This window comes from Sphaeramia orbicularis, chromosome 13, assembly GCF_902148855.1.
Source record: "Sphaeramia orbicularis chromosome 13, fSphaOr1.1, whole genome shotgun sequence".
NCBI lineage: Eukaryota > Metazoa > Chordata > Actinopteri > Kurtiformes > Apogonidae > Sphaeramia > Sphaeramia orbicularis.
In genome coordinates, this window is record NC_043969.1 from 44,378,316 (window position 1) to 44,522,494 (window position 144,179).

At 36.9% G+C, this 144,179-nt stretch overlaps 5 protein-coding genes and 1 long non-coding RNA gene across 6 annotated transcripts in view; 4 read left to right on the top strand and 2 right to left on the bottom strand.

The window, feature by feature from the left end:
• Positions 1-1,362: 1,362 nt before the first annotated feature.
• LOC115432276 (uncharacterized) lies at positions 1,363-2,921 on the bottom strand. The gene is made up of 2 exons (XR_003937185.1): positions 2,659-2,921; positions 1,363-1,758 (listed from the first exon to the last, which is right to left on the bottom strand). It is a non-coding gene; the product is annotated as an uncharacterized LOC115432276 (long non-coding RNA).
• Positions 2,922-9,845: 6,924 nt separating this feature from the next.
• Positions 9,846-72,565, bottom strand: axl (AXL receptor tyrosine kinase). The gene is made up of 20 exons (XM_030153127.1): positions 72,033-72,565; positions 61,094-61,304; positions 59,705-59,805; positions 59,433-59,615; positions 50,628-50,708; positions 50,404-50,519; positions 46,614-46,809; positions 40,569-40,708; positions 38,478-38,622; positions 37,949-37,966; positions 35,000-35,129; positions 34,624-34,715; positions 30,686-30,781; positions 28,328-28,405; positions 27,735-27,827; positions 25,906-26,027; positions 22,401-22,510; positions 19,911-20,070; positions 16,740-16,876; positions 9,846-11,639 (listed from the first exon to the last, which is right to left on the bottom strand). Exons 1-20 carry the CDS (start codon positions 72,160-72,162, stop codon positions 11,183-11,185), a joined length of 2,796 nt encoding a protein of 931 aa, XP_030008987.1. The 5' UTR covers positions 72,163-72,565; the 3' UTR covers positions 9,846-11,182.
• Positions 72,566-80,358: 7,793 nt separating this feature from the next.
• On the top strand, positions 80,359-92,369 carry LOC115431018 (uncharacterized). The gene is made up of 5 exons (XM_030151245.1): positions 80,359-80,662; positions 88,798-89,056; positions 90,403-90,436; positions 90,845-91,031; positions 91,855-92,369. The coding sequence occupies exons 1-5, from the start codon at positions 80,620-80,622 to the stop codon at positions 92,208-92,210; spliced, it is 879 nt and encodes a 292-aa protein (XP_030007105.1). The 5' UTR covers positions 80,359-80,619; the 3' UTR covers positions 92,211-92,369.
• Positions 92,370-97,604: 5,235 nt separating this feature from the next.
• LOC115432272 (cytochrome P450 2F3-like) lies at positions 97,605-111,435 on the top strand. The gene is made up of 9 exons (XM_030153169.1): positions 97,605-97,802; positions 97,899-98,061; positions 103,376-103,525; positions 104,866-105,026; positions 105,120-105,296; positions 106,447-106,588; positions 107,601-107,788; positions 107,870-108,011; positions 111,029-111,435. The coding sequence occupies exons 1-9, from the start codon at positions 97,632-97,634 to the stop codon at positions 111,208-111,210; spliced, it is 1,476 nt and encodes a 491-aa protein (XP_030009029.1). The 5' UTR covers positions 97,605-97,631; the 3' UTR covers positions 111,211-111,435.
• Positions 111,436-114,130: 2,695 nt separating this feature from the next.
• Positions 114,131-128,645, top strand: LOC115432251 (cytochrome P450 2F3-like). Its single transcript, XM_030153141.1, has 9 exons — positions 114,131-114,531; positions 118,644-118,806; positions 119,823-119,972; positions 123,264-123,424; positions 123,964-124,140; positions 124,876-125,017; positions 127,761-127,948; positions 128,040-128,181; positions 128,327-128,645. The coding sequence occupies exons 1-9, from the start codon at positions 114,361-114,363 to the stop codon at positions 128,512-128,514; spliced, it is 1,482 nt and encodes a 493-aa protein (XP_030009001.1). The 5' UTR covers positions 114,131-114,360; the 3' UTR covers positions 128,515-128,645.
• Positions 128,646-131,179: 2,534 nt separating this feature from the next.
• The window catches only part of LOC115432252 (cytochrome P450 2G1-like), a 14,333-nt gene continuing 1,333 nt past the window's right edge, over positions 131,180-144,179 (top strand). The window contains 8 exon segments of the mRNA XM_030153142.1: positions 131,180-131,350; positions 134,993-135,155; positions 135,246-135,395; positions 137,414-137,574; positions 138,485-138,661; positions 141,099-141,240; positions 142,294-142,481; positions 142,584-142,725. Coding sequence (XP_030009002.1) covers positions 131,180-131,350; positions 134,993-135,155; positions 135,246-135,395; positions 137,414-137,574; positions 138,485-138,661; positions 141,099-141,240; positions 142,294-142,481; positions 142,584-142,725 — 1,294 coding nt within the window.

The following is a 144,179-nucleotide window of genomic DNA, read 5'->3' on the forward strand; positions in this document are numbered from 1 at the left end:
TTAATCTCTCAATTTAGTTTCAATTTCTGTTTAATTTTAGGATTAACAACTGTATAAATAGTGGTATTTATTGTTAATTTATTTATATTTTGAGGAAATTGAATAGTTTTTATTTCATTATAGTGTTAGTCTGAGTTTTTTAAGCATTATGAGAAAAGACTTGATTAGAGCAAATGAAAGAAATAGGATAAAAAAAATCCCCATATTCAGTATGATTGTTAATTTTATTTATTGTGGTTCATCATAAAATAACTACGGTGCAAATTAATGAGGAAATGAAGATATTTAAGTCTATTTTTTATTAGTTCATGTTGAATAGTTCATTGAAGATTTAGTTAATTTATATTCTTTTTTTTTTTTTGTGAAATGCAATTTATTTGACACTTATATCCATTTTTTTTTTTTTTTAAATCCTATTTTTAGTTACAGTTGTAGTCTTAGTTCTAGTTTGACATTTACATTTATGCATTTGTCAGATACTTTTTTCCAAAGCGACTTACAGGGGAAAAACCAAAATAAAACTTTTAGTCTTAGATTTTGTTGACTAAACTACTTAATAAACCAAATCAAACAAACAAAAAAGAAAAGGTTCATAAAGGAACACATTTATTTCTTATACAAAATACTGAAGGTACTGTATAAAAATCTGTTTACAAATCATGCCAGTGGCAGTATAAATGTCATCAGAGTACAGTCGTCTCCCACTTCAACACACCAGGAGAACCACAAATCACACGACTTAAAAAGAATACTGGCTCTCTGAAGGCACTCGGAGGCAAAGGCTGATGCTTTTACAGCTGAAGTGGTGAAAACATCCAGAAAACCACAGAGCTGACTCAGACACATGATCATCTGTTATTATGGCCCGTCCACATTAACACCGATATTCAACTATACAGACATTCCCAGGTATCGGCGCTGATTTATACACGTGGATTTAATGTTTCAGGTGCAGATTCATCACATAAAAAAACAACAGACATGAGTAAAATGGGATGAGACGCCATCGATTAACAGTCTATGTTTTCCATGAACACACAGATACACATGAAATAGAGTTTAGACAATATATACTTTGGAAAGAGTTTTAAATTTCTGTGATTTAAAACTTTATTTTATAGACAAGAGGTCTGAAAAATATCTGTTTTGCGAAATATCAGCATTAGTGTGGACGGGAGATCGGTCTAAATACACTTTGGAAGACAAAAGGAGTTGAAAATATAGATCATTTCTGCCAAAAAATTTAAAAGAAAAAAAATAATGGCTTAGTATCTCAAAATGTTGAAATATCTCAAAATTATGACTTTATTTTTACACATTTCTTATTAATTTAAGAAAGTTTCTTTGTATTTGTAGATACTGAATCATTATTATGAGAAAGTTGTTTTTTTTTTTTTATTATCTTGTAAATATATCCCATTATGTAGCTCATTATTTGGGGAACTGAAATTATTGTTTATTATTCTGAAAACTTAGATATTATTGTGAGGATGTATCTCGCTGCATAGACATACTAGTCATTTGATTTAGGCTTCGTTCAGACGGCAGGCAAATGTGGCGCTAATCCGATTTTTTTGCCCATATGTGACCTGTATCCGATCTGTTACAGACAATTTGAACAGCGCAAATCCGATTTTTTCAAATACGACCCAGGCCACTTTCATACGTATCTGATAATTTGCAATGTGACTTTAGTCTGAACGGCCAGGTCGCATTTATCCGACCTTTACCTCATCGAAATGCGACAAACATGATCATCTGTTATTATGGCCCGTCCACATTAACACCGATATTCAACTATACAGACATTCCCAGGTATCGGCGCTGATTTATACACATGGATTTAATGTTTCAGGTGCAGATTCATCACATAAAAAAACAACAGACATGAGTAAAATGGGATGAGACGCCATCGATTAATAATATCTATGTTTTCCATGAACACACAGATACACATGAAATAGAGTTAAGAGAATATATACTTTGGAAAGAGTTTTAAATGTCTGTTTTTTGTGATTTAAAACTTTATTTTGTAGACAAGAGGCCTGAAAAATATCTGTTTTGCGAAATATCAGCATTAGTGTGGACGGGAAATCGGTCTAAATACACTTTGGAAGACGAAAGGAGTTGAAAATATAGATCATTTCTGCCAAAAAATTTAAAAGAAAAAAATAATGGCTTAGTATCTCAAAATGTTGAAATATCTCAAAATGATGACTTTATTTTTTTACACAAGTTTCTTATTAATTTAAGAACGTTTCTTCGTATTTGTAGATACTGAATCATTATTATGAGAAAGTTGGGTTTTTTTTTTTATTATCTTGTAAATATATCCCATTATGTAGCTCCTTATTTGGGGAACTGAAATTATTGTTTATTATTCTGAAAACTTAGATATTATTGTGAGGACGTATCTCGCTGCATAGACATACTAGTCATTTGATTTAGGCTTCATTCAGACGGCAGGCAAATGTGGCGCTAATCCGATTTTTTTGCCCATATGTGACCTGTATCAGTTTAAACAGCGCAAATCCAATTTTTTCAAATACGACCCAGGCCACTTTCATACGTATCTGATATTTTGCAATGTGACTTTAGTCTGAACGGCCAGGTCGCATTTATCCGACCTTTACCTCATCAAAATGCGACAAATGTCACAATTCTGCGTCCCTGGAGGAGAAGCAGTGGGAAAAACATACTCAGTTCCGTAAACACAGCGTGTCTGCGTGGTCATGTATTAGGTCAGGACCTGTTTTGTGCATGTGGGTCACTTCAGGGTCGCATTCAGTTCATACACAAAACTGATGGAAGTCGGATATAATGTGTAATATGAACGAACACACACACAAAAGTCAGATTTCACCCAAAAAATGCAAATTGTGCATTAAGACCTGCTGTCTGAACGTAGCCTTAGAGTGTTTTGGCAGAAATGTGCTTCACTGGAAAAAATCTAAATCTTACCAAGTGTATTTTTGTCATTTCTAGTCCAAATATCATAATAGACATAAAAGACATAATCACCTAAAGAGGAACTTTTCAGCAAAATATAAGAACTTATTTTTAGACAATAGATCTGGAAAATCTTATTTCAAGAAATATTACAAAGATCATTTTCATTTGTTCCATGGGCAGATTTTTTTTTTTTTTTGCTTGAATTAAGCAAAAAAAAAAAAATCTTGAATTAAGCAAAAAAATAAATCTTGAATTAAGAGAAAAAAAACCTTGAATTAAGCAAAAAAAAATCTTGAATTAAGCAAAAAAAAATCTTGAATTAAGCAAATAAAAAATCTTGAATATAGCAAAAAAAAATCTTGAATTAAGCAAAAAAATCTTGAATTGAGCAAAAAAAATCTTGAATTAAGCAAAAAAATTTTGAATTAAGCAAAAAAAAATCTTGAATTAAGCAAAAAAAAACAAACACTTGAATTAAGCAAAAATAATCTTGAATTAAGCAAAAAAAAAAAAAAAATCTTGAATTAAGCAAAAAAATCTTGAATTAAGCAAAAATAATCTTGAATTAAGCAAAAAAAAAAAAAAATCTGCCAATGGAACGAGTGAAAATTATCTTGGTAAGATTTCTTGAAATATGATTTTCAAAATCTTTTGTCTAAAAATCAGTTCTTCTATCTCACTGAAAAGTTCCTCTTTAGGTGATTATGTTTTATTTTAAGTGTGATGAGATATTTGGACTAGAAATGAGACAAATACACTTGGTAAGATTTAGGTTGTTTTTCCAGTGTTCCATATAAAACCCACTGGTTACTGTGGATCAGACTGGTGATACATTCATATAAACCAGTGAGACCAGTGCCTCAGTCTCAGCACCACGTCATGTGGTTCCCAAACCCAGTATGTCATTCTACAGTACCACATATAATGAACAAATGTACACTTCACCGCTGCTACAGATACACCACTGTATACGCTTTGACACATAAAAGTACCTTTGATGTAAAAAAAAAAAAAAAAAAAAAAAGGAAAGAGAAACACAGCGCCTTGTTTTGACTAATTCCGTTCTCCCAAGATGTGTGTTAGAACATGGTCACGTCTGTCGTTTCCATGACAAAAATATAAACAAAGCAAATATACAGTATATGTAGGAAATAAGTGCATGCATGATGCAAAGACGCAGCCGGAGACGCCGTGATCTTCACCTCCGCTCCGTTTCCAGCCGCCTCCACGGAAACACACTCTATTTACAGCGCTAAACCTCCAGAAACACAAATATCCTCCGAGAAAAAAAGTGGCAGGATGATGTCAGAGGGTGAGGTTAGTCATGTTTCCCAGTCTCTGCTCATTTATGGAAAAACACCACTGGTCTACAAGTCAAATGCTTCCAGAATAAAAGGAGCGAAATTTTACCACCAAGAAAGAAAAAACAAGTCAAAAACACTGGTTGGCTGAAGTTTCACACATACAGTCTGGGGTCAAAATGGGAAATGTGAGAATTAACCAGAGAATGGGTTTAATGCCAAAGGAATATTAGTGTCAGAACTACTACAGCACAGGTGTCAAACATGTGGCCCAGGGCCCAAAACCGGCCCACCAAAGGGTCCAGTCCAGCGCCTTTGGGTGAATTTGTGAAATGCAAAAATTACACTGAAGATATTAACAAACAAGGATGTTCCAATCACTTTAGGTCAGTTCAGTCTAAAGTGGGTCAGAACCAGTAAAATACCACTAGAATAACCTAGAAACCAGGGGTGTCAAACATGCAGCCCAGGGACCAAATGTGGCCCACCAAAGGGCCAGTTCGACCCCTGGGATGTTTTTGCCAAGTGCAAAAATTCCACAGTCTTGAATTGAATTAAGCAAAAAAAATAAATAAATAAATAAAAAATTAGCTTGAATTAAGGAAAAAATCTTGAATTAAGCAAAAAAAAAAAAAATCTTCAATTAAGTAAAAAAAATCTTCAATTAAGCCAAGAAAAAACTCCTCAAATTTAGCAAAAAGTCTTGAATTAAGCCAGAAAAATCTTCAATTAAGTTAAAAAAAAAAAAAAAACTTCAATTAAGCCAAAAAAAATCTTCAATTAAGTAAAAAAAAATCTTCAATTAAGACAAAAAAAATTCTCAAATTTAGCAAAAAATCTTGAATTAAGCAAAAAAAAAAAAAAAAAAAAAAAAAATCTTCAATTAAGTTAAAAAAAATCTTGAATTAACAACTTAATTTTTTTTTTCTTTGTTTTAGTGCCAAAAAAATACCCTTCTATCTGTCCTCAAAGTGGTGACTGTTTAACAAGCTGTTTAGGATTATTAGTTTGTCCACAATATGTGGAGAATAAATCAAAGTTTCAGTGCATTTACAGAAGCACAAAGAAATGACAGAACTGAAGAAAACGGTGATATTTGTCACTATTTTCATTCAAAAATCTGGTTTGTGAAGATTTACTTTGCAATGAAGAACACAGACGAATACCTGCAGTGTCTTCAAATTAAAAACTAAACTACTTTTACTACTATTACTATTTTTTTTTTTGTAAAATTAATTTGGAGTATAGTCTACATTTTTACAACTGCGTAATGTCAGAATCACTTTATCCGCCTGAGACCCAGGAAAGGGAAAAATTTTACGTTTTTTTTACATGAAACAGTTGTCTTGATTGGAAACTGCTTAATGCCACAATTTTTTCAGATAATTTTTTTGAATTATTTATTTTTAAATGAAATGTCCTTTGCAATGGACAGCATTCTTTAAGTAAAACTGTCAAACTTTTGTCCCCTACAGAAGACAAAAATGCATTGCTGGGTCTCAGGAGGATATGGTTGTGACAATAATAGCAAAATGCAGAAAAAAACAAAAAAGTGCCATTTATTTCCTTTTGTTTTTTGACATAGCCTCATTGAGCCACTGGAAAAGGACCCCAGAGCCACAGGTTACCCACCCCTGCTCTAGTGGAAGATTTATAAATCTATTGTATAAATGTGCATAAACCAACATATGTGGAATAACACTTAATCATATACCTTGAAAACATCAGCAAACCAGCACTTTTGTCATTTGTTTTCCAATTAATCTAGTAAAACTACATAACTTTTAGCACATTTAATCTGTGAAGCAGACCATTTCTAGTGTAGACCAGTGTACTTTCCCGTAATGCTTGAAAAGGCGGCGGCGTTAAGGTCAGACGATACATGTGAACAGGTTTCAGCGACACGAACACAAAAAGAAGAAGTGTAAAGATATACAATATAAACAAACATGTTTTGATATAAAAACATTAGTGCAAAGTCGTAGAAAATACCAAAATCAGCATTTAAAAAAAAAAAAAAAAAAAAAAAAGGTGTAATAACACTGTGCTTCAGCCAAAAGCAGGAGGAGCTGCTCTGGGTAACCGACCTCTGACCTTTGACCTTTGACCTCTGTCTGTTGGTGGATTATTTGTACCTCTGACTGGCCGGCGCCTCAGTCCCCCTGAGTTAAACATGGAAAACACTAATGCACAGGGCCCAAGGGAGGAATCTGGGAAATACAAAAATGATACTGATGATATTAACGATCAATGATGTTCAAGTCATTTTAGTTCAGGTTCCACGTACAGACCAATACGAGCTAAAGTTGTATGTGTATCTGCACAGTTCTGAGAAATGTAGACGTTTTTAACTGTCCAGTTTGGTTCCTACAGCTGAGGAATAGTCTCGTCTCCACATTAAATATCTCGGCAAATTGACAGGACCAATATTTTGGGAGATATTAGTCATTTTGGAAAACAAAAAGCCTTAAAATCATGTTGCTATATCCATGATGGTTGAAGCGCAGTACCACGTTGCATGATGGGAAATGAAGTTAAAAACAGGAGTGCTGCATTTACTAACTTCAGTCCCTAGATATTGGTATTAATATGTGCTAGTACTATTATAATAGTGGTAAAAAAAGGAAAACTACGCGAAAATATTTACATAAAAAACTATCCTTTCACACAAAAGGTGAATAACATGAACAAATATGAACAACCTGAAATGTCTTAAGAGAAATAACTAATTATACCAACATTCTGCCTGTGACTAAATGTTTTGTGTGTTTGTAGATCCACTGTGATCTACAGTTGCGGAAAAAATTATTAGACCGTCAAAAGTCATCAGAAACAATAGTTATGTAATCCAGTACTAACTCCTGTGAGTATCATGTGACTAAAACAGACAGAAAAGAAAACAGAATGTCTAAAAGCACTGTTTTTGTCAGTACAATGCCATAGATACTGATGGAAGAATAGGGGTATAAGAAAATATCGGTTCTGCAATATATCGCGATATTTCATTTCACAATACTGTATCAATATTAAAAAGTACTGTATCAATATTTTTAGGTATTTATTCAAATGCAGATATGGCGAAGGTTCATTTTTGTTTATATTTTATTTATTATTATTTAACACGGTTTTATTAAGTAATGGTTATTTAGAAGCAGGTTTTTTACTGTCTGAGAGGCAGATGGTAGTTCCTTTGGAATCTAGGAGAATTAGAAAAATTTTGTGATGTAACATTAGATCCTGTTGTGATCAAATAAAAATGTGTTTAGTATTTGTATATATTTCTGGTGTAATTCAGTTCTTCCAGGAAATAATCTTTAAAATAAAAAAGAAACAAACCAAAAATTACTTTTTTTAACAGTATCATGATATATCATATTGTGATCCTAGTATTGTGATTTGTATCGTATCACCAGATTCTTGCTAATACACACCCCTATGTAAGAACTGAAGTGATTTCGGTTATTATCAAGAAAACATGGAAAATGGATAGATATCAGCTCTGAAATTAAACTACTATGAGATATTTTTGTTGTTCTCATTATATTTGTCCAAACAAATGTACCTTTAGTCGTACCAGGCATTAATATGAACAAGAAACTGAAGAAAACAGGGGTGGTCTAAGAATTTTTTCCGCGACTGTATAAGTTGTAACATGTGTGTGAATGATAAACTAAGGTATAATATAGTTAAAACTGCACTTATTTTTCTTAAGTAATTTCCGGTTGTTCATGTCATTCAACCTTACAGCTGTAAACACTCTCATAATGTCGTTTAACTTCTTTCACTGTTATTGCCTCTGCCAGGAGGTATTGTGATCACTTTGCTTTGTGTGTTTGTTTGTTAGCAACTTTACGGGAAAACTATTACAACCAAATCTTCCCCACAGATAGGCCTAGGCCCTGGGATGAACCCATTACATTTTGGGCCAAGTAGGCCAAAGTTCAAGGTCACAGCAAGGTCACACAATCTACAATTTTCCTATCTGTCATCACTGAGCAATTTTCAAAAATTCATAAAAAATTCAAAACGACTCCGATTAGCCTCCAATTTGATCCACCCATAGCTTATAGCAATATCTTGTATCTGGCACAAAATCGTCCACATCCACTGTGGAATGTGGACTCTGTGGACATTTCAATTTAACATTGAAAATCCCATTTACTGCACATTTTTCATTATAACTCAACAAATACTGATTGGAATTTATAATATAATTTGACAAACACATGACTGGTACCAAGCTTCAACTTTTTCTGCTGTATGGAACAACCTGGAAACTGTTTAATTTAAGAAGAAACAGTCCATCCACACATGCACACCATTCGGGGTGCTTGGCGGAGGTTTGCGTTCTCTGAGCACTTGTTATTTTACTGGTTGGGCTTCAGATCATATCAGGCTGAATGTGGAACCTGGACTAAAATAAGTCTGACACCCCTGCACTAGTGGATTCAGGACTGGCAGTGAGGAAAGACCAGGCCTCATGTGACATGTAAACGGCTCCCGGTGCTTAATGCAGTAAAACTCCAGCAGCAGCAGAAGAAGAGGAGCTACATTAGGCTGTTCATCCTTCTGTACATCCAACCTGCTCTACTTCTGTAACATCCACCGGGTCAGAGTTAGAGTCAGGTTCATGTTTGAGCTGTTTCAGCCGCATGTCAAACACACAAACTAGAACATGTTTCCTTTTAAATGCACTTTGGCCTCACAGTTCGTCTGTTAAACCCAACTACAACTGGAAGTTAATGTTCAAAGTATGACATTATCTTCATCCATGTACGTTTCGGTCTTAAACCTTCAGTTTTTCAGTGGAAACCGCTCACAGTGATCACATTTAAGTCTAATTCATCAGTATCATAGACTCTGGCTTTATTTCTGTTCATTGTGGGGGAAACATCTGAGTCACATGATTAAATATTCTCACATTCACACAGGACCAGATCTACCTGTGGACTCGGAACCTGCCATGTCAAATAAATATCGCTGTAATTTGCTGATTTTAGTTTCGTCCATGCTTTTTTTCAACCTGTTTCCTGATCGAGGACTATTAAGGCTTAAAGTTTTAACCCTTAAAGACCCAAACAGCCACTGCTGACCAAAAGCATCTGCTGATCTAAAATGTTTAATACCTGTTTGATCCACTAATCCTACCAAGGCATGAAAATAATTGGTGTAAAACACAGTTATTCATCTTTTCATGGTCATCAGATATGACCCATTTGGACATTCAGAGGCTCTGTAGTTACCATGGAAACACTGTCATCTTCTACAACATTGATTCACCAGTGAAACCAATAAGAGTTAGATCAATGACAGTGGATGGACAAATTTGTTTTATGTTCAGTTTTTGATATCTAAAGTCACGTTTTTTGAGTTTTCTCTGTTTTTCATATAATAATCCTTAACTTTAATCTGAACTTTTATGAACATCTACATGATCAGTAAATTAAATCTAGGAAAACCCCTGATTTTGACTGAAAAAATGCAAAATACATAGTATAATATTATAATCAATGGTGATAAATCACTTAAGAAAAGTTGAATATAGAGGGAAAATATATTTTGGAACTGCCACAAAAATAGCACTGGGTCTATATAGGTTAATATATGTATATATATTTATATGGGGGTAAAATCTGTAAATCTGAGTAAAAAAAAACACTTCATTTATTCAGTGTGAATGTACCACATGAAATCCAGACATGGAGGGTGAATTTATAAATCTCAGGTTATACAAATCCGGTGTGATTAATGCTTGAGTCAGAATTTGGTCGCGACAACTGTTTCCATTTTCCTACATTTAGCGTTAAAGCTGCAAATGAATGCGTCACACATACCGCTCACCTACACCGGCTGCTAAAATAGGAAAAGGCCTCCTGTTAAAACCTGAGTCTGTTCTGGTTCTTGTGGTTTAGGGGTAAATAACTTTGGTCCACATTCAGAAATAACATTTAACGCTGCATGTCACCCAACATAAAACGTAAAAAAAATAGAAATCCATATAAGTGGCTCAGTCTAAGGCAACAAACACACAGCGATTCATGTTTTCATGTCATTATGCACTGATAATAAACATAATTATCAATATTATATTCCATTTTTGCAAGTTGATCCTACTGTCAAGCCAAAAAACTGCCCCAAATGAGCATAAAAACTGGATTTCCCTTAACCTTTTGTAATGCGATACTTCAAAATGCACATAAATACGTAACACACGTCTATCGTGATCATTATAAGCGGTTTCCACTGTTTTTCACTGCTTAATTCTTCAGGGGGAGTAGAGACGTCCATCAAAACACCTGCTCAAACTATAAAAATAAAATGTAAAAAAAAAAAAAAAGAAAACAGATTTTCGGGTTTACGAGTCGACATCATGAGCCTGAAGTCTTCATAAAGTTGTAGTAAACATGAAGCAGCCACGCTTCTGTTTCCACTAAAGCTCGACTCAGTTTCCAGAAGGTGGATTCGCTGCAGTTGAAGCTCCTGAGTTTGCGTTGACGGTCCGGCAGTGTCTGAGCTGGTTTCACAGAGACGTTTGTAGCTTAATGACGTAGAGTGGAGGGCATCTCCACCTGCGTACAGGTAGTTGGACAGAGGTGTTGTGTTATTGCTATAGCGACGAGGGAATGATTGTGCTGCAGTGTGTGCTCTGAACTCTGTCTGTGGTTAGCACAGTGTTTGTTCATCCCGTCGCTGCACATTCATTCAACGCTCATTTGGGAATGTGCTCGTTTTAGAAAAGAGAACGGGGTCGACGCTAGAAATAGTCCTGATTCATTTTCTTGGAATGCCTTCGGCTGTGTGTGTATTTGTGCAAAACATGTGTCGGGGCACATCAGGTGTTTGGAGTCAGCAGAAGGAGGCTGGATCTCAGACTGGAGTGAAACAATGGCACACTTTGGCTTAGACCAGTTTTAAAGGGGGGGACGCCATCACTGCCAGGGCATCTTCCTGTTCCCGTCCCTGTCCTCCAGCAGCTCCACGGTGGGCGTGGGCGCCGGGGTGGGGTTGGGGGTGGAGTGGCAGGACGGCTGTAGAGGCAGCGTGGCTGTGGACGACGACACCGGCATGTCCAGACTCTCCAGGGAGTCGGACAGGGCTCTGTTGGCCTCGTGTTGGGGGCAGAGGACGTAGCGGTTGGGGTGGTGGACCTCCACGGTGGTCACAGAGTCCAGGCCCTTCAGGCACAGAGGGGAGGGGGAGATGGGGTCGCGGCCTCCCACGGCGCCCAGCTCCATCGACGACTCGTCCATGTTCACGTACAGGATCTCGTCCGGGTCCTGGGGATCCGGCAGGTCTTCCAGGGCCTTTTCAAGCTCGCAGCGCAGGGACTCGAACGACGGGCGGTCCTTCGGGCTCAGGAGCCAACAGGAAAACATGAGGGCGTAGCTGCAAAGATACAACGCATTCAGAGTTTCAACACACTGATCCAAACACTTTTACATGACTTTTCAAAGACCAGTTTCAAAAGTCTTCAAATCTGCTCAAAAACTGTTCCAGGTTTTTAAAAATGTCAAACCAAATGGGTCTCATGGTGTTTTAATCATTTCTTCTAACGGTCATCGACATGCCTTTGTGGTCAAGTGGCAATGTTGTATTTTTGTGTATTGTACTTTCGGAGATGCACAATGAAAATTTAAAAAAAAGAGATTAAAGAAAAAAAAGTGGCAAGATTGTTGTGTGATCTTAAAAATTTGGAATTTGAAAAATTTTGCAAATATGCTCAAAAACTGTTCCAGGTTATTAAAACTGGCTGTACAGAGGTGTCTCAAGGTGTTTAATCATTTATCCTAATGGTCATGGTCGCCCCCCAGTGGTCAAATAGTAAGGCTACAGTATGTGCTTCAAAATTTGGAATTTTGGAAAACTGTTCAATTGCGTTTAGAAAGTGTTCCAGGTTACTCAAAATGTCCAATCAAATGTGTCTCATGGTGTTTTAACTATTTCATCCAAAGGTCATCGCTGCCCCCAGTGGTCAAGTGGTAAGGCTATAGTATGTGCTTCAAAATTTGGAATTTCGAAAACTCCCTGAAATACGCTTGAAAAGTGTTCCAAGTTACCATGAATGGACATCCAGACATTTTTAATTATGTTTTAAACATTAATTTCAACACTCATCAGCCCCCCCCCCCCCCCCCCCCCCCCGCCGTTGGTCAAGTGGTAAGGCGTGTGCTTCAAAATTGGGTGTTTTGGAAAATTTTTCAAATATGCTCAAAAACTTTTCCAGGTTATTAAAATGGCCATCTGAAGGTGTCTCAAGGAGTTTTAACTATTTATTCCAACCATCATCATCGCACCTGTATGGTCAAGTGGTAAGGCTATAGTATGTGCTTCAAAATTCAGATTTTCGACAAACCCTTCAAATATACTTAAAAAGTGTTCCAATTTACTAGAAATGGACATCCACATGTTTTGCAATGTTTTAAATATTTATTTTAACAGTCATCAGCACCCCCCAGTGGTCAAGTGGTAAGGCTATAGTATGTGCTTCAAAATTTGGAATTTTGAAAAATTCTTCAAATACGCTTAAAAAGTGTTCCAAGTTACTATGAATGAACATCCAGACATTTTTTATGATGTTTTAAACATTAATTTCAACAGTCATCAGTGCCCCCCAGTGGTCAAGTGGTAAGGCTATAGTATGTGCTTCAAAATTGGGTGTTTTGGAAAATCCTTCAAGTACGTTTAAAGTGTTCCAGGTTACTATAAATGGGCATCCAGATATGTTTTATGATGTTTTCAAATATGCATAAAAATGCTTCCAGGTTATTAAAAAAGGCTGTACACAGCTGTCCCATGGTATTTTGAATATTTATTTCAATACTCATCAGCGCCCCCTGGTGGTCTAGTGGTAAGGCTATAGTATGTGCTTCAAAAATATGGAATTTTGGAAAATATTTCAAATGTGCATAAAAATGCCTCCAGGTTATTTAAAAATGTTGTACACACGTGTTTCATGGTATTTTGAACATTTGTTCCAACAGTCATCAGCGCCCCCCAGTGGTCACGTGGTAAGGCTATAGTATGTGCTTCAAAATTGGGTGTTTTGGAAAATTTTTCAAATATGCTCAAAAACTGTTCCAGGTTATTAAAAATAGTCATTTGAAGGTGTCTCAAGGTGTTTTAATCATTTATTCCAACGGTCATCATCGCACTCCAGTGGTCATGTGGTAAGGCTATAGTATGTGCTTTAAAATTCAGATTTTTGAAAAACCCTTCAAATATGCTTAGAAAGTGTTATAATTTACCAGAAATGGGCATCCACATGTTTTATGATGTTTTAAATATTTATTTCGACACTCATTTGCACCCCCCAGTGGTCAAGTGGTAAGGCTATAGTATGTGCGTCAAAATTTGGAATTTTGAAAAATCCTTCAAATACGCTTAAAAAGTGTTCCAGGTTACTATGAATGAACATCCAGACATGTTTTATGATGTTTTAAACATTAATTTCATTGGTCATCAGCGCCCCCCAGTGGTCATATGGTAAGGTATGTGCTTCAAAATACAGATTTTCAAAAAACCCTTCAAATATACTTAAAAAGTGTTACAATTTACTAGAAAAGGGCATCCACACATATTTTATGATGTTTTAAATATTTATTTCAACAGTCATCAGCGCCCCCAGTGGTCAAGTGGTAAGGCTATAGTATGTGCTTCAAAATTGGGTGTTTTGGAAAATTCTTCAAATATGCTCAAAAACTGTTCCAGGTTATTAAACATGGCTGTACAGAGGGGTCTCAAGGAGTTTTAACCATTTATTCCTATGGTCATCGCTGTACCCAGTGGTCAAGTGGTAAGGCTATAGTATGTGCGTCAAAATTTGGAATTTTGAAAAATCCTTCAAATACGCTTAAAAAGTGTTCCAGGTTACTATGAATGAACATCCAGACATGTTTTATGATGTTTTAAACATTAATTTCATTGGTCATCAGCGCCCCCCAGTGGTCATATGGTAAGGTATGTGCTTCAAAATACAGATTTTCAAAAAACCCTTCAAATATACTTAAAAAGTGTTACAATTTACTAGAAACGGGCATCCACACATATTTTATGATGTTTTAAATATTTATTTCAACAGTCATCAGCGCCCCCAGTGGTCAAGTGGTAAGGCTATAGTATGTGCTTCAAAATTGGGTGTTTTGGAAAATTCTTCAAATATGCTCAAAAACTGTTCCAGGTTATTAAACATGGCTGTACAGAGGGGTCTCAAGGAGTTTTAACCATTTATTCCTATGGTCATCGCTGTACCCAGTGGTCAAGTGGTAAGGCTATATAGTATGTGCTTTAAAATGTGGAATTTCAGAAAATTATAACATTTGCTTAGAAATAGCCCCATCTTACAAAACATTGGCATCCAGTTGTGTTTTATGGAGTTCAACCAGTTATTCCAACGATCACCAGCACCGCTGACCTGATACCAGTGTCAACCAGTAAGGTTATATATATAGGATTCCTTAGTGGTGTTATTGTGTGTTTAACTTCATTTTATGTTGTTTTGTGCTGTATTTTTCTTAATTAAAATACTGAATCTTCATTTTTACGCCTTTGTCCTTGTGCCTTTTTTGCTTGGTCCCTCACACTCACTATAAACTTTTTTCCTTCATATAATTTCTATGAATATTAACAAACACATGAGCAGAAGCAGAATGAATCACTGTATGAAAATTAAACAGTGACCTTCGCATGATTTTCCACATTATTTCTACATCATTTACTCAAGAAAATCACAGAACCCGGCCAAAAAAACCACCTGGATCTAACTGAGCCAACAGTTCAGATCCTTCCAATGGATAATTAACGCAGTGATTAATATGCTTCAGTTTGTGGAGAGAATAAAGATTCAACTGTGTTTCAATGGAAAAAAGGTCATGTGGTCTGATGAGTCCAGAGGCAGATGATGTGATTACCCATCATGCCTAGTACCTTCTGTATAAGCCTGTGGGGTTCAGTGTTATGATCTGGGGTTGACTCACTTGGTCCGGTTTAGGTTCACAATGTTACGTGTCCATAAAATGATGGAAGTAACTGTTGTGACATTGGACATTTTTACTAAAACAAGGCCTCAGTGAGTATGTGCTGTAATCAAAGCTAAAGGAAGTGCAAATAATTATTATAGCATCTTTTTTTTCTGGCTGAGCTGTATATGGACTGCAAAAATCTAAATCTTACCAAGTGTATTTTTCTCATTTCTAGTCAAAATATCTCATCACACTTGAAATAAGACATAATCACCTAAAGAGTAACTTTTCAGTGAGATATAAGAACTTATTTTTAGACAATAGTTCTTGAAAATCTTATTTCGAGAAATCTTACCAAGATAATTTTCACTTGTTCCATTGGCAGATTTTTTTTTTGTTGTTGTTGCTTAATTCAAGAATTTTTTTTTTTTTTTTGCTTAATTCAAGATTTTTTTTCTTAATTCAAGATTTTTTTTTTGCTTAATTCAAGATTTCATTGAGATATAAGAACTTATTTTTTAGACAATAGATCTTGAAAATCTTATGTCAAGAAATCTTACCTAAATAATTTTCACTTGTTCCATTGGCATATTGGTTTTTTTTTGTTTGTTTGTTTGTTTTTTTGCTTAATTCAAGATTTTTTTTGTTAATTCACAATTTATTTATTTTTTGCTTAATTCAAGATTTTTTTTTGCTTAAATCAAAGATTTTTTTTTTTTTTTTTTTTGCTTAATTCAAGACTTCAGTGAGATATAAGAACTTATTTTTAGACAATAGATCTTGAAAATCTTATGTCAAGAAATCTTACCTAAATAATTTTCACTTGTTCCATTGGCATATTGTTTTTTTTTTTTTTTTGCTTAATTCAAGATTTTTTTGGTTAATTCACTTTTTTTTTTTTTTTTTTTTGCTTAATTCAAGATTTTTTTTTTTTTTTTTGCTTAATTCAAGATTTCAGTGAGATATAAGAACTTATTTTTAGACAATAGATCTTGAAAATCTTATTTCAAGAAATCTTACCAAGGTAATTTTCACTTGCTCCACTGGCAGATTGTTTTGCTTAATTCAAGATTTTTTTGTTTAATTGAAAGATGGAAGTTCTATCGTCTGAAAATAAGTTCTTATATCTCACTGAAAAGTTACTCTTTGGGTGATTATGTCTTATTTTAAGTGTGATGAGATTTTTGGACTAGAAATGAGAAAAATACACTTGGCAAGATTTGGATTTTTTCAGTGTGAGTCTCTTTGTGCTAATAATAAAGATCCAAAGTGATGCTAAAATCTATTATTTTTAGTCAAATCACAACAAAAATCCCAAACAGCACATACGTTCTGAAGACTACATCATGGATTTAAAAACTGCACAAATGAGAAAAATGCAGTATTTTCTTTAAATGTGAAAACACTGAAAACTAGACCCAATCTGTTCTCGTCCTCTGGTTGTGATGCATTATGGGAGCAGTTTTCTCAGCTGTTTCATCAGTGTGTTTTCCCTGGTGGTTTGTACAGTGATGGAGTCCATACTCACATGCTGTCCAGACAGTCCGGAGGCTGTTTCAGACGGTTTCCTTGTCTCAAATAATCGTAAATCTCGCTGTTTTCCACCCCGGGGTATGGCGTCTGGCCCCGCGTGGCGATCTCCCACATGGTGACTCCAAATGACCACTGAAACACAGACAGATGGAGGTTTAACATCTTACATCACAAATCAAACCCAGACTGTTGGTATAAAGAACCTACTGAGGCTTAGTTTTGAAGCTTCTGCTGATTGAAATATTTCCATAAACACACAAGCAGTAATACAAATAAGTTTATGAAGAAATCTGATGGGAGAGGAAATGTTTTTAATGTTGTTTTTTTTTTAAATTTTGTTATTATTACAGCCGGCTGATGGAGGCTGGGACTTGCAGCTGTTAAAGAACATGAACTTCTGCATATACAGGGTGGGGAAGCAAAATTTACAATGAACATTTAGTTGTTTTTTCTCAGCAGACACTACGTATTGATGTCATAATCATACCTAACACTATTATCCATACTTTTTCAGAAACTTTTGCCCATATGAGTAATCAGGAAAGCAAACGTCAAAGAGTGTGTGATTTGCTGAATGCACTCGTCACACCAAAGGAGATTTCAAAAATAGTTGGAGTGTCCATAAAGACTGTTTATAATGGAAAGAAGAGAATGACTATGAGCAAAACTATTACGAGAAAGTCTGGAAGATACTATTAAAGAAGAATGGGAGAAGTTGTCACCTGAATATTTGAGGAACACTTGCGCAAGTTTCAGGAAGCGTGTGAAGGCAGTTATTGAGAAAGAAGGAGGACACATAGAATAAAAACATTTTCTATTACGCAAATTTTCTTGTGGCAAATAAATTCTCATGACTTTCAATAAACTAATTGGTCATACACTGTCTTTCAATCCCTGCCTCAAAATATTGTAAATTTTGCTTCCCCACCCTGTATAGGAATACTTATTCTCTTTTTATAACTTTTAAAAACATATGAAGCAACACGAACACAGACTGGGGAGATCTAAAAACATAGAAAAGTAAAGACAAGTAGACGCAATATAATATATAAGTAGGGCTGTGTATTGGCAAGACTCTGGCGATACGATACAAATCACAACACTAGGATCACGATATGATATATCACGATATATCATGATACTGTTAAAAAGGCAATTTTTTGTTTGTTTCTTCCTACTACTAATGCACGTTTTGGCCCCACCCCGTGTCCCTGTGTCCCATCGATGTTGCAGCACAGAGGGCGTTTGTACGGGTTTTCCTCAGCCTTCACAGGCAAACTCGCCAAATGAATGGAAACATTACCTGACTACCTACTACGCACAATTTTATGTCTGTATTCAAATGTTGTGAGGTATGCTGTGCGATGTTAACAGGGTCCCAGCTTACCACAGACCAGAGGGCGTATGGGTACAACACCACTGTTGCACCACGAGAGGGCGCTATCGTACAATGCCACCACAGATACAGTTCCGCTAGTTTTTAAAAATGATTATTTCCTGGAAGAACTGAATTACACCAGAAATATGCACAAATACTAAACACGTTTTTATTTGATCACAACAGGATCTAATGCTATATCACAAAATGTTCCTGTGTTCAAACTTAAATTATGTTTTACAAACATGACAGTTTAAGATCCTGCTCAAATGTTCATATTCTATTAGCTCAGAACTAACATCAGAACAGTATTTTTGTGCAATCCTAACAAAGGAAGTAACATTATTTAATAAAAGAGTGTTAAATAATAATAAATAAAAGATACACAAAAAAGAAAAACAAAAAACAAAAATGAACCCCCACCATATCTTCATTTGAATAAATACCTAAAAATATTGATACAGTACTTTTTAATATCGATACAGTATTGTGAAATAAAATATCGAGATATATTGCAGAACTGATATTTTCTAACATCCCTATATATAAGAGATAAAAATGAGTACAGAAACTCCTCCAGATGCATTATTTGACTCCAAAAGGAGTCACTGCCTCCAAAGATATGGATGAAATAAAATATTTTGAAAAAATATTCAGAACAATTATTGCATCAATCATGATCCAGCAAAGCAGAGGATGCATGGGTAAATGTTTTGTGTATTTGTGCAAAAGACTTATAAATATATTTAAGTTTATTGTCTGATCTGTCTTCTCAACAGTGTCTAATAATACTGAAATAAAGTTCTCATAAAATTCCACTTAGATCTACATTAAACATTTCTACCATAAAATGAATGGGCAGAATATCAGCAGATGAAATTCATGCTGAAAACATATAGATTGGTTTGTTTGAAGAATCACCATTGACAGGACTCTACACAGGCAAATACTGTGCAAATTGAATGACTTTTTTTTTTTTTATTACTTTGGTGCTCTGTTCAATTTTTCAGTTTCTTTTTTTCCTTCAATTTCTTTGATAAACTTTTCATACATAATTTAAGAAAGAACACAAAATCACAGACAAGAGCTTACGACAAGAATGTTCAAGGATCAATAACACCGTAAAGCTATTAAAATAAAATAACACAGAAAAAACCTACACAAAAAATAAAAAAAGACATAAAAAAACAACACAAAACATGATATATGTATTACAAGCTGCTAGTGAAGCGGTATTGGGTTGTTAACATAAGATTGGAAGAAAAAATTAAAACTTAAAAAAAAAAAAAAAAAAATCAATCGGAGTATACAGGGAAGTCCAGCTTCCGAACATATTCAAAAAAAGGGTCCCATATTTTAGAGAATTGTTGTTGTGAGCCCCTCAACAAGTATCTGATTTTTTCCAAATTGGCAAAATAAAGTACATCCCTGACCCAATGAGAGTGAGACGGTGGAGTGGCCGGTTTCCATTTTAGAAGAATCAGTCGTCACGCCAACAAACTGACAAAGGCTATAAAAGATCTGTTTCCTTTTCCTATTTTTTACTTTCTATTAAAATCAGTGATGTTTATTTCAACAGTACTGAATGTTTTTCATCCAAACTGTCCATATTCGGTCACCTCTAACTGAATCACTTCATCCTCAGGACCCCATAGACAGAAGACTAACTCTATTCTGAAGTTGTATTAAAAGGTTAAGGACTGAAGGACTTTGTTTCCAGATGGACACTAAGTTCCTACAGTATTTATCAGGTGTATGTTCTTCTATAAACACAGAATCTGGACTCACCACGTCACTCTTGGTGGTGTAGACTCTGTCGGCCAAGCTCTCGATGGCGATCCATTTGACGGGCATCTTGGAGATCCGGCCCTGTCTGTAGTAATCTCCGTTGTAGATCTTTTTGGAAAGACCGAAGTCGGCTACACATACGTTCATATTCTCATTCAGCCTGAGGAGGAGACAGAGCACAAGAAGGACATTTTATTTTATGATGCAACACTTGAGTAAGAACCACATTTTTATAGTTAAACTCCATTTTCTGACTGTTGTATATGAATCACACTGACACCTGCTGTTCAGGAAGGTGAATTACTCAGGAAAGATTGGGTCTGAAATCACATAATCTATGAAGAACATTTAATATTTTCTGTACTTAACTCTGAAAGACCTGAACAGCTGCCAGGGACCAAACTCATCTTCTGATCTGAAAAGTTTAATAACTGTTGACCTACTAATAGTATCAATACATGTAAATAATTCAAGTAAAATGCAATTTCTCAGTTTATCATCATCAACATTGATTCACCAGTAAAACCCAAGTACACTGTTGTAAATAAAGTTGGAATAAAATATTTTTACCTCTTCTCATGAAATGATTGTGATAATGTGATTTATTGTTGATAGATAAAATGTAACTTGGACTCAATATGTAATCATTGCACATGGTCAAAGATGTATAAATAAGAGGAATGTGTCCAAAAACAGTTATTCAACAACAGTATAGTTTGACAAATGACAGTGGTTGTAGACTCTTATTTTTATGTTCTATTAATGATATATTTTGTTGCAAAAGTCACTTTTGCTTCAGTTTTTTCTGTAATCTTTGACTTTACGCTAAGCTTTTAAGACCATCTATATGATCAGCAGCTTAAATATAGGAAAATATCTGATTTATGCTAAAAAATGTAGACGATAAAATAATAAATACTGATAATTCATTTTGGAAAGGTCAAATGTAGAGAAAAATTATTTAGTAAACACCCCAATAATATGTCGAGGTCTTTAAGAGTTAATAGACATGTAGTTTTTGTTCTTTCATGTTATTATAAGATTATGAAATTGCTGTTTTTCTTAAAATCTGGCAGGAAATGCGCTCCATCGATTTAGGTCAACGCAATGCTATGTGATATTATGTAAATGTGAAGATTAATTCAGTATGAAACACATAGAAAAAGGGTAGTAAGCAAAAAGAAAATCATCAGTTAGCAAAAAAAGTGGCATTTTCACTTCACAGTTTTGTTTCTCTTGCACCGAAACTCAGTAAACATCTCATCTATGCTCTTTCTCTTTGTCTTTTAAAGCCCTTTCACAGGTTCTTTGTCAATCAGAAAAAGAAAATCTGACAAAAGACAAAATAAAACCAGGCCTGGACTTGGCTTTAAATGTCCGTCTGTCTCCAGTTACACTTTTACAACATGCTTCACTGCTGTAGCGGTGTAAAGCTTTGTTTTCATTCACAACAGACTGGAAAACTGGCCACAGTGGAGACAACTGAGTGCATGAGAAAGTATCAGGAATATATATTTTTAAATAATAAAATTATATGGCAACTAATATTAACCCATAAAGACCCAAACAGGCACTGGTGACCAAAACCAACCTCTGATGTAAACTGTTTAATACCTGTTGATCCACTAATCCTATCAAAACATGTAAATAATTGGTGTAAAATACAGTTTGTCATCTTTTCATGGTCATCAGATATGACCCATATGGACGTTCAGAGGCTCCGTAGTTACCACGGAAACACTGTCATCTTCTACAACATTGATTCACCAGTAAAACCCATAGAGTTGGATCAATGACAGTGGATGGAGACACTGGCTTTATGTTCCGTTAGTGATAGATTTTGCTGAGAAAGTCACTTTTTCTTCAGTTTTCACTGTTTTGATATAATAACCTTTGAATTTACTTTGAGTTTTATGAACAGCTACATGATCAGTGACTGAAATATAGGAAAATACAGGATTTACACTGAAAAAAACTCAAACTAAAGAGGATAATATTACAATAAATGGTGATTAATCAATTAAGAAAGGTTAAAATTTAGAGAAAACTTCATTTGGGAACTGACACAAAAGTTGAACTGTGTCTTTAAGGGTTAATTATATATAAATACATCACATTTACGTAACTATAAATACAAAGAATAGCTGACAAACGAAGCAACAACAACAACAATAATAATAATAATAATAATAATAATAATAATAATAATAATAGTAACAACACTAGTAATCAAAAACAAAGAAGAACAAGAGAAAAAAAAAAAGATACACGCATATGAAACAATCCAAATGACAATTTTTTTGCTTATGTTTTCTGCTTGAGTCTGTGAATTGTGACAAAAGCCCATTTATTCAGTGTCTTGGTCTACTTTCAGACCTTTCAAAAGACCTTCCTCAATCCCAGCAACAAGAAGCTAAAAAGGAAAGCGAGAACACACACACACACAGGAACTGAGACAATCGAAAAACAGAAGCAGAAAATAGTGCTTACATGCAGTTGCGAGCAGCGAGGTCTCTGTGGATGAAGTTCTTGCTGCTGAGGTATTCCATCCCACGGGCGATGTCGGTCATAAACTTTACCAGCATTTGAGAGGGAAGGTACTGCAGGACACAAACACAGAGGGAAACGGTCAGATGTGTGGACAGCAGAGGGCGCTGGAAGCTTTGTGTTTGCGGAGGTGGGACGTGTCTGAACTGAATGCCCTCTGCTTTTAACAGCCTGCTCCTGTGGGAAGAACAGGCTTCAACACCACTGTGAGTCTTGAACGTTTGCCGAACTCATGGATGTTTCAACATTTTGTGAGCATCTTGTTTTGATTAGGCTTGTGTTTCTCAGGCCGCCTCTTCAGGGACTTGTTGCGTATGGCAGTTCCCAGTTCCAAAACACGACTTCATCCATTACTACGATAAAACTACACATGACAGAGGCCCAGTATCTTTCTGTTTTCACAATCAGAGCCTGAATGGTATGGGTGGGGTCTGGCCGTTACAAATACTTTACATCTGCGTTCACCTTTGGATCCCATTTTGCTGACATTCACTGAAACATGAACTTGGGAGCTGCGACTTCATCACATGGTTAACCCATAAAGACCCGAACATCCACTGGAGACCAAAAGCATCTACTGATTTTAAATGTTTAATACCTGTTGATCCACTAATTCTATCAATACATGTAAATAATTGGTGTAAAATGAAGTTTGTCATCTTTTCGTGGTCATCAGATATGACCCATTTGGACGTTCAAAGGCTCTGTAATTACCATGGAAACACCATCATCTTCTACAACATCAATTCAACAGTAAAACCCGTGGAGCTGGATCAATAACAATGGATGGAGACACTTTGTTTATGTTCAGTTAATGACATCTTTGCTGAAAAAGTCACTTTTTCTTTAGTTTTCTTTGTTTTTGATACAATAACCCTCAACTTTAATCTGAGCTTTTATGAACATTTACGTGATCAGTGAATTAAATATCCTCCTGAGACCCAGCAATGCATTTTTGTCCTCTGTAGGGGACAAGAGTTTCACAGCTTTATTGAAAAAAACTAAACAAAATAAAAAAAACACTGTCCACTGCAAAGGACATTCCATGAAAATTGTAAAAATGCATCTGAAAAAACCATTGCATCATGTTGTTTCCAATAAAGGCAATAATTTAATGTAAAAAAAAAAAAGCCAAAACTTGTACCTTCCTGGGTCTCAGGAGGATATAGGAAAATACATGATTTTCACTGGAAAAATGCCAAATTCAGAGGATTATAATATAATAAATTATGATAAATCGCTTAAGAAAAGTGAAATCAAGTGAAAAATTCATTTGGGCACTGCCATACATGTAGTCCTGGGTCTTTATGGGTTAAATCAGTTATTGACAGGGCTAATCAATAAGAAAATAAGGATAGCTATCATGATATTATTAGGCATCTACCGTCATCGTCTACAACATGGATTCACCAGTAAAACCCCTGGAGTAGGATGGAGACACTGGGTTTAGGTTCAGTTGACGATACATGTTGTTAAAAAAGTCACTTTTTCTTTGGTTTTCTCTTTTTCTGATGTCCAAGACCCAGCAATGCATTTTTGTCCTCTGAAGTGGACAAAAGTTTCACAGCTTTACTTGAAAAAGTCCACTGAAAAGGACATTATATTAAACGGATTTTTCTAGGTTAAATGTAATCAAACAAATTGATCTTTTGACTGATTGGGCACTATTTTATTCAATTTTAATCAATAATTAGATGGATTATTGGAAAGAACACTGAGAATATACTACACACTGTACCTTTAAGAAAAAAAATTAATTAAAAATGTTTATAAAAAAACTGTTGCATCATGCTGTTTCCAATTAAAGCAATTATTTAATGTAAAGTGGTGAAAATGTTTACTTACCGGGTCTAAGGAAGATATAATAACCCTCAACTTTAATCTAAGATTTTATGAACATTTACATGATCAGTGAATTAAATATAGGAAAATACATGACTTTCACTGGAAAAATACAAAATTCAGAGGACAATACTATAATAAATGATGATAAACCACTTAAGAAAAGTGAGATCAAGAGAAGAATTCATTTGGGCACCGCCACACATGTAGTCCTGGGTCTTTATGGGTTAAATCAGTTATTAACAGGGCTAATCAATTAGAAAATAAGGATAGCTATCATGATATTATTAGGCATCTACCGTCATCTTCGGTCTTCTATGTTTCTGATGTCCGACACCCAGCAATGCATTTTTGTCCTCTGAAGTAGACAAGAGCTGGACAGCTTTACTTAAGAAGTCCTCTGAAAACGACATTATATTAAACGGGTTTTTCTAGGTTAAATGTAATTGAATGAATTGATCTTTTGACTGATTGGGCACTATTTTATTCAGTTTTAATCAATAATTAGATTATTAGAAAGAACACTGAGAAAATCCTACACACTGTACCTTTAAGAAAAAAAATTAATTAGAAATGTTTATGAAAAACCTGTTGCATCATGCTGTTTCCAATAAAGGGAATTATTTAATGTAAAATGGTGAAAATGTTTACTTACCAGGTCTAAGGAAGATATAATAACCCTCAACTTTAATCTAAGATTTTATGAACATTTACATGATCAGTGAATTAAATATAGGAAAATACATGACTTTCACTGGAAAAATACAAAATTCAGAGGACAATAATATAATAAATGATGATAAACCACTTAAGAAAAGTGAGATCAAGAGAAGAATTCATTTGGGGACTGCCACACATGTAGTCCTGGGTCTTTATGGGTTAAATCAGTTATTGACAGGGCTAATCAATAAGAAAATAAGGATAGCTACCGTGATATTATTAGGCACCTACCATCATCTTCAGTTTTCTCTGTTTCAGATGTCCAAGACCCAGCAATGCATTTTTGTCCTCTAAAGTGGACAAGAGTTTCACAGCTTTACTTGAAAAAGTCCACTGAAAAGGACATTTTATTAAACAGGTTTTTCTAGGTTAAATGTAATCAAACAAACTGATCTTTTGACTGATTGGGCACTATTTTATTCAATTTTAATCAATAATTAGATAAATTATTGGAAAGAACACTGAGAATATCCTACACACTGTACCTTTAAGCAAAAAAATTAAATTAAAAATGTTTATGAAAAGACTGTTGCATCATGCCGTTTCCTATTAAGGCAATTATTTAATGTAAAATGGTGAAAATGTTTACTTTCCGGGTCAAAGGAAGATATAATAACCCTCAACTTTAATCTGAGCTTTTATGAACATTTACATGATCAGTGAATTAAATATAGGAAAATACCTGAAAAAACACAAAACACAGAGGATAATATTAAACTAAATGGTGATAAATTGCTTAAGAAAGGTTAAATATAGTGAAAAATTCATTTTGGAAGTGCCATAGAAGTATCCCTGGGTCTTTATGGGTTAAAGTGTGTGAGTGCTTTTGCTTTTCCAGGCTGCTGTGCGCTGACTTTGCGCTCTGATTGTTTGTGATGGGACTCACCACAGGACAGTCTCCCAGTCTGGAGTACAGCAGGTAACTGTGCAGGTCTCCATGTTTCATGTAAGGCAGGATGACCACAGGGGAGGGGTACCCTTCACTCTCCACAGTCTGAAGACACACACCTGTAAAAACATCTCTGCTTAGTAACACACACACACTGAGTACATGTTTGACACCTCCAGAGATTAACTTCTACATGACGCCCAAACGTTACACAACTCAGTCCTAAACGCCTTCATTAAATAACATGTATCTGATAAAACTGCACTGGCATTAATCCACACAGTTCTAGTTCAGTTTTATTGAATTTGGTTTCAGATCCACCTAAATGTCCAGGATTTCTGTCTCATTACATCGAACTGGTTCAACCCGTCACAGTCTAATATTATATAAAATCAAATCAAAGAAACATTGCAGAACATAAATCATAAACCCCATAATAATGGTTGAGATGGCAGTAAATGTAGTCCTATTTATGGAGTAGGGATTTACAGATCACATTAAAATGACAGCCTCCAGAGAGAGATGAAGATAATGATGAAGAACTAAAACTTCAACGTGATATCATGAACTGCATACAGATAAACACAGCACTTTTAACTGGCGTGTTTATCTGTACGCATTATGAGCTTTCATGCCGTGCCAAATACCACACGATTAGCCATCGGGGTTAGGGTTAGTGGTTAGGGCTGGGGTTAGGGCTAGGGTTAGGGCTAGGGTTGGAATTAGGGTTAGGGTTGGGGTTAGGGTTGGGGTTAGGGCTAGGGTTAGTGTTAGGGCTGGGGTTAGGGTTGGGGTTAGGGCTGGGGTTAGGGTTGGGGTTAGGGTTAGGGCTGGGGTTCGGGTTAGGGTTAGGGCTTGGGTTGGGGTTAGGGCTGGGGTTAGGGTTAGGGCTAGGGTTGGGGCTAGGGCTAGGGCTGGGGTTAGGGCTGGGGTTAGGGTTAGGGCTGGGGTTAGGGCTAGGGCTAGGGTTAGGGTTAGGGTTAGGGTTAGGGTTGGGGTTGGGGTTAGGGCTAGGGTTAGGGCTGGGGTTAGGGCAAGAGTTGGGGTTAGGTTTAGGGTTAGGGTTAGGGCTGGGGTTAGAGTTGGGGTTAGGGCTAGGGTTAGGGTTAGAGTTGGGGTTAGGGCTAGGGCTAGCGTTAGGGCTGGGGTTAGGGTTAGACTGTTAAACTGTGGTGTTTTTGGATAATTGCTTTCAGTCCTTTGTTTGTCGTAGTGTAATTCTGTTGTAATGGAACTTATACTGACTTTCAGTTCTTGAGGATGTAAGATATTTGCTTCTACTTCCACAAAAATATGATGTCAACAAATACAAGAAACACAATGCATGCATCTCTCTGCTTGGTGAGTTGTTTCATCTGTGAGTCCATGGTGTCAGTTTTTAGATAATTCTGACATGATGTCAGCCCATAGTTAGTTGGTAAAGTTCTGAGTAGTTTCAAACATATGACACCTAGATTAATGCAATTACATCCAAAGTGCTGCTATATTTTCAAAATATGCGTTTGGTTGTGACATTACTGCATCATCTACATAAAGTACTACATAAATCATCATCTTATATATTCAAATTACTGCAATATCAGATATTATATCAGTTTAAGTAGACAATAGAAGAATCTTGCTAAACAGTACTGATTTGCACATCTAATTTTCCTTTAAATGTGTTTTATTTTTGTCACAACAGTAGTTTGTACCAGTTTCTACCAGTGATAATTTATTAAAATGACTATGGACTGTTGTTTTTCCATTACCTGGGTAAACAGAACATGCTTCACCTTTAATGCAAAATGACAGAAATCTACAAATCCTGTTCTGTCCTCACTCACCTAAAAGCCTCATGACATTGGGGTGGTCAAACTCCTTCATGCAGGCGGCTTCACGGAGGAAATCTTCCATTTCTGAGCGTGTACAGATGGCAACTGGAAAGAGACATTTCAGAGGTGAGGCTTGTGGTTTTCTGTATCTCAGTAACACATGGCACTTTTCAACTGGGCTGCCAGGTCGACAGTTTGTACCGAAAAGAAATAAACTTCTTGTTCAGATGGTGTTTTGGCTCTTGGATTTATTACACCATGAATTGATACACGCTTGCAGTTTTTGCCACTGAATTTGTTTAACTTCTTCCCCGCAGCTTGAAACTGGCAGAAAGACAGTTTTCACCAACTCCAGTCTGTAAAAAATTCATCTTTTCCCCTTGACTTTTTACACACTTGTCCTTAGTTTATGTAGGGTCATGGTTTTCTTTTGCCAACTATTTCTACAAACTGTGCCCTTGTCTGTTTTCTGATCAGAAACTGAGATTTCTGTCCTCAACAGTCATTAATTTCAGACCTCTGGGTGTTATGTATGAACCCATCTGTGCTCCAGAGAAGAACAGATTCATTGTGGTAATTGCTGAGTACTTTTACTATCGACTCACTCTTCATAGTCTTGACAGCAACTTTGAGAACAGACTCCTCCTGAGTCAGCAGACCTTCCATCACGGAGCCAAACTCGCCTGGAGAAAGAAAGAAAACACAATCAAACACCCAACGCCAGTGTAGTGCAAGTTACTTCCAAACTGTAATCCATTACAGATTACTTCTTACTGTTATTTAAAAGTAATTCCTTACATTATAATATTACTGTCTCAGAATTGTAATGCATTACATGACTCCTGTATTACTTTTAAGATACAGACAGACTCTTTTCATAAATGGCACATGCTCGGTAGACTCCCCCCCCCACCCCGCATAAATTTACGCCCCGAAGTACATGTAGACAATTAATTCAGTGAGTAACGCTACGGTCTATGATGTTCAAATCCCAGCAGGAACGCTTGCATTTTTTTCAACATTTTACATGTTCAAACAGGGGGTGCAGCACCAACGACATTGGTTTGTAAATCCACAATCGATAAATAATTCTAACACAGAAATGTTAACTAATTTCATCTGTAGTACAGAGCTAGCTTTTGTATATTCTTCTGTATATTTTGTTCGTTTCAGGAGTTCTAGCATTACTTTAGTAGCACATGTGTATTAATACTTTATTCTGAAGCCCTTGCACAGTTCACTTTTTCTTAACACTGTGATATGTGTATTTTATTTTATTTTTCTTAAACAGTCCCTTTGCACAAAGTGTTTTGCTGCTAAATTGAACCGAGCTGCTAAACTGATTTTCATTGTTTCTGTGACAGTGACAATAAAGTTCTATTCTATTCTATTCTATTCTATTCTATTCTATTCTATTCTATTCTATTCTATTCTATTCTATTCTAATGCGTCATCGCTGATCACAGGGATCATGGTAACTACACTACAAACAAAAAGGTAAGGATATTTCTTTTGTTTTTTGTCTTTTTTTGGTCATTTTTGCCATTTGTAAATAAAAATGTGTTTCAATTCAATTCACACACAAAAAAGTAAAAAGCGTTGTCCAAGAATCCCAACTGAAAAAAATAGCCCAAAAAGTAAAAATATCCTTAACTTTTTGTCTGTTGTGTAGCTTCTTTTTTTCCCCCCAAGAATTTATTTATTAATCGATAGAACATACAAAAAATAGAATATAACAAGAATATACAAAACATCAGACATTCTAAGCCATAATAACCATAAACTAATAATAAGAAGACATAAAAAACATTTAAAAAATTAAACATATATAGACAAAATATAAATAAATGCATAACTAGAAGCACTCGGAGAGCGCAGACCTCCGCCAAGGCTGATCAGTGGCCCCCCCCCCCCCCCGTGGGCCCCCCCACACCAAGGAGGTTATGTTTTTGCCAGGGTTTGTTTGTTTGTCTGTCTGTTTGTCTGTCCGTTAGTGTGCAACATAACTCAAAAAGTTATGGACAGATTTTGATGAAATTTTCAGGGTTTGTTGGAAATGGGCCCCCCCGTGGGCCCCCCCACCCCTGATCACCACCAAAATTTAGTCATTTCTTCCTTATCCCATTTCCAACAAACCCTGAAAATTTCATCAAAATCTGTCCATAACTTTTTGAGTTATGTTGCACACTAACGGACAGACAAACAGACAGACAAACAAACAAACCCTGGCAAAAACATAACCTCCTTGGCGGAGGTAATAAATAAATAAAGGAGAATGAAAATGAAGATCCAACAATAAGTAAAGGTACAGTTAGAAAAGGAAAGAAAAATAATGCTAACTAGGGGTTAGGGTTAGTAATGAGCATATGTCCATGTGAGCAAAGGACTGTCTTGGCTGAACACCAACAGGAAATAGAACTTTCCTGCTGCATTTTTGATTTCTTAAGGGTCTCACGATCTTGCTGTTTTGGTTTTTTTTTTTCATTTGTAAATAATAGGCGAAAAGCGTGTTGTAACGAAAGCTCTATTGAACATGTACCGAGTGAAATATTACTGAAAATTCATTAATAATGTCTTACACTACAGCGTTACAGCAAAAAGTAATCTGTTACTGTAATGAATTACTTTTGTAACATGTTACTCCCAACACAGAAGTCATTTCACATGCTCAAATTTAGCAGTGAGTGGTATTCAGTGTCCTGGCCTTACAAAGTACAGGCTACGAGGCTATCACATTGTAAACTGTAACATTAAACCCAGGGTCAAAACTTATCAGTGTCAGACAGAAACGACAAGCGATAAGTGAAATTCAAGCAATGTGGACGTGTGCTTCATATGTAGCTGTTTGTCAGACTGTCTGTGCTTTAACTGATACTACACATTAAAAAACTGTACGCTTTCCCAGAAATGTTATAGCCACATAGTAAAAAAACAAAAAAAAAAACCCCAAACCAAAACACTACCTTCTCCCAGGGTCTTTCCCAGGGTTAGTTTATGTCTGTCCACCATAACGTCTTGGAGTTTCTGCTTAAGCTCGTCGCTGATGCCCAGACTGTTCACTGAGGAGGGGAAAAAAAAAAAAGGAATTTTAATTGTGTTGCAATTTCTTGAAGGACTTCAGCAAAAAAAACAGCACTCTACATTACTTTACCAAAACCACAAAAAAAAAAAAAAAAAAAAATTGTGTCGGGAATAAACACTGCCAGACGTACTGTAACCGACACTGAACTAAAACAATTGAGTCTATCTGTAAACTCGCTAAAATATAAGTGTGCATTAAATCTGTTTAGTTTATATCATATTGTTAACACAGACAATGAGACTTAAAGCTGTCTGAACATTACATTTTTGCAGTGGCATTAAAAACTACGTAAAGTGTTTGGATAAGTTTATAAACACATTGTAGAAAATCCCATGACCTTGACAGGATTTTTTTGTTACAGAAACGTCGGCTTTATGATACATTAGATCCGTATTTAACATGACCCGTCTCTTAACACTGGAATGATATTAAAACTAAGTGTGTTATAGCTTTGTTATCCTATCAAATAACACAGACTGTACTAAAAACCTTGCATAAATTACACGAAAACAATGGTCATCGCAGTATTTGACATTTCCCTGGAAAAAATCTAAATCTTACCAAGTGTATTTTTCTCTTTTCTGGTCAAAATATCTCATCACATTTTAAATAAGACATAATCATCTATAGCGTAAGTTTTCAGTGAGATATAAGAACGTATTTTTTGACGATAGATGTGGAAAATCTTATTTCAAGAAATCTTACCAAGATCCTTTTCACATGTTCCATTGGCAGATTTTTTTTTTTTTTTTTTTTGCTTGAATTAAGCAAAAAAAATCTTGAATTAAGCAAAAAAAAAAAAATCTGCCAAAGGAACAGGTGAAAATTATCTTGGTAAGATTTGTTGAAATAAGATTTTCAAGATCTAGTGTCTAAAAATAAGTTCTTATATCTCACTGAAAAGTAACTCTTTAGGTGATTATGTCTTATTTTAAGTGTGATGAGATATTTTGACTAGAAATGAGAAAAATACACTTGGTAACATTTTGATTTTTGCAGTGTGCTGTCTGGATGCGCTTCATGTAACTAATGGTGTCCATATAGAGGCAAAAAAAACATCAACATCTACTGTTCATTTTCTAGCAGTTTCCACAGATTTGTCTATTCATTTGCTTTTGTAATTTTTTAAAATTTTATTTAACCAGGAAAAAGATCCCATTGAGATTAAGAACCTCTTTTCCAAGGGAGTCCTGGCCAAGAGACAACATGAAACACAACCTATAGTTACAACATACAGTTACCTCAGACAGTTACAACAAACAATAATTCAATAATTGTAGTGACTTTATGGACACCCTGTAAATTGTTTTAATACACTGTGTCCTTGTATATAGAATCAGATGAGGTCCACTATGAGGTAATTATCTGAACCAGTGTTTAGTGTGCAATGCCTGACTGAGCGTGCAGAGACAGAGTTGAACTGGACTCATGAGGTCAGAGGATTTAAGGTGGTTTAAGTGTCGCTCTGTCCCGTCGACCAGCTGGCTGTCACTGAGCTGGAGATCCGGATCGGACCGTGTGTTTTCACATCTGGGCCAGGATATGACAGGGCAGCAGCAGAGCTCTCCACAGCTGCCGTCGTACTATCAATCTGCCACGCGTCCGACAACAATGTGCTCAGTCCACAGGCATGTTCCAACACATGTTAGTCTGTCCGGCTATTACCCAATGAGTGCATGTGAAAACCAGGGCCTCGGGGTTTGACTTCGTCCTGAGAATCACCCAAAACTCTCGGTCCACATCGGCGGCAGAAATCCCACCCAAATCCCTCCAAGCTGACCCCTTTCCTTTATTCCCAAAGCACTTCCCATTCACTCAGAGTACACATTATCTCCACATCTTTTCTCTCGGCTCCTCTCATTTTACGCACTGAATACTTTTTTTTGCCTTTTTTTCCTTTAGTTTTTCGTGCCTCTTGGCAAGCTGAGACTTGTGTATGAGGCCTGCACAAATATTGTGCATACACAAGGGACAATGTCAGGGCTTGAATGAGACCCAGCTGTGTGAAATCTGAGTCTGTGTGTTGTGTTTACAGGTATCTCTGTCTGTAATCGCACAGACAGTCCACTGCTAACCACTGGCTGTGTCGCTCCACCTGGACGACACGTAAAGGTGAAATGACTTCACCCCTGACTCTCATCTGGTGTCACGCAGATGTGCATCACATCATTCTGTTTTTAATGGAACCGGATCCTTTTTTACTCATTTCTGACCTGTCCAAAAAGCTGCCGTCTCTCACTTTTTTGTCCGCGTCTTTGTTTTTCTAACTAAAACGCATGAAAGAGTCACATTTTAATTTCCTGATTGCATGGGACACAGGTTCATGAGCTGATTACCTGAAACACAGATATTCCACTATTATTTTGACAATATTCTGAATTTCATATGAGTTATGTAAAGGTGTAAAGGGGGGTGGGTGTTTACATTTGAGCAATTAAATAATGGGCATAAAGTGCAGAGAATAAAATTCAGTGCGCAGATCAATCCTCACATGGTAAATTCGTTTTGTCGGTGCAAAATGTCTGTGGGAAAAATCTGATATCCTCAAAGATATTGTCAAACTTCTGCTAAAAATCTTCTTTTTCAAATGTAAATAATATTTCAAAGGAAAAACATGACAGAAATGAAGTGAAATGAAGCTACAAGAATATATCCTCAATCTAACGTGGACCTTGGAGGTCCACGTTAGAATCAGCCCCGTAACGCAGAACTGGGCAAGCGCAGACTTTGAATGAAGTCGCTCAGAAAAGGAATAACGGATTTTGCGTTGCGTTGGTAGTTAGTGAACTAAGAGCGAGTCCAGAAACGGGATAGTGCAAAATACGTTAAATAGATGCATTTTGTGTTGCACTTAATGATTTAATGAGGGAGCAGAAATAAGCCTCGGGTTGGTTTGTCACAAACATATAGTTACATACTAGAAAATTCTGGTTAAGGTGAGACAGCAGGAAAAATTGTAACTTTTACATTTTTTACAAAACAAGAAAGATAGGTGTTCATTTTTGAGAAATAAACATATTGTCTCGTTATAGTAAATAGTAAAATCTAAGATAAGATTATTTTCACATAAATCCCAGGGAGTTATTTTGACATCCTGGGGAAAGTTTTCGCACATGTGTAGAACAAATTGGGTTTCGGGGACGGTTTGGATAGTGACTGTACTGAAACCAACTAGGCAACAATTTGTGGCAGAGATGAACGCCTAAATGAAAATCCCACATTTCTGGTCAGAGGGAGAAACAGAGCTACTTTAAAACAGTATGAAAGATGGATATGTGTAAATATCACAACCAGAGGACGGTGGTTGAACAGACGACAGATTGAGGCTGTGCCTGCATCAAATAAAAGTGGAAAAAATCCTATTTTGACACAGAAGGAGGATGCATGGCTGCATGCAAACCATCATATTGGTAGGGATGTTGTTATTTATGGAATAAGGACAAAAAGTGGAATATTTCTTGTATGTAAACAGAGTCAGGGTCATTGTGGAGAAAGTCTGACAGCTCTTTCTATCTTTTTCCAACCTTTGATCGAGCAGATAAACCTTTATTGAAATGTAAACCTGCTGATGGATCTTATAACCTGCTGTCACTCATTAAGATTACAGTTACACAGTTGCTTCCACTGAAATGCTGGCTGTCGACCGAGGGCAGGTGGGAACATGCTCTAATGTGACTGTGTTTTTTGCATTATACAGTATCTTTCCTGGGGACAGAGGCAAGTTTAGACAAGCTGAGATTCACTGGAACCTCTTTGTCAGGTGTAAACATGAAGTGTCATCTTCCTGAGGCTGATGCAGGATGAGGGACGGGAACTCACATGTTGCCTCCGTTGTCCTGCGGCTGTAAGTCCGACGAGCCCGGTACCGGACCACCAGCTCCCCGCTTTCCATCATGGGCTCGAATGCCTCTCTGTGAAAAAAACACACACAAACAAAACAGAGCAAAAACACAATGAGTGGTCACTGCAGCAGATGTATAAACACAGCTGAAAACGTGGCTATGCTCCATAATTTACAAGAATGGCTGGTGGTCTCTGGAAACAGATGTTTTACTCCACATCCAAATGCTTCAGAATGCATGCAGAAGTTAGGCAACAGGGTCAGTGAAATAAAAAAAAAATAAAACGTTTTCGGTTTGGCAGGGCTATCCAGTCCCTCCCTTCCACCCACAAGGAGCCGTAACATCATACGCACCCAAAACGCGTCTCCTTACGCCGCAGCTTGGCCACGTAAACAGCCATGAGCACAGCTATGGACACGGCGCCAGCGATGGCCATCACCACATACCACCAGTGCCAGGAAAAGGCCGGGGGCGAGGATGGACCTGAGGGAAGGGGTGTGGACACAGACAGTGGAAGGTTAAGGCATTTAAAGTGAAGGTGAAGCGACAATGAGAAAAGGCTTCATCCTCTGACAGTACAGAAATAGTCTAAAAAAAGAATCTACCAGTAATATTTAGTTCAATCTGTTGGGATCTAGAGCATCTGGTAAAGATTCTTCACTGTGTCACGGTTATAAAACACATTATGGAATCAGATTTATTAATAGAATCAAATTAAACATCTTAAATAGAGAGAGGAGAATGAAACTCACTGAAGCAAAGACATCTCTAAAAAGTTATTTGTGTGATGATGAAGTGGTTGTCTTTTTATTACACTCAAAACAGCCTCACCAGAAAGAACCAGACTGTCCTGTCTAAGCAAAAAAAGTGCCCTTAGGGTAAACACATTTGACTTGGCATGGTTTCTTAAAACTAGAGTAAAAGCCTGCCCAGTCAGGCTATAATGGGTCTGAACACTACAAATAAGTAATGGAAACACAGTTTAGCTGCATATTAGAGAACCTCATCACTTATGAAAACCAACACACGGCCATTTTTCTTTTTAATTTAAATTCACCCCAAACAAGAGTTTTTCCACATTCTTGATACTCCTTTTTTCAGTATAAAAAGTTTTTTGAAGATTTGTGCCTGTTTGTCTGTCTATAAAACTACAAAAAATAAAAAAATAAGAAACTAGAATATAAAATTTTACAAACAGGAAATGAATAGAACTAAAGTTAGTATAAAATATTAACAGACACAACAATATTAACATAACAGTATGTATAGCTTACTCCATTTCTTAACTAGGAGTTGCTACTGTAGAGAAGAACTGTGGAATTTAGGAATGAACATAAGGGGCTTCACGGAAACCCTGACCTCAGCCATACTATTTATATATTAGATATCTGTCATCTGTTACAAATCTGTTAAAGACTAAGCTAACTGTTGCTAACGTTGCTAACAGCTGTTAACATAGCCGTAAGAAAAGCCTTCTGTAATTAATTAATTCTGTATATAAGTAATTATATATTTTAAAATTAGGTACATATAGGGTAATTCTCCTTGACCACAGTGTTGATGAAAATCTGGAGTTGGTCCCAAAGTGTCTTCAATGGCAGACTACTGCTCCTAATGTGCTAGGTGCTAATGCTAATGCTAATGCTAGGTGCTATGTGTATTAGGTTGCGTAAAATGCAGAGACTGCATTTCTCTGTGGAGATTAAAGCGAGTTTAAAGCAGACCTTTAATCGCTAACCTTTCATAGCTGAATTTCCATTAAATGTCAAGTAAATAAGCAGTTTTAAAAGCTACAAAAATGAAAATACATATTATTTCTTTGTAAACTGATTTTGAGCAAAAAATTAATTGGTGCAGTTGTCACACATGGCTCTAATAGACAGTAGAAAAAGTAAATCAGTCACTGTTTTTCATCATCTGTTTTTCACAGTTAAAACAGAGGAATAATTTAAGTGCAACCATTGAACTTCATCTGAATATTTCAGAAGACAATGCCCACCGCATCAGAATATACTCAAAGAAAGTGTTTCCATTTTAACTCTTTTTCAAAAAAGCAACGTGATATGAAATCGTGTAAATATACACGGCACCTTTAATTGGCGTGTTACCTGTACGCATAATGAGCTCTCCATGTGTATATTCATGTCACGTCAAATACCACACACTGAGGGTTAGGGTTTAGGGGTTAAGTGTTAGGGATATGTTAACTGAAGACCTTGAAGTAAATTGACACGCAATCAAATGGCGCTGAATAACATGCAAAAGGATGAAAATGCGTACGTATTGCACGCCAAATGCCATAAGAACTGGTGTGATATACAATACGATTTCATGAGATCAGAATACAAAAAAGGCAAAAATAACCACAAGTGGAAAAACAGAACAAAAACATTTTTGCTTAATTTGGCATTTCAATAAGCATTTCCTAGTTCAAAATGTCAAAAATGTGCATTAATATATTTATGTAAATACACTTACTGCGAAAGAACCAAAAGGATGATTTTTTTTACAACTACACAATTAAGTCTTTAAAATTACATTTTTTTGGTTGCTTCAGTGAGTTTATTTCCTGTTGATTACACTTCTTCAACAGTTTTCTGCAGCGTCATTCAGTTTTATGACATGACTTGACATTATATTACCTTGTATAAGGGTCATAATGGGACTAAAGTTCATAGACTGGCTGTAACTGTTCTAGTTTTGCTGGGAAACACTACATGCAGTACATTTATAGCATTGTTCTGGTCAAACTGTCATATTTGTCAAACTAAATCCACACTCTTCTCTTTCTAAAAATACGCTCACATTTGCTCTGTTGTTAAATGTCTGCAAAGTTGTCCCATCTCTCATGAAATCCACTGCTAAAACTCACACAACATCCACCCACTGTTTTTAACTTTTCCTCCCTTTGGCCATCACCCTCCCCCAGCTGTCCCTGCCTCTTTTTCTCTTTTTCTATCTGCCATTCTTGTTGTTTGAATTGTCTGTCTGGCTCCATTAGACTAAGCAAACAGAGATGCTACACTGTTCCTGCCTGTTATAAATATTTATGATGCGTCTCCTCATTCACCCCCCACCCCCCCAACAATCCTCTTCCCCTTTTCCCGTCTCCCTCACATCATCTCTTCTCTTTTTTCTGTTCCTTCCTTTTTTTCTGAGATGTTCAGGAAGGAAATGAAGGAACCCAGTGACAGAAAATAAGAAAGAGAAGTTGTGTGGTGAAAAAAACCCTGTGATCTCACTTCCCGTTACAGTGTCAATAACTCAAATAGGTCATGGAAGACGATGTTGGTCACTCTTACCTTTAAATTCCCCCATTTCTGTAGAAGTGAAACAGAAAAAGCACGAGTCAGTATTTTTGTATGTATGCCTTGCAGTTTATAAAGATTGAATCCTGGATTACTGTGAAATGCTACTGAATCATTCTACTTCCATTTGATATTTGAGAGTCCATTATAATTCTATCTTACTTCTTTATTTTATTTTTTACTGCATGCTTCTTACCCACTCCGTGTTCTATATGTGCACCAAACCACTGAAGTACATTCCTAATAATGTGAAACCTGTTTACTTACATGATTCTGATTCTTATATTTTCATTAATACTAGAACTCACCACTCAACAAGAGCAGTGTCATGATAAATGGAAGAAATGGACAATTCTCATTTCAAAGTCAAATTACTAAAATCAAATGTTAGTCACAAAGGTTTTTTATGGTCACTGTATCCCAAATGTCCCTCATGTTTGTTTTGTATTGTACAGAAATCAAACCAAAAAAAATAAAGTGTAAAAAAAATAAACAAATTAAAAAATAAAATACTAGAACTCACCAGGAGTAATCAGCATCAGGGTCTGGGTTTGGGTCCAGGGTCCCTGTCCGGCCCCTGTATAGGCACATACTCGAAAAGTCACATTGGACAGGGGGAGGGACAAGTTGATTGACAGCTCTGAGTCCAGTCCAGTGTCCACAACAAGCTGCAAAGAAAAACAAAGAACAAATGAGGCTATGTTTTCGTTTGCATATATATAAACATCATGCACATTGTTATTCATTTTAAGAAGGGATGAGATTATTTCATCTTCGCAGAGCAGCGCTACATCCTCACTATACAAAACCAACATTCTGGTCACATTTTACACAATCATCATGAGTGATTTTCATGATCAGCATTCAGGTAGAGTTTTGTTCTGGCTAAATTTGTTGTCAGTTAATAATAATGTTAAGTTGACATGGTAGTTTGTGCATCTCTCTTTAACCTGTAAGAAAGAAAACTAACGATTATGTTTGACAAATGCAATACATGTTAATTTGCCATAATAGATACATTCAGGAAACTCTTAACCCATAAAGACCCAGTGTTACTGTTGTGGCAGTTCTAACTTTTTTTTTTCTCTACATTTAACTTTTCTTAAGTAATTTATCGCCATTTATTTATAATATTACCCTCTGTGTTTTGCATTTTTTCAGTGAAAATTGTGTATTTTCCTGTATTTATTTTACTAATTATGTAGATCTTCATAAAGATCAGAGAAAACTCAACAAGTGACATTTTTCTGTAAAATATATCATTAACTGAACATAAACCCAGTGTGTCCATCCACTGTCATTGATCCAACTCCATGGGTTTTACTGGTGAATCAGTGTTGTAGAAGATGACAGTGTTTCCACATTCACTACGAAGCCTCTGAATGTCCAAATGGGTCATATCTGATGACCATGAAAAGATGACAAACTGTATTCTACACCAATTATTTACTCGTATTGATAGGACTAGTGGATCAACAGGTATTAAACATTTTAGATCAGTAGATGGTTTTGGTCTTTACGGGTTAAACTGAAGTTATCACACAATTTTAGGACATGCAACTGCAGCCATTTGGTATTAAAAAACATCCTGTGGGGTGGAGGGGGGCTCGAAACACCCCAGTTATTTTACTGTTAGTTGAGGCAAACAGTCTCATATTAAGCAAGAAATCTGCCAGTAGGGTAAGCACACTTTATTTGGCTATATTTCTTACAAAATTATTATAAAATTAAGTCTAATCACAGAAGAATGACTAAAAAACCTACAAAAATACCATTTAAGTAAGTTCTACCTATTACAGACAATGGAAACACAGCTCTTAAACAAACTTGTTAACCTGAGAAGCTGCGCATGTGGTCTCACTCTTAAAATAAAATAAAATAATATTATTCCCTGGGGTGATATTATGTAAAACATTGCTTTAGTTTGTTACTGGGGTAAAATTTAGTTCAGTATAAGCTGTAATATCTTATCAAGACAAAATCAGGTACATTTTCTCCAAATGAGATTACATTTCTGATATAAAACATGTTTGACAGGATTATTTTTCTTCTCACAAACAGCCTTATTTCCCAGAAACAAGGATTTTTTTTTTCCCCTTCTTTTTTTAGTGTAGCCTATACACCTAAATGTTTAATATTGTGAGCACTGGGACAAAGATTATATATTGACAATTAGCAATTATATAATAACAAAAAAGGCTGGAATTTAAAGGTTTATTACATGACATATTAGAAAGAAGTTCTGTGTAAGATATGTGAAATGAAATTTACAATGTATTTTTTCATTGTTTTGAAGATTTTCTTTTTTTTTTTTTACACTGGTTCACATGTAATTCTGTAATCTGCGTATTTTAAATAAGCAAATAAAATACATGTTCAAAATATGACTTTTTCAAAATGTGCAGCTGTAGTAGTAAATGTTCAGACAAATGGATATTAATGCTATTACACTGATGCTGAAAAGCAGGTGTCGATCTACTCTTCTACAAGGTGATTATGACTTGATAAGTGTTGCTATAAAGAATTGGGCCGATAAGCAGAACTGATAACGACCTGTGTATAAACAGAATGTTTTAACAAACTCTATAGTTTTGGTTGTGTGTCTCAGACTGACCTGTGGCTGAACAGGCGTGCTGTACTCCACCATATAACCCTGTAGTTTTCCGTTCAGATTCCCAGGAGGCCCCTCCCACGCCATCAGCACCTCTGTCCCATTTAACACGGCCGTCACGTTCACCGGTGGGTTTTCAGGCACTGAAACACAAAATACAGAACTGAAGGCATTTCACTTTTGACACAGCTCCATGTATTTTTATTAGGAGTTCAGGAGGCTAAAGGCTTCAAGGAGCCACTGGGCTGTAGGTTAGTCAGGCGTGTGCTGTTTTGACAGCCTGCAGCCTCCAGGGTGTGGGTAACTACAACAGCTGGAGGGTGAAAACATCAGAATGTAGAGAATTCAGCTTTATTAGGACAAAAAAGGCAGGGGTGATTAGTTCAGGAGCTGCTGCATGGCTGGGTGAATACAGTCCCTTCTATCCTGTTACTTTTTCTCTGCCCTTTTCTTTTGCTGCCCCATAGAGAAGGGAGTAAAAAAAAAGGGAGTAAAAAAAGGCAGCAAAAACACCCAGCGGAGGGAAAACCTAGCTGAATAACACGCTGGAAATAGTCTGAGGAATCTGTGTTTGTGTGTGATAATCCTTTTTGCATAGAAACCACTGGGCTTATTTCTGTTAACACAGTTTGAGTCCTGTCACTCTTTGTCACTTTTTGCTCGAAAAGTCACACAAACTGGCTGGACGTCCACCCACCCACACCCACACCCACACCCACACTAACACCCCCCCACACTCACTTACTAAATCAGAGTGAGTTTGGGAAACACGGCCCAGCCTATGGATGATGTTATCAGGAAGCATTTGGAGGCTGATTGTTTCCACATGTGGTCCCTGTTCTGCCTGCCAGCAGCAACAAAAACAACCTCAGAGTCAAGTTCGTCTCCACCTATGCTCCGTCATCCATCGCTCTCTCTCTCTCCCTCTGCCTCCTTCTCCTCCTCTTCTTTTCCTTCACAGTCCCCTTTTCCCTTTTCTCCTTCCTCCGTCATGTCTTTCTTTCTCCTTGCTTCAAGTCCTACATGATTACATCTTCTCCCTCGCTGCCCTCGTCGTGGTAATGCTTTGTTTTTTTTAGTTCAAGTGAAAAGCGATGTTCATTGACGTAAAATGTTAGGTGGGGAAAAACAGCCTCACTTGAAAAAAAACCCTGGCAGTAGAATTTGGATAGATTCAAAAGGCATGCAAGAAAACCAATTCAGTGCCGGTGCTGAAGCTGAAGAGAACAAAACACTTCACTCTATTCTTTTGTGTTCCATATGAAAGCAGGCCGGGTTTGGAGCGAGCCTGAGAAAACAACACTTTCCAGCCACAATTAGTCCAGAACAGTGAGACGTTCACATCTGCATCCACGACAGACTACTGTTACACATCCTGTTGTCTGCTACTATTGATGAAGACGAGTCAGATAACCACACTTGGAAGCATTTACAGATCATACGGAGGACTTTTCCTCTTGTCCTCTCCGTCTGTTTGTGGGTCAACACGTGGAAGGAAAGAGGTCATTTTTAAGCCAAACACTGAGTCATAGAGCTGGGATCAGGAGTCTGTTTTTCATAAATGAAAACAAACTCAGCACTACAAAGGAAACATGGATCCCAGATCAGTCGCAGCTCAAATGTTAGTGTCATCAGAAATGTCACAATGTTGAAGGACATCCACCTCGTTCCAGTTTTTATGGAGGAACAGTCTGTTGTCTGTCTCACAGTTGTCTAATGGTTGTGGTTGCATTTTTTGCTGGCGATGGTATTAAACAGGATTAAATGTGACACATGTGTGAGTCACTTCCATTAAGATGATGACTTTGGGGTACAGACAGATACGATTCAACAAATGTCCATCTGAAGTCTTTTAGTGGCCTTTCCAGTGCAATGAGTATGTAAAAAGTACACAATAGTAGTTGTAAATATCTTAAAACCACATCAGATGTGACTACACCATAAACTGAATAAAAGAAGTGACTGAGGACACTGTGATGTCACCCACAGGGTTGAACACTGACTTTATGAAGCTTCGAGTTTCACAATTTGATCCTCATCATCTTGTTTTTTAGAAAACAGAGGGAACTGTATTTGGAGAAGAATGTGGAGAGCAGGGGGTGAAACTTGCTAAGCTAATGCTAATGCAAACTTATGGAAAACAAAGGCCACAGCGCTAAATTCCACCAAAAAATTCCAGGTTCTTGATGAATGTTAACACAGTTGTGTTTTATTGCAACAATGTCAACTCTGTGTTATGTATAAATACGTTAATTACTGCGAGTGTGCCTAATTAGCAGGCTAGCTGACACATCATATAATCCAATACAATTAAAGCTAGCATTAACTAAAGTACGTTATGTTAACAGGCTAGGAATGAAGTACCTGAAAACTTCATTAAATATTTGTCTTGTTTATGTAACTTCTTAAGCACAATTACAGTGGAGCTGTCTGTCAGGGAAAATTATTAAACAGAAGGTCATAATGTAAAACACAGGCAGCATCCACCTGTTGACTTAAATGCTCTAGGATCCAATATTTTTTTTTGCATCACTGGACAAAAAAATCCATAATTCCCTTCCAGTATATCGTAACTGAAGTGGTCTGAGAGAAAACAAGCATTCTGCCCCATTCTTTTGCCACTTACAGGTGTTTTTAGACAGGTAGGTGGGTTAAAGACATGAATGACAGCTGTAATTACCAATCGCTGTTCAGATCCTGTCAGACATGAATTTACTTATCTATAGCTTGATACAGAATCTTAGTGAAGTGGTTTCACTTCACAGCATCAGCTCCTGTAACTTTACATATAGACTTTTTATTTGGACTGACAGGAGACAGATGCATGGGGATAATGTGCGTCCTAAAAATTTGCTGTTTTCTGTCCTGATTTTTTGTCTCCTGCTGCTTTGATTGACACAACAGATGATTTATGTAAAAATTAAGCTGTGTAGATTTGTCATTCAAAGGAAAGTTAACTACAGAGACCAAGGCTGGAAAAATGTTTATTTATGCTGTGAAGTTCAACAATTTAACCTATGATTTGTGGTGGGGATTCACTCGTTTTTGGAGCCTCTAGTGGCCACTTGAGGAACTGCAGGTTTTGGAGGTTGCCAGTGGGACTACACTTTGTCTCTGTTGTTCATTTTGTTTGTTTAGTTTTGCTGGCTGCATTTCTGAGTTATTTTAAGAAGAAGGAAAATGGGTTTACCAAATGCATATGTAAAACATAATCTCATTGCAGCTTTAGGATTAGAAGGGCAACATGGGTCGACTCGCTTCCTCTCCCACCGACCAGGCTTCACCCCCTCCTTTTCCATCTCCTTCTCTTCTCTCATCCTCAAGGGAAAAAAGTGGGCTTTGGGAAAATAGCTAAATGAGTGTTTTCTCAAAGCGCCCCCTTCCCCTGTTCGCCTCCTCTTCCATCCATTCCTTGCCTGCTCCCACCATCAAGCCACTTTTTTTTCCCACAGTGCCTCGCTGCGTAAAGAAATCACAGGTCATGTGAGGTCAAAAAAATGAAAGATGAAGGAGTGTAGTTGAAAAACAGGAATCAAAGAGAAAAAACTTGTTCGACTTGTATGCAGAAGCAGGAAATAAATTCCTCTGCAGTGTTTGGAGGATTTGAGGTGGAAAAGATTGTTGAAGGGAAATCAGAGAATAAGCTTTCCCAGTTTACTTGAGTCTAAGAAAGGATGGGAACAAAAAAAAAGAGTTGGCAGGAAAAGAGCCTGTTATGAAGTAAAAAACGTGGAGGAATTAAGGAGGAGACGGAGGAGCGGCGAACGGCGACGGCTGTGCCAGGATGACACATGTAAGAGATAGTGCAGCACATATCTGCCCAATTTATTAATGAGAAACAAATGGAGCTCAACAAAGAACCGAATTCAGGCCTAACAAAAGAGCCTCATGAGAGTTTAGTCAAAGACGTGGAAAATAGTCTGGTCTACCTCTCCTCTTCAGCTGTTAACCTACAATGCCTCCTGAACTATCTCTGACCACCACATGAATATTATTATGTTTTTTCCGTTCTCTGACTCATAAGTGCAAAGAAAGAAGCCAGTGGAATAATTAAGCAATTCTGTTGTACAGGAAGTTATACAACTTGGCAAAACTGTGGATTTTTCCACTGAAATGAAACAAAAGTTACTCTAACTTTAATTAAATGGAGAAATGAATCTTGCCTTAAGCCGGTGTGTCTGAAAACTACTACTTTTTGTACATTTTAAAGAGAGTCACTTCTTCCCTTTTTCTGTCCATGAGAATTGCTGTGTTAAAGTGTTTCAGATTCTAAGCAGCTTCCATTATGGAAAGCCCCCATCATCCATCCAATGGCGTATCTCTCCTTTTAGTATACACTATTTCCATTCCAATTCATCCAGGGATAGAGAGAGCATGAGCTGGCATGGAAAATCCCACCTCCGTTTCAAACACACAGCAGCCTAGCGTTACAGTTTGGACAGTGTACTGCAATCCTAAGTGAAGCCTTTCACAGCGTCCACCCTCCCTCCGTCTCCACCCACTATGTCTTCAACCCTCGTCCACCTTCCACCTCAACAGTTTACATTTTCACAGAGGTACAGCGAGTCATGGCTGGCATCCGTCATAAACACAGACGAAGTTTAAGCAGAGCAGGAAGTAATATTATGACTAATGGTGCACTGTAACCTGATTCTCTCTGCTCCTTGTCTTAATAAACTCTGTTACCGATAAGTCTTGACTCACTCAGAATAAAGCAGAAATACAGTCATCAGGCTTGGATCTGCAGTGAATTAAATTCACCGCAAAATGTGTCTTGAGGCAAAAAGTAGTTTCTTTCATTAAGCTGTACTCCAGGAACCATTGGAGGTGAGTTTTGGGAGTCGCTTGATTTCTAGGCAAGACTGGGAGTAATTAGAAGAGACAACATAGATGACAGGCAGACCTCGCAATTATCAGCCCACGCATCTTCATGACTACTCTTTTATTCCACTATTAAAACCAAGGGGCAAGGACCTTGGCAGAAAAATAAAGACAAGGCGTAAGTATGTTAAAGTTGTAATAAGACCATTAGAAGCAGTTCCAAAAAGCCCTGGCTCCCACACTGGACTTCTCAATAGTCAATAGTTTTTTTTCCAGGTCTCATCCATGTTATTTATACTCTAATAAGTGATCTGGCCCATCTGTAATGTTTTCTCCAGTAATCAGATCCCAGGTCAAATAGAAGCTCTAATGCCTGCAGGGTTGGACTTTGATTGACAGGTCTGTGTCACAGCTGGCTGACCTGAAAACTGTGCTTTCAGAGTTTAGGTTTATTTAATAAAACACATTTTTTTCCTGACAAACAGTCTGAGTACATTTGTGGTTAATAGGTTTAACTAACAAGACCAAAATGACACTGGTTTGCAGTATTTGATGAAGTTCCCAATTTGACCAAGTCAGTAAGATAACATTTAACACAGGGGTGTCAAATATGAGGCCCGTGGCCCAAAACCGGCCCATCAAAGGTTCTGATCCGGCCCGCGGGATGAATTTGCAAAGTGCAAAAATTACACTGAAGATATCAACAGTCAATGGAGTCAAACTCGTTTTAGTTCAGGGGCCACCTTCAGCCCAATATGATCTCAAGTGAAATAATAGGATAATGACACCAAGTTGTCTTCTTGGTTTAATGTGGGAAAAAATATTATATTATGACTATAAATAGTGACAACTCCAATTTTTTTCTCCTTGTTTTAGTGCAAAATTTCTTTAATGAAATTATTAAAATATTTATTTATATTTATTTATTATATTTATTTATTCTCTCAAGTCATTGGACTTCATCTAGAACGTGTGAAAACACTTAAACATGCCTTGAAATGCTATTAAATGAGATAAGAAGGGCTTATTTGTGCCTGGTTGCAGGCAGCAGCATTCATCCTGTTCTGATTCCATTACACAGCAGAGCTGGGAGCAGAGTTGGACTTCAACCGTAACCGGTAGATAACACAGCGTGACCTTGAGACACTTTAGAAATGTGATCCTACACTCAGCCACACAAGACGTGCAGGTTGAAAACAAACATCTCCTCACTTAAGAGGCCCTCACCTCCTTCTTTGGTGCGTAGCTCCACCCAGGGCGACCAGTCTGATGGGCCCTGGCTGCTGTGACAGGAAACCCTCACAGCGTAGAGGCTGTGGGGCTCCAGGTCCCCGATGAGGTGGGTGGCTGGTGGGATGTTCACGTTCTGGTTGTGGATCATCTTATCAGGCCCAGATGTGAAGGGCTCTCCTGAACGTTTAGCCTGCAATGTTTACAGAATAAAAACAGATCAACAAGTGGTTGTAGCCTCTTAAGCCCAGTTGCCCCCGTCATGTCGTGAATAATTTAATAAAATAACAGACCAATGAGACAAATTCTGCAGCACTAAGCTAACACTAAGCACATCAAACAGTACAAATATTTTTCTGCTTCTAAAACTCACGGAACAAGACAAGAAGAGAAAAAATAAAGGGCGCATTATGAAGTGATGATTATGAAGTTGGTCTTACTTTTGTTGTTTTCTGATCATAACTTGGTTTTATTTGAATGAAGCCTCTGCTTTCAACTAACCTTTTGTTTTGTGTTACACTGAAATGATTCCTACTGGAAACAAATGGCCCAGAGCTTAACAGGTTAAACTTTGAACATTTTCAGAGTTTTGGGTTTTTATTTTCTTTCATTTTATAGTAAGTGTTTGTTTAGAGCAGCTAGTGTTAGCATAGCATTCATTTAATTTTATTTATTTATTTTTCAAGTATTATGAGGAAATCTTTAATTTATAGAAGCTGAAAAGACTTAAAGTTGAATGCCATCAAATATGTAAGATTTACACTCGTTTCACATGCTTATGTCAAATTTGTCTGTTTCGTCTTTAGATTTGGTCCCTTGTTGATGTTATCTAACATTTCTAAGCTAACAATAGCTTGTGTTGCACAGCAGCTGTACACAATTGGAGTAAAATGTTGAAAAAAGGCTCATTTTAGTGTCGTTCATGCTGCAGGAGTGTCATTTTTATTTCTGTCAACAAAATTATTTTTAACTACTAGTTTTAGTTAATGATAATAACTTTGTTAGCCAAACTTGCTAACAAAGATCATGAATGATGAATAAGGTCAAATATTTAATTGTAACCAAATAAATCCAACTGTTAGTATAACTGTATATACAATTTGACTGTGTTTGTGTTCTTACATAAAAGTTTGTGCAGGGAGCTAGTTGTTTATTTACGTTAGCATACTCCATTTCTAAGCTAACTGTAACTTGAGTTGAAAACCGTTTATTTTGTGCTGAAAAAGACCAACTTTTTGGCACAAAATAGACTCAAAAACAAAGATAACATAGATCATTACTGCATATTGAACATTTACAGTTTTGCAGTTGTAACTGTGCTATTTAATTTGTACTTTTCACAATATTATAGTCAACTGATACTGCTGTTAGCTTAGAAATTGAGTTAGCTAACATCAATAAACAACCAGCTGTCAGCACAAAACAGACTCCAATACAAACTCCAACTTCTTACATATTAATTCTTTGACAGAAATACCTTTCCACTGCTGGTATTGATTTTCATTATTTATTATAACTGTGACATCAGTATTAATTCTGGTAGGTTTTTCTGACAAAGAATGTTTAATATATTGTTTAAAGTTGAATCACTGACAGTAATAATAATGCTCGATGCTTATTTTCTCCTGCTCAGTATGAGGTTGGACTGTGTCATGGTGGTAATGGGGGTTATTTGGGGTTAATAGTCAAAAATCAGCATCAGCGCTGCTTTGAACATGACCCAGGCTCAGCAAGGTGCACTGAAAGCAGAACTCGTCGACCGAAAATCGCAGGCTGAAAACTGCTGCCTCTGCACTCCTTCTGTGGTAAACACATTTAAAGAGGAACACAAGGCAGAAAAAAATGCTTGATTGCAACTATTTAAAAACCACATTAAAGTTGTTCCATTGTTCTCTGCTGCGTTGCTCATTATCAAACAGCTCCTGCAGACGCCAATCTGGGCTTCACAGGGTGGTCTTACAGTGAAATGATACACCTTAACACAGATATACGACCTGTCCGTGCACAAGCAGGTGTTGGTGCGTACAGTAAAACCTGCTTTAAGAGCCTTTTACAGCAGCACTATGGGTACTCAAAGGTTGCAGAAGTGCCCTGATATGTCCATGTGAGGCCGAATGAATGAAGAGGGAGTGAATACTGGTGTGTGAGTGCGAGAGGGAGAGTCATTCCTGCCTCCATGAATCACAGTCCAGCCAGTAAACAAGTGTGTTTAATTCAATAATACAACTCAGCTCTGAGTCACACTTCAGCACGCATTCCCCTCCAATGGCTCAGACCCGAAATACCTGCTGTCACTGCCTTTTCCTGTTTTCTCTAACGCACTTGAACTATTCGTCTTTTGTTCTTTCATTCATTGCAGTTTTCCTTTCTTTATTTGTCTTTGTGTCTTTCTTTCCTGGGGTCAGTTTGAACACAGACTTTCTGTCGTTTACTACTGATGTGTGTAAATGCATGTGCTTTCTGTTGGCATTTGTGGATTAGACTGACTTTCTTTCTTTCTTTCTTTCTTACTTTTTCTAATGTTTTTAATTACATTTGACTCTTACACATTTGCGTTTTTGACATCTATTTATCTTTTCCTTGTTGATGGCCATATATATTTATTTTCTGTGAATGACTTGTATGATGTGAATTCAGAATAGAGTCTTTCTTTCTTTCTTTCTTTCTTTCTTTCTTTCTTTCTTTCTTTCTTTCTATACTAATGTGTTTAGTTACATGTGCCTCTTGTAGATGAGTGTTTTTGACGTTTATTTTTCTTTTCCAGTTGACAATCCTATATATTTTTTTTTAAAGTTTTTACATTTTTTTTCTTATTTTTTTGCATGGTCCATTCTTCTTTCTTTCTTTCTTCTTATATTAATGTGTTTAGTTACATGTAGGTGAGCGTTTTTAACGTTTATTTTTCTTTTCCAGTTAGCAATCCTATATTTTTCTGTCTGCATGGTCCATTCTTTCTTTCTTTCTTTCTTTCTTACTTCTTATATTAATGTGTTTAGTTACATGTAGATGAGCGTTTTTAATGTTTATTTTTCTTTTCCAGTTAGCAATCCTATATTTTTCTGTCTGCATGGTCCATTCTTTCTTTCTTTCTTTCTTTCTTTCTTTCTTTCTTTCTTTCTTTCTTTCTTTCTTTCTTTCTTTCTTTCTTTCTTTCTTTCATACCTTCTGTCTGTCTTTGTTTCCATTTCTGGAACACAGTAAGATCATTCTACTCTCCACACTGTAGCTTTTTTCATGTTTCTCGTCTCCACACAATGAACCGTTAAAATTCACGTTTGCCCCATTTTTTCGCCCCTCGCCTTGTTCCCCTGTGAGGGTAAAGGGGTGAGGGGGAACAGGAGGGGGGGGGGCAGCAAGAGGTATGAGGGGCAGCTTTATTAGAACCAGACGTTTAGGGGTGGTGCTGTGCTGCTCCCTTCTTCAGGAGAAAATATTCCTCGTCTCTGCTCCGAGCTGTAATGGCCACAGAGTATGATAGAGTCTGAGGCAGAAACAGAGGGAGTGGTGCTACATTAGTCCAGGAGGCCACTTTCCCAGAGTGAAACCTGATCCACTGGTACACGAATAAAGAAGGGAGGGGTAGAGGATGAGTTAAGAGGAGAAAAGAAAAGCCCGTTCGTATTCTTTTAAAAAATTGGGTTCACAAAAGGCCGTGGACATCCGGTCTGCAAACAGAGTGATGTGTTTGTTTAACAGGCAGGTCAAACAGTGAGCAGTGATTTTTCTGGGCTGGTTTTCTCAGGTAGGTGTGGCATTCCACTTTAAGATGTATTTCATGTCGTCTCACCTGAACAGAGCAGCGTATGATTGGGTAGTCGCCACCAAAACCAGGGTGCCAAGAAACATGGAGGCTGTTCTGAGTGATCTCCACAGCTTTCAGGTTCTGAGGTTGGGATGGAAGGACTACAAAAAAAATAAAAACAACTTAACATATACATACAAAACAGGACTGAACCAACAAATGCATTCTTAACACAGCAAACCAATGAAGAAAAATATCCAAAGACGTACCGGTGATGATGCCAGACCCAGAGGTGGCCACGCCCTTCCGGTTATGGGCCTCACAAGAGAAAGTGCTGGTTCTGTTCAAACCTGGACGGAAAAACAGCAAAGACATGTGAAGTGGAAATATTTGATCTATTCTAAAACCAACAACCAGCGCTAACAAGCTGAGCTGGACATAATCAAGATGTGAGAAACAGTGTGAAAGTTCAGACTGAAGTGTGAACAGTCTAAGGGGAATAGTTTCCATAAGGTAACGTGAGCTCTCTGTCAACAGGATCATGATAAATTTAGGTTTAGTGTGTCAAGTAATTACTGAAGCACAGATCTTTTTTATCAGGAAGCAAATTGAATACATCTGACATGCACATGCAGGTCTGCCTTGGAGCAATCAGTCTGCCTGTCTGCCACATTTCATCAAAATACAAATGCCAGTTTACTTTGATTATCATTAAAAGGTTAAATTTCATTGGCTCCTTCTCAGTTCATAAACAGTTTTTGGCCTTCACCCTGTAGCTAATGTTGTCGTTTATGACAAGTGAAAAGTATTTTTTGCTGTAACTTCCCCTTTTTAAATATATTAAAGTTTTAAATTACAAATAATTGAAGGAATGGTCACTCTGATTGACAGGTGGGAGAGTGAAGTTTGTCTGCGCTAACTATGTAAGCTAATACATGCTAAGTCAGGGCTTCTGTTGATTAAATAAAACATTTTTCCCTAACAAACTGCAATGTAGATGTGGTTAAAAAAACTTAGAAAACTAGTATTCTACTGCTCAAGATTCCTGACATTAGCTGGTGTTTAATCAGACTTGCTGACCTATTAGCATACCTTAGCCACATTAAGTAATGTTAGCATTAACTCAGCAAAGGTCAAACAGTTTATATGGTTTTTCAGCTAGCCTGCTAACCAGAGCAGCTAGGTAATTAAACTCTTAAAATTACTATACTGAAACATCGACATTTTTACAGTAGCTTAATTTATTTGTGAGCATGACAGGTAGCGAGCTTGGCTGGTATTTTAAGTAAGCTAGCATTAGCTTGGTCACTCTTTACCAGCTCCATCCTCTCGTCTAAATATGGTGACTTATGTCTTCAAAAACCAAGATGGTGGCAGACAAATTCAAGGCTCCAAAACAACAGATTATGACAAATCTGCCTTTGGAAAGAGCTGCATTTGTTACTTTTTAGTATTACAAATGGATCGATAATATTTTCACATTAGCATAACTATTCAGCATCTGTGTAAATCAGACTCACTGTATGTCAAATTTGATGGATTTATGGTAATTTTATATAATTAATTCAACAGCAGCAAAATAACATGTTATATGAAATCTGCTGGTTAATGCAGACTGAACAGACTGGTCTCATGAAATCACGTAATATGTCACACCAGTTCTTATGGCATGTGTCGTGCTATCTGTACGCATTTTCATCTTTTCGTGTGATATTCAACGTCATTTGATCGTGTGACAATTTACATCAAGATCTCCGGTTTTCATATCCGTAACCGCTAACCCTAACCCTAACCACTAATCGTGTGGTATTTGACACAGCGTGAACATACATGTGTAAAGCTTATAATGCATACAGATAACACAATTAACCGTGTATGGCATGTATATTTACACAATTCATCAGAATCACAGTCAGAATCAGAATAGCTCTTATTGTCATTTGACAGCACAGTACAATGTACAGTACATCAAACGAAATTAAGATCGATGTAGGGCATCAAGCCGCTGCAACCATTCCAATTCATGATATCACGATGGACTGAGAACAACTAGTTTAGTACAGACAGATGCTAAAGTAACAATATAAATCAGTGGTTCCCAACCTTTTTTGGCCCCTGACCCCATTTTAACAGCACAAATTTCTGGCAACCCCAGACATTCAGACCCCAAACTTTTTTTTTGCTAAAATTAATTTGTTTTTGATCATGTAATACTTTGCTATACTATGTTGCAAATAAACGTTCATTTTAGATGACATTATTATGGATGAAGGCAGAAAGGCCAGGTGTAGATTACTGCACAATGTGAGAATTTTATTTTCCATGGTCAGGATATGTACAGTCAGTCCAGCTTGGATTTACAAGGCTGCAAATTAATACTGAACAAATAATAACTCAAACTATGAATTATGAAAGAGCTGCAGCATCTGAAACAGACCACAATTAACATTTGAAAGATAAACAGAACCACAGTGCTTCAGTTTCAGCTTCAGAGTTTGTCATGTCTTTTATGGATTGGGATTGTCTCTCTCAACTCACCATATATTTTTTATTAGTAAGTTTTTTTTTTTATTATTATTATTTTTATCAATTACTAGAAATTTCAGGCGACCCCACGTGGGCTCCCGACCCCAAGGCTGAAAAACACTGCTATAAACAGACTGAAATAAACTCACTGACCTAGTGACCTATGATGTTACATGTTTATAGATAAGTAAGTGAACACTGCAAAATACCATAATTACCCTGGTAAACCGGACATGTAAAGCAAACGTCTGCTGAGTGGGACATGAAAAATGATCTGTATGACCAGTATTCAGATGTGCTTATGGCCAAAGTCTAAAAGTTCAATGTCATAACCCATTTAAAGCTTGCCTGGTTTTCACATCAGCATCACCAGATCAGTATTTATAATGAGGACACTGCACATGTGTTTCCATTATTTATATTGATTGTATTATTTAAACAACGTCCAGGCCTAGATGGAACTCAGATGTTGGATTTATGAGCCACCCAGGACACAAAACTGTCATTTTTAACTGTGGTCAGCCTGCAGCTCGTATGTGAAGATAAAAAAATATGCTTGGCTGGTTTAGAGAACAAAGAGAGCAGCTGAGTTTACATCCAGGTGTAAAAGGCTGAACTGCTGCCTTCAGAACGCTGGGGCTCCTCGAGTGTGTGTGTGTGTGTGTGTGTGTGTGTGTGTGTGTGTGTGGGGGGGGGGGGGGGGGGGGGGGGCAACAGCAAAACACTGTGACACACACTGACATTCAACAGAGAATGAGTCCTCTCACACAGTGACTCACAGCGAGCTCACACACTTGACACATTCCACAACACAGCACAGTTTTACAGACACACACACACACACACACACAGTAGAACATATGTGTGTGTGTGTGTGTGACATTCAACTTTTATCACTGTTATCTAACACCCGAACACTGCCAATCAGCCTCAAACTGAGCATCCACAGAACCGGCCAGTGTGTCGTTCAGCCCCAACGGCACCATGCTTCCATTGTGTTCCGGCCGGAAAAAGAACAGGGGGTAAAAACGGCGAGGGGGGGGGGGGTTAGTGTGTGGGAGGGGTGACCACCAGCCGTGTGGGTGAATGAACTGCTCATCAGGACATCTCGAGATTGCACCACTTGCCTTTCCGTCCCCTTCCTTCCTCATCAGTAAACCGCAGCACAACACCTTCTGACTCGCTCTACATGTCATGAAGGGTCAGAACAAAGAGCCGGTCTTGATCAACAATATCAGCTGACGATGACGGTCGAGCAACTTCCTGACATGTTTTATCCACCCGGGCAGTGTGGAGGCGTTGCAGTACAGTATGTGGAAATCAAACTGGATTCTGGAATCACTTAAAACCAAATCTGAAACAGTTTTTACACAGGGAGCAGTCCTGTGGTCATGAATACTGCTTCTGGTTTCGCTGTACTGTTGTTATTATTATATGCTTGTTTGTGCATTGTGTCCTGTTTGTATCCATGTATACGTTGCTGAGTTTTACGTATTAACCCATAAGGACCCAGTGAGACTTATGTGTCAGTTCCAAAATGATTTTTTCTCTCTATTTAACTTTTCCTAACTGATTTATCACCATTTATTATAATATTACCCTCTGAATTTTGCATTTGCACTTTTTTTTTATTGTTTCCCGGCTACATAAAGACAAAACCTGATTAAAAATACTCTTTCTTTACTAAAACTACATGCTGTGCATGACTGGAGAAACATCCAGTCCCAATTTTTTCCCCTTTGTTTTCTAATATGTTTGTGCCTAAACTGAAATAGACTTAAAAAAACAAACAAACTAAAAACTAAATTTATAAAGCACTTTGAAAACAACACAGGTGGCCATAGATCTGTACACAAATAAAACACATAAAAGCATATATGAAACCAAATGTTTTATGTGTTTATAATTCACACTTGATGTATTAGAAGAAGTAAATAGGTAGCAATCTGAATTTTTGTTGGGCAAGAAAGGTCTCCTGAAGAACAATCTACATTTTGCGATTTAAGCATTTTTCACAATTTTCATAAAACCAAAACTTCAATTAACTGAGACCAACCCTATTTAGTTATGAATAAGTAAGTAAGTAAGTTTTATTTATAAAGCTTTTTTCACAGACAGGGAGTCAAAGTGCTTGACAGTGCAAAACAACTAAAATACAATTTAAAAAGCAATTGAAATACAGTTAAAATACAGTTAAAATGCAATAAATACATTAAGTGCAAACAGTCTGTAGCTGCCCTGAGTCAGTTGGATTTAAAGTGATTGCTTAAACAAAAGTGCTTTAAGGTGTTGTTTGAGGGAGGTTGTTCTATAGACGCGGTGCCACATCTTTAAAGCAAAATAACACAAAAGTAGGAAGGTAAATTAATTGAGTTATTTTTGACAGAATAGTAACTATAACGAGGATTGATTTCAGTAAGTTGCCCAACACTGATCACTGGCTATAACTTCACCAGAGCCTTGGTTTTTTAATTCCTCTGTGGTTCTAGTTCCTGCGCTGCCCATTCGCCTACAGCTTGAACTCAGAGCACACGTGTCTCCTGGTTCTTAAATAGTTGGCATGTACTTCATACCATTCCTCTTTATGGGCCTTTTGAAGATTATTTGTGTTTTTCTTGGTCTGGACCTGTGGTTTGCCAAAGCAGCTGTCCATTCCAGAGATGTGAGTGTCGGTTCCAGTCAAACGGTCCTGGTCAATGGCAGCCGAGCTTCTGGGATGAGTCAGACCAGATCTTTCAACCGACCACTGCCCCCCCCACCCCACCCCCTCCCTCTGACTCAGCCCATCCTCCTACTACTAACAGACTCCACACGGGACATCTATCTGTCAGGCACCTGTGGTTTGCTTTCAAGCATCAGCTGGACCCTCTTCATTTCTCTATTATATCATGAGCATTTTCCTTTTTAAGCCCAAACAAACACAGATATACAGTCGATCACCCTTGTTTTCTTCAATTTCTTGTTCATTTTAATGCCTGGTACATTTGTTTGGACAAATATAATGCTAACAATAGCAATAGCTCATAGTAGTTTAATTTCAGAGCTGATATCTATCCATTTTCCATGGTTTTCTTGATAATAACCAAATCACTTCAGTTCTTACATCAATATCTATGGCATTGTACTGACAAAAACAGTGCTTTTAGACATTCCATGTTTAATTTTCTGTCTGTTTTAGTCACATGATATACACAGGAGTTAGTACTTGATAGCATAACCACTGTTTTTGATGACTTTTGATGGTCTAATAATTTTTTCCGTGACTGTATATGTCATGGAACAGTGGTAAACATGTGTTACTTACCACTCATCATTTAATCTATTAACCCTTTGCTCTAAGTGAAAATTCATAGAAGGTTGAGCTTTATAACAGAAGCCATAATCCATGTTCATTTAAAAAGAAGCAAATGGCAAAAACCTGACAAAACTACATTAAATATCTACACACTGGAAAAAAAAAAATCGAAATCTTACCAAGTGTATTTTTCTCATTTCAAGTCCAAATATTTCATCACACTTAAAATATGACATAATCACCTAAAGAGTAACTTTACAGTGAGATATAAGAACTTATTTTTAGACAATAGATCTTGAAAATCTTATTTCAAGAAATCTTACCAAGATAATTTTCATTTATTCCATTGGCAGATTTTTTTGCTTAATTCAAGATTTATTTATTTTTTGCTTAATTCGAGCATAAATCTGCCAGTGGAACAAGTGGAAATTTTCTTGCTAAGATTTCTTGAAATAAGATTTTCAAGATCTATTGTTTAAAAATATATCTCACTGCAAAGTTACTCTTCAGGTGATTCTGTCTTATTTTAAGTGTGATGAGATATTTGGACTAGAAATGAGAAAAACACACTTAGTAAGATTTTGATTTTTTCCAGTGCAATAAGAAAATAAGGATAGCTACCATGATATAATTTTGCATCATGTAATTATTATATCATATTATGATCATTTTCTTTGGAGGTCAGCACTATGCACTATTTATTTTGCCTTTTAGGTTTTATTTTGTTTACAATACAATTGATAAATCTAAAAACAGCCAGAAAAAACTCCTACACGTCTCACTTGTATTAACCCATATAGACCCACATATCCACTGGCAACCAAAAGCATCTACCAGTCTAAACTGTTTAATACCTGTTGATCCACTAATGCTATCAATGCATGTAAATAATTGGTGTAAAATACAGTTTGTCATCTTTTCATGGTCATCAGATATGACCCATTTGGACATTCAGAGGCTCCGTAGTGAACGTGGAAACACCGTCATCTTCTACAACATTGATTCACCGGTAAAACCCATGAAGTTTGATCAATGACAGTGGATGGAGACACTTATTTTTACGTTCAGTTATTAATATATTTGCTGATAAAGTCACTTTTTCTACAGTTTTCTTTGTTGTGATATAATAATCTTTGTATTTACTCTGTGTTTTTATGAACATCTAAATTAAATACAGGAAATTCAAAATAGGAAAATACATGATTTACAGTGAAAAATGCAAAATACAGAGGATAATATTATGATGAAGGGTGATGAATAACTTATGAAAGGTTAAATACAGAGAAAAATTAATTTGGGAACTGCCACAGAAGTAGCACTGGGTCTTTATGGGTTAAAACTAATAAAAGAATTAAAACTGCAAAATGTGTGATTTCAGTTGCTTCAGTGGAATTTCTGTTAATCAGTTGTCTAAAGGTTTAATTGAGCAGACATATTCTTTTATCTGCCTCTGTCCTCTGCTGCTGTTTTCCTTCTCTTGTGCCTCCTGCTCTGCCTTCGCCCATCAACCACATGACCACAGAAGCACATCCTCAATGGATCCGGTGGCACCGAGCCAGGCCTGGCCTCTCCGGGGAGGGAGCTTATTTGATGGTTTTGTTTAAGCCAAGGGGGGGGGGGTCTTGGACTTGGATGTTGTTGAATGAATAGAGTGCAGTTTCTGTGTAAGTTTTTGAAGTTCTGCAATGCAATTAATCATCATGGATTATATAAAACAGCTATAATTTGGAAAGTTTGCTATTTCTACTCATCTAAGAACTTTTATTTCTTACCAGACTGAACCAGAGCCTAAATACATAATCTAATAAGTGACTAATCATCATCATTAAGCATCTGTTTACATCATTAAAAATGTTTTCTGATTCCAAATGTATAAGTGTGATGCTTTTTCTGTTTTATATTCATTTGGGTATCTTCAGTTTGACTTTTCATCACAGGAAATGTAATTTGTTATTAAAAACTAACTGACAAATGTTTTGATTAAGAAAAAAACACCAGTTGCAATCCCACATTGGTTTATTTACCACTGTAAAGAGCGAACTGAGCCCTAAAACCTGGAAGTACCTTAGAATTATGCACTTCCATTTCCCTAATCTTGTTGTCTGTGGGTTTGTTGAATGAGCTTTTGGATAAATGCTTGAAATGCAGTTTGCTGTTAACACAGCTCTGTACTGGGCTGGTGATTAAGGTCTTATGTTTTACTTGATCTGTTTTGGCTGCTTTGTGTTCAAGTCAATGCATGGTATGTCATTAAAACCACTAGTTGTTTCTCAATCAAAATAGTCGCAAAACTGTTGCACTGTAGTCACTTCTGCTGTTACCTTTCACAATAAAAGCCCTAACATATACACTGTGTAGTGGCCTTACTTCTGTACATCCAAAAAGCCACATAAGTCGCGGAAAAAATTATTAGACCATCAAAAGTCATCAGAAACAATGGTTACGCAATCAAGTACTAACTCCTACATGTATCATGTGACTAAAACAGACAGAAAAGAAAACATGGAATGCCTAAAAGCACTGTTTTTGTCAGTACAATGCCATAGATATTGATGGAAGAAATGAAATGATTTTGGTTATTATCAAGAAAACATGGAAAATGGATAGATATCAGCTCTGAAATTAAACTCTTATGAGCTATTTTTGTTGTTATCATTATATTTGTCCAAACAAATGTACCTTTAGTTGTACAACGCATTAAAATGAACAAGAAATTGAGGAAAACAAGGGTGGTCTAATAACTTTTTTCTATGACTATATGAGGTGCAGGCATGACTCTAATGTCAATGAAGCATTTATTGATTGTTTCACTCAAAATAACTACAAACATACTATAAAATATGACCTTAATAATCTATGAATTTTGCTAATGTTTAAAATGAAGATATTACCTTTTATTCTAACTATCCTTATTGTCCTGTTATGGCTCTGAAACACTATGTGACAGATATTTTCCACTCAATACTTCACTCAGTAAATTACAGTTGTATTCCCACTTCATTTAGTGAAGTAATTTCAAACTGTGTCATTGTATTTTAATGAAATAACCACAAAAAAACCTTAAACATATTGATAACTTAGTAAATGGGATATGACACCACTTACAAGGGTTCAAATCTGAACATCTTTGGAAACATTCCATATAATTTAAATACGCAAGTCAATTAAATATAGAATACAGGCCTAGTTGTTTTGAGATATTTTAGTCTAAGATGCTATAAATGTCTGTATTTAAATGCAGAGGTGCTGATACCTGTGATGTTGAGCGTGGATGGTGACAGCGCCACCGGGTCGGTCAGGGTGTTGAGGGGCGCGCCGTCCTGCAGCCAGATGACCCTGACCGGTTCTGGAGGCCCATGGGCCACACAGCAAAGGCTCAAGGACATGTTGGCCACCACAGACATGTGCTGAGGCTCCACGGAGAAGTGAGGAAGGCCTGGCAGGGAAATCAAAAGAATTAACAAGGTAAATAAAACAGGCAGCAGCATCGTCTGTGTTTATGTCAGGATCTGAAGATTTATTTACCTTCCAGCTGAATGCCCCCCTCGTCTGATAAAGTCTGGTCGCTTTCAACAAAAACAGCACAACGGTACGAGCCCATGTCGGGAAGCTGGACTTTCTCAATCCTGTAAGGTAAGGTAAGGTGAGATGAGATAAGATGAGATAAGATGAGATAAGATGAGATGAGATGAGATGAGGTAAGACAAGACAAGGTAAGGTAAGGTGAGACGAGACGAGACAAGGTGTTAATACTGATTTTAATGCTTAATGCTGACCATAAGTTTTCTTTTCTTGGCTCCTCACAACTGTTAGTTTGCAAGACACCTGTGTCCTTCAAAACATGAATGTTTCTCTCAGTCAGCTTCTCAATTCTGCATATTGTAAGCTACTTTATCTCTAAAGATAGCACAATGTATAGTTTGACCTTTTAGCCCATAGCAGAGCATGAGCTCTCTCAGTTCTGGAATTCAACAAAGAGTTACTTTCCAAACTTCCCAGAATGACTCCAAGGTCTTACATTCTGTCCTGTGTCCATCTGACATTCTTTCTTTTACTTAGCAACAGTATCATACATCATATTTTATATTAGCCAATTCCATGTAAGCTTAGCACAGCCTCTATAAGTTAGACTGATTTTCTGTATTAGGTAGAACTGACTCTTGAGAGAGGGCAAAGCTTCGTCTGTCAGTTTTCTCATTTGTGCACAAATAAATGGATTGCCTGATTGAAGCAAATCCATTCTCCACGAAGTCTTTATTGTTTTCCAACCATCACAAAGGTAAGATAAGATATACATTATTGATCCCCCAAAGGAGAAATTCAAATGTACAGTAGCACAAGAAAGGAGGCATTAAATACAATAGAAAAAAATAAAGATAAGATACAAATATAAACGTTTGTTAAAGTGACTAAAATGACATAAATAGTAATAATAATGAATAAAATAATAATGTACACAAGGGTGTGATTTTATAAGTTTCATAAGGATTTAGTTCAGTTCAGTTTATTTTGAATACTCAACAATACAAACAAAATAATCCTACTATAGTCTTGAAAAGTAAAACAGATTGCAAGAAAACATGAAAAACTTACACATATACATGAAAACAAAATAAGACTGAGAATCAAGCAATGAAAGCAGATAAAGGAGGGAGACGCAGACTCAGACTCTGATTACTATTCTATTAATCCAGTCAATGGGATTAAACACTTTAAAACAAAGAGGTTTTATTTCTTTCAGATTTCACTGTTACATAATCCTGGGTCCAGTGGAAGAATGGAAAATTAATACAATACCCCCAGATGCATGAGTAACACTTTGAGGCCAAGTGTGGCACGATTTGAAAAGAAACTTACTACCTTTAAACCTACTGGATTTGGCAAAGCAGCTCAACACAGGACTCAGTTACCGACCTGAGTGTGCTCATGATGGTCCACGTGTTGCTACCAGTATGGACCTGGAACTGGTTAGTGTCGCCGTACTGAAGGTGAACGCCGTCCCTCAGCCAGACAACATCAGGGGGGTCCTCCTCCTCGCCTCCTGTTCCCTTAAGAGTGCAGTGCAATGTTACTGGTTTTCCCAAAGACGAGATGACGGTAGCGGGGCTGCGCTCGAACTCCAAATCTGTGATTAAAAGGGAAAGAAGCTTAGTTTTCCATGTGTCCTTAAAATAAAACTTAAATAGCATCTATAAAATTTGGTCAAATTATGCACACAAAGACCAAGAAAGGGGTTTATGTTTCTATATTTTCAAAAATTATGAATGGTTTTGCTAATTTTCTAAGTCAAAACAAACACAAATATACATGTTATGGACCAGTGCTAAACATGTCTGACTTACCACTCATCATTTAATCTGTTAACTCTAAGTGACACAGGCCAAAATCCATGCTCATTTAAGATCAAACCAAATCAGATTTTATTTCCATAACGTCACATCATAACAAAAGTTATCTCATGACACGTTACATTGAGAGTGGCTCTAAACCAGACTCTTAACCCATAAAAACCCAAACATCTACTGCCGACCAAAATCATTTACTGATATAAAAAGTTAAATCACTGTTGATCCACTAATCCTACCAATACATGTAAATAATTGGTGTGAAATGCAGTTTGTCATCTTTTCATGGTCATCCGATATGACCCATTTGGACGTTCAGAAGCTCTGTAATTACAGTGGAAACACAGTCATCTTCTACAACATTGATTCACCAGTAAAACCCATGGAGTTGGATCAATGACAGTGGATGGGCACACTGGGTTTATATTCAGTTAATGAGAGATTTTACTGAAAAAGTCACTTTTTCTTCTGTTTTTGATACAATAACCCTCAACTTTAATTTGAGCTTTTATGAACATCTACATGATCAATAAATTAAATATAGAAAAATACCTGGTTTTCATTTAAGAATACAAAATAAAAAGCATAATATAAGGATAAATGTAATGATAAATCACTTAAGAAAGGTTAAAAATAGAAAACTGCCACAAAAGTAGCACTGGGTCTCTATGGGTTAAACACATTCAAAAGGAAGCAAATGGCAAAAACCTGACAAAACTACATCAAATACCTTAAATCAGTTACTGACAGGGCTAATCAATAAGAAAATAAGGATAACTATCATGATATAATTCTGAATCATATCATTTTTATATTATATCATGATATTTTCCTTGGAGGTCAGCACTAAGGATTTTTTTTTTTTGCCTTTTAGGGTTTATTTTGTTTACAGCGATGAATGGTTTTGCTGTTTTTCTATGTCAAAACAAACAAGAATATACATGTTATGGAACAGTGATAAATGTGTCTTTATTCCCCTTACTAATAAACCTTTTACTCTAAGCAAAAATTAGAAATTTGAGATTTATAACATAAGTGTGAGGCCAAAATACATGTTCATTTAAATGGAAGCAAATGGCAAAAATTTAACAAAACTACATCAAATACCAAAAATCAGTTATTGACAGGGCTAATCAATAAGAAAATAAAGATAATTATCATGATATGATTCTGCATCATATCATTTTTATATGATATCATGATCATTTTGTTGAAGGCCAGTGCTATGCAATATTTTTTGCCTTTCCGGGTTTATTTTGTTTCCAGTGATAAATCTAAAAACAACCACGAAAAGCTCCTACACGTCTTGCTTCTATAAATTTTGTTCCGACGTCTTAGTCTTTCCAACTTTCCTCCGGTAAAACTGAAACACTGTGATAAAGGTTAAATCAGGGAGTGTGTAGGAGCTTTTTCTGGTTGTTTTCACATGTAATTTTTCTTCGATGCACCTGTTGCTTATCTGAACATGCAGAGATAAAACACTAAATATTCTGATGTTTTAATTTCTCTCATCCGTATGATATACCCAACCAACAACTATCATTCCAAGTATTATGAATGCTATATACTTGTAGATTTCTGAAATGTTCTGAATGTAAAATAAATAAAGTCTAAAACCATAAACGGTCTCTTCAGTTTTCACAAATTGTATTTAAACTGGTTATCATGGTAACTATCGATATAAATGCTGAAAATGTTAAGCTCTAGTTGCTGGTAACCTGGCAATAAAATAATTAAAAGTGCAAAATGTGTGATTTCAGTTGCTTTAGTTGAATTTTTGTTAATAACTTGTCTAAAGTTTTAATTTACCAGACATGTAAATTAATCAGCTTGACTTTTTACCACTAAACTGATTTTTTCCTGTTTGCTTGGATAATTCTGTTTATTTTTGGTGCCTATATATGTGTCTCCCTTCCCCAGATAAACCCAGAGTTTGTCCACTATCGCACCGGCCTTTAAATGAGTGCAGTTATCTGTCGTCCCTCACTGATAGAGGAGCTGACCTGAGAAGGACAGAGCCGATACTGGGACAAAGGCTCCTTGTTCGGGGAAAGGCTGGTCCTCCTTTAGCCTCTGTCAGTGTCAGAGCACACAGAGCTCAACACAAACACTAAACATATTCAGGGTTTCTCTCAAAAAGCAACGATACGCCTGCAGGTCGACTGCCAAGAAGTCTGCGAATCTGTTTAACATCCAAGTAGTGACGCTGAGAGGGCAATAAATATGATGAGTAAAACCTTATCTGACTGGTGGAGCCTTGTTTTTTTTTTTTTACTTTAAGACACTCAACAGAAATGAGAAGCATTCTTGTTATAACATGCAACAGCCTTGCACATAAATCAAAATGCTGGAGAGGATGCAAGGATGGACACAAATAAAACCAAGCCCTCCAACAGAACTCCTATTGCAGCATCACATAAAAATGTATGGTATCCAGGGTGCTTTCCAAGGATACAGATGATAAAATACATAAAGATAAACAAATATGACAATGTGCACGCACTGAGTTTGGCATTTTAGGTCAGCACATCTTTTTTTTTATCCCAGAGGTGACCATAATTGGCCAAAAGAGTAAAAAAATAAGAAAGAGTCAAAGGTGGAACTCACAAAGTTAATACAAACTTTTAGAAAACACCACACTGTGTATTAATTTTAACTGAATAAATTGCACGCCTTAGCATTTTTATAGTATATGGAATTTCTTGATGTTGTCTAAAATACTTAGCATTGTTTAAGGTGGCTAATATTTTCTAAAAGTTAGCATTGGTTTGGTCAATCTCCCTTGACATTGACTTTTAGATCTTTTGCCAAACTAATGCTAACTTTTAGAACATACTAACCAAAACTTTAATACAACTTATTGTGCTAATATTATTATGGAACCTGAAATTACTTAGTGTTGATAAAATAAATAAGCAGTATGGTTGGAGTTTTGTAAAAAAACAAAAACAAAAAAAAAAAAGCATTAGCTTGGTGTGTTTCCCTTTGCTAACTTTTAGATGTTTATCCAAGCTGATACTTTTAAAAATAGTAACCACAATGCTAATTTATTTTAAAATAACTGCATATGTTGACTCATAAGGTTTCTGAAATGACTTGGTGTTGTTAAAATAAATTAGCAGTATGGTTGGAGATGTGTAGGGGGTGAATTTTTGATGTATTTACCTCACAGGTGAGTTTGTCTGGGCTTTGACTGACAGCTAGCGTTAGCTTGGCTGCTGTTTTGGACATTCATATCTCTTGTTAATAGAATAAAACATTTTTAGTCACTGACAGGCAGCTCTATCATAATGGTGTTAAAGGAGTTAAATTAGCAAAACCATGGGAAGATTCTCTTATGAAGTTTACAATACTTAACCATAAATGCCTCAGCTTAGCGGTGTTAGCTGATGCTAGCTTTAAATCATATTGAGTCAAATGGTTTGTCGGCTAGCCTGCTACTTAGCCCAGGTAGCTGTAATCAACATATCAAATACAACTGTATGTATTAATATTTATCAAATACCTGTAATGATTTGATGGTGTCTAATATGATGCCATTAGGAGACAGGGTCTGTGTTTTCAGTAAGTTTCAGTTTCATCCATCACTCCCCTCCAAAAAAGAAAGAGTCAAAGGTGGAACTCACAAAGTTAATGCAAAGTTTTAGAAAACACCACACTGCGCATTCATCTTAACTGAATAAATTGCACGCCTTAGCATTTTTATAGCATATGGAATTTCTTGGTGTTGTCCAAATTACTTAACATTGTTTAAGGTGGCTAATATTTTCTAAAAGTTAGCATTGGTTTGGTCAATCTCCCTTGACACTGACTTTTAGATCTTTTGCCAAACTAATGCTAACTTTTAGAAAATACTAATCAAAACTTTAATACAACTTATTGTGTTAACATTATTATGAAACCTGAAATTACTTAGTGTTGATGAAATAAATTAGCAGTATGGTTGGAATTTTGTAAAAAAAAAAAAAAAAAAAAAAAAAAAAAAAAAAAAAAAAAGCATTAGCTTGGTGTGTTTCCCTTTGCTAACTTTTAGATGTTTATCCAAGCTAATGCTTTTAAAAATAGTAACCACAATGCTAATTTATTTTAAAACAACTGTATATATTGACTTTTATATGGTTTCTGAAATTACTTGATGTTGTTAAAATAAATTAGCAGTATGATTGAAGATGCGTAGGGGGTGAATTTTTGATGTATTTACCTCACAGGTGAGTTTGTTTGGGCTGGGATTGACAGCTAGCATTAGCTCGGCTGCTGTTTTGGACATTCATATCTCTTGTTAATAGAATAAAACATTTTTTAGTCACTGAAAGGTAGCTCTATCATAATGGTGTTAAAGGAGTTACATTAACAAAACTATCAGAAGATTTTCTTATGAAGTTTACAATACTTCATAACTATAAAAGCAGCAGCTTAGCAGTGTTAGCCAATGCTAGCTTTAAATCATATTGGGTTATATGGTTTGTTGGCTTGCCTGCTACTTAGCCCAGGTAGCTGCAGTTAACATATCAAATACAACTGTATGTATTAGCATTTATTAAATACCTGTAATGATTTGATGGTGTCTAATATGATGCCATTAGGAGACCTGGTCTGTGTTTTCAGTAAGTTTCAGTTTCATCCATCACTCCTCTCCAACCAGCTCTTAAACCAAATATGGGCACCTGTTTCCTCAAAACCAGCACAGCCATGTTTAGGCTTCAAAATGACACAAGACAAACGAAGTTGCTATTTGAGGAACTGCAGGTTTGGGCACTGCCGCATGAGTTAGCGTCACTTTTCCACCCAGGAGGTTGTCTGGTGACTGATTTACTGACTGGTGCCTGTGAAGACTTTCTCAAGCTTGTCACTCCGCCCTCCAAGTCCGTTTCATTGCCAACCTTTGACCTCTGACCCCGACACTGTGACCCTAGAGGATTCCGTCGCAGTCTATTTCACCCTAGTGTAAAAGCAGCACAGTTCTGTCAAAACCCTCTATCTTACATATGTTCATGTAATCCATACAAACACACGACCCTGCATCTAAAACAGCTTATTCAGGGAATGTGTAATAAATGAAGGGTCCCGCTGAGTCTCTGCTCCACCGCCTTTCTGTCTCTGTGCTTTTTGGCGTTAAAAGTCATTCCTCCCTTTATTTTTAAGCTTGGCTGAGCTCTTTCAGAAATCTGCACGGCCTTGACTTGGTTTTTTTCCATGCCATAGTGAACAAAAAGAGCCCTACTTTCTTCCTCTGTCCCTTGATGCTGCATTCATATAATAATACGCTTGTAAACCTTTTATAATCCTGCAGAGGTGAACGGGCCGAGCAGGCCGCGGTCACACTGTGGATGTGTGTGAGGCCTGTCTCCAGTGATTCATTTGAGCTTAACTACTTCATCTCCTCTCTTTTGTCCCTCAAATTCCCTCGAGGTCCCACACTTTTTCCCCCCTCTTGTTCATTTCAGACTCCACTCCTACTCCGATAGCTCCAATGTTAAATGTCAGTGGATATGCACATACCAAAAATACCCAACACAGTCCGTGCATTTATGCCCTTCTCGCTTCCCCTCTTTATCTTTCTGGCTTTTTAACTCGACATAATTCAGCCCCCCATTCAGTGCCGCGCCTTTGCCCTTTTCTCATTTAGCCTCCTTTTCATGCCATTCTTTGGATCATCGCTACACATTTTGCCACCTCCCCTCCCGACTCTTTCTCTTCCACTCTTGCCCCTTTACCCCATTCATCATTTCACTGCTTGAGTCTGAGTCAGCCCCAGCTCTGAGTCACAAACTAAAGCATTCGCCCCTCTGAACCCCCTCCTCATCCCTTATCCCTCCACCCCCACCCCCCACCCCCTTCGCCCCTGGGCCCCCCAAGCCTTCCACTACATCCAGAAAGGAACTGAGACATCAGGAAAAACTCTGCTTTAAAACCACCGGTCTGAGCTTATAAATCACAGCCATGTCTGGTAATCTGTGTGTGTCTTAGCAGTCGTACATCTACTGAGGGCAGAGGTACAGCGCACAGATAGACAGCATGACAGTAATGGTCAAAACACATGAGCTGACAGGTGGAGGCCTCTGCAGGGAAAGAGGGAAGATAGATAGATAGATAGATAGATAGATAGATAGATAGATAGATAGATAGATAGATAGATAGATAGATAGATAGATAGAGAGAGAGAGAGAGAGAGAGAGAGAGAGAGAGAGAGAGAGAGAGAGAGAGAGAGAGAGAGAGAGAGAGAGATAGATAGATAGATAGATAGATAGATAGATAGATAGATAGATAGATAGATAGAGAGAAAGATAGATAGATAGATAGATAGATAGATAGATAGATAGATAGATAGATAGATAGATAGATAGATAGATAGATAGATAGATAGATAGATAGATAGATAGATAGATAGATAGATAGATAGATCGATCTACAGTCAGCAAGATTTTCCAAAGTCAGTTTGTTCAGTTCCAGATTTATGTATTTATTTATCAGAGGTTTTATAGGTTTATAGGTATTAGGTTTTATAACAGAACAGCAACTTGGACAATACTATTGATATTTTCTGTTTATTAGGGATGCAATGATTGTGAAAATTCTTGGCCGATACTCTTGCACTGACTGCTTGTGGAATTTAAAGTATTTTTTACTACTGTGTTTTCACTATAGTGTTTTTACTACTGTTGTTTTTAAGTTTGTGATACTGTTGGAACCTGTAAATTTCCTTATGGGATGAATAAAGCATCTATCTATCTATCTATCTATCTATCTATCTATCTATCTATCTATCTATCTATCTATCTATCTATCTATCTATCTATCTATCTATCTATCTATCTATATCTGAAATGAGATTTTGGCTGATACCAGTGTTATTTTCTGCTTAGTTTATTATTGTTGTTATTGATCCCCCTTAACAAAGACATTTTCATTTTAATATAAAAACATAATGTGTGTGCCCTTGAAAACCCTCGGCCTGATTTATCAGGCACACTACTGCCCCCAGTGGATTGACTTATTGGTGCATGGCAAAGTTTTTGGACAGACGGACGGATGGACGGACAGACGACTAACTGATGCCCTGTAGCCAGTGTGGCTGAGGGAAACTAGCTTCTATTTGAAAGTCTTTCAGCCATTTGTCATATTATCTTTAAAGGAACATATTCAAATATACAAAGTCATGAAAAAACCATATATACCTGTTATATACCTACCAGTATAAACTGAATATAACACATCAGATCAATTTCTGCCGCTTTTGTCAATGAAAACACATCTTAAATGTCAATACCAATATGGACCGATATCAGCAAATATTGACTAATACTATGTACAGGTGAAGCATTGGTGCAGTGCTAGTGTTCATTTATTTTTGTTTTGTCTCCATATCATTCCCTTTTGTGGCAAAAAAAAAGCAATAAACCTCCATATATATTAAAATATGCCAACCAAACTATTTTGAAGTGTTTCCACCACTCATAACTGATTTTGGTTAATACCAGTGTTTGGGAGATACACGTCAATACATCCCTATTATTAATCAATTTACTGATTTAGGTGTTAATTACATTGACATGGAAGTTCAGTTCTACAGTTATCTAGTTTAAATAGTGCTTTTCCAAACCATACTGAATGTTTTTAAGGGTACATATGACATTGCTCAATTAAAGTTGCAGAGTCACTGGGTAAAAAAAATCCATAATAATTCTCCCCTCAGAATATTGTAACTCCAGGGATCTGAGTGGACATAAGAATAAAGAATAATTGTGTCTTCAGGGAGTAGAAAATCTGCTCCATGGTGTACATTTTCTTCTAATCACAGGTGTTATCAGACATGTATTTGGCTATCTCAGTGTTTTGACATAGAAGTTTGGAAGAGTAGTTTTACTTTTCCATAAAAGCATGAAACAGCATCAAGTTCATCAAAATTTATTATTAAATGTAGTCTTTTGATTTGGACTGAGAGGACAGAGCTGCAGATGGAAGGTGTTTATGTTCATATTCAGGTGTTTTGTTCTGTTTTTTTGCCTTCCAATTTCAGCTTCTGCAACTTTAACCCAGAAAGACCCAAACATCCACCATCAACCAAAATCATCTACTGATGTAAAATGTTTAATAACTTCTGAAAAACTAAACCTATTAATAAGTGGATATAACTGGGTTAAAATGCAGATTGTCATCTTTTCATGGTCATCAGATATGACTCATTTGGACGTTCAGAGGCTCTGTAGTTACCATGGAAACACCGTCAGCTTCTACAACATTGATTCACCAGTAAAACCCATGGAGTTGGATCAATGACAGTGGGTGGACACACTTGGTTTATGTTCAATTATTGATATTTGGGCTGAAAAAGTCATTTTTTCTTCAGTTTCCTCTGTTTCTGATATAATAACCCTCAACTTAAATCTGAACTTTTATGAACATCTACATGATAAGTGAATTAGATATAGGAAAACACTTGATTTTCACTGAAAAAAATGGAAAATAAAGAAGATAATACTGCAATAAATGTTGATAAATCACTTAAGAAAGGTTAAATAAAGAGGAAAACATTTGGGAGCTGCCACAAAAGTAGTGCTGGGTCTTTTGATTGTTATCATGATACTGCTCAACTCTTTAACCAACATACACTTCCACAAATTCCAAATAAACACACTTCCATGCTGTTATATTGGTTTTGTCAGTGTCAGAAATCAGCCAGCTCACCAAAAGAGACAGTTTCCACATTAAAAAGCCAAGTCAGCGTATCAGCTTTAGACCAAAACAACCAAAACAAATCAGAGTTCCTCAGCTGATCTTCAAGCATGTAATTCCTCAAGTCACTAAACACGAAGGGGAGTAGAATACAAAATGAAACCCACCTTCAACAACATGACAAAATAACCTTAACTGAGCACATGGAGATGTTTGTGTGAAATCCTTTAGACACTTAGTCTGCTTTCTAGTGTTCTACTGACCAAAAAAAAAGGTGTATTAACCCTCATTCATCTGATTTCAACAGACTCAACAACTATCCCTGAAATTCCAGAACTGGTGGGAATCCTGGAATCCTCTCAGTTAGGATTACTCTTAATCTTAAGGGTTAAAAAGCTGCTGCAGCAGATCTCACAAACAAGACCCTCCACAAGTCTAGTCAAGCAAAACAGCGACCCCATAACACACAGGTGTCAAACATGCGGCTCGGGGGCCAAATCCGGCCCGCCAAAGGGTCCAATCCAGCCCAGGATGAATTTATGAAATACAAAAGTTACACTCAAGATATTACCAGTCAATCATTTTACTTTAGGGGCCATAAAAAGCCCTACTTTAGTCTCAAGTGGGTCAGATCAGTAAAATACTACCATAAAGGTACTATCTTTATTATTCTATTGTTTTCTATTTGGTAGTAGTTTATTGTTCTTATTTACCTATTTATTTATTTTTGTTGTTTTTAATTGTATGGCTTTTTAATCTATTCTTGTATTTTATTCTTTTATCTGAGATTTATTTATTCTTCTGTATCGCACTTTTTTCTTTTTTGTACAGTTTCTATGTCTTTAAATCTATTTCTGTATTTTTTTCTTCTATTTTGGTTTTATTTATTCTTCTGTGCAGCACTTGGGTCCACTGTGGTTGTTTTAAAGTGCTTTACAAATAAAGTTGGATTGGATTGGATAAAAACCTAAAAATAATGACAATTCCAAATTTTTCCTCTGTTTTAGTGTAAAATAGTGAAATTACATGAAAATGTGTACATTTACAAACTAGCCTTTCACAAAAAATATGAAAAACTAGAAATGTGTAAAGAGAAGTAAGTGCAATTTTACTCATTTTCTGCCTGTTACTAAAATATTTTGTAAATTTGCAGATCCATTGTGATCTGTAAGTTGTAATGCACATTTACAAATGATAAGCAGAGGCAAAATACAGTTAAAATTGCACTTATTTTTCTTGATAAATTTCAGTTTTTCATGGTTGTTCATGTTATTCACAGTTTATAGATGTAAACGTTTCCATAATGTAATTTTACTTTTTTCACAATAAAACACATTGAAATATTAGGAGTTGGCAATATTTTTATATTATTATGTTATTAATTCACTGGTTTGGCCCACTTCAGATCATATTGGGGTGAATGTGGCCCCTGAACTAAAATGACTTTGACACCCCTGCTAATAACACGACCTGCTCCCATCACCTCCATCCTCCTGAGACTATCAGCAGAAAAATCTACAAAATCAGCCCCATTCAGCAGTTTTCAACCAATAAAACGGGGATATTTATTTGTTTTGTTTGTTCACCTTGTTTTAAAAGACTTTTTATGAGATTTGCTTCATGTCATCCAGATGTTGTGCACACTTGCAGATGTGGTTTGTACTCACACACACCCCTCTCAACCTCCCTACCTCAAAGCAAATTACATTAATGAGTTATAGACGCAGAAAGCTGACTGGACTAATTGCTCATTATGCTGTTTTCTTTTTTTCCTTCCACTGGAGTCGAGAAACAGCCTGGAAACTGAACTCAGATCAGCTCAGACGGACCCATACCTGTCAGAGCGCCTCCATTCACCGTCCGCCAAACAGAGCCAACGACCAGAAAAAGGACAAATCTCAATCCACACATGTTACTTCTTAAGAATAAAGCTGCAGTCATCTTAGAGACATCCCCGGACTCCATCAGCGCATCTCAGCAGCGCAAAACATCCAAAGACATGCGTCGGAATGGAAGAAAAAAAAAAAAACAGTCCGACAGATGCTGAAAAAATGAGATCATCCACCAAATCGAGCACAATCCAAATGGTTTCAGTTCCTCTTTTTATGAGAAGAGGATCTGAAAGACAAAAAAAAGAAAAGAGTGGCGGTTCTTGTTGGTTAGTATTGTCTCCAGTCCCAGACACAGTCCGGTCCAGAGTCCTTTTTTATGCGTAAAAGCGTCAGCACGCGAAAAAGCGCACGGAGAAAAAAAAAACGCGCTCCGAACTTTGATGAAGTTATCCAAGTCTATTTCTAGTAACCGAGCGCGTATTTTTAACCCAGTGTTTCCTGGAGTCTGTCGTCCAAAGTGTTTTCTCCTGCCCACCGGTTCCTTCAGACATCCCCCTGGCTCTTTTCTTTTCCCTCTCCCCCTTCAAACACCACTCAAATTCCTCAACTCAACTTCTTTCCACCCTCCTCCTCCTCCTCCTCCTCCTCCTCCTCCTGAGTCTCCCTCCTTTTCTCAGAGGATGTGAGAAACCCTGCCGCATGCTGATTGTCTCAACACAATTCCCCCATTCGCCTTTTAATTACGCATGGACCCCCAGTAGGTGTAAATAAGCCCGTAAATCACCGGTTTCCCGCGAGAAATAATGTGAATTTGTCAGTCTGTGCTAAACAACACAGGACTTGCAGCATCATGGAACATAGGTCATTTTGAATTTACTGTTAATATGATCATTTTATTTGGAAAATTTCACTTACACAAATGTAAACATGCCAAATCACGCCCAAATTTTAAAGTTTTTTTCCCCAAAATATTTTATTTTCAGTTTTTTTTAATGCAATGTGTACAAACAAACGGAAGTGTATTGCATTCACACAAAAAATAAAATTCGGCTGTTTTTCTGAATTAACGAGATATTGTTTTCTGAAAAAATAAAAAATCAGCTGTTTTTACTTAATTCAGAAGAACAGAGCCGATTTTTTTTTTTTTTCAGAAAACAGTATCTCGTTAATTCAGAAAAACAGAGCAGAATATAATTTTTTTCAGAAAACAGTATCTCGTTAATTCAGAAATTCAGAAAAACAGAGCTGAATTTTAATTTTTTTCAGAAAACAGTATCTCGTTAATTCAGAAATTCAGAAAAACAGAGCCAAATTTAAATTTTGTCAGAAAACAGTATCCCGTTAATTCAGAAAAAAATAACAGAATTTAAATTTTTTCAGAAAACACTATCTTGTTAATTTAGAAAAGGAGCCGAATTTAATTTTTTTCAGAAAACAGTATCTCATTAATTCAGAAATTCAGAAAAACAGCCAAATTTAATTTTTTTCCAAAAAACAGTATCTCTTTAATTCAGAAATTCAGAAAAACCGAGCCAAATTTAAATTTGGTCAGAAAACAGTATCCCGTTAATTCAGAAAAAAAGAACCGAATTTAAATTTTTTTCAGAAAACACTATCTCGTTAATTCAGAAAAACAGAGCCGAATTTAATTTTTTTTCGAAAACAGTATCTCGTTAATTCAGAAATTCAGAAAAACAGCCAAATTTAATTTTTTTCAGAAAACAGTATCTTGTTAATTCAGAAAAACAGAGCCAAATTTTTTTTAAACTTATTTTTTCTCATAATTACGAGGTAATTATCTCGTCAATTCGGGAAAACAGAGCCGAATTTTATATTTTGAGTGAATGCAATACGCTTCTATACAAATAAAATATACCAGCAATATAAAGACGTAACAATAATAAACAAGACAAGAAAGATAACCTTCTTACAAAAAAAAAAACAAAACAAAACAAAGGGGGGGGGGGGCAGGCAGTCAGTGTACAAGGTCAATACAGATAACTACATTAAGTACTTGGTGTAAGAGATGTGCCAGTATGCTCTAAATATGGCTGCCAAAGTTTCAGAAAGGTGTTATATTGTTTTCTGAGACAGTAAATGATTTTTTTCCTGGGGGATGCAACTGTTCATCTCAAAAGTCCACCTATCGATCAGATTTCCATTACACCACAATTTTAAAGTAAAAATTTTAAAGTCTTTAGGATTGAATTTGAAAAATATATTAAATCACTGGAATTTGTCTTTAACAAGAAAAGCACAAGCACTCTGACAATTTATAAAGAATTCTTTAAAATGGACTGAATTTGCACTCTGTTTTTTTTTTCTTAGATATTTATATTTCAAGTTATTATTATGATCTTTTTTGTGTCTGTAAGCCTTTGCATTATGTCATTTTATTTGTTTGGATGATTTTTCCTTTTGACATCTTGATGTTTGTTCAAAATTTCTCAATGTTTTGTAAACACATATATTTCTAACAAAGTTGAGAAAAAAAGAAAACAGCATCATGCAAAACATCTTCGTCAAAGTGCAAAAATGTCACAAAAAGTCTTACACAACTTTAAAGAACGGTACTTATTTTCCACTTTGCTGCAGTGAATGACTGTTTGCAGGAACAGAGTCTCAAAATAAACAAAAACTTTATATTTTTGTGACTCAAGCTAGAATTCTGCCATATCTACTATAGAGGCAAAGTATTAACAACTTGATATTTTAATAAAAATGATCATTTCTGTAGTTAATTTATCAGTATACGACACACAAACTGACCAGATGCTTCAGTTAACTCTTTAAAACCTGACGTGTCATCGCTGACACACCCTGCACATATGCAGTTTGGATGGCTGGAACTCTCACTGTTTGTGCAACTGGAAAAATTCCAAAGGTTTCTGAAACCTGAGATGTTGCGCTTTATATACTTTATTAGGTCATTACGGTAGTTTCACTCACACCTGTACTAGAAGCTGGGGAACAAGCCATTTTAGCAGAATTATGACATGCAGTAAAATATAAATGACTGCTAGATTTTTGAAAGACCTGGAAAAAAACATGCTCCAGAAAAATGCGCAAACGGACTCACTGACAGCATATTTTCTAACCTTTTTACAGCCAAAATAGGAAAATAAATCCAGGCGGACCATTTTAGGCTTAGGGTTTAAAGGGTCACACACAGTGGCAGATTTAAGCAAGTTTACATCAGCTGACAAGAGCTTTTTTCCATGTTGGCATAAGAGGATGGTACATGGGAGCATATATCTAAATGGGCTCGACAAAAGATCCACAAAAATACTGTATTTATTCTCATTTGATGCCCTATATCAGACACTACCGATGTGTTCGCAATGCAAAACAAGCAGTGATCAAACAAACAAAACTGTGTGGCTCATAAAAAGGAAAAGTATAAATGCATAAATTGGGTATATCTCACCAAAAGTACTATTTCTGCTCTGTAAAAAGGCCATAATCACTTCACAGATGTGGTGGATTAAAAGAATGAAGCTCTTTTATTAAATCAGTTTTTGTCAGTTTATGTGGGCATGAGGGTGGTTTGTTTTTACAGGTAAAGTTTTAAGAGCAGTAAAGTTAAAGGGGCAGCTGGGGGGGGGGCAAGGGTCTACAGGGGTCCCCCCCATAGATCCGGCCCTGATCACTCACATTAAAGGAGTCTTATGTATTGTACTTATACTTACAATATTGTTGTCCTTACAGTCAGCAGTCAGTTGTTTTGGTTAGTTTTAGAAATGTTATGTAAAAAGGTTAGCTTAGTTAACTTTAATAAACATCTTATAAGCACACAAAAATGTTAAAAATTACAGATTGAACCTTTAATGGATATTTTATCACCAGCAAAAGAGTGACAAAAAATGAAAACAATCGAAGAAAATGATGAAAACTATCAACGCAGTCTAAGAATTTTCTCTTAAACAATAGATTCTAGTAAAGACAATAACATTTTAGTAATTAAAAGAGTGAAAGTTGACAATTTTTTAGTAGAAAAGATGTTCAGGAGATTCTTCAATAAGAGGACAAACCAATAACAATAATCTCGTGCTGAATGAAACCTACTCCGACAAGAATGTTTATCGAATTCTTAGAAAATGTATCATCATCGGTCGATATGAAATGTGTCTCCAATTATGGGATGACTCATGTATTCTTTTATACTGATGTATTCTTGGCAATTTAAACACTATTTCAGATGATGTCTGAGCTCAACTGGATGAAATCATCAACATTAATATTGAAAAGATAGGAAGATTATTACTGTTTTTAATAATTTAAGGAGAAGGGGAGGGGAGTTTATAAGTTATGCTTCCTCTCAGTCCTTTTTTAATATGTTTTATGTCTTATGTCTTATGTTTAAGTGTTTTGTTTATTTATTTTCTTCTGTTTTGACATTCATATCGGAATCAATCCTCACTGTTGCAGGAACAATGAAAATCTGTTTAGCAGCTAACACTTAAAGCACAAAAAGACTGTATAATATCACACAAAATACTGAGAAATATCAGCAATATATAAAAACTACAAAAATAAAATGTTAAATATTCAAATTATACTAAAATACTACCAAAATATGCAAAAATATAACCCTATACTACAGCTAAAAGAAAAATATACAACATATAAGGATATATAGAGGCAGTTTAGGGTATGTACAAGGTAAACGTTAAAAAAATTTATCGATATATCTGTTAAATACGTAACAATACCACAGCTCCTGACTTTATTTGCCCTCCACCAGATAAATCACAGCTGAATGTGAACTTGTAACTTTACAATCTGCATTTTATGACCGTATCCGATGTTTCCAGACTCTATTTAACCACATGGATCAGTGTTATTTATACAAAACACCTGCTGATGGAGGTTAAAACAGGAAACAGACGCGCATCAGTATCATAATAAACCCCTTTTTAAATGTGTCACTGCACTGGATCAGAATGTTATCAGGATGTTTCTATATTTGTGTAAACAGATTCAGTCCAAACAGACCGGAGCATCATCAGCTGTAGTCTAAATAATTCCCTGAATCACGTCGGATGTAGTGTTTTGTTAGTGTTTTTGCAGACTGTGATGTCTGGGGGAAGGCCTCGCACAGTTCACATACCATTCATGAACAACTGATTTGGTGTGAAGATTCCTGTTTTTTTTCCTTTTCCCATGAAATCGATGGGAGGTGCTGGGACTCAGGTTTGCGAAGACCTGGGTCCCACTGGCCCTTTAAGAGTGGCTCTGTGGACAGTGTTGTGTTCCCAGGGTCTTTAATGGAGACAGAGAGGGACTGAGAAAGACCCCATTGTATATGCTCCCCTTTTCAATAGGAGCTTGAGCAATGGCGCTCTTACTGCTCCCAGATAGAGAGGCGAGGAGGAGGGACGAGGGTCACCGAGGGGGTCCCGCACAAGAAAGAGGGGTGTTCTACTCCAAAACACAAAGTTTGGGAGCCGGATGAGTCAGGGAGAAGGGAATGTTTGGGTTGTGTTGGTGGGATTTTAAGGAAGGTGAAGGGGAGGGGGTGGGGGGTGGGGGTGGGGGGTGGGGGGGTGTCTGTGTTTAGGTTTGAGCCAAATCAAAACCCAACAGACCTGATACACCGAGCAGCCAGACTTGAAGGTTTATGGATTTTTACATGAAGACTAAGTGGATTAACAGAGCGGATAACACGTGTTTCTAATTTCTAAAACAGTGTAACAGTAAACTGAACAATGTGGACGTCTTATGAGTTCAAACAAAGCAGAACAAAATGGAAATGACTGTTAAAAACACCAGAAATATCCTCTAACGTCATAGTTTTTAATAAAGACTGAGCATAAACAAACTGCCTCTCCAACCTGTTGATGCATCACACTGACTTTACAGACACGTGACACTCTAACATAGTCAACAGCCATGATCTTCTATTGTTATATTCTGCCCTCTACTGGTGAAAAGTGGAAGTACATCACTGGACAAACACTAAATATAGGCAGCAGTGTTTACCTGTGCTGAACTGAAGACACTTAAGGTTCATTAAAGCTGTCAGCCGTGCATATAAACATGTCGGTTTATGTCTATGTAGAAGTGTATATTTACTATGTGTTTTAAAAACAGTGCTTTCAGGATTTATTTTATTTAACACAAAAAAATACACAATCTGTGCAGAGATTTCAACATATGACAATAAATAGATATCATAAAGGATGAATAAAATATAAATTAAAAAAAATTACGAGCAACAAAAACAAACAGAACCAATGAAAGACTGAAAATGCTAATAAAGATCAACTTTTTTTTTATGCCTACACTTTTTAATGCTTCCCCTGAACCCTGCTGTAATGCTTTTAATTTTCTACGTAAAGCATTTCGAATTGGCTTGTACATGAAATATGCTATATAAAAAAAACCCTGCCTTGCCTTTAAAAAAAAAAAAAAAAAAATCTGAGTGGGAATTATTTTTCCATCAGCACAAGAAAATAAGACAAAACCAAACAAAAATACAATTAAAAATTAAATGCAAGTAATCATTTAGGAATTATAAAAGTCTAACAATGCAACATTTACACTTCATGTTGTAGTTTAGTGATGTTTAATAAGCTACAATCATCATTAAACTCTTGGACTTGTAGCAAATAATTCCTGATTACTAATACTTACTACATAGTGTGTTAAATCAAGCTATTATCCAACCTTTTTTGGCTCGTGACCCCATTTTAACATCACAAATTTCTGGCGACCCCAGACATTCAAAACAGCCATTTTTTTTTTGGCTAAAATTAATTTGTTTTTGACCATGTAATAGTTTGCTATACTATGTTGCAAATAAACATTAATTTTAGATGACATTTAGTCTATATAATGAATATTATTATGGACAGAGGCAGTAAAGCCAGGTGTAGATTACAGCACAATGTATGTACAGTCAGTCCAGCTTGGATTTACAAAGCTGACAATTAATACTGAACAAACAATAATTCAAACTATGAATTATGAAAGAGCTGCAGCATCTGAAACCGACCACAATGAACATTTGAAAGATAAACAGAACCACAGTACTTAAGTTTCAGCTTCACAGTTTTTCATGTCATTTATGTATTGTGATTGTCTCTCTAAACTCACCATATATTTTTTATTAGTAAGCTTTTTATTTATTTAATCAATTACTAGAAATTTCGGGCAACCCCATTTGAATTCCAGGTGACTCCACAATAGGTCCTGACCCCAAGGTTGAAAAACACTGCACTAGTTGGATATAAAACACAAAGCACTACGATATTAAGAACAATACATATAGATAATGCGGCCTGATTTTTCTTTCTGTTTCATATTTGTATTGAAGTATATATGAGAGAAACAAAGGTGCATACATATACCAGGGCACACTGATGTCAACATGAACCATGTTTGTATACTCCATTAGATTTAGATTTGCATATTTTTAAGAACAAATAACAACGAAACCCGACAAACAAGACAATGAAAAGACTACTAAGACATAGTCTGTATAAAATAAATAAACTGGTGGCATAAGCATAAGAAAAAATAAATAAAGAAATAAATAATAAAAGAAAAAAAGCCTGTATAATACTTAAAAAAAAAGAATAACATTGTCTCAAAAAAAATCCATAAACGGTTACCATTTATTGCAGAATTTGTTCAAGTTTCCCTGTTTTGAATATCTAATTTTCTCTACCTTTATAATCCATTGTGTGCTGGAAGGGGCTGTTGAGGAGCCTGATCTTTCTTTATAAATACTGTCCCTGGTTTGGTTTGTTCTTGTTTCATGTTACATATTTTGCACAATTTTCATTTAGCTATTTTTTACTCTCCCTGTTTCCTGTCCTATTTATTTCTATTCCATGTGCATAAATAACCTCCTGTTCATTCTATCCCTGACCTCTGTGGTTGTAGTAGCGTCTCTACACGATCCCTCCAGTTACATAAAGTCATTCTAACTTAATAAGCAGGCTCGCTCAGATACAATGAGTAATGTTTAATCCCTTTTGGATATGTGATGTTATTACCTTGGAGGTTGTATCTTGGATGGGGGGCACACATCTGAGGCCTGGGCAGATGAAATTCATGGTTGGAGCTATCAAAGCCACTACTACAACAGGCCTCCAGCTGTGCAGGGGTAGTAATCCCTGTGTTCAAATCAGCCTGAACAGGAGGCGATCCCAACCAGAGGCCACACAGTTACACAGAGCGACAGGTTTGATGACAGTTTAATGATCAGCTTTTATGAATTGTCCATATGCTGCATGCTAGACTCCAAACACAAGCAAATCTGTGCATGTGGAGCAGAATGGGGAAAGTCCAACTAGGCATCTGGAGATAACTGTGATGAAAACCACAGCTTATTTCTGCTGGGGTTTATCCATGGTTATGATTATTTGGGCCTCTTACTTATGCTCATAGGATGTTTATGTCTGCATAAGCAGGGGGACGGCTCCAATTCCACTCACAACAGCATGGGTTTAGAGGAGGGAAGGCCTAAATAGCGGGGATTATTCCCTCACTTTCTCTCTCTCTCTCTATCTCCCTTAGCCTATTTTTCTGCATCAAATGTTCTGCTTTCAGTTCAGTTCCTGTTGCACCGAGGACTGCAGGCATGAGCACAGCAGGCATCCATCGAGGATTCCTTAGGAAATATGGTAGGACGGTTTCTACTCTGTCTGTTTGTGGGGTGTTTTTGCCTATTTCATATCCTATAGGTTCCGCGTAGAATAAAATTTACCTGTGTTTAAGTCGACCTCGAGCATGTTTGTTGTGGTTTACAGTGTGTCGAGTGTCACATAGAGGGTTTTAATATTAATATAATTTAGATAAGCAAAAATAATTCAGTATTTAGAAAGTCATATTATTTTATTTTTCACAATTTCTTTAAGGTCAAAATTCCAAAGTTGTTCATCTTTGTATGATTTTTTTTTTTTTAATTCTGACCCTGTAAAGCCTGAACCATTGAATCACTGACAAAAAAAATTCCAGTTATTTGAAATTGGAGCCTTTATTGGTCCATTTGAAGAACATAAAAAATTGTTTTTTTTCAAATATCAATTTCCATGTATGATTTTCAATTTTGTATCATATTTGATCCATCGGGACTCAATGCTCAAATATTATTATTTTTAGCAAACAAAAACAATATAGCACAAACATGTCTAACAAATTGGTAATTCTTTTTCAAAATTGTCAGAGTTCTTCCTCCTTCCTCATTAATGACAGTCTTGTAGTGTCACTGGAAAGGCCTCTGGTGAACGAATTCCTCCCCCTTGTGGATTATCTGTGTATTGTATATATCTACTTGTATATATCAGGGTAGAGACTGCGATCTGGTAGGATCGGCGATTCTACCAGTAGAGACTCCGATTGTAGTCTCTACCAGTAGAAACTCCGATCAGAGTCTCTACTGGTAGAAACTCCGATCCGATCCGAACCCTAACCCTAACCCTAACCCTTCTACTGGCAGGATCGGAGTTTCTACCGGTAGAGACTCTGATCGGAGTTTCTACTGGTAGAGACTATGATCGGAGTCTCTACTGGTAGAATCGCCGATCCTACCAGATCGCAGTCTCTACCCTTACATATACATCAGTTTAAAAAAAAAAAAAATGACACTGATCATGTAGAGGGCTTCAAAACTCATGCATCAAATATGATATATTTGGAGTTATAAGGTTAACTCTTTAAAACCTGACATGTCATCACTGGCACACCATACACATATGCAGTTTGGATGGCTGTAACTCTTTCACTGTTTGTGCAACTGGAAGAATTCCATCGGTTTCTGAAACCTTCTATAGGCTTTATTGGGTCATTACGATAATTTCACTCATACCTGCACCAGAAGCTTGAGAAGAAGCTATTTTAGCAGAATTATAACATGCAGTAAAGTGTAAATGACAGCTAGATTTTGAAATATCTGCTTTGTAAAAATGGGCAAATGGACACACTCAGAGCACATTTTTAAACTTTTTAAAGACAAAATAAGAAAAAAAAAAGTCCAGGTGGACCATTTTAGGCTTAGGGTTTAAAGGGTTAAAAAGGAAAACTGGGAGCTGTTCATCATGACTTAATATAACTTGAATTGATTTTTGTTTTCCTTTTCACTCTGCAATATGAACAGATGCAGGAAGTAATGTATTGCAATTACTTTATTACTGCATTTACATTTACAGGTATCTCTATATTAACCCATAAAGACCCAGTGCTACTTTTGTGTCAGTTCCTGAATGAATTTTTCTCTCTATTTAACCTTTCTTAAGGGATTTATCACCATTTATTATTATCCTCAATATTTTGCATTTTTGTCAGTGAAAATAATGTATTTTCCTATATTTAATTCACTGACCATGTAGATATTCATAAAAGCTCACAGTGAAGTTGAGGGTCATTATATCAAAAACAGAGAAAACTGAAGAAAAAAGGACTTTTTCAGTACAATCTATCAATAACTCAACATAAACCCAGTGTGTCCATCCACTATCATTTATCCAACTCCATGGGTTTTACTGATGAATTCATGTTGTAGAAGATCACAGTGTTTTCATGTTCACCATGGAGCCTCTGAACGTCCATATGGGTCATATCTGATGACCATGAAAAGATGAAAAACTGCATTTTACACCAATTATTTACATGTATTGATAGGATTAGTGGATCAACAGGTATTAAACAGTTTAGATCAGTAGATGGTTTGGTCGACGGTGGATGTTTGGATCTACAGTACAGGCCAAAAGTTTGGACACACCTTCTCATTCTTTGCATTTTCTTTATTTTCATGACTATTTACATTGTAGATTCTCACTGAAGGCATCAAAACTATGAATGAACACATGTGGAATTATGTACTTAACAAAAAAGTGTGAAATAACTGAAAACATCTCTCATATTCTAGTTTCTTCAAAGTAGCCACCCTTAGCTCTGATGACTGTTTTGCACACTCTTGGCATTCTCTTGATGAGCTTCAAGAGGTAGTCACCTGAAATGGTTTCCTAACAGTCTTGAAGAAGTTCCCAGAGATGCTTAGCACTTGTTGGCCCTTTTGCCTTCACTCTGCGGTCCAGCTCACCCCAAACCATCTCGATTGGGTTCAGGTCCGGTGACTGTGGAGGCCAGGTCATCTGGCGCAGCACTCCATCACTCTCCTTCTTGGTCAAATATCCCTCACACAGCCTGGAGGTGTGTTTGGGGTCATTGTCCTGTTGAAACATAAATGATGGTCCAACTAAACGCAAACCGGATGGAATGGCATGTCACTTCAGGATGCTGTGGTAGCCATGCTGATTCAGGTTGCCTTCAATCTTGAATAAATCCCCAACAGCGTCACCAGCAAAGCACCCCCACACCATCACACCTCCCCCTCCATGCTTCACGGTGGGAACCAGGCATGTAGCATCCATCCGTTCACCTTTTCTGCATCGCACAAAGACACGGCGGTTGGATCCAAAGATCTCAAATTTGGACTCATCAGACCAAAGCACAGATTTCCACTGGTCTAATGTCCATTCCTTGGGTTTCTTGGCCCAAATAAATCTCTTCTGTTTGTTGCCTCTCCTTAGCAGTGGTTTCCTAGCAGCTGTTTGACCATGAAGGCCTGATTCACACAGTCTCCTCTTAACAGTTGTTGTAGAGATGTGTCTGCTGCTAGAGCTCTGTGTGGTATTCATCTGGTCTCTAATCTGAGCTGCTGTTAATTTGCGATTTCTGAGGCTGGTGACTCAGATGAACTTATCTTCAGCATCAGAGGTGACTCTTGGTCTTCCTTTCCTGGGGCGGTCCTCATGTGAGCCAGTTTCGTTGGAGCGCTTGATGGTTTTTGCAACTGCACTTGGGGACACATTCAAAGTTTTTGAAATTTTCTAGACTGACTGACCTTCATTTCTTAAAGTAATGATGGCCACTCGTTTGTCTTTACTTAGCTGATTGGTTCTCGCCATAATATGTATTCTAACAGTTGTCCAGTAGGGCTGTCAGCTGTGTATCAACCTGACTTCTGCACAACACAACTGATGGTCCCAACCCCATCAATAAGGCAAGAAATTCCACTAAGTAACCCTGACAAGGCACACCTATGAAGTGAAAACCATTTCAGGTGACTACCTCTGGAAGCTCATCAAGAGAATGCCAAGGGTGTGCAAGGCAGTCATCAGAGCAAAGGGTGGCTACTTTGAAGAAACTAGAATATAAGAGATGTTTTCAGTTATTTCACACTTTTTTGTTAAGTACATAATTCCACATGTGTTCATTCATAGTTTTGATGCCTTCAGTGAGAATCTACAATGTAAATAGTCATGAAAATAAAGAAAATGCGAAGAATGAGAAGGTGTGTCCAAACTTTTGGCCTGTACTGTATATGGGTTAATATATTTTCGGACATTTTTTTTTTTTTTTTTTTTTTTTTTACTTTTACTCCCTACATTTACTTTCAGCTCATTACTTTAGATTTAATAGAATAAATTTAGATAGAAATTATTTCTATGTAAATGGGTGGAATGATAACACATAAAGTCGATGCCCTGGTGAATTCATCAGTAAATATATTTAACAACAAAACCTCAAATAAAACAGACAGCAAATGGAGATTAGACTGTGGATTAAAGGCATCATAATGCTTAGAGTTTACTGAAAACTGATTTGGACACTGGAATAGAGGTAATGTTTATTACTTTAAGCCTGTTTTTTGGTTGTTGTTTTTTTAATAGAATGGTGACATGAGTTAAGCCACTAAAAACATCCCAGTTTTTACTTGTTTACATTTCAGAGTTTGGTCTGTTTTACTTTTACTGCAATAAAGAGTCTTTTTACACAAGTGTCTGTACTTTTACATCGTTAGTCCCATGGTGCACTACAAAAGGGGCTGGACATAGTGTTTTTTTTTATTGGTTATATAGACTATTTCAGTCAACATTCTTCTTCCTTCCTCTATCTTTTGCCACTATTTTTAAGGTCCACTATGTAAAAGAATCAACAACCTTGCAGCTATACCATAAAAATTGCAGGTTTTGACAGTGACACAGGTCTTTTCATGTGATGTTTTCATGAGTAGAGTTTTAGGAGAACAAATATTTAACCTATACAGCTAGGGCTGCACGATTTTGGCAAAAAAAAAAAATCCCGATTTTTTCCTCTAAAAACTCGATTTTCGATTTTGATTTCAATTTTTGGGTAAAACTACAAAAGACAACAGAAGTCAGCATGTCGTTTTTGTGAGCAGCCAACAATACAAGGCACTGCTCCCTACCTCAAATCTGTGATGGTATCACGTGATGAACCCACAGAAGTTTTTTTCTTAATTAAATCTTTATTGAATGAATGAAGTTGAGTATACAAACAATGTGTACAACAAGAAAATAACAGAAGTTTGCCAGGGGGACTACACTATAATACCATGTCCAAATCAGAGCAAATACTTATGTTTTTTATAGCCTTTTTGTTTCCAGATTTATCTAACAGCTTTAAATAAAGTTCAACATCTTTCAAAAAATAAATAATATTTGGTTTTGTGTTACAGAACTTACATTTGTGAATGAAAAATTTAGCAAGTAAGAGGACAAAATTAATTCTTATCATATATATATATATATATATATATATGTGTGTGTGTATATTTATTTATTTTTTTATTTTTATTTTTATTTTTTTTCTCTGGGTATCTGGGCCCACAGAAGAGATACAAATGAAAGTCAGTGACAGGCATCAGTCGTGCGTGCGTGCGTGGACCGCGTTAATATGAGTGATCCTCATGCGGTTCTATTTAAACTGGGGGATCCGTGCGTGGAACAGACCGACCCAGGACACGCTGGAGGGATTCTATGTGTGGAGCTGGTGGATGTGTGTGGGCACAGGGCTGTGTGGGCTCCTCTGCTGAGGCTGATGACCCCGAGACCCGGACCCGGTCCCGGTTCGGAAGAAGACAGTATGGTACGGATCCGGGACAACGTAAGAAGAGTGATCCGCATGCAGTTCTATTTCAGTTGCGGGATCCGTGCGTGAAGCCACGGCTTACATTGCCATAAGTACTGCGGGCTCATGAACACATTTAAAGTCCGGTCATTACACGGACTTCTGTGACAGACCGCTGTCACTGATAGGAGGAGGAGCCTACGGTAGCCCGCAAGCGCGCGGCCCGCAGGCACGAGAGAGATGAAATCGATTTTACGATTTCCCTATTTTAAAAATCGTCCTAATTAAAAAATCCGATTTCGATTTAAAATCGATTAATCGTGCAGCCCTATATACAGCTACCAGTGACTAAAATTATCTATTGATCTAAAATGTTTATTAACTTCTGAACCACTGAACCTATAAATATGTTGAAATTTTTCACGTAAAATGCAGTTTGATATCTTTTATGGTCATCAGATATGACCCTTTTGGACGTTCAGAGGCTCTGTAGTTACCATGGAAACACTGTCATCTTCTACAGCAGTGATTCACCAGTAAAACCCATGGAGTTGGATCAATGACAGTGGATGGAGACACTTGGTTTATGTCAATGCTTATGTTTTTATGCAGGAATGGCTTATTTTATGATCTCTGCATATTTTCAGGCACTAACTGCATGCATGTGTGTTGTGTGGGTGTGGAGTATGCATGGAATATAATTTATTCTTTAGCATTTATTGTTCTTATACGTTTTTGTGGGTCCCATTTTTACCTTGTGCTTTAAAATTTCGTTGTATTTATTTACAATGACAATAAAAAGAATCTTTTTTTTGTCTAATGTTCAGTTATTGATATTTTTGTCGAAAAAGTCACTTCCTCTTCAGTTTTCTCTGTTTTGATATAATAACCTTTGAATTTAGACCGAGCTTTAATAAACATCTACATGATCAGTGAATTAAAAATAAGAAAATACCTGATTTTCATTGAAACAATGCAAAATTACAGAAGATAATATGATAATAAATGGTGAAAAATCACTTAAGACAGGTTAAATAGAGACAGAAATTCATTTAGGAGCTGCCACAAAAGTACCACCGGGTCTTTACGGGTTAATCAAAACTAATTCCCCTGTAAAGCCTGCTCTCAGTGCCACCCAAGTCCACTGTGATCCTTTATAGAATCCAAACCACCCAAACAACACAGATCCATGTTCTCTACTCCTAAATGCTAGTGGATGGCTCAGGTCTGAAGACAGTGAGTGAAGAGAAAGCCTCAGACTCCCCTCCTAGATGACGGATGACAGTGTGATACAATCATTCCCACATGTTTTTAAAAGGATGACGAGATGTTCACTGTCGAAGCCAGAACACGAGTTGGATTCAGCCAAGGTTTCGTGTCTCTGTGCTCATGTTGCATCTGTTTTATATCTGCTGTGATTTCATGTGATAGTGGTGAATTGGCCTGAGGCTGGGAAGAGACTGATAATGTCAACAGTCCAAATGTAATTCTTCCCCTTTCCTTACTCTCTGGATGGTGTTTGATTAATGTATCTTGGCTAAATTCCTTAATTATAATGTCAGATGTACTGTCCAACCTCTGAAACTGAAGTGGATGTTCAATAGCAGGCACACACTGTCCATATAAACCCTCTATCTCCCTCCCTGTTGGAAAATCCTCCTGGTCATGTTTAATCCCCTGTGTGGAGAAATAGAGCAGACCTTCCCTGTCCATCACCATGTGCTCTGCATCTATTATCATTATTACAGAATGAGTGTCTGTCTGGGACAGTGTCCAATATGAAGTTATTATAAAACACAACCTCAAAAAGTGACACAAAACCAGGTGGAGGAAAGCTTTTCCCCCTATCTTTCTCCTCCTTAGTTACTGTTGCTATGCCTGTCAAGCTTTGGCAGTTAGCATGTCACTCTACAGCCTTTTCAATGTTATCAAAGAGATTTACTAAAGAAAACAATCTGAAATCATGTGATAATGGTCATGAAATAGCTGAGAAAGGTTCGCAGAAAGGACAAGAGGAAGTACAGGGGTTGGACAAAATAATGGAAACACCTTCACCTCAAGATGATAATGCCCCAATCCATACAGCTAGAATTGTTAAAGAATGGCATGAGGAACATTCTAATGAAGTTGAGCATCTCGTATGGCCGGCACAGTCCCCAGACCTCAACATTATTGAGCATTTATGGTCAGTTTTAGAGATTCAAGTAAGACGTCGATTTCCACCGCCATCGTCTCTAAAAGAGTTGGAGGGTATTCTAACTGAAGAATGGCTTAAAATTCCTTTGGAAACAATTCACAAGTTGTATGAATCAATACCTCGGAGAATTGAGGCTGTAATTGCCGCAAAAGGTGGACCTACACCATATTAAATTATATTTTGTTGATTTTTTAAGGTGTTTCCATTATTTTGTCCAACCCCTGTATCTCCACAATATAGTGTCAAGTTGTTCAACAGCAACTTTAAACTATATGCTAATGTTAGCACGTTTAGCACAGCAGTGGTAAGAAAACAAGGCAAACTTTTTATTTTTGAAAATTATTAATATGAGCTTTTAGTTATGAGGATGTCTGTCATTTGAAGCTCAATACTGTACACCATGTAAAACAAAACCAGTCTTGTTGCTAACACACATGAAAACAGTATAAACACACTATAAGACTAAGTACAACATATGTAGAAAAAAAAAAAAAAGAAATGTAAAAACAATATATATGGTGGAATGCAATATATCTGAGTATTATATACAAATGAACAGCAACAGAGAAGAATTAAAGTACAGATCAGTGCAAATCACAGAGTGTGAGTCTACAGGGGGACAGTTGTAAGATCATTTGTAAGATCTGGTGCCGTTTCCATCTATCTGTTCATGTTGTTTTGGTGCAGGGGGGTTCATGTTCAAGCAGTGGAAGGAGAAGTACCTGGTGTTGACCATGGAGGGAAGTCTGCTGGTGTGTCGGGATGCAGAGTCTCCTCCAGACCAGGTGATCGCCCTGCAGACCAACTGTGAGTCCATAGTGGAGGGCCGGGAGATCCTGGACCTGCCCAGGCTGCCTGCAGGGGGCAGGAGGGACTGCTGCTTTGCCCTCATCCTGCCCCAGAACAAGTTCCTGCTGCTGCTGTCAGACAACCCCGACGACTGCAAGTAGGCCTCACACAACCACACAAACACACACAAACACACATCACACGTCCTTTGGCCCAGTGGCGATCAGGTGTAAACTCTGCACGTGGTGACACACTGTGTAGGCCTCCTTTGTCCTACTTACTATCAGATGTGTTGACTGCAGATGGCTATCAGGTCCAGGACAAACCTTGCTCTCTCCTCCTGGGTCTAAGTAAAGATCAGATTAGAGAAAATTTTATTGATCCATTGTTTAGATGCCTCAGGAAATGGAGGTTCCAGTAGCAGCACAACAACAAATATTTAAATAAATATATGAAATATTACAAGAAAATAGTATAAAACAACTGTAAAAACAGTAGTGAAAAAAAAAAACAGGTAATTATTGGAAAGTACTAATAGATGCAAAAAAAGTAGTAAGAAGAAGAAGAAGAAGAAGAAGAAGAAGAAGAAGAAGAAGAAGAAGAAGAAGAAGAAGAAGAAGAAGAAGAAGAAGAAGAAGAAGAAGAAGAAGAAGAAGAAGAAGAAGAAGAAGAAGAAGAAGAAGAAGAAGAAGAAGAAAAAATAACTAATTATGTTATATTATAAAACGCATAATATGCATGTGGTTTAATAACCACAGGATAAAAGTTATAATAAAAGTTATAATAAATTGATAACAGTAATAGTAGTCATAACAACAATATAAAATAAATTAGAAATATATGTATGTAAGTAGGTAATAATAATAATAATAATAATAATAATAATAATAATAATAAATAAGTAATTATGTTACAATATACACTATTTATTTATTTATTTATTTATGTACTTGTGTGTAATTTAATAATCACAGTACAAAAGTTGTTATAAAGTGATAATAGTAATAGCACAGACCAGGCCTTCTCCTCTGCCTCCCCTAGTCCCCATATCTGGAGCTCCCACCCTGACCACCTCAGAGCTCCACAGTCACTGGACTCTTTCAAAAAGGAACTGAACACATTCCTGTTTAGACAGGTTTTTTATGGCCCACCATGATGCTTTGTTTAATTTGCTTAGTATTTTATCTCGCTGTAGTATTTTATTTTTTATTGGACTGTCTTTTCTCAGCAGCACTTTGAGATTCCATTGAATGAAAACTGCTTTATAAATGCAATTTATTATTATTATTATTATTATTATTATTATAACAACAACAATATATAAGTAATGAGAACTATATGTAATACTACTGATAACAGTAATGATTCTAAGCAATAAGAAAAATAAATTGACAGCATGCAACAAGAAACAAACATTGCACACTGTATACAATAAACAACACTGCATGACTTTTACTGTAATCTGACTGAAGTGTTCTGACTCATCATGTTGTCTTTTCACAGTTTGTGGCTGAATTTGATCAGGAAAGTGAGAGAGGTGAGTCAGAAAATTCAAGGTCAAGTCAGTCCTGATGCTGTGCAAAGTTGAAACCTTTAGTAATAGTAATGGTATGTCAGGTTTTTATTCTTGTGAGTCAAAAACCTTTAAAATGAGGGAGAAAGCTCATTTCATCATCTCACAGTTTTGTTATTAAAGATTTTATATAATTTTAATATTTTGAAAACTGACTTTTAAATTTTTTATTGAAGTCAAACAATATATTTTCCTCTGATAGTTTTAGTTTGATCAACTATTAAAACTCCTGCATTTACTTGTAATTTACCTCTATTACACCAGAAAGTATTCATAGATTTTAAACTGTATATTTAACTGTAAATTGTTAAACAGGTTTAGAGGTTTTCTGTTCTGTGGTTCATCTCATGTTGTGTTTTTCTCCTTTTCCAGGGTGTCATGTCTCCTATGACCCTCCAGAGGCAGCGGAGCATCACCCCCTGCATCACCGACAGAGACCCCCTGCCTGACACCTGCAGCGACAAGGACCCAGGTTCCCCAAGAATCTGTGACGGGACCCCCCCTCTGCCTCGACTCACTGAACGGGGAGGGTCCTTCAGAGACCGGGGCCACAACCAAGGTAAGTACAGACACAGGGTCCCCTAAAGGATGAAACCAAATCCATTACAGGGTTCAGGTACAGCATCCAGGCCCATTTGGGTACCACTGACAACTGCTGTTTTTCACATTTGTGTTTGCTTTTTCAAATGTTTTTCACATATATGGTGATTAAAAAAAAAGCTCCAAAATGAGGTGAAAAATTAGGTTTTGTTTTTTCTTTGAGCCCAGATAAACTTAAACCCTCTGAAAACCCTGTGTGCATTTTTTCCTCAACATTGTTTTTATGTTGTTACTGTTGTAAAGTCAATAATGATCCTCTATAAGTGTATGCACCTAAATGTGTAATGTCCAAACATTCGAGCTAACCCGGCCAGTTTTACAAATGCAAATTTACAAATTTATTTTACATTACTTAAAGTTGTATTGTTAACTGTATTTAGTTTAAATTTTTGGAAACTTGCTTTTGCTTTTATTTCAGTTGAAGAATCTAATTTTGCATCATGTGTTTAGTTTTCATTAACAGGATAAAGTCAGAAAATGTTTTGAGCTTCCATTAAACAATATCTGACATCATAATACTAATACTAATACTACTAATAATAATATTGAATTTTATTTGAAAGCGACTTTTCACTGAACTCAAGGACAGTATACAGCAAAGGATAAAAAGATAATAAATAAAATGCAAAAGTTAATAAATAAAATACAAAAGGAAAAAGAAGTAAAAGCCATAATGGTGGGTACTCAGTTTTGAACAGGTGAGTCCTGAGTCTGGTCTTGAAGACATGAATAAGTCATTTAGTTAAACGTATGTTGTTCTTGTTGTTCTTCTTCTTCCTTAGGTGGGGTACCACCAAGGCCCCTGCGCAGCATCTCTGCGACCCCTCCTCATCGCGTGTCAGATTGTCTTCGCCATGGCAACAGCAGTGATGCCCGGGCGGTGCGGGCCGTGTGCCTGCTGATGGGCGGAGCCGCGGCCTCCTCCGCCCTGGGCTACCTCAGCTCCTGCACCCCCTCCTCCCCCCTCGCCGCCAGACCCCCGGAGATCAGCCACGGCGCTGGGGGCTTCTCAGAGCTGCCCACGGGAGGCTCCTTCCACGGCTGCAGCCAGGACGTGGACTCCCCACACTTCAACAGCTTCGACTTCGAAGGAGACTCCGACTTTGACGCCTTTGACTGTGGAGGATTTGCTTTTTAGTTTTTGTCCAGAAGAAAAGACACTTTTGAACAGTCCTGTCATTCAGAATCCCATGTTCCTCTGTGATACAGATGTCAAACATACGGCCCGTGGTCCAAAAAGGGCCACCAACGGGTCCAATCCAGCCCGTGGGGTGAATGTGTGAAAAGCAAAAATTCCACTTAAAGCTGCAGGTGACTTTCATCACCAATTTTTCATCAAATTTGTAAAACCCGAGTCACAGCCTAAGTATCACAAATGCGTAAGCCTGTCTGTGATTACTCACCTTGCAGCCGCAGTAGCAAGAGGCAATGAAGCTATTTCCGTGTTTGTGCCACTGCGGCCATTATGCAACTGCGTGGAGCAAAGCTTCCCACAAAGCTTGCCACCACAAATTTCCGAAAATGCCCGACTAACTTACTTGCTATGTTTGTAAACAAATGGACTGTTTATGGTGGAGTACACTTCGGAATTGTTCACCATGAGGGAAGAGATTCAGGTGCGTAATCACAGACAGACTTATGGATTCGTGATACTTAGGCTATGACACGGGTTTTACAGATTTGATGAAAAGTTAGTGACGAAAGTCATACACAGCTTTAAGATATTAATCAGTTTGGTTCAGGTTCCACATTCATCCCACTTCAATCTCTAGTGGGTTGGACCGGTAAACTACTATTACAATAACCTATAAATATTGACAACTCCAAATTCTTCTCTTTGTCTGGGGCGGCTGTGGCTCAGTTGGTAGAGCGGGTCGTCAAATGACAGAGGGGTCAGCAATTCAAATCCTGCCTCCGACTGTCCACATGTCAAAGTGTCCTTGGGCAAGACATTGAACCTTACTTTGCTCCCAGTCAGGGTTGGCAGTGTCTTGCATGGCGGCAGCCACCTACTAGTGTATGACTGTGTGCGTGAATGGGTAAATGGGAGGCTTTGTAAAGCGCTTTGGGCACCATAAAAGTGTGGAAAAGCGCTATGTAAGTGCTTACCATTTTTAGTGTAAAAAAGTAAAATTGTATGAATATGTTTCCATTTACAAACTATCCTTTCACAAAACAGTAAATAATCTGAACAAATTTCAACGATATGAAATGTCTTAAAAGAAGTAAGTGTAATTTTACCCATATTCTGTCTGTTACTAAATGTTTTGTGTATTTGTACATCTACTGTGATCTGTTAGTTGTAATGTACATGTGTAAATGATAAACTGAGGTAGAATACTGTTAAAATTGCACACATTTTTCTTAAGAATTCTCAAGTCGCATTTTTCACATTTTTTAAAGGATAGTATGTAAATGTAAACGTTTTCATAATGTAATTTTACTTTTTTCAGTCGAAAACATAGAGAGTTGTCATATTTATAAATTATTATGTATTTGTATTGGTCTGACCCACTTCAGCTCATATTGGGAGGATGTGACCCCTGAACTCTAATGAGTTTGACACCCCTACTCTATAAGAAAAGGGCAGTTTTATTAATTAATCACTGAGTTATCTGGGTTATCTATGCGTCTGATGTATAAATTAATCAAGGTGTTCTTCCTGGCGTTATGCCCATGCTCCTCAGGTAAATCATTCATGACCTTGACTCCCCTGAACACTGTCTGTCTGTGTTGTATCACTCTTTCCATGCCACAGGATGGCTGGAGGTTAACTAGGGACACAGTGTAATGACTCCTGACGGCCACGCAGGCATTAATGAGGAAATTCAAGCCCATCACTTCTAGAGTTCCTCCTGTGGCTGGTCGCCATGTTGTTTTTATACTATTTTTTTTTAAGTGCCCATTGTGAATACCCTCTCCTCATCTGTATCTTTTCCATTTCATGTTCCGTTTTCTTCCACCATCTGTACATACCACATGAAGCACAGTCCAGAGGTGAGATCTGAATAAACCCTGCCGTCACTGTGAATCATCTTTTTCTCTGATTCCATCTGCTGTTTGTTGTTTCTGGCGTCAAGTCCAAAAAAGCAGATACAGATGAGGGATGATGATGTAGAAAAGCCCCGTCAAGTTATGTGAGATTTTGACCTGCAGTAAAAACAGTTTTGTTTGTTATTCTTATGGAAATTCTTTCTTTGTGTCTGTGGAAACTGTCAGATAACGGCAACAGAAAAGACACAGATTCAACAAAAAACAACTTTTAACCCAAAAAGACCCAGTGCTACTTTTGTGACAATCCCAAAATATTTTTTTCTTCATATTTAACTTTTCTTAAGTGATTTATCACCATTTATTATAATAATATCCTCTATATTTTGCATTTTTTCCAGTGAGGATCAGGTATTTTCTTATATTTAATTTACGGATCATGTAGATGTTCATTAAAGCTCAGATTAAAGTTGAGGGTTATTATGTCAGAAACAGAAAAAAGTGAAGACAAAGTGACTTTTTCAGTAAAATATATCATTAACTGAACATAAAACAAGTCCGTCCATCCACTGTCACTGATCCAACTCCATGGGTTTTACTGGTGAATCAGTGTTGTAGAAGATGACGGTGTCTCCACGGTAACTACGGAGCCTCTGAACAGAATATAGTTTTATATTGAGATAAATATCATTGCATTGCACAGGTTAGTCTTGTTTAAACTGTTATCTTTGCTTCAAAAATGCTTCGGAAGAAAAATCTCCCATTAAACTTCAAGGAAATATTGATGTTTCTAAACTATATGGACAAAAATATTGGGACACATCATGTTTACAACTGTAAGATGTCCTGTTGATGCTGATTTGAGATATAAACATCAATATTTCCTTAAAGTTTAATGAGAGGAGAAGAAAGTAGATGGTTAGTTGTGGTAGAAAATTATTATTTACAGTCAGAGCATGAAAAATATTTTAGAAATTTAGAGGTAGGACATATAAATCATAGTCATGGATAAAAAAATAAATAAATCAACGTTGAGAGAAATTAAGTAAAACCGTCTCTAAGGCATTTTGGAAGCAAAGATAATAATTTAAACAAAACAAATCAATGCAATACAATAATATTTATTACAATATAAAATTATATAATTCAATGTGTCCAAATACTTTTGTCTATATAGTGTATCTGACATAGTGACAAGAATGCAAAAAACCCAGTGTAGCCTGTGGACCATTGTTCAACAGCTCTTCAGCGACTTAACAGTAACTACAGATACAGTATATAAATGATATATTGTACAATTATGGTCACGGAAACAATTATTAGATCACCCTTGTTTTCTTCAATTTCTTGTTCATTTTAATGTCTAGTACAACTAAAGGTACATTTGTTTGGACAAATATAATGATAACAACAAAAATAGCTCATAGTAGTTTAATTTCAGAGCTGATATCTATCCATTTTCCATGTTTTCTTGATAATAACCAAAATCATTTCAGTTCTTACATCAATATCTATGGCATTGTACTGACAAAAACAGTGCTTTTAGGCATTCTACGTTTTCTTTTCTGTCTGTTTTAGTCACATGATACACACAGGAGTTAGTACTTGATTGCATAACCATTGTTTTTGATGACTTTTGATGGTCTAATAATTTTTCCGTGACTGTATTCCCCACATTCTTCAGTTCAGGGTTTGGAGATCAACGACTGGAAAAAAAAAAAGTATCAGATGGAATGAGATGGGATCACACTGACACTGTTGTGATGTTGATATGTCTATGTACTGTATATGAGATAATTTTCAGCTAAAATAAAAACAATCTAAAGTCTATGTGATACATGGTATACTTAAAAAAACAGGTCTAAACATCTTTAAAGCACAGCGTCTCTTTGGCTTTAAAGAGTTATCAACCCACAGAAGGCTGATGAAAATCAACTGAACACTGAAGACAGAGCTTTGTGGGATTACTCAGAGTATTTATCTCTTTCCCTTCATCTGAACTCTTTAATCCTTTTCTCTTTTTGAGGATTGTGGATAAAGTAAACACACAGTCTTACATAACTACTAGATGTGGCATCGACGGTGCACATATGATGATGATGATCATTGAATTAACCCATAAAGACCTAGTGCTACTTTTGTGGCAGATCCCAAATGAATTTTTCTCTATATTTAACTTTCCTTAAGTGGTTTATCACCATTTATTGTAATATTATCTTCTGTATTTTGTGTTTTTTCAATGAAAATCACGTATTTTCCCACATTTAATTCACTGATCATATAGATGCTCATAAAAGCTCAAATTAAAGTTGAGGGTTATTACACTAGAAAAAATCAAAATCTTACCAAGTGTATTTTTCTCATTTCTTGTCAAAATATCTCATCACACTTAAAATAAGACTTAATCACCTAAAGAGTAACTTTTCAGTGCAATATAAGAACTGATTTTTGAACAATAGATATTGAAAATCTTATTTCAAGAAATGTTACCAAAATAATTTTCATTTGTTCCATTGATGAACAAGTGATTAAATTTTGGTGGTGATGGGGTGGGGGGGCACTGATCTGCCTTGGCAGAGGTCTGCGCTTTTCAAGTTCTTTGTTTATATTTTTGTTGTACTTTGAATATTATTGTTTTATTTCTATTGTCTTTCTTTATGCTAATGCTGTAATGAGGTGAGATTAATTTTATAAACCCCATGGGGTTTTCTGATCTCACCTGTACAGTTTGTTTCTTTGCTTGTCCTTATGCTTGATTTGTTGTTGTGCTAAATAAATAAATAAATAAATAAATAAATAAATAAATAAATAAGTAAGTAAGTAAGTAAGTAATATATAATGTCAGGTCCAACATCAAAATGTGGTTCAACAAAACTCGTAATAAAGATAGTAGAATATCAAGGAGAGCTTTGTATTCTTTATGAAGTTACCCTTGGCAAAGCAAATTTGTTCAATGCCAAAAGGCAGCCAGACTACCATTCTGCTGTTATGATGCTGGACAAGACAAGTTATAAAAAAAAAAAAAAGTTAAGAAAAAGTTAAATAAATAAATAAGTTCTTCCTGAAAAAAGGTGCCAAAGAATTGGCAAAAAGGCATTTTCTGACACTTATTGCAAAAACAGGCAGACTGTTACAATGGTAATCCTTATAAAGTTCAAGCTTTAAAAATAAGACAATTATCTGAAAAGTAGTTTAGAATTTAAAAGTTAAATGAGTTTTTCTTCTCTATTTACTCTGAGTTGATTTCAGCCATGCTTGTTTGGACTTGTTAAACAGGATTCCTTGTGGGTAAAAGGACACAGCATTCATAGATAGAATGGTGTCTCGGCCTTGAAGAGATGTTTGTCCAATAATTCAAGTCAAACAGACTTTCATCCAGTGGAATTAAGGTGAAGGTGCACTAAGGTGTGCAGCCAAGTCACATAATTCACCTGTGGCCTAATGCAGTGCTCCTGCCAACCCCCTGTTAAACATGAACACAAATATTCAGCTATAAGTACCTGTCGCCGCCTCTGGTCAATCACAGAGCTTTTAACTTGCAGAGAGAAGGCAAAGTGGAAAGAGCGCTATGGATTTTTCTGCTACTGTGATCCTCGCTGGGCTGATCGTGGCTCTGCTGTGGCTGTTCAGCGTCAGAAACAGCAGGAGATACCGTCTGCCTCCAGGACCTTTTGCACTTCCAATAGTGGGTAACCTGCCTATGATCGACAAAAATGCACCTTTTAAAAGCATTCTCAAAGTAAGTGAAGTGAAACAGCACTGCACAAACACATGTGACCTTTGTATTTGTGTATTTTGGTGACGTTTCTTACCATACTAAGCTGTGTTTTTGTAGTTCAGTGAAACCTACGGGCCTGTGATGACGGTGTACCTGGGCTGGCAGCGGACCGTGGTTCTGGTCGGGTATGATGCGGTGAAGGGGGCGTTGGTGGACCAGGCCGATGACTTCACAGGCAGAGGACCGCTGCCATTCCTGGTCAAAGCCACCAGGGGTTATGGTAACAACACACTTTCAATCTGGATTCAACTGTACTGTCAGAACATAATTATTGATTAATGGTGCTATTCTATACATGCTTCAGCTGCACATTCAATCCAACACATGCTGTTTATTGATCTGCTCCAAGAGTGGTAACTACAGTCCTTACCATTGTGAAGTTCATACCAAAGTTGGCTGGATTTTATTCATTCATAAAACACTCACTGGTCTTTTACCTCCATATATCATTGCATTATTATCTCTTAATAGCAGCACCCATAAAACATCCTAAAATTATTCCATTCTGCTGTTTTCACAAATCTTGGAAAATCTAGTTTTATTCATTGTGCAGATGCAACATAGAACATGTAAATTGCATAATTTGTATCTCTAGGGCAATTTACCTTTTTAATTTCACCATATTTTACTAATAATTGCTCTCATTTTAGATCATTTAAAGTGGTTCTATGTAGAATTGATGCACCGTTTTGATATCCCCTGCTGGTCAGTTTGGTACGAGAACACACTTAGGACCAAAACCACCAACAAATCACCACTATGACTGAATCAGTCACTGAATAAAGTCTAAAACTTATTTACACACATCTGTATTATGGTATCATTAAGTTTTCTTCTTCAAACTAAAACTCATATACGCTTATTTTAACAGTCACTCAAAATAACACTGTGTCTTATAATCTTCACATGCTGCATCAGCTGATAGTTTACATCAGGGGTGTCAAACTCATTTTAGTTCAGAGGTCACATTCATCTCAATTTGATCTCAAGTGGGCCGAACCAGTAAAATAATAAGTGAAAAAAGTAAAATTATATTATGATCAGGTTTATATTTACAAAGTTTCCTTAAAAATCTGAATAACATGAACAACTTGAATTGTCTTAAGAAAAACAAGTGCAATTTTACCAATATTCTGCCTCGGTTTATCAGCTTATCATTCACACATGTGCATTACAATCGCACAAAACATTTAGTATCAGGCAGAATTTTGGAAAAATTGCATTCACTTTTCTTAAGACATTTCCATTTGTTCATTTTTGTTCAGGTTATTCACGTTTTTTGTAAAAGTATTGTTTGTGTAAGTATTGTTTGGCAATGTAAACATTTTCATGTAATTTTCTTTTTTTACACCTAAAAAAAAGAGAGAATTTGGGGTTGTCATAATTTATAGGTTATAATGATAGTATTTTACTGGTCTGATTCACTTGAAATCTAATTGGACTGTATGTGTCTGTATGTGGAACCTGAATTAAAATGATTTTGACACCACTGATTGTTAATTTCTTCAGTGTAATTTTTGCATTTCACAAATTCATCCCGCGGGCTGGATTGGACCCTTTGGTGGGCCGGATTTGGCCCCGGGCCGCATGTTTTACATCTGTGGTTTACATTATAGCTTTGTTAGCTTAGCTCTGTTAGCTTAGCTCTGTTTTTAGACTGAAAACAGTGATAGTAAAACCACTAATCACCTCTGTTTTCTGTACCGTTTGTGTTCTTAATAGCTGCTTGGAATCTTCCAAACAAGGTCAGAACTGTCACAGTTTAGTGTGAATCGTGGATCAAAAACGAAATTTAGCAAAGATAATAACATCCCATAATAACTTTTTACCTTCACAAGTCTCCTAATCAAACCTATTCATTTAAAGCTGTATCCAGTGGTGAAAACAACAACAGTACTTATAGCATTTATCACTTTGTCACTTTCTTTGACTTTAAAAATAGTTTCTGAATGGTTCTCATCCCATCTGGCCACTTTCACTGTGGTGATCGTTTTTCTTCACCATGGTAGACCGACGGTGGCACACTACTCCCTCTAGTGGTCGCATAAATCCCCCAGTCTGTCACTGTAAATAAATTCAGTTCATATATCTACAAAGCAACACACTATCATCTTTGGCAGAACTTCACAGCTCTTTAATAAACACCATAATAATAATTTCAGGTCATTTTTTAATATTTGAAAACAGAAACACTGCATAAAAACCCTTTAACCCTCTGGTATCCAGGTGTGCCTTTTAGGCACACTTTGCACTTCGTGTTAAAAAACTTCATATTATTTTTCACAATTTAAATAAGGTTAGAATTCAAAAGTTGTTCATTTTTGCATGATCTTTAAAGTTCTGGCCACCAACTAAAATGTGCACATTGTAAACAAAAGAAAATTACAAGACTAGCGTCTGTCTCCCAAGTGTGCCAAAAACGCACTATTTCTTCCATTATAACCACTGTTTTTGATCCATAAGCCATTAAGGCATAAATCATGCTTTTACTGATATCTGGGCTTCATTTGAGAGGTGAGAGGCTAAATTAATTTATTAACCATGTTTTTACCCTGTGACGTCACTTTTACCATATTTGGAAGAGGAAGAAATTGCATATTTTTTTTCCCATTAGATGGCAGTGTATTGTTCCCTGTTCCCCTCTTCACTCAGGCTCTGTGAGGGTGTTTTATGTGTGGGGGGTGTGTGTGAGTTCATGTGCATGTGTGTGCATGTGAATGCACGCGTGCGCGTACATGCGTGGTGTGTACATTATAAGACTTTTTGGCCTTTTGCGCAAAAAGCGCATGAAGCCTTCAAAGTGCACTGTTGTTCAGTCTCTGCATTTCACGTGTAGATTTTTTATAAAAGATCCAAACCCCTGTTCTACTTTATTCTTATGAACCACACAGTGCACACATGCGCAGACTGCCCCACACACACCAGTATTCCACAGCACTGAGGGGCAACACCAGCGGACATTCAGCAGCACTGCAAAAACATATGAACAAAAGCAAAATGTGACTGTGTTCACAAACCTGCGGCTGCAGGTGGGTCTGAAGAGGACCAGTTTAGATCACAGGGGCATTTCGGACTTTGCATCCCCTACCTGACACGATGGAACCAGATTTCAGCACGGAGGGGGTTCACGCAGGGGGAGGGGTGTCCAGGAGCGGGCAGGTGCCGTGCGCCTCTCCGCTGTTTTCTCATGGACACCGGGGGGACCGCCGGTGCTCTGAGCCTGATCCAACTTATACCGTGGCCCGGATCAGGAGGTTTTCAATTTCTGTCTCACTGACGACATAGTCCAGATGACCGTAGACCAGACCAACCTCCAGGGAAAACGCTCCGACCGGAACCGGACCCATAGTGACCCCGCAGATGAGTGCGTATTTGGGCCTCTTCCTGCCGGGGGGCACCGCTTCCACCACCAGGAAACCCACAGCATGTGGGACAAACGGACCGGTAGGTCTGTGTTTGGACCACCATGCCCCTAAAGCCATTCCAACCCATCAACGCCATGATCCGGTTCGGTGACCGGCCGCGGTGTTGAGGCGCAGCCAAGCCCGCAGCCGTGGACAGGGTGACTCCCCCCCCCTATTCAACCGAAGCTATGACACCTGCGTGGATGAACAGCTGGTTCCTCACCAGGCCGCTGCTCTTTCCTCTGATCCGCTCAGAGGGTGTGTCCACAGAGGGTGTGTCCACAGAAGGTGTGTCCTCAGAGGGTGTGTCCTCAGAAGGTGTGTCCTCAGAGGGTGTGTCCTCAGAAGGTGTGTCCTCAGAGGGTGTGTCCTCAGAAGGTGTGTCCTCAGAGGGTGTGTCCTCAGAGGGTGTGTCCTCAGAAGGTGTGTCCTCAGAGGGTGTGTCCTCAGAAGGTGTGTCCTCAGAGGGTGTGTCCTCAGAAGGTGTGTCCACAGAGGGTGTGTCCACAGAGGGTGTGTCCTCAGAAGGTGTGTCCTCAGAGGGTGTGTCCTCAGAAGGTGTGTCCTCAGAAGGTGTGTCCTCAGAGGGTGTGTCCTCAGAAGGTGTGTCCACAGAGGGTGTGTCCACAGAGGGTGTGTCCTCAGAAGGTGTGTCCTCAGAGGGTGTGTCCTCAGAAGGTGTGTCCTCAGAGGGTGTGTTCTCAGAAGGTGTGTCCACAGAGGGTGTGTCGTCAGAGGGTGTGTCCGGGTGTGCCGCTTTGGTGTGTGCCAAAGCCGGGGGGAACATGCTAGTCCGGGTACCAGGATGTGCTACCCCCAGACACCAGGGGTAGCACCAACATCTGGGGGGCCCACCCCCACCCCCCCTCCACTCCCTCCCCAGTGTACAGTGGGTCTAACCCGGGGGCAGGTCTGGTCCACATAGGGAGGTTCAGTCTGCATGGAGCCTCATGTGACTGCAGCTCCTGCTGTCAATCAACTGGATATTGTGGTTTTATTGTTGTAGTTATTGTTCCTTGTTGTTGTTATTATTGTTAAATAATTGATCATCGTTTTATTCTTGTAATTCAGAATTTAATATTTTGTACAAGCTTTAGGTGATCCTCTTTGATTTATAGATGGGTGTTTTACATACACTAGGTGACAGATGCTAGTATTTTAGAACATTTGACCTAACACCAAAAATAATAATGCAAATTAACCAATGTTGCTGTTAATCATTGACATATGCCAGGCTGCAAAAATCTAATAATATGTGATCCAATTTTTTTGTAGTATTTTGAAAAAAACATCATATTTTGTGTTTTTTGCATCAAAAAATGTAGTGACATTATGATAAATAGAGATCATTTACAGAGTTAAAAAATGTAAAATGAATGATTATTTGATATATGATTAGGGCTGACCTTGATTTACAAAAATAAAATCAAATTAGAGCAGAAAAATAAATCAATATATAATATTTAATAGTTTAATTTATAGGTGTGCCATTTTGGCACACTTGGTGACAGATGCTAGTATTATTGTAAATTTGACCTAGCACCAAAAATAATAATGCAAATTAACCAATGTTGCTGTTAATCATTGACATATGCCAGACTGCAAAAATCAAATAATATGAAATCCACTTTTTATGTAGTATATTGGAAAAAAAATATTTTTTGTGTTTTTTGCGTCCAAAAAAATGGTTTGTTTCCATTACGAACACAGCATTTAAAGGGTTAAAAAATGTGACAATTCTTGAGTATTTGGTATTTTCATTTACGGCTCAAGTTGATGAAATAGAAAAAAGTGTAAAAAAATTAAAAACACACTGGATGAAAATTTTTTTGACATTATTCCACAAGTGTGCCAAAATGGCACACTTGGTTCTTAGTAAAGGCCTTGCTGGACGGGATACCAGAGGGTTAAATGATTTATATTTTTCTAAGTTTTATCTTTTTTTATATTTTCATTGTTTGTTGCGAGAGTAACATTGTCTTAATTCTATCCATTAAATTTCTGTTGTTTCAATAATCAACTGTGTTTTATTATCACTCATTTCCTGTGTTTCCTCAGTCATATTTTAAAGGCCTTCACCTCTGAGACTGAATATTGTACTTATTTGTCCCGCCATCCTCCATTAATCAGGTTTGGGCATCGGTAACGGAGAGCGTTGGCGTCAGCTGCGGCGTTTCACCCTGAGCACCCTGAGGGACTTTGGGATGGGACGAAAAGGGATGGAGGAATGGATCCAAGAGGAAAGCAAACACCTGAGGGACCGAGTGAATTCATTTAAAGGTGAGTTCTCAGCTGCTGTTAAGGACACATAGTTCACATGATGTAAGAGACGGTTATGATTATAATCCATCAGGCTAAGTTTATTCCGTCCTCAATCATAGCTGTAGAGGTTTTCTCAGGACTCAACAGACACTGACTGAAATATGAAACGACAGATCAAAACCACAGCAGTGACTGGAGGCTTTGAGTGATTATTGGTTTCTATTTATCTGTTCCAGTTCAGCTCCACTCTTTAATCCTTATCTTTTATGGAAGGTTGTGCAAAGTAAACACTAGTGTTACGTAACCACTGAAGCTTCACTCACAGGTTAAGGTAGAAAAAAAACACAAACAAACGTACATAGAGTTTATGTGGAGGTTCTGAAAATGTAAAAATGTATGCACTGATCCATAAAGAGTGAATACTTGATTAAAATTCAGGTAATTCAACGATTGCTTTAGACTAATTTATTCTATACCCAGAAATCTAGAAATTCAGACAATTCAACATCTGTCCAGGGACTCCAGGTGAAAAATTGCCATGAGGCAAACTGGTGCATTTACAGCTACAGTATGTGAATTAATGTACAATGTCCGTGTTAAATAAATAAATAAATAATAAATAAATAAAAATAAAATGTATTGGATGAACAAGAAACACTGAAAAAAACCTTTGGTAACATTTGAAGAACATTTTTGTATTTTATATCATTCAAGATGAGTTTATTTAAGTAATTATTTTTTGTTGATGAAAGGTTCATTTAGTCATTAATGACCAATTTATTTTTCTTATCAATGAAAGAGGGCACTTTTCAGTTTATATTTTGCACAAAATTTGCACATAAAATGTGTTATTTTTCATATATTACAGCTAAATATATGCTGTTTGGTTACAAAGTCTTGAAAATAAAAACTGACACCTTCAGCACACAAACAAATTTTGCTTCATATTTTCAATCAAAAATACTGAAACGAAAATATAAAAAATATTGGGAAAAATGGAATGTGTATGTTAATCAAAGAAATCCTTGAATCTGTATAATCTTATACTTATATATGCTTATTTTGACTTTTTTTTTGCCTAATTTGTCCTGAACCTGTCTGTATTTTATTTGTCTAAAGGGTGAACCTAGATTTTCTAACTGTTGTGGTCTGTTTTTTGTTCTTTTTGTTTATTCTGTATACTGTAAAATTTGGATATAAAAATAAAGTATTATAAAAAAAAATGCTGAAGCGAGAGTTGGGGAAACTTGGTTAAAAAAGTATATTTCAGGGGGTAGTCCACTGTAAAAAGTTTGAGAGCCCATAGTTTAGTAGATCAGAGATTGTTCAATAAAACTGCATGTTCTCTTCTGTTCCAGGGAAGTCCTTCAACCCGACGTTCTTACTCAGCCAAACTGTGTCCAATGTGATCTGCTGTCTGGTCTTTGGACAACGCTTTGACTACGATGATGCACAGTTCCTTCGCCTACTTCACGTCATCGCTGAAGTATTAAAGTTTGGCAGCAGCCCTCGCGGTCAGGTACGGTAAGACTGAAATCAGAGAACTGTGAAATAAAAGGTTTCTTCACTCTTACCTTTAGAGGAACTCATGCTGCTGTTTGTCCTTCTACAGATGTTCAATATCTTCCCGTGGATCATGGACCATCTGCCCGGTCATCAACACACTGTTTTTGCTCAAATGGAAGAGTTGAGGGAGTTTATTCAAGTGAAAATACAAGAACACAAGAAAACACTAGACCCCAGTTCACCGAGAGACTTCATCGACTGTTTCCTCCTCAGGATGGACCAGGTTAGAACAAAACTCAGCTGTAACTGCTCAAATAACCCTTTACAGTGTCTTTAGTGTTAAGAGATAGTTCCTCATCTGACTGGAATTCACTGTTCTCACTCAGGGAATATGGGTAACATTAGGACCACAATGACAAGGAAAAAAAGACATTAAAGCCACAATATTAACCCTCCGGTATCCCGTCCAGCAAGGCCCTTATTAAGCACCAAATGTGCCTTTTTGGCACACTTGTGGAATAATGTCAAAAAAATTTTTCATACAGTTTGTTTTTAATTCTTTTACACTTTTTTCTATTTCATCAACTTGAGCCGTAAATAAAAATACCAAATACTCAATAATTGTCACATTTTTTTAACCTTTTAAATGTCGTGTTTGTAATGTAAACAAACCATTTTTTTGGATGCAAAAAACACAAAAGATTTTTTTTTTCAATATATTACATAAAAAGTGAATCACATATTATTTGATTTTTGTAGCCTGGCATATGTCAGTGATTAACAGCAACATTGGTTAATTTGCATTATTATTTTTGGCGCTAGGTAAAATGTTCAAAAATACTAGCATCTGTCACCAAGTGTGCGTAAAATGCACACCTATAAATCCAACAATTAAATATTATATATTGATTTATTTTTCTGCTCTAATTTGATTTTATTTTTGTACATCAAGGTCAGTCCTAATCATACATATCAAATGGAAGAAATAGTGCGTTTTAGGCACACTTGGGAGACAGATGCTAGTCTTGTAATTTTCTTTTGTTTACAATGTGCGCATTTTAGTTGGTGGCCAGAATTTTAAAGATCATGCAAAAATGAACAACTTTTGAATTCTAACCTTATTTAAATTGTGAAAAATAATATGAAGTTTTTTAACATGAAGTGCAAAGTGTGCCTAAAAGGTGTACCCGGATACCAAGGGTTAACCCATAAAGACCCAGTGCTACTTCTATGTCAGTTCCCACCGAAATTTTCTCTATGTTTAAATCTTTCTTAAGGGATTTATCACCATTTATTTATATTATCCTCTGTATTTTGTATTTCATCAGTATACATCAGGTATTTTCTCAGTGTGTACATATATTGAATTTGTTCTGTAATATAAGTATGTATTAATTCTGTCTGTGCATTTTATAACATGTTGCTGTTGACAGGAAAAAGACCTTCCTACGACTGAGTTCCACCATGACAACCTGGTGGCGACAGTGTTGAATCTGTTTGTGGCAGGAACCGAAACCACCAGCTCCACCATCAGATACGCCCTCAGTGTCCTGATCAAACACCCTGACATCCAGGGTATGTCACACCCACATGTTCAGCCCCGAGGACACTGAGGTCGACAACGAAAAAATAATCCTTAACAACACAACTCACCTCTGCCTGACATTTAAACCTGGTCCTAAACATATTTCCACTATGCACTTTACTGATACAGTTACGGAAAAAATTATTAGACCATCAAAAGTCATAAAAAAAAAAACAGTTATGCAATCAAGTACTAACTCTGTGTGTATCATGTGACTAAAATGGACAGAAAAGAAAACATGGAATGCCTAAAAGCACTGTCTTTGTCAGTACAATGCCATAGATAATGATGTAACAACTGAAGTGATTTTGGTTATTATCAAGAAAACCATGGAAAATGGATAGATATCAGCTCTGAAATTAAACTATGAGCTATTTATGTTGTTATCCTTATATTTGTCCAGACAAATGTACCTTTAGTTGTACCAGGCATTAAAATGAACAAGAAATTGAAGAAAACAAGGGTGGTCTAACAATTTTTTCTGTAACTGTACGTATCCACCTCCACATTACTGAAAAATTACGTTATACATGTTATAATCTATCTGTCTGTCTGTCTGTCTGTCGATCGTTGTGAAAAAAATTATTAGACCACCCTTATTTTCTTCAATTTCTTGTTCATTTTACTGCCTGGTACAATGAAAGGTACATTTGTTTGGACAAATATTACGATAACAACAAAAATAGCTCATAGTAGTTTAATTTCAGAGCTGATATCTATCCGTTTTCCATGTTTTCTTGATAATAACCAAAATCACTTCAGTTCTTACATCAATATCTATGGCATTGTACTGACAAAAACTGCTTTTAGGCATTCCATGTTTTCTTTTCTGTCTGTTTTAGTCACGATACACAGAGGAGTTAGTACTTGATTGCTTAAGCATTGTTTTTGATGACTTTTGATGGTCTAATAATTTTTTTGATGACTCTATGTATGTTTGTATGTATGTATGTTTGTATGTATGTATCTATACTTAGTATCATCCTGCTTCATTTCCTCCAGAGAAAATGCAGCATGAGATTGACACAGTAATCGGACAGGAGCGCTGTCCAAACATGGAGGACAGGAAGTCCGTCCCTTTCACCGACGCCGTCATCCACGAGGTGCAGCGTTTCCTGGACATCGTCCCGTTCAGCCTGCCTCACTATGCGCTCTACGACATCTCCTTCAGAGGTTACACCATCCCTAAGGTATCCTCAGATGCACAACGTTAGCCCAATCAGACCACAGCACCAGGGTTCATATAAACCCACTGTGTCTCATCTCAACAGAACACCGTGATTCTTCCCATGTTGCACTCTGTTCTCAAAGAAGAAAAGAAATGGGCGACTCCATTCTCCTTCAACCCTCAGCACTTCCTGGACCACAACGGCAACTTTAAGAAGAACCCTGCATTCATGCCTTTTGCTGCAGGTAAATGATTAGACACATTTCTGTTGTATTTTTTAAAGTACACTGGAAAAAATCAAAATCTTACCAAGTGTATTTTTCTCATTTGTAGTCAAAATATCGCATCACACTTAAAATAAGACATAACTACCTAAAGAGTTACTTTTCAGTGAGATATAAGGACTTATTTTTAGACAATAGATCTGGAAAATGTTATTTCAAGAAATCTTACCAAGATCATTTTTACTTGTTCGATTGGCAGATTTTTTTTGTTTGAATTAAGCAAAATTGAATTGAATTAAGCAAAAAAAAATAAATCTGCCAATGGAACAAGTGAAAATTATCTTGGTAAGATTTCTTGAAATAATATTTTCAAGATCTATTGTCAAAAAATAAGCTCTTATATCTCACTTAAAAGTTACTCTTTAGTTGATTATGTCTTATTTTAAGTGTGATGAGATATTTTGACGAAAAATGAGAAAAATACACTTGGTAAGATGTAGATTTTTTCCAGTGTAATTTTATTATCTTTGTAGGGAAATTCAGTCTCTACATTTTGACTCATCCTACCTGGTTGTTAAACTGTGATGTCACTTCCTGTGTCCAGGTCCACTCCTGGTTATTCTTTTGCATTCATTCTGCTGCAGTTCTGTGTCCCTGAGTCTATAAAACACATCCAGTTGTCATTATAACACTTCAGATATGATGATATAGAGCAGAGGAAGCAGATGAATTAAAGTTAAAGTTAAAAAGGGAAGTTTCGCACTAGCTAATATTACTTCCTGTCACATCTGTCAAACCAGATGTTATGGATTCCTCTGATATAGAATTGGACTTTTATGAGGTGTTTCACATATTCAAACTTGGTGTTTAATTTATCAATCATTTATCTGACTTATAAAAATACACAGCTCAGTATGAAGTGAGGCAGTGCACTACTGTAAACAAACCTGGAGCTGAAACAGTATTTAAGGCACTTAAAGTCACATTAAGTACACTTATAGGTGTATTTTAGTTATATAAATGAATTTAGCCCCTTGTGAGCCCCTGTAAGTCATTATGGCACCGTAATGCTACACCAGATACATGTAGCACCTAGCATTAGCGTTGGCATGAAAAAACCTTGTCATAAATATTTTTCAGGGGAAAAATGACAGAAATACCTTTCCTTTAATGCTATGGTTCAGCTGGTACTTGGCATTAGTTCAAGTTACATTTCTTTACTCATATTTTATGTCTTAAGTGTGTGCCCATAAGCTAGCTGATAGCACTGTCAGAGAGAAACATGCTAACGCTAGGTGTTCTTACCATGGTTAGCTTTAAGCACCTTCACCAGGTCCATGACGTCAATTCCAGATGCCTGAGGACTTATGCTGCCTTCAGGTGCTATCGGAAAGATGGATCTTTCTTCTTGTGAATTTGAAATTACCAGTGTGTTGTGTTCAAGTGCGTTTTCTTGTTGTAGCAAAATGAAAAAAGGGTGACACTCAGTTTATGGTGACCTGCTCCTTGGGTAAAACAGTTTTGTACTTGTTAATTAATTTGCTACAGCAGTTTTTTGTTTTGTTTTGTTTTGTTTTGTTTTGTTTTGTTTTGTTTTGTTTTGTTTTGTTTTTCATTCATTCATTCATTCATTCATTCATTCATTCATCTTCTGAACTTTATCCTCGAGAGGGTTGCAGGGACGTGTATAACTCATATATGTACAGTTGTGGAAAAAATTATCAGACCACCCTTGTTTTCTTCAATTTCTTGTTAATTTTAATGCCTGGTACAACTAAAGGTACATTTGTTTGGACAAATATAATGATAACAACAAAAATATCTCATAATAGTTTAATTTCAGAGCTGATATCTATCCATTTTCCATGTTTTCTTGATAATAACCAAAATCACTTCAGTTCTTCCATCAATATCTATGGCATTGTACTGACAAAAACAGTGCTTTTAGGCATTCCATGTTTTCTTTTCTGTCTGTTTTAGTCACATGATACACACGGGAGTTAGTACTTGATTGCGTAACCATTGTTACCTCCGCCAAGGAGGTTATGTTTTTGCCAGGGTTTGTTTGTTTGTCTGTTTGTTTGTTTGTTTGTCTGTCCGTTAGTGTGCAACATAACTCAAAAAGTTATGGACAGATTTTGATGAAATTTTCAGGGTTTGTTGAAAATGGGATAAGGAAGAAATGATTAAATTTTGGTGGTGATCGGGGGTGGGGGGGCCCACGGGGGGGGCGCAGACCAGAAAATTTCATCAAAATCTGTCCATAACTTTTTGAGTTATGTTGCACACTAACGGACAGACAAACAAACAAACAAACCCTGGCAAAAACATAACCTCCTTGGCGTGGGGGGGCCCACGGGGGGGGCCACTGATCAGCCTTGGCGGAGGTCTGCGCTCTCCGAGTGCTTCTAGTTTTTGATGACTTTAGATAGTTTGATAATTTTTTCCGCGACTGTAGAGATGAACAACCAAGCACTCTCAAATTCACATCTATGGGCAATTTAGTTTAACCAATTAACCTATTAATGCATGTCTTTGGAACCCAGAGTACACGGAAAGAACCCAAACACACATACAGGGAGAACATGCAAACTCCACTATTTTTTGTAATATTTTTTTTTTTTTTTTTTTTGCAAATTGCCTACACTATAAACATGCAAAATCATCAGCTAACAGCAACAGAATGTTAATAAAAGCAATGTTTATCGTTCATGATTAACCATTGATCCCTGGTAGCTCCCCACCGTGTTTAAAGGTTATTTTCACTTTGGCAGCTCGTGTATCAAAATTTTTTCCCAGTTCCCCAGTGGAAAATACAACATGAGGGGCGTTCATGTGCAATTTTTGATTTAGTAAGTAGTATTTACCATAATGTCCATAGCACATGAAGGCAGCATTACAGTTTGTTTTGATCATATGCTATAAGGGGTTAAAAACAGGTCTATAGGCCTCATGATCAACCAGCAGAGTCGCTCTCATGAACATTATCACTGTCTGTATTTTTAATATCACAGTGTGTCTTGTTTGTCTCTCCACAGGGAAACGAGCCTGTGTTGGAGAGTCTCTGGCTCGGATGGAGCTTTTCATCTTCATTGTGACGCTGCTGCAGCATTTCACCTTCTCATGCAGCGGTGGTCCTGACACTATTAACTTAATTCCAGAGTACAGCAGCTTTGCCAACGTGCCACGAAGATACGAACTCATGGCAAAGCAGCGGTGAAAAGAACTGCGGCTTAAAAACCAACATGTAACGCAATAAGATGATGACTATTGTACAGCAGACATTAAACTTTAAATGTAAGGAACAGCCTCTAATCTTTTTCTATTGTAAATATATCATATAATTTTATGTATTGACTGCTATCATACTTTATCACACAATAGAAATGAATGTGCTGCTATAAATATGTATATACTGTTCAGTCAATTATAACTTCTAAATAAGAACTGTGAATTCACTACATCTATTAATAAAAGTTTTTGTCACATATGATTAAAAAATGTTATTGTAAAAAGTTATATCAGTAAAAAAAATACAACTTCTGTCAAACAAAAAAACTGCTTTGTGGTCCTTTTTACTATCGTCCAACAATAAAACATTCATTCCAAATATTGTCTATTTCCCTGTATAATCACACATACACACCCATATGATCTGTCGGTTCAAATCCTGGCTCCGACTGTCCACATGTCGAAGTGTCCTTGGGCAAGACACTGAACCCTAAATTGCTCAGTTGCTCCCAGTAGGGCCAGGCAGGCCAGGCCTTGCATGGCAGCAGTCGCCCACTGGTGTATGAGTGTGTGTGTGAATGGGTGAATGTGAGGAATTGTAAAGCGCTTTGGGCACTAAGAAGGTGTAGAAAATGCGCCATACAAGTTCAGTCCATTTAATATTATTTGTAGTACTGGTCCTCTTTTATTCACTACTCCAGTAGTTCCCAACCTTTTTTGGCTCGTGACCCCATTTTAATATCACACATTTCTGGCGACCCCTGACATTCAAAACAGAGATATTTTTTGCAAAAAATTAACTTGTTTTTGATCATGTAATGGTTTGCTATACTGTGTTGCAAATAAACTTTAATTTTAGAAGACATTTAAGCTATATAATGTATATAATGCACTTTTTTGGTGTCTGTTTCTCAGTTTCTCTTGAAGATGTCTTAGCAGGGCCAGGTGGGTAATCAAGATATGCCCTATCAGATATTATATCCTGCATTTTATTTTAACTTGATTTTTATTAGGAAAAGTGTGTGGTGTTTTCATTATAATGAAATATATATTGAATCATTAAGAAAAAAAAATTTATTTGTGATTTTTCATGAATTACTAGAAATTTCAGACGACCCCATTTGACTTCCAGGCACCCCACAGTTGAAAAACACTGCACTACTCAAATGCTACATAACTGTCGCTGTTGATCAAACAGAAATCATCAGAATACTGCTTTGGAATGTAAGAAGTTTACAAAAAAGTCAATTCAGCAAGTTCTGCCTAAACAGAGGGACGCAGCATTTCAGAGACATAAAACAGGTTGGTTGTGTATGAAATACAAACACTGCACTAAGGATAAGGATCACAGTTCTAAAATGAAGTCAATGTGGAGGCATCTTAAAGGTGTAATACCACTAGACTTCCACTAGATGCTGCGCCAAAAAGGTGAACAAGTCAATTGACATCTCCAAACAGTATGTGCACTGTAGTCTTCAACACATTTGTATCCAACTTACTACCTTACTAACAATTTAAGGTGGAACTAACTTTAAAAAAAAAAAAAAAGAAGTAAAAAAAAAAAGCAAAAACTGCAAATTTTTGAGTGAAATATTAAAAGTTTAAAGGAGTAAGTTATGGTTATAGACCAATGGCAATTTCTCACAGACTGCAAGGGAAGCCCAGCTTCCCCTAAAATTACAAAAAATCAAATGGTTAAATATGTTCGGTTGTGTTGACATTTCACTGACTCCAAATGTGTTTGAACACGTTCATCTCACAGACGAGTTCGTTCAGAATCAGCTTTATCACTAATCAACGAACTCGATGTTGTTCACTTCTCATACATTCCCGTTGTGCTGTTTTCTCATTCGATCTCTGCTCAGTGCATTTGTCCGTAGACGCTCAGCGTCCATGCACTTCAATGGGACTGAGTGGAACAGTTTTTTTCACTGCCTCAAAACTGGACGGTAATTGGATAAATGCCACGATGTTGTCCCACCCCTGGATGCTCGGCGTCTCTGGGGGTGAATGGAGCTGTGGGCGGAGCTCAGCTGGGCTGGATGCCAGGCTTCCACGTGCTGATTGGAGGATCAGTGGAAAGGCTGAATCCCATTTAATTGACAGCTATTTTGAGATCTACTCCTTCACTGACACAGTTCAGTTTAATACCGTCGCACATTCTGCTGTGAAATCAAGAGCGAAACCACTACGAAATTACTTGTTCATTTCTTGCACTGTAAATAAAACACACTCATTGTACTTCCTTGTTTCAATTTAACATAATTTCAACGTTTTCTTGTTTACTTGCTACGATAAGGTCACTGACCATTTTCTTAAAAAGGAATGGAGGGACGAATTTATGTTTAAATAACTTGACAGGTTTTTTTTGGATGTGATGAGCCTCCCCTCTCTGAAAGACGAGCAGCCGCCACTGTTATAGACATTTCCTGCCTTGTTAGGCTCCACATTGTTTGTGTTGATCCTGGCGTCATGTGCATCTGAATAAACGTCTGTGCGAAACACAACAGTAGAAACAATGTTTAGCAACAGTGACATTAAGGAAACAAAGCTTCAAATCAGGAAATCTGTAATCAAATATTTTTTTCAACCAGTTCCAGTTGATTGTTTCGGCTCTTGTGGACAGCGTTTTCTGTAATCTGCTTATAATTATGGTAACTGTCACCCTGGAAGATACAACTCTTTGTCACCTCATTTGGCCTCTGCTGTTCAAGACAGAGTTTACTGGAGTTCATTCTTGACCTAGTAATTCTCAGCACACACCCCCTCTGCTGATGTTTTCCCTGCACTTTGCACACAGTCATTGAACTGGTTTCTCTGAATTGCTTTCCACTCCCCGCTTACCCACATTCCACATTCAGAAGTTCACACACCATCGTCGAGACCCCTGAAAAACTGGACAGGTTCATCCCTGACGCTTTGCCCTTCAGTTTTAATCAAGATTCATGCAAATCAGAGCAGTAGTTTCTGCATAATCATGATAAGACAGACAAACAAACCTCATGGCGTTGAACAGAAATCAGCATGAAATAAAGCCAAAAGGTCGGGCGACCACGGAGCAGAGACAAACAGCTGCAGCTCTCTGAGTACTTGGAATTTTTCGGATGCAGAAGTGGCAGACTGTATCTAGGGGAAGATTATGGGGGTTTTAGACACAGTGGTTTTAGCGGCGTTAGTCTTTGCGTTGTTGTGGGTGCTTCTCCTGAGAGGTCGTAGAAAGTGGCATTTACCTCCAGGACCATCCAGTGTTCCCATTATAGGAAACCTGCTCCAACTGGACCCTAAAGCTCCGTACAACAGTCTGCTGAAGGTAAGACTGGAGGACTGAATACTGACTCTGCATATTATTTACAACTTGCACTGACATGTAACCAGTGATTTTTCTTGTACTTGTTGTGTCTCTAGTGTTTGGTTAATGTGTAATAAGTTGTTCTTTGCACTGAGTGTCAGTCATGATTAAGTCATTGAGGCTTTGATAAAATCACACACTCTGTTAAAGGAATAAAAAAACCCAACTTACTGATGGTCCCTGTTTAGTTTCCAAAGACTTAACCACTAAACTGCATTAAAAAATGTTCCATTTTATGTACAAGACAAGACACAGTAAACTTGTTTCTGAAGCAAAACAAAGACTGGAGCCTACACTTCCAGATAGAAAACAAATGAAAAACCTTTTTGACTTTCCATCAGACAGAATATTTTTCATCCTGATGGTTAAAAGACAGTTACAGGATTCTGGAAATAGCTTTAAAACAGCAGTAAGAGTTTTTAAAGGAGTGTCTGGATTAGGACTGCACGATTCTGGCCAAAATGTGAATCACCATTTTTTTTGCTTAGAATTGTGATCACGATTCTCTGGCACATTTTTTTTCACAAAATGCTTATTGCACTGCTGTGAAGGAAAATGGGTTCCTATACGTCTGATTTGCATCTTTCATATCACTCCACAAGTAGTCTGGTCACTTCTGCAGTCTTTCCTGTGGAATTAATCTGTTGGTGTGGCGGGGTGTACGTTTGTTTGTAATGCAGCCATGACATAAAATGCTTAAGAATCGTCCGTGTTTAGAAATGAGATCGCATAAAAATTTCCCAGATTTGTTACTATGTTCAAAGTTCTCCAAGCGAAGCCTTTGCACCAAGAATTGTGTTTTCTTATTTATTATTTCATTCAGTTCCAGTTTAGCTTTCCTTATATTGTTTAGCATGTGCTCATCTGGCGTGGCAGAGTAGGCCTCCTCTAATGATTTAATTTTACCTTCTAGCTCCAATATTTTTGAGGTCTCTTTCTTTTTCTTATGAGAGGAGAAGGAGATTATTTTCCCACGCATTACTGCCTTTCCCGCCTCCCAGAGAACAAACACTGATGTTCCTGGTAACTCGTTGTTTTCTGTGTGTATGGACCATTCTCTTTTAAAGTAGCTGATAAACTCAGGATTTTTAAGTAATGATGTGAATCGATATCATGATCTTTTAACAAATAATTGTGCAGCCCTCGTCTGGATTTTCATACGTCAAAGGCAAATCACTTCTAGAGAAGCCAACTGTTTGTCTAAAATACACAGCTGTACTGTGGACTACAGCCTGAATGGAAGGACAGTAACAACCAGAGTCTTTCTCCATGAGGACATATAAGACTAGTGCGTAGACCCATGGGCAACCACGCATTCTAGATGTGGTAGTTTTTATGTCATAAAGATAAAACAGTTCATTCCTATACTTTCTTTACTTCTTTTTTACCAAAACACTGTCCACTGTCATTTTCAGTTGAATAACCTCTCAGCTGGCATGCCTGTCTGCACATGAAATTTGACACCATGGCAACATGGCCCTATTGTTTATCTGTTGCTAGGTAAACCACTTCAATTCCATGATTCTATGATTCTGGGCATAGCAACATGATTTTAACCCTTTCATGCATGAATTATGAGAGCCTTAATCAAGTTTTTTTTTCCTGAGTGTTTTTATTCCTCTAGGCATTAAAAAAACAAACCGATTAATTTTTTTTTTTTTTTTTATGAACCTATTTTTCAGGGAGTTACAAAAATGTCCACTCAGCTGGAGACCATACATTGAATTTTTGAAGCAAAGAAACATATTTACTCATATACTGTATGAAAACTATGAAATAAAAACATTTTTAATGCAGTTAATATGATGTTTTCTCACATTTTAACATACTTTAATAAAGACAATATGCAAGAAAAAAAACTTTTTTGTTTAAAAAAACCCAAAACAAAACCTGTTAAAGGTAGGGCAGGAAATGTTTTCCTGGAGCATTTTTTTTTTTTTTACTGTATTGCTTAAAATCCCCTTCACACCCTAATTGCCACCAATTAATTAAATACTCTAACAAATAAATAAATAAACACCTGTGGAACGGACAGGACTGAAAAAACACCATCCAATCATTCTAACAGGCCCATCGAAATGATTAAATGGTGATATGTCTATCAAACTCAACTGCCATTTGTCCCTCCCCCCTCTGTGAGTACAATCCGGTACTCTGGAGGCATCGGAGTTTGGACTTTTGAATTTTGTATTTTCAAATTATAGCTTGCTGGAACCATTTTTCCAGGATCTCCTACCCTACCTTTAATTGCAGACTAATAACAATACCACGCAATGAACACTTAAACATGTTAGCGCAGATCAGGTTTATGAAGAACAGCAAAGTTACAGTAACGGTATAAATTACAGTGTATGGGATGAGGCATAAGCGTCCACTGCGTTGGCTGATATGGAACTAAAACAACAAAATCCATGAATATACAAGAGAACAGCTGTAGAGTAGCTGTCCACTGTAGTGACCAGTGTCCTTGAAAGGGTTAAGGTTCTTGTATTCCAAAGTTACTAATATCTCCCAAAATATTGGTCCTGTCAACTTGTCGTTTTTGCAAAAATACAGAAGTATGCCAGGCTGCAGCAGTCAGCTTTTTCCAGATTTTGTGTGATGCATGAGACACACACACAAACATAGTCCAGTTCCCTTTTATAATATAGACAGGAGTTTCCATCATTGCAAAGTGAATGACTCAAAACACAATGTTTTTCAAACTGACAGCATAAGCATTCTGTAATTACAGGGAGCATGAACCAGTAGACGTAGACAGTCTACCCATAATGCATTCTGCTGAATACTACTAAAATATCCCACAGAAGAAGTGATGGATAAATAACTTTCTGTTTCTTATGGGATATTTCAAGCAGCGCTACACTGGTCATGGGGGGCTTTTGTAAGAGACATAACATAAAACGTTACTTGGTCATTTATCTAATTTCTTATGTGTTTCTTTCTCACATGTTCATGATTAGGCTGAATATTTGTAAGATGAGCAGGCATTTTAAGAGTATTAACTTTTTTTATTAAATGTGCAGGGCAAAGTAGTGCTGTACTCTGAAGACCAGCCTCAAGATCACTTTTGAAGGTCTTGGTCGTCTGTCAATCTCGGACTAAGAAGACACATTTTATTTAAAGACCGATCAAAGCTCAAACTGTGTCACTAAACTGATTCCCTTTAAAGATGATAGTCATTTCAACATTACAGTAAGAACATTAATTGTTTAGTCGCATTGTACCAAAGACACCATCATTTGTACAACATGTGAAATACTTCTGTCTCATTATACCCTTTAAGTCACAGGTGTCAAACATGCAGCCCGGGGGCCAAATCCGGCCCGCCAAAGGGTTCAATCCAGCCCCTGGGATGAATTTGTGAAATGCAAAAATTACACTGAAGATATTAACAATCAAGTGTGTTCAAATCATTTTAGGCCATTTCAGTCTAAAGTGGATCAGACCAGTTAAATACTATCATAATAACCTATGAATAATGAAAACTGAAAATTTGTCTCTTTATTTTAGTGTTAAAAAAGTAAAATTTCACAAAAATGTTTACATTTACGGACTAGCCTTTCACAAAAAATGTGAATATCTGAAATGTTATAAGAGAAGTATGTGGAATTTTAACAATATTCTCCCTGTTATTTAATGTTTTGTGTATTTCGTATTTGTAGATCCACTGTGATCTCTAAGTTGTGATTCACATAAATGATAAACTAAGTTGTAATATTGTTAACATTGCACTTATTTTACTAAAGAATTTTCAGGTTGTTTGTTATTTGTTCATGTTATGTTCAAGTACAATTCGTAGATGTAAACATTTTAATTACGGAATTTAGTTTTCTCACTAAAAAGTTCTTATCCTAATATTTATATTATTTTGTTGGTCTGGCCCACTTTATGTCATGTTAGGCTGAATGTGGCCCCTGAACTAAAATGAGTTTGACACCCCTGCTTTAAGTGTATCTGGTTTTTGTCTTGTCTCTGTCTCGTCCTCCCAAATCAATACAAATGTTCCAAAGCCCAAAAAGTGATCTCTGTACTACTCTTTATCTTCATGTTTCCCTCCATTTTACCCCCAGTTCAGTGAACGCTATGGCCCCGTGGTCACTCTGTACCTGGGCCCTCAGCGGGTCGTGGTCCTGATCGGATACGAGGCTGTCAAAGAGGCTCTGGTGGACCAAGCAGAGGACTTCATTGGAAGAGGACCGTTTCCTTTTCTTGTGAAAGTTACAGATGGCTATGGTACTGTGGAGATGCTGTTTTTTCTTAATATTTACCTCCGCCAAGGAGGTTATGTTTTTGCCAGGGTTTGTTTGTTTGTCTGTTTGTCTGTCCGTTAGTGTGCAACATAACTCAAAAAGTTATGGACAGATTTTGATGAAATTTTCAGGGTTTGTTGGAAATGGGATAAGGAAGAAATGATTAACTTTTGGGGGTTATCCGGAAGAAATCCTGGATTCTGGATTACTTTGAAATTTTCGTTAACATTGTGGTAAATGGGGCCAAAATGTTTGTTTCCCAATATCTCGCTTAATTTTTGACCAAAACTCATGAAATTTAACTCAGGAATTGACAATGGAGTCCTCTATCACATTTCAAAGGCTGATCCGGATCTGATCCAGAAGGCGGGTTTTATCTCAATTTATATAAAAAATGGGGGTGCCCTTACGTTTTGGCCTACTGTGCCTTTAATATTAAAGGTAGAAATTTCTGACAAGCGCCATCGTGTAGCTCAGTCAGTTCCGCATCGGGAGTATGCCACCAGATTTCATGTAGCTTTAATATTTAAGGAGCTAGATCCAGAAGAAAACCGCCATTACGAGAAATGTGATTTTCGTGAATAACTACTGAACTAATAAGGATATAATTATGAATCCAGTTGCTAATGGTATGTTTTCATGGTCAAGGAATCTTAAAATATAGGTAAAATAAATATGGGACTAATATTTATGGTGGAAATCACAATATGGGGGAATTGTGCAAATCTCATGCAATTTGACTCAGGGATTTACAATGGGGTGTTCTATCAATGGCAAAGACTGATCCGGATCTTTCAAAAAGTTATGGACAGATTTGGATGAAAATTTCAGGAAATATTGATACTGGCACAAGGAACAAATGATTAAATTTTAGTGGTGATCGGGGGGGGGGACTGATCTGCCTTGGCGGAGGTCTGCGCTCTCAGAGTGCTTTTCTAGTTAACAATTATCTTCTATTTATTGCAAGCTTTGTTTTAACTTCCCACTACTTGCGCAAAGGGTTGGCGGTCAGTAATGGAGAGCGATGGAAGCAACTGCGACAATTTACCTTGACGACACTGAGGGACTTTGGGATGGGACGTAAGAGGATGGAACAGTGGATCCAGGAGGAGAGTAAACACCTGGTGGCTCGAATTGACAGTACAAAAGGTAAATATGTGTGAAAACCTCTCTACTAGGGTAGACAGGAAAAGAGGCTGCACACTAAACCCAACAAATCAGTGTGTATTAGCATTTAGTTTGCAATCCTGCTTCACAGCTAGATGGTTCCGGGTTAGATTCTTTGTTTCTTCGAGTCTTTCTGTGTTGAGTTTACCTATTCTTGCTATGGTCTTTATGTCCTGCAGTTACCCCTGTCATTATGAAGATCTGGAGTGGGTTTGTTAAATGGCAGCTCACTGCTTCTAATGTGTGATATGTGCTAATGCTAATTGCTAATGCAAGGTTCTGTGTGTATTAGAATAGGTGAAATGCAAAGACTGAATTTCCCTATGGAGATAATAAATTGATCTTAAGCTGATTTCATTAGTGTATTGCCGGAAAATAAAAAGTATTATTAAGTATGGCTTTCATTTCATTTACCCCTATCTGAAAAGGTAAAATTTGACAGAAGCAGCACAGGGTATAATAAGGGCCTTTCATTTGTGGTGACTTTAGCACTAACGCCCAATCCCAATTCGCCCTTTCCCCTAACCCTAAACCCCGCCCCTTGGCCCTTGCACTTGGCACTACCCCTTGAAACGGAGCTGCAAAGAGGTAGGGGTTGAAACATTCCACTATGAAATGGGACAACCCTTCGTGACCTGTTATGTCATCAGTGGTCATCGATGCTGCTGCTAACAAGTGCGACAACTTTGTTTCTGAAAGCATTCGACATGCTGTCAGTAGCTGCAACCATCTCTGTTGCGTTTGCTTTGGGCATTTTTACGGCAGGGGTGTCAAACTCATTTTGGTTCAGGTGCCATAATTAGTCCAATTTGATCTGCAGCGGGCCAGACCAGTAAAATAGTGACTTAATAACCTATAAATAATGACAAATCCAAGTTTTTCTTTTTGTTTTAGTACTAAAAAAAAAAAAAAAAATTATGAAAATATTTACATTTTACAAAAAGATGTGAATAACCTGAAAAAACAGAAATTTCATTTGAATAATTAGTGCAATTTTGACAAAATTTGGCCTTGACTTATTATCTATACATGTACATTACACACAATCTTACATAAACATTTGGTAACAGGCATAATATGGTTAAAATTTTGGAGTTAGGAACTAGAATTTGAACAATTTCTAAAATATTCCATCACTTGTTATTCACACAACTCCAGATCACAGTGGATCCATAAATGCACCAAACATTTAGTAACAGGCAGAATATTGTTCAAACTAAACATTTTGGGTTGTTCATCTTTGTTTTTGTTTATGTATTTATTTGCATTTTATTGTGAAAGAATAGTTTTGTAAATGTAAATATTTTCACAGTGTAATGTTATTTTTTTCACTTAAAATTTTTCCACATAATTTTTCACAAAGAAAATTTGTAGTTGTCATTATTTATGGGTTATTGTGTTGTTATTTTCCCTGGAGATCACATTGGTCTGTATGTCAAACCTGAACCAAAAGGATTTTGACAGCCTTGACTGTTCAGGTTAATTTTTGCACTTTCATCCTGCGGGCCACATTGGAACCTTTGGCGGGCCAGATTTGGCCCCCGGGCCGCATGTTTGACACCTGTGTTTTACAGCTATCAACTATAAACCACAGAAATGCGATCTGTAATACACTGAAACGGCATTAAACGGTCGATCAAATGATTAAGTTGTTTCTGAAGAAAATACGTGCATTTGTGTGTTTCTTTCATTACACTGCTGCACTTTTTGGCTGTGTTTACCTCCATCTTGCTAATGATTCGAACAGAATTATGGGAAATTTCTCCTACTCCTCCGTTCATAGTGCAGTCCTGAAATATCTGTGTTTCAAGGGCTGTACCTTAGCCCTTCTACATCTAACTGAAAATCATGACAACACTACCCCTTCAAGTGTACATCCAAAACAGAGGGGTGGGGGTAAGGGGGAGGGGCCAAGGGGTGAATTGGGATTCAGCCTAAATGTCACCATATTATACACTGAACTTCCTGTTTGGTGTATATTTTGACCAAAGAACATCCTTAAACTAAGCTTTAGGCTACAATTCCTTTTACCTGTGGCAAGTTGACAAACCTAGTTGGAAATCTGAAGTCGTGTAGAGAATGCTCAGTCTTGTCCAATTCTTACTGCCATCATTTTGTGCTTAATGCCACCATCATCACCACTTACTGCACCATTACTGTTCTTGGTTTCCTACTCCCATGTTAACAGCTGCTATATGGATTCTATAGAGAGGATTCAGGTCACATTTTGCCCCAAACCTCATGCACACTGTCTGTCAAGTACTTCAATGCCTTTGTTATGGTTTTGTCCAGCAAATCCTACACTGAGAGTTTTTGGAATAAAGCAGACAACCTGAACTAAAAAGGCATATGGCATTAATGTTGAGGACACACTGATCACTAGTGATGTGACATTCACGAACGAATCGAAACTTTTGAATGGCTCTTTGAAATGAACGATGGGAACCGAGTCTTTGTAAAGAGCCATTCATTTCTATTTATTTATTTATTTATTTTTTTTAAGGAGGGAGTGTCCGATTGGGCAGGAGGAGAATGTTCGAGCAGAAAAAAAAAGACTGCTTTCACACTGCGCATATCTCGTGGCAAGAAGTTAGCAAAAAACACAACAGTTTGAAGCGTGAGGTGAGCATACTCGAGGAGGCGGATTTATTGTTCATGTTCTGAGGGAGTTGTTAAGGTATTTAAGTAATTGCAATGATAAATTGCTTTTGTGTTTTGTGCATTTTTCTGTATGTTTACCAACATACTGTTCTTGTTCTGAGAATTGCACTATTGTTCAGGTATTTAAGTAACTGCAGTGATTAATCATTGTTGTGTTTTGTGCAATTTTTTCCGTATGTTTACACACATTTATTGTTCTTGTTTTGAGGAGAATAAAATGTTATTTCATAAGAAAATGTTTTATTTTCTTCTTCATTTTTAGGCTACAGACTAGTCCACATAATGTTCCGTGATGTTTTTTTGTCAAATTCCAGCATTTGCCTAATGTCACCTCTCATGTCAAGTATTTAGCCCACACAATTTAACTAACTATTCTTTTTTACGGTAAGATAATATTTACTGACGCCCCAGTTAAACACCTTTAAAATGTAATGTCAATCATCACATGTAGCCGATTTAGTCATTAAAACATTGGTGTTTCAAAATAATGCAAAAAACATAAAAGAGCCAGTCTTTTGAACGGCTCTTTTCAGTGAACGGCTCCTGATTGAACGGCTCCCTTCAAAGAGCCAAAAGTCTCATCACTACTGATTCTCACCTCCTTTTCTCCAGCTTCACCTTTTGATCCCACCTACTTCCTGAGCTGCACTGTGTCCAATGTGATCTGCTGCTTAGTGTTTGGTCAACGATTCAGCTACGACGATGACCACTTCCTCCAACTTCTGCAGATTGTCTCAGCATTACTGAAATTTGCCAGCAGTCCCTGGTGTCAGGTAAGAAGAGATGTAATGACATGGATCATGGTGGTCAGTGGGTTAAATGTTTAAAAGGAAAACCATTACTCTGTGGAGACTTGCATCTAATCAGAGCAGGAAACAAAACAAAACAAAACAAAACAAAAAAAAAACAGATGCTGCACTTCTATGTAAAGACCTAAGCTAAAATTGGATGGAAAACATGTTCATTCAACTTATTAGACTGAACACAGATGATGCAATTTACCAGACTGGGATCCATCCATCCATCCATATACAGTCAACAATAAACACAAAACAGGTCCTACACACAAAAAAGGGCAACAGTTAGATGCAAAAAAAAAAAAAAAAAAAAAAAAAAAAAGAGTTTTACTTAAAATCTCTGTAGTTGTGTATGAAAGACAATATATGTGCCATGTTTTAATTCAATAAACAATAGAAAGATGCTTCCTTTGTGTTCATTTGCTTTCTCATATTACTATATTATTATACTTCGTGTCTTACAGGATTTGAGGGTTTTGTACTGTATTCTAATGAAACCTTCCTTTTCTGTTCAGTTATACAATGTCTTCCCTCGGCTGATGGAGTATCTGCCTGGTCGTCATCATAAAGTGTTTGGCAGAGTTGAAACACTGAAAAGGTTTATTAAGAAAAAGATCCGGGAGCACGAAGAAACGCTAGAGCCAAGTTCCCCTAGAGATTACATCGACTGCTTTCTCATCAGATTGAACAAGGTAGGATATAACACAAAGAGGTAATAATCCAGACTAAGAGATAAGATAAGATAGATAAGATAAGATACTTTATTGTCATTATACAGAATGTACGATGAAATTCAGGTGCACTATCAGGATACGGACTCATAAAAATAGCGATAGTAATAAATAGTATTAATAACTATAAAATATAAATATATAATAAAAACTAAATAAAAAAACAAAATATGCATCACTCACATATCAACATCCATACATTCATTCCCTCACACATCCACCTCCTTCTTCATCACACAGCAGTACGTCACACACACATCCCATCAGTGCCAGTGTATGCAGTGTAACGTACAAAATAGTGAGGTGTTACTCGGGAATAATACTGGTTGCAGTTGCTTTGCAGCACCTGGAGGGTTCAAATTCAAACTTTAAGAACTATTTGGGTCCCCAAACACACAAATAAATGAACCAAAGACTAATAAAAGTGGGTTTAGCAAAATATGGCCCCTTTAAAGGAGATTAAAATATAGTTTTTCACGCTTGTGTTGCTCACAGCAGAACATTGCGTTGCTTCTGTGATGCTACTCTTGTGCTAACCTCCATCTATCCAGTTTCATGAAGGGTGCAGTAGTTTTTGTGTAATCCTGCAATTAGACAAACCAACCAAACTATTGGAAGACTGTTGAGTCTTGGCTGAGGGGTACACACTAATGAGTGCCGTAAATAATATGAGTGATGCCTGATTTGTCCTCTCAGGAAAAAGACCTTTCCACATCTGAGTTCCATTATGACAACTTGGTCTCGACGGTGTTTAATCTGTACATGGGAGGAACAGAAAGTACCAGCTCCACCATAAGATTTGCTCTGAGTGTATTGAGTAAATACCCTGAAATACAAGGTGGGTCTCAAAAACAAAGTAAAAGTATGTGTTTGTGATACTCATCAGAATGTCTGTCTGTCTGGTCATCTGTCTGTCTGACATTTCTGAAGCACAACTGGAGTATTTTAATCATTTTCATTTATTCAGTTCAATTAATTTATCAGTTAACTCAGTATTTTCCCACTTGCTGTAGTAATTATGTGTTGGGTTGGTGTCTTTTGATGTCTAGAAACACGTAAAGCACAAGGAGCTACAAGACTTAGTAAATGCAGCAAAAGTTAGGTTTATTTATAGTTAATAGTTTTTATTTAGTCCTTCCTTTGACAGTTATATGACTGCAGTGTTTGATTGCTTTTTGTAATTTTGGATAAAACATTGAAACTCTGGCTAATTTGAAAGATTTTCAAATATTTTTTTTAAATAATAATAATAATAATAATAATAATAATAATAATAATAATAATAATAATACATTTTATTTATAGACGCCTTTCTTGGCACTCAAGGACACCGTACAGTAAAACAGTGAAACAGGAGAGTATAAAACAAGCAATAAAGCAGAGTAAAAAATAAAAGGCAGGTTAAAAAATTGGACAATGCAATTGTGTTCACAGAGAGAAAGAGGTCCTAAACAGATGCGTTTTGAGTCTGGATTTGAAGAGAGGGAGTGAAGTGGTGTTTCTGAGAGCCAGTGGCAAGGAGTTCCAGAGTTGGGGAGCAGAGCGGCTGAATGCTCTGCTCCCCATGGTGGTGAGACGGGCAGAGGGAACAGTGAGGTGGATGGAGGAGGAAGGTCTGAGCGTACGAGAGGGAGTGGCAATATGAAGGAGGTCAGACAGATATGGAGGATGTCATATTATGGGATGTAGCTTCAATGCATCAAATTTAGCCACTTCCAATACTGGATTTTCTAAAAACATTTACAGTGGATATAAAAAGTCTACACACCTTTGTTAAAATACCAGGTTTTTGTGATGTAAAAAAAAAAAAAAAAAAAAAAAAAAAAAGGAAAGCTGAAGATGAAGGGGAACTTCATTTTTCAGCTCGACAGTAACCCAAAGCACACATCCAAATCAACAAAAGAATGACTTCACCAGAAGATGAAGGTTTGGGAATGCCCCAGTCAGAGTCCAGACCTGAATCTGATCAAACATCTGTGGGGTGATCTGAAGAGGGCGGTGCACAGGAAATGCCCTCGCAATCAGACAGATTTGGATTTGGAGCGTTTTTGCAAAGAGTGGGCAAATATTGCCACATCAAGAGGACTGAGTGCAGTAATAAAAGCCACAGGTGCTGCATTAAAGTATTAGTTTAGGGGTGTGCATATTTATGCAACCAGGTTGTTGTAAATTTGTTATTTTTGAAAAAACAAAGGAAGGTCCACACAACCTGTGAGCTCCCAAAACATTTATTTTACCTTGTGACGTTTCGGGCCGAGGCCCTTCATCAGACTGACGTTTCAGCCTGAAACGTCACATGGTAAAATAAATGTTTTGGGAGCTCACAGGTTGTGTGGACCTTCCTTTGTTTTTTCATCAGTTTTCATCTTGGTTTTTTTTGGATCCTGCACACCTCTTATTTTTTGGATGTGCATGTCATTCACCTCTTTCCAAATTTTTTATTTTTCCCCTTAAAAAATTTCAGTTTGTTTTTCAAATTGAGTTGTTATGTCACATTAATGGTGGAAAAAGTTTTGAAATAATTTTTCTTGGTGTCATTTTTTTACATCACAAAAACCTGGCATTTGAACAGACATTTTATATCCACTGTACATACAGGGTGGGGAAGCAAAATTTACAATGAACATTTAGTTGTTTTTCTCAGCAGGCACTACATCAATTGTTTTGAAACCAAAAATATATTGATGTCATAATCATACCTAACACTATTATCCATACCTTTTCAGAAACTTTTGTCCATATGAGTAATCAGGAAAGCAAACGTCAAAGAGTGTGTGATTTGCCGAATGCACTCGTCACACCAAAGGAGATTTCAAAAATAGTTGGAGTGTCCATAAAGACTGTTTATAATGGAAAGAAGAGAATGACTATGAGCAAAACTATTACGAGAAAGTCTGGAAGATACTATTAAAGAAGAATGGGAGAAGTTTTCACCCGAATATTTGAGGAACACTTGCGCAAGTTTCAGGAAGCGTGTGAAGGCAGTTATTGAGAAAGAAGGAGGACACATAGAATAAAAACATTTTCTATTACGCAAATTTTCTTGTGGCAAATAAATTCTCATGACTTTCAATAAACTAATTGGTCATACACTGTCTTTCAATCCCTGCCTCAGAATATTGTAAATTTTGCTTCCCCACCCTGTATATAGTAGCAGTCTTCCATCCATCCATCCATCCATCCATCCATCCATCGTTCTCTTTCCTGAGCAAAACTGGAAAAAAAAAACTTTCAATATTTTTCCATCAGATTTACTACAGTTTATTACTTACATTGAAGTGTGTTGCAAATGACAATTAAGTTTCATATATACAGGATGTTTTTGACCAATTCAAGATACACTGTCCTAAAAATACTCAACTCCCCTTGCTGTCATTGATCTAATGAAACTAGTATCACTAAGACTTTGTAGGGGAAATGTCATCCTCTGATGGGTCTTAGCCCTCAAGAACACAAGTCGGATTATTTTAATATCAAACAGTTGTAATGTTTAATTTGTTAATTTCTGCAGGTGTGATCATTAATGTGATCGTTGTAAGTTATTTAAGCACTGCTTTAAATGCTGTTTTGCTTTGCTGTAGAAAAAATGCAGCAGGAAATTGACTCTGTGATTGGACAAGAACGTGACCCTTTCATGGAGGACAGGAAGTCCCTCCCCTTCACAGATGCTGTTATTCATGAAATTCAACGTTTTATGGATATCGTCCCCATGGGAGCTCCACGCTACGCACTCCATGACATCTCCTTCAGAGGTTACACGATCCCGAAGGTACTTGGTGTCTTCAGAAACACTAACACAGAAATTAATACAGATATTTTCCCATATTTGACTCATCTGAAAGAACGTCTTCTCTCATTAGGGTACGATCATTCTTCCTGTGTTACACTCTGTACTGAAAGAGAAAAAACACTGGGCAACTCCATTCTCCTTCAACCCTGAACATTTCCTGGATCACAACGGAAACTTTAAGAAAAACCCTTCATTCCTGCCTTTCGCTGCAGGTAAATGATTAACTTTTACTTCACTAATCTACAAAGTATGACTATACATCAGAATTTCCCTGCTGTGATGAAAATACTGAAACTGTTTTGTTATTTATCTCAGGTGTACGTGTCTTAAACCAGTTTGTTTGTGGTTGTTCTTCAGGAAAGAGAGCCTGTGCTGGAGAGTCTCTGGCTCGTATGGAACTCTTCATCTTTCTGGTGTCCCTTCTGCAGAATTTCACCTTTTTTATTCCTGGAGGTCCTGACGGTATAGACCTCAGCCCTGAGTACAGCAGCTTCGCCAACATTCCTCGTACATATGAGATTATTGCCACCCCTCGGAGGCAGTGACAGTTTGGAAAAGGACCTCCCACTTTGGTCTCTTTTGATTTGTCATCTGTTTTTGGCATCCTCATGTTTATTCTTATTTCAAGAGTCCTGGAAAATTCCAACAGTAATAATGACTCGATTTTGTGCAGCTACAAAGTTTCTAGTTGCATTTTTGTGACAATGTGAGACCATGACTTCTTACGCTTTTCTATTACATCATATATGTCTTAACAACAATGTGTGAAGAGATTTGCATGTATGCATTTTTTACTTCCAATGTGCTACAAATCAAAGTGTTCCTTCAATAAATAAGAATAAATTAAACACTAAAGATTATTTGAGAGATTTGTTTTTGCTCCCAGGGCTGCAACAAAAGAATGAGGTCCTTTTTTTCGCAGTTTGGTCTCAACCCATCATCAGACAGAACTTTTTTCTCATGTGATGTCTGCTAACTATTGTGTGATTGTTCAGAAATGTAAGTGGGTGTGGTTAATGTGGAAAAAGGCAGGACTTCCTAGGAGTTCTTCAATGTCTCGTGACGTATGAAATGTCCTGGTCAGAACAAACTTTGTTGTTGTAGCTGCCATTTCGAGAAATTGAACAAATTTCTCCGTTCTTGTGGAGTTTGACAGGTCTTAAGTGGCTCATGAATCCGTTGTTTCTTTCCTTGGTGTGTTTTCATTAAAACAGCAGTGCACAGGACCATCTTTACTACCCGAACCATGTGTAGAAACAGAGAAGAAAGAAAAATTGTGGGAAAAAAAGCAAGTAAATAAAGATTTCTCAGCCAAAAATACCTGATTTTACTTAAATCAGACACAATGATTTCCAATTAGACACAAAAATTTCTGCAGCATACATTTAATTTTATTGGATTTCTTTTTCTTTTTTTTGGCTACATTCTAATAAGAGTGCTCTTTCATTTGTTGTTTTTGTATGCATATGTATGTATGTGTATATATATATATATATATATATATACATACATATGTGTGCATATATACGACGGCGTATTAGGGCCACATAAGAAAAAAAAAAACGCTGGTCACCACGAGAATAAAGTCGTTATTTAACGAGAACAAAGTCTTTATATTTCGAGAATAAAGTCATAATATATAATATATATACATATACATATATACATAATATGCTTTCATTAGTCTGTCCTCCATCAGCACATTAGTCTAAGGACTTTGAAGAGTTTGCACATTTGGGTTTGTTGTAAGAACTGAACTGATTTGTAGCAAATTGCTTCTTTTGTGGAGGAGAAACTGGTGAAGTGTTCAGCTGTAGGGCTATCAGTGGAAACACCAGAGAACTAAACACAGAGGGTCTGATGTTTCTGAACAAACTGTGAGGATTCTACTGTGAGTTTTGCAGTCCAACAGGAGGGAAAGTTACTGCTTCACTTATTGCCTTCGCCGTAAAACCGGAAACTCTGTCGAATTTTCAAAATATAACGAGTTTAATCTCATAAAAGTACAACTTTATTCTTGTTAAATAATGACTTTATTCTCGTTAATCAACAACTTTATTCTCATTAATTAACGACTTTATTCTCGTTAAATAATGACTTTATTCTCATTAACGACTATTCTTGTTAAATAATGACTTTATTCTCGTTAAATAATAACTTTATTCTCATTAATTAACGAATTTATTCTCATGAATTAGCGACTTTATTCTCGTTAAATAATGACTTTTTTAAAACTACAACTTTATTCTCGTTAAATAACGACTTTATTCTTGTGGTGACAAGCTGTTTTTTTTTTTTTTTCTTATGTGGCCCTAGTACGCCGTCGTACATATATGTTTTTACTTGAGAAAAAAAAGAGAAGGTAAATTGTAATTCTGTGATTGGAAGTGTTCTATTTTTATTCAATAAAAAATATTGGAAAAAAAAAAAAAATCTGCAGCATGTCAGGATTTTGAGTTATGCACAAGTCAGTCTATGTCCATTAGCAGCATATCATGACTGTGATTTAGTTCTATACATTGTAAGTGATCCAAATGCAGATGGTTTTCAATACCTGAAAGACGACAGTTGGACAATGGAGTTTTCATTGGAGCCCAGATTGGAGAACTCATCGGTGATTCCGTATTCCCCTCAAAACTCTGCTCTGGAATGAAAAGCTTGATACATTTGTGCATTTGTGACGCAAGTGATGAAATTGGTGAATGATGTTGTACAGAAATTTCTAAGATGGAAACCAGGAACCAAAGGGCTTCAACCTAAATACAACAGTGATTACTGTTGGTTCTACAGAGAAGAACTGTTAGAACCACAAGAACAAGAAACAGTGTCTGAAGCATTAGAAACAAGTTAAAGTTAAGCTAATGGACTCGTTTTGTTGGGCTTAATGTTCATATCGTCAAGTAAATTTGACCAATTTAGCAGGTAATTTTAAGATTATGAATTCAAAAAAAAAAAAAAAAGGATGTTGGTGCAAAATTGTAGAAATGAAAATTAAATCCCAGTGTTAACAGACTTTTATGTTCAGCTCTGTTAATGGATTTTTACTTTAACTGCGGGAAATAAATCAATACTGTGCAAACAAACTTCTTGGCAATAATAAAAATCAGGTTGAAAGGCTAAAGGTTGGCCAACCACAAGCAGCAAACACTGTGAGCTTAGTCCTTTTGAGCTGCAGAAGACGAAGCGGTAGATTGTTTTTTGTGGAACATTATGGAGTTGGTAGACACGCTGGTTTTAACAGGGTTAATCCTGATTTTGCTGTGCCTGCTTCTCCAGAGAGGCCGTAAAATCTCATGTTTACCCCCAGGACCCTTCAGCTTTCCCATTATAGGAAACCTGCTCCAGCTGGACATCAGAGCTCCATATAAAACACTGATGAAGGTAAGACTGGAGGAGTGAATACAGGGTCTACCAGTCTGTGTATTTAACATATAAACTGTGACTTTTCTTTCCCTTAGTTTTTCTGTGGAATGCACTGATTATGTCTTACATAGCTTTTTTTTTGTTTGGTTTTTTTCTTTTTTTTTTTTTTGCTGTATTCATTTCTGTTTGTGTGAGTCAAACTGAGGCACTTTTTTCTGGTTACTCAACTGGGAACTATGGAAATACCCTCACTAAGCGTTTAAATTGTCTTACTGAAGGTATTCCATAACCTCCAACGCAGTGTTTTTCAACCTTTTTTTCAACAAAAGCCCACTAACAGCATCATGAGCCTCCTACCACCCCCCCACCTAACCCCTCATTCCAAAAAAACTCTGGGGCCGTGGGCGAAGGCAATATTCTAAAAGTATCGTGACAAACCTGTGTGCAAATCTGTAAGCAAAGGGAGGAGGGGACGATGTGCTTCTATTATTTCTGTTAATTCCCAATTGGTTAAAGGGGCAAATTTTTTTTCAACAAGGAAGTCTTAACTTCAGATTGCAGTTAGAAGAGTCTATCTTAACCCTTTCATGCATGAATTATGAGAAAACTTAATCAAGATTTTTTTTCCTGAGTGTTTTTATTCCTCTTTAGGCATGAAAAAAAAAACAAAACAACAATATTATTGAATTTTTTTTTAAATCAACCTGTTCTTCATGGAGTTACAAAACTGTCCACTCAGCTACACCATGAATTTTATTCTTGAAACAAAGAAACATGTATTTAAAACCCAATATCATAAAGTGATATGAAAACAGTGAAATGAAACCATGTTTAATGCAGCTAATCTGATGTTTTCTCACGTTTTAACATATTCTAATACTAGTTATTACTCACCTCATGGAGATAATATGCAAAAAAATAAATATTAACAATTGATTTCCACTCAAGAACCAACCAAAAACAACAAAGTTACATTAATGGTATGAATTGCAGTTTATGAGATGATGCATAAGTGTCCACTGTGTTGGTTGATATGGAGCTAAAACAACAAAACCCATGAATATACAAGAGTAAAGCTGTAGAGTAACTGTCCACTGTAGGGACCACTATGCATGAAAGGGTTAAAAACAGTGACATTAATTTGTATACTAGTGTGTTATGTTTTCCCTATATTTCATATGCTGTTGTGTATGACTGATTTTCATTGATGCACTTCTGGAAAGCTCTTTGGTCAGCAGAAGATGTTTTTCAATGTTCTATACAAATAAACTTGAATTGAACTGACAGTGGTGAGAAATGAAAATTTTCAGATATCATTGACAATTTCTGGAGAGATCCACTGTTTTACTAAAGCTATACCGTGAATATAGCGTAACTTGAAGTGCACTAACAGCAACAACCACTGCTTTGACATTTCTAATACTAACAACAGCCAACATGATCATTTTTCTGCTTTTCCTGTCAATGCAAGACAACTATCAACCTAATGTTACTCTGCACATGCATCAAGATTCAGCATCACTGCAGCATGTGATCACTGTTGGAATACAAACATGACATGATACAGCACTGCTCCTCACATATACTATATATTATAATGACTTGCTTGACCAGAAATACAAAAGTATGATGCATCTATTACGCATATATAGGCCCATCTGAATTACTGACACAGAAAACGTGAGTAAAACATGCAGTGGCTTAAGTTCATTTACATGTGTCTTATTCATGTCCTGTTGCAACAATATGCAAATGCAAATACTTAAAATACAAACTTACAAGTACATACAGAATACAAAAACAATTTCAATAGCGGTCAAAAGCCCCCCTTTTTCTGCGGTAATACTGCCTCTTGTTGTTTACATCGAGAATTACAATAATATATACAAACTAGGCTTGCGGAATCAGTGACATCTTTTAAATCACTTCTTAAAACACATTTTTATAGACTTGCTTTTATGTGATTTTGGTCCCTTTTTAATTTTTAATTTTAATTTTTTAAATTTGATTTATATCCTGTTTGATTATTAATTTATATTCTCATACATGATGTTGTTTTATGTCATTTCTTCATTTTTTGCATTGATGTGACAGCATCATGTTACGTTATCCCTGCCTCTTTACTCCGATTAACTTAATTTATTCAAAGTGCCATATTTTTTGCATTTGTTGTACACATCTCTCTTATTGTGTTGCTTCTGTTTTAGTGTTTTTACTTGCTTCTTGTATCCTGCTGTTGTGCCCTCTGTCAAAGCACTTTGTAAACTTTGCTTTTAAAGGTGCTATAGAAATAAAGCTATTATAATTATTATTATTATTATCATCATCATCATCATCATTATTACTATTATTAGTTATCATCATTATTATCATCATCATCATTACTATTATTAGTTATCATCATTATTATCATCATTATTATTATTATTATTATTATTATTATTATTATTATTATTATTATTATTATTATTATTGCTACAAGTCAAAACAGAAAAATGGCTCCAACTCCCACTGACCACAATAATAAAACTGCTGATGGAACACCTACAGCTGCAAAAGCTCACTAATTAGTGTTGATTAGAAAATGGCAGAGTCAAATGTTTAGAATTATATAACTGCCCCAAAACAGACCTCATATTCTGCAATGTCACTGCAGTGTCCAGTCTAAATGACCATTGGTCTGAGTAGGAAGGTGGGTGAGTGTGTCCAGTCCATAGGTGCAATGGCAGCATATTGCGAAAGTAACGCAAAAGCCAAAAACCGTCTTGGCTTCTGCTATTGAGTAGCTTTCTGTCCAAAAGTACAGGGTCTGAAATCCAGTTCAGTCCAGCTGATACATCTATGGCTCTGCCAGGGGTGGAAGTGGATTAGACCAAATGTCACCACCTCATAACATTGGATTTTGTTTAAGTACTAATGAAAAAAAAAAAAAAAAAAACACACAAAATGAATTTCTAAACATGTAAATTTCTCTTGTGGGAAGTTTTGAGGAGTCAAATACTTCTGGTTGCACTTAGGAAATAATTTTTCCCACATCCGTTAAAGTCGATGTAAAGCAGAAACACATTTAGCAACAGAACTCTACCAAATTTAAATGATTAAAAAAGGATATAAGGATTTAAAAATTAGGTCTCATGAAAAAAATATTTAATAACTGGTCTGAAGCATGTACGAAAACCAGCTTAATAGTTTTACTCCTAAGTTCAGTTCAACGTGCTCAGGAACTGTCCAGTAGCATGTATAATGTAAGGTGAACTAATTAAATGAACTTAATGACACAAATAATTTCCTCAATGGTATTAATAATTGCCTGCAAAAAGGCCCTGGTTCGACTGGAAATCAAACATTGAACCTTCTAGCTGTGAGGCAGTAATTTGATTGATTGATTGATGGATTGATTTTGAATAGGAATGTGAAAAAGAATAAAAAATAAATAAACAAACAAAACATTTAACGTAAGACAAACAATACATATTCGCGAAGGAGTGAGAAGAAGTGTAAGTTATAAACTCCCACCCCTTCTCCTTAAATAATTTATAACAATAATAACCTTCCCAGTCTAATCCACTATATCACCATGTGCCTGTTCAGTCAAATCTGTTGTTTCCTGTTATGCTCTGACTCTTTACTTATTTTTTTTCCCCTCTTTTTAACGTCCAGCTCAGTGAACGCTATGGTCCTGTGGTCACTGTGTACCTGGGCCCTCAGCGGGCCGTGGCTCTGATTGGATACGAGGCTGTGAAAGACGCTCTGGTGAACCAAGGAGATGACTTCACTGGACGAGGACCACTTCCTTTCTTTATGAAAGTTACCAATGGCTATGGTAAATATGGCAATATTGTAAAGAAACAAAATATTGTATCCTTAAGATCTGGTTTTGTATTAACCTCTGACTACCTGTACATGTGCACAGGGTTGGCGATCAGTAATGGAGAGCGCTGGAGGCAGTTACGACACTTTACCTTGACGACGCTGAAGGACTTTGGGATGGGACGAAAAGGGATGGAACAGTGGATCCAGGAGGAGAGTAAATATCTGGTAGCTCGAATTCATGGTACAAAAGGTATGCATGACTGAAAATAAGAACCTTACCGTAAATTAACTTGTCAATATTAAAAGAAAGGTCCTTAAATGTCTAGTGTGGAAGATTTAGGGGGATCTAATGACATAAATGGAATATGATATTTGGGATTATGTTTCTATTAGTGCATAATCACATATTGTGGTGTTTTCATTACCTTAGAATGAACAGTGTCCACCATGTTGCACCATCATCTCAGAAGACTTTTTTTCCCTACTTTTTGGCAAGTGCATTCAGGTGCATGGCCATCACTTACTATCTTAGAGTGGACCAGAGTAACATCCCTGTAGACCACAGGTGTCAAACATGTGGCCCGGGGGCCAAATCCAGCCCTCCAAAGGGTCCAGTCCGGCCCTTAGGATGAATTTGTGAAAAGCAAAAGCTTAGATATTAACAAGCCTTTTAGTTCAGGTTCCACATTCAGACTAATTCAATCTCAAGTGGGCAGGACCAGTCAAATAGTATCATAATAACATATAAATAATGACAAATCCAACTTTTTCTAAATATTTTCATGTATTTACAATAAAACAAAGTATAATTTCGCAAAAAATGTGACTAACCTGAACAAATACGAACAACCTGCAATGTCTTAAGAGAAGTAAGTAGAATTTTAACAAGATTCTGTCTGTTACTAAATGTTCTGTGTATTTGTAGATCCACTGTGATCTGTAAGTTATAATGTACATGTGTAAATGTTAAACTGAGTCTTACTATTGTTAAAATTACACTTATTTTTTCAGTTTCAGCTTATTCACATCTTTTGAAAGGATAGTTTGTAGATGTAAACCTTTTCATAATGTAAATGTACTTTTTTCGCTCTAAAACATAGAGAAAAGTTTGCAGTTGACATTATTTATATATTATTTTGTTATTATTTTACTGGTTCGGCCCACTGCAGATCAAATTTAGCTGAATGTGGCCCCTGAACTAAAATGAGTTTGACACCCCTGCTGTAGACTGTATAAAATGAAACCTCCATTAAGTACCCACTGGTTTGTAGATGGTCATTTTGGAGCCAGAAGTTTAAAGGGGCTGGAGACTTTCGTGACCAATTTTTCATCAAATCTGTAAAACCTCAGTCATAGCCTAAGTATCACAAATCTGTAAGTCTTTCTGTGATTAATCTCTTGCATTACGGTGAACAATTTCGAAGTGCCATCCACCATAAACAGACCATATGTTTACAAACTGACCCGGGACGTCACCTGGGCATCTTCGGAATTTTGTTGCAACGTGCATTGTGGGATACGGAGGTTCACGCAGCCACCTGACAGTGGCAGCTGAAACAGACACGATTAGAAACGGCAGGAACTCCCTTCCTTCTATGCATACTCCTCCGCGTTTCCATATGTTTGTTTCGTCCATATAATACCATGTGGTCGCGCTGCCGCTGCTGCTGTCGGGTGGCTGCGTGAACCTCCGTTTCCCACAATGCACGTCTTGACAAAATTCCAAAGATGCCAGAGTGATGTCCCGGGTCGGTTTGTAAACACGGTTTGTTTAAGGTGGATGGCACTTTGAAATTGTTCGCCGTAATGCAAGAGATTCAGGTGAGTAATCACAGAAAGACTTACAGATTCATGATACTTAGGCTATGACTGAGGTTTTACAGATTTGATGAAAAATTGGTCACAACAGTCTCTAGCACCTTTAACATTTGAGCCACTGCCAACATGAGGATTGCCAAAACATAAGTGCCCATATTTGGACATGTGGGTGAAAGAGTGAATGGTGAAACTCAGCAAGCTATGTACTGAATACACCAACCACATAGCTCACACTGTCAATTAATTTCAGCTACTTCGGAGTTGGGGAACTAATAAATGTATACAACACAGTGCAGTGATGATGGGAATCTCTTAAAATTAACATTAAACAAAAACAGCCAGCAGTAATACCAGTATTAGTGTTGAAGATGTACTGCTGAGATGGTGTGCACAGATATAGTGTGAGTTGTAAAAAGAAATATATTTTTATCTCTCATTTCTTGTTCCCAGCTTCACCTTTTGATCCCACCTACTTCCTGAGCTGTTCTGTGTCCAATGTGATCTGCTGTTTAGTGTTCGGTCAACGCTTCGACTACAACGATGACCACTTCCTCCATCTTTTGCAGATCACCGCGGCAATACTGGAATTTACCAGCAGTCCCTCTGGTCTGGTAAGAGGACAAGATACAGTTGGGAGAAAGTTATTAGACCACCCTTGTTTTCATAAATTTCTTGTTCATTTTAAGGCCTGGTCCAACTAAAGGTACATTTGTTTGGACAAATATAATGATAACAACAAAAATAGCTCACAAGAGTTTAATTTCAGAGCTGATATCCAGCCATTTTCCATAATTTTCTTGATAATAACCAGAATCACTTCAGTTAGCCTGAACTGGACTGGGACAGAGACTGGAAAAAGTGGCCTGAATGGCAGTCAGCAACGTACATCCAGGTCTGGTCCTAGGGTCTAAACTCCTGCCAGTATGCATTCACCACGGCACAGATTTCCCCTGGGAGGATCTGGTGGAAGAGGTACCTGAATGGAAGAAGCTGGGACATGTTGAGCTGGCAGCTGATGCTCAGAAATTAGGCTGACACTCTGAGGTTTTTCCAGTTGAGGTGAATTGTAGAGACTTTGCTGCCAATTCCACAGGAAGGGTCCTTCCAAACCCCAAAACAAGAGACCCCATCCTGGAGGGTAGCCACTAGACCCACATCCAGGTCTGATTAGGTGCTGTCTGGACTCAATATGTCATATGGTAAAAGGTAGAATGGGTGGTGCAGATGTAGTTTTGAAACTTGAAGGTGTAACATACAGTCCTACAACTGAATGTGATCTCTAAGGAGGGATGGGAAGGAAGTCCAAAAGACAGTCATTCATTGGGTAGAAATGTAGTGACTGAAGATATACCATAAGATTTATATCATGCACATACTCATGCATTCAGTGGGTCCTTATGTGGGGACATGGTCTTCTTAGAAAAGACCACTCATACCGGGTTTTTCCTCATTTTGTCACCTGGTTGTGTATATTTGACAATTTGATAACAGTTTTTCCATCCTCATCCATTATGTTTGCAGTTGTATGATATCTTCCCTCAGCTGATGGAATGTCTGCCCGGTCGTCACCACAAATTGTTCACCGGAATTGAAGAACTGAAAAAGTTCATTAGGAAAAACATCCAGGAGCACGAGGATACACTGGATATGAGTTCCCCCAGAGATTACATTGACTGCTTCCTCACCCGAGCCAACATGGTGAGACGAAACACAAAGAGCTGAAAACACAGAGTAAAAAGGACAGTTTGTGTTTTCTGCAGTGTGGTTGTATGACACACATATCCATAGTCAGTGTTGGACCTGCAGTAGATTGTGGTTGGTATGTCTATCTATCTATCTATCTATCTATCTATCTATCTATCTATGTAACCGATGGTCTCGGACTCTGCATTGTGTTCTTTTTAATCACGAGACCCGCACATATAACGTTGGAGGCAGTCTCCGTTTATTGTTTTTCCTGACAAGTGACAGAAAAACACAAAAACCGCCGGTCAGCGACCCCCGTAAAACAAGCTCCTCTCCCATGGAAATCCAGAACAAAGGGGGAAATACATTAAATTATTAAAATAAAATACAGCATACCTGACAAGTGACAGAAAAACACAAAAACCTCCAGTCAGCGACCCCCGTAAAACAAGTTCCTACACAAACCAAAATGACACAGAAATGTGTTTAAGCACATTATAAGCACGTTATACAGCCTGAACTAGCCAGTTCATGTAAAAAAAAAGAAATTAACAGTGGCTAAACCAAAAAAACTTCTCAGACTGTACAGCTGCTTACCTCTCCCATGGAAACAAAAGGGAAGAGGCAAAGGCGCGAAAACTCCGGTTATAGCGTGGAGTGTCACACTGTAAATTGCTCGCTGGGGAACAGACCCAAACCAAAAGTTCCACATACTGACCCGGAGGCCCACAATGTCAGGTACCAATCAAAAGAAATGAAAATAAAATGAACAGATTTTGTGTAATTATAGCAATACACAATATCATATACATACCCACATTGCTGCGAAATAATTGACTCTGTTACAGACAGACAGACAGACAGACAGACAGACAGACAGACAGACAGATAGACAGATAGACAGATAGATAGATAGATAGATAGATAGATAGATAGATAGATAGATAGATAGATAGATAGATAGATAGATAGATAGATTTTGGAGAAGCACTCAGGAGAACCAACAGAGGAACAAAACTATGGGGACAAAAGCTGTGTTTTAATCATTTAAAATCCTGTGTATACCTGTGGGAATGCAATATAATCCACACATTCTAGAAGGCAGAACGTGTTCACATCAGCACAGAAATAGGTAAAGTTTTAACGAGTCCATGGCTAGGTCTGCTTGGAGATGTTCATGAGTCTCTCAAGTTCAGTTCAGATCAAAGATTTATGATGAGATCCAAGAATCCCAACTATCCCATCAGTCATATTTGTTTCATTTACTGGAGGCCATATTTCTGTTGTACTGTCTTTACTTTTATTCCCTCCGCCAAGGAACGGCAGAATTTTGGTGGTGATCGGGGGATCTGATCTGCCTCGGTGGGGATCTGTGCTCTCCGAGTGCTTTTCTAGTTCCTTAAGTCAACCTCTAACAGTCTGTTTTTTGGTTTTATGACTTTCACCTGAGTTGCACAAAAATCAGGGGCCTTGGCGGAGGTATGAGCTCTACAGTCCACCACCACCAAGGCTGAATAACACTGGGTTACAAAAAAATGTTTTTTGCAAGTTGTCTAGGTTTTTTCAACTGAATTAGGACCATTTTGCACCGCTAAATCCAAAAATGACATCTGTTTTTCTCAATCAGGTCAGGTTTTCTTGCTAATTTGATTTTGAAAAATTTGATCGTCTCACAAAATTGATTACATTTTTGTGACTTTATCAGTTGATTTTTTTTATATAGTTCTCACCCAAAATAGGTTTTAAGAAAAAAAAAATCATTTGATCACTTGATTCCTGTTAGGTACAATGGTGTATTCACCGCAGATGTAGCAGAATACGTCAGGCTTATTTTTGCTAGATCTTCTAGTCGAAGCCATTTCATTCACCTGTAATATTAAAAAAAACCATTAATCATAAATTGGCAAAAGTAAAATCTTCAGAACTCGTTTATTGCAAGAAATATGAAAGAATTTTGTATCATATGATGTGAAAACGCCCATAAATGTAAGCAAAAATGTTAAAAAGCCAATATGTAGCATAGTTCAGAAAGTTGACCTGATTGAGCAAAATTAATGTGATTTTTGGATTCAGCACACCAAAATTATCCTAAATCAGCTCAAAAAACTTAAACAATAAATTTGTTGTTGACCAGTGTAATTCAACCCAACGCCTTACGCATCCAGTGTTTGACAGAACAGATGCTATGTTTACACTCCCAAAATTCGATTTTTTTTTCATAGCTTCTTTTCTCTGGATTTACTCCAAATTCCAAAAGGTTCTGTGGTGGCCCCTGCCTTGTTCTTTGACCACATTTCATGAAAAATGTTGATGGAAATTTTGTGTAATCCTCCAAACAGACCAACCAACAAAGCATTAAAAGACCGGAGCCTGCATGTTACTAAGTGTGGTTGTAGTTACTCTTATTTCTGGTCGTTTCACTGAATTCTTTCTTGTTTTGTCCTCTTAGGAAAAAGACCTTCCCACGACTGAGTTCAACAACGACAACTTGGTTCCGACAGTGTTGAATCTGTTCGCGGCAGGAACAGACAGCACCAGCTCCACCATCAAATTTGCTCTGAGCGTATTGAGCAAATATCCTAAAATACAAGGTACGTCGTGATAAATATAGAAGTATGTGCTTTGCTATAGTCGTCAGCTTGTCTATTGATCTGTCAGTCCATCGTCATTATGTTTCTGACGCATAAGTAGAAAGCCATTCAGTATTTTTCCAGTATGCGTTGGAAATAAATTATGCATCGGTGGCGATTTTTGCCATCGAGAAACATTTGAACCATAAACAGGTACAAGAGTAAATGCAAATGTACGTGACTGAATGACATACAGACTGTACATTGAACACTGAAATGCTCCTTGACTTGATCTGTGTCCTGATGTAAGCCACAGCCACGTCCAAATGTACAGTAACTATTCACAAAATTGCAAAATATGGAAAAACCACCTTTTCAAAGTAGTTGTGGTTTTGTGATCTAAAGCAACAAAGCCCTTCTTGATTGTTTCTTTGGAACATTTTAGTCCAAAGCTACGGAGCATCATTTTTATTTAGTACTTCATTTGACTGCAATGTTTGATCACTCTGTGTAATTTTTGATAAAACACTGTAAGTCTGGCCAACTTTTAAAAGATTTTTTAGAGAAAATTCTTTCAGATATTCTTTTGTCTGATGTAGAATCAATGCATTGCATCAAGTCGCTTCCAGTCGTATGATTTTCTAAAAAATATTTACATATTCAGTAGTAGTCTGCATGGATTTTCATCTATCCTTCGGGCTGCCATCATTCTGTTTCCTGAAATAACAGAAAAAAAAAAAAAAAAAAAAAAAAAAAAAAAATCTTCAAATAAACTACAATTTATCCCTTAAGTTGAAGTGGAAATGATAATTTTCATATATACAGTATGTTTTTGACTCATTAAAGGTGCAAATTCCTAAAATTACTCGTCTCCCCTGCTGTTAGTGGGCGAAATCAATCAAATGACGCTAATATCAGTAATATTTTGCACAGGAAATGTCATCAAAAATGCAAGTCAGACAACTTTTATATCAGATACATTTATAGATTATTTCTTTATTTCTGGTGCAATCCTGAATGTGATCATTTTAAATTATTTGAACTTTGCTTAAATGCTGTTTTGCTTCATTGTAGAGAAAATGCAGCAGGAAATCGACACTGTGATTGGACGAAATCGTGACCCTTTCATGCAGGACAGGAAGTCCCTCCCTTTCACAGATGCCGTCCTTCATGAAATTCAGCGTTTTATGGATTTTGTTCCGATGGGAGTCCCTCACTACACACTTCGTGACATCTTGTTCAGAAGTTACAGGATCCCTAAGGTGCGTTGGTTTCTGCAGTGAGGCTAACATGAACATTTCTGCAGGTTTTCCCCCATATAACATGTAAAGTGACTCATTGGAATTAATGTCTTGTCTTAATAGGATACTCTGATTTTTCCCATTTTGCACTCTGTGTTGAAAGAGGAAAAACACTGGGTGAGTCCGTTCTCCTTCAACCCTGAACACTTCCTGGACCACAATGGGAACTTTAAGAAGAACCCTGCATTCATGCCTTTTGCTGCAGGTAAATAATTAAATATGTTTTTTTTTTTCATAAATCTACGACAGGGGTTCCTAAAGTGGGGCACGTGTACCCCCATAGGTACATGGAAGAAGCCCAGGGGGTACTTGAAATATTTTTGGAGTAATACATTAAATAAGTCATCATGTCCAAAGACGAAATAAATAATGAGAATTAATGCTGAAATATAAAACACAATAAATACATTCATATAATACTTTTATTGTCAATTATCTTGTTAAAGCTTTGGTAACATTTGAAGAATATTTATATTTTATATTATTCAAAATGAGTTCATCTGAGAAGCTAAGCAATTATTTTTTGTTGATGAAAGTTTGATTTATTAATTAATGACCAATTTATTTATTTTTCTTACCAATGAAATAGGGCACTTTTCAGTTTAAATTTTGCACATAAAATTTACTGTAAAAAATGTGTTTTTTTAAATATATATATTACAGTTAAATATATGTTGTCTGTTTACAAAGTTTTGAAAAATATAAACAGACACCTTTGGCACAGCAACAAATTTTGCCAATTTTTTTTTTCAATTAAAAATGCTGAAGTGAGAGTTGGGGGTACTTGGCTAAAAAAGTATATTCCAGGGGGTACTCCACTGTAAAAAGTTTGAGAACCACTGATCTACAAAATCTGACTGTACATTAGTATCTTCATAACAGCAGATAAAAGTCCATACTAAATTGTGGGGTAATTTTTTTTTTTTTTTTTGTTTATTTGGAAAAACAAATATTACAAAACTTCCCTTACAGCTACAGTTCAATTCGAAAGAAGATGTCAATCCAAGATTTTAGTTGAATATAGAACATATAAAATAAAGAAAGAAAGAAAAGTGGGCTGAAGGAGAGGGCTTAATCCACTACTTCATCAACAAGATAAGACACATTAAGGTGTGTATGTTTACTTTAACCTAAAATAGAAATGTATATCACATAAATGTTTTCCATCACTGATGTATTCAATTCACATCCATTACAAATTTAACATACACTGAACAAAAATATAAACGCACCACTTTTGTTTTTGCTCCCATTTTTCATGAGCTGAACTCAAAGATCTAAAACTTTTTCTGTGTACACACAAGGTTTATTTCTCTCAAATTATGTTCACAAATCTGTCTAAATTTGTGTTAGTGAACACTTCTTCTTTGCTGAGATAATCCATCCACCTCACAGGTGTGGCATATCAAGATGCTGATTAGACAGCAGGATTTTTGCACAGGTGTGCCTTAGGCTGGCCACAATAAAAGGCCACTCCAAAATGTGCAGTTTTATCACACAGCACAATACCACAGATGTCACAAGTTTTGACTGTGCGAGGAAAATGGTGGTCACACCAAATACTGACTGGTTTTCTGACCCCCCTGGACCACCCAATACAGTAAAACTGCACATTTTAGAGTGGCCTTTTATTGTGGCCAGCCTAAGGCACACCTGTGC

Bases quoted from the DNA above. Each gene is read 5' to 3' on its own strand.
- axl (XM_030153127.1), bottom strand. From the start codon at position 72,162: ATGGAGTCCGGGGATGTCTCTAAGATGACTGCAGCTTTATTCTTAAGA. The intron at 27,828-28,327 runs GTGAGTCGATAG...GTCTCTTTCCAG, and splicing joins TGCTGTCAAGACTATGAAGA to TTGCCATCTGTACACGCTCA. The intron at 26,028-27,734 runs GTGAGTGAGGAC...ATGTTTTTACAG, and splicing joins CAATGTCATGAGGCTTTTAG to GTGTGTGTCTTCAGACTGTG.
- LOC115431018 (XM_030151245.1), top strand. From the start codon at position 80,620: ATGAGCACAGCAGGCATCCATCGAGGATTCCTTAGGAAATATG. The intron at 80,663-88,797 runs GTAGGACGGTTT...GTTTTGGTGCAG, and splicing joins AGGATTCCTTAGGAAATATG to GGGGGTTCATGTTCAAGCAG. The intron at 89,057-90,402 runs GTAGGCCTCACA...GTCTTTTCACAG, and splicing joins GACAACCCCGACGACTGCAA to TTTGTGGCTGAATTTGATCA.
- LOC115432272 (XM_030153169.1), top strand. From the start codon at position 97,632: ATGGATTTTTCTGCTACTGTGATCCTCGCTGGGCTGATCGTGGCTCTG. The intron at 98,062-103,375 runs GTAACAACACAC...TCCATTAATCAG, and splicing joins CAAAGCCACCAGGGGTTATG to GTTTGGGCATCGGTAACGGA. The intron at 105,027-105,119 runs GTACGGTAAGAC...GTCCTTCTACAG, and splicing joins GCAGCAGCCCTCGCGGTCAG to ATGTTCAATATCTTCCCGTG.
- LOC115432251 (XM_030153141.1), top strand. From the start codon at position 114,361: ATGGGGGTTTTAGACACAGTGGTTTTAGCGGCGTTAGTCTTTGCGTTG. The intron at 118,807-119,822 runs GTACTGTGGAGA...ACTTGCGCAAAG, and splicing joins GAAAGTTACAGATGGCTATG to GGTTGGCGGTCAGTAATGGA. The intron at 124,141-124,875 runs GTAGGATATAAC...TTGTCCTCTCAG, and splicing joins TTCTCATCAGATTGAACAAG to GAAAAAGACCTTTCCACATC.